This window comes from Anticarsia gemmatalis, chromosome 25 (assembly GCF_050436995.1).
Source record: "Anticarsia gemmatalis isolate Benzon Research Colony breed Stoneville strain chromosome 25, ilAntGemm2 primary, whole genome shotgun sequence".
NCBI lineage: Eukaryota > Metazoa > Arthropoda > Insecta > Lepidoptera > Erebidae > Anticarsia > Anticarsia gemmatalis.
The window spans coordinates 8,721,664-8,838,085 of record NC_134769.1 but is presented as its reverse complement, the minus strand read 5'-3'; the positions used below and the strand labels follow the sequence as shown (position 1 = coordinate 8,838,085).

At 35.3% G+C, this 116,422-nt stretch overlaps 2 protein-coding genes across 6 annotated transcripts; one reads left to right on the top strand and one right to left on the bottom strand.

The window, feature by feature from the left end:
• Positions 1 to 269: 269 nt before the first annotated feature.
• On the bottom strand, positions 270 to 42,652 carry Gbeta13F (guanine nucleotide-binding protein subunit beta-1). Of its 2 annotated transcripts, none has more exons than XM_076131141.1 (9): positions 42,402 to 42,652; positions 15,029 to 15,165; positions 14,333 to 14,478; positions 11,883 to 12,053; positions 8,961 to 9,083; positions 8,310 to 8,511; positions 7,718 to 7,934; positions 6,470 to 7,282; positions 270 to 3,300 (listed from the first exon to the last, which is right to left on the bottom strand). In XM_076131141.1, the coding sequence occupies exons 2-8, from the start codon at positions 15,083 to 15,085 to the stop codon at positions 7,176 to 7,178; spliced, it is 1,023 nt and encodes a 340-aa protein (XP_075987256.1). In that variant the 5' UTR covers positions 15,086 to 15,165; positions 42,402 to 42,652; the 3' UTR covers positions 270 to 3,300; positions 6,470 to 7,175. The 2 variants fall into 2 exon arrangements, with proteins under 2 accessions (XP_075987256.1, XP_075987257.1); XM_076131142.1 differs by lacking the exon at positions 42,402 to 42,652 and adding an exon at positions 42,071 to 42,232.
• An 897-nt stretch (positions 42,653 to 43,549) lies between these two features.
• On the top strand, positions 43,550 to 116,220 carry LOC142984033 (ATP-binding cassette sub-family D member 1-like). 4 transcript variants are annotated; one of them, XR_012960128.1, is made up of 17 exons: positions 43,550 to 43,807; positions 62,428 to 62,453; positions 94,849 to 94,891; positions 103,445 to 103,734; positions 104,204 to 104,335; positions 104,650 to 104,851; positions 105,253 to 105,484; positions 105,932 to 106,071; positions 106,583 to 106,755; positions 107,411 to 107,585; positions 108,113 to 108,216; positions 108,752 to 108,908; positions 109,576 to 109,729; positions 110,200 to 110,352; positions 111,134 to 112,623; positions 113,143 to 113,268; positions 113,864 to 114,003. XR_012960128.1 is itself a non-coding variant. In XM_076131340.1 (17 exons), the coding sequence occupies exons 4-17, from the start codon at positions 103,576 to 103,578 to the stop codon at positions 114,084 to 114,086; spliced, it is 2,355 nt and encodes a 784-aa protein (XP_075987455.1). In that variant the 5' UTR covers positions 43,560 to 43,807; positions 62,428 to 62,453; positions 94,849 to 94,891; positions 103,445 to 103,575; the 3' UTR covers positions 114,087 to 116,220. The 4 variants fall into 4 exon arrangements, 2 of the variants coding, with proteins under 2 accessions (XP_075987455.1, XP_075987454.1); XM_076131340.1 differs by having other exon boundaries at positions 43,560 to 43,807; positions 111,134 to 111,358; positions 113,864 to 116,220; XR_012960129.1 differs by lacking the exons at positions 43,550 to 43,807; positions 62,428 to 62,453 and adding an exon at positions 76,853 to 77,010.
• Positions 116,221 to 116,422: the final 202 nt, after the last annotated feature.

Genomic DNA, 116,422 nt, shown 5'->3' with positions numbered 1-116,422 from the left:
AGGGGTAGACAGAGGGAGAACGCTGATTGGTACGACGCTTAAAAAACGTCCTTAGCTTCATACACAACGATACATATTCATATATAATGTAAATATTCAATCAAAAATTACTTTCAAACATTAAACATTTACATACACCAACAGTTTAATTTGTGTTTACGATTTAACATATTTGGTAAATCAAAGTGTTAAGACAAATTATGCAGTTATTTGTTGTTCCTTTAAGATAACTATTCTACTGCTACAACTACGGGAAATAAAAGAGGCAATTAAAATAAACAAATTTTAATTTATTGATATAATAACTAAAAAAAATATTTTACACAATACATTATAATTAGTATTATACCACTAAGAATAATTATTTTTCATTAAACATATTAAAGACGCGGACTAGCAAATAAAAGTTAACTAAGGTATACAAATCCTTTAAAATATAAAGGAGTATGATATACAATTTAGGGACACAAGAGCTCATAAAACAAATTTGAGGTTTTTGCGTCGTTTGGGTTCTGATATCGTTCAGTTTTAGGCTTCATGCTCTCCCCAGTACTCGAGCGTACTCTACCGTACTACGTCGTACTTCGTCGTACGTGATCGTACAGCGTACGTGTGTTGCATCCCTTGCTTTAAGTATATTTATAGTTTATAGGTTAAAATATGGCAGTCCATTCCAATAATACGATGTAAAAGTGAGAAAAATTGGTCTGAATAGACAAAAAACCGAATATGAGCCATCAAAACTATCCATTAAATATCATACATATATAATGCTATATTATAGTTATCGTACATTGATCTGAAAAGAAGCCATTACAGTAGAAAACAATGTTTTATTATTATTTAAAAAAGAGTCTTATCCTAGGCGTAAAACTAGCAGACCAGAGCTAATCAGATTATATCCTATTTACTTGTCCAACGCCGCATGTTCTCAACTGATCGAGTCCGAGCGTGACCGTGTCACTGTGGCGTGTCGCGTGTGTTGCGCGTGTCGGCCGCGCGTTGGACAAATAATTCCCATAATGCAAAATTACCTTACGTATAGACAAATAGATGCATGCGTGAACATAGATATTAAATTGTCAAAACGTGTTTAATCAACATAATAATGCACACAGTTACATGTCAGTGTACAATGGCGGAGCGACAAGTTTTGATATGCCATTTTATTTTTATTAAATACATTCATCTTTTTGTCTTTAGAGCTTTATTGTAGGTTCGTGTTCGGGTTACAGTTTCCGCCGCCTTTGTGCGATATAAATATTATGATAATTGAGCACGACAAACTATAGAAATGAAAATATTGACATTGTGTTGTGATCGATACGTGTCCAAAGTGTATCGATACGTTAGCTCGCATAGTCGCCACGTCTGGCCTCGTCTGCCTAATACAAACATCTATATTATAACCTATCTAAGACAAAAAGGCTTAATTTAAACGAAAAATAAAATAAAAAAAAACAGCGACAACCATCCATCGATTGTATAATTAAAAAAGCCGACAAACAATAATTATAAAATATTTTGTGCTTAAAATCCCAACAAATACTGCAACGAATATAAACTAGTGTTACCACAAAAAATAACGTTGGCATCGAATTTTTGCAGTTAGCAACACAGAATGTTCGAGTTACAAATGCCTATTATTTTTATTTCATGTATATTATCCTTACGTACCTAAAGCTAGCTTATCCTAGTAAAATGAACCTTGAGGACGTCGATATTCATCATGTTCCGTCCAACGTTAAATGTGTTTACTTCCAAGGGATTATACATCATATTTGCATGAATACAAATCTTGCACAGAACATTAAACATGGTAACCCTTACATGACATTAAAAACGCTACCGTTTATGCTTAGTTTTGTTAAATTAACCATCTATTATTTGAAAAAACATTCAATTGTTTTCCATTAAACGTTTCAAAATTGATTGAAGTCGGACTAAGTACTATATAATGAGAATAGTAAAACATATTTATGTTACATTATACGTGATGACGGTAGGACGCGTAGGTTTGTCGCGACGTGTGTCGTATAATGTAAGGTAAGTATGTTAATAGCTGTATTCATAGTGAAAGCCGTATAAACATATAAAATAGTGCATAATGAAAATGATAAGGTACTATGTTTGCGCGAGACTAAATAACGCCTTACAACAACCTCCATACACAATCTTTACGAGGAAATATCCATTCACATCGCCACTGAACTTTTATATAATTTTGTCATCAGGTATTGGTATAAAATACCATTACACATTATTCGAGTGTCTTGTTGGAATATAAGCGAAAGTAAACCTTATTAGATATTTCTAAGGTTTCTTCACCAACACGATGAGACCGCAATAATTGCTCTAAGGCCCGAATTTCTTCTGCGCTTACAACAGTCATGTACTATGGTGTTTATACGTGACTGAAAATAGAGTAAAAAATTCAGTATTTCAGTAAACTCTCGCGCAAACATTACATACCGGAATGACACTAATATTATACGAAAATCTGAGAACCGTTATCACTAACTTACACTGTCAGATTTGTTGATAACAACCGGTATAAGATTAATAAACGACAATACGCCAAACATAGGAATGGAGAGAGATAAAATGCATCTAAGAGACACTTATATAGTGCACGCACGCGATTAATTGTTTCTGTTTTATATTATGTGTTTAGGTGAAACTGTAGGACTATCCCTTGAAATATTACATTACTATTTGATAGTGTAGTAGTCTTTTAGATACTGTGATGTATCAAGTAGGTTTTTACAGCTACCAAGACTAGTTTTTTTAAGGTTGTTTTCTTGAAACGTTTCAAAGGACACCCTACATCAAAAGGGTATAATGATACAAATAAAATTGGATATAGATAAATTATATTGCATGTCAAAGTATAAATCATTGTAATTGTACGCTTAAAGCCTAAAATGTAAGGTTCTGAATCTCAGTAACATATCGTGAACGTCATACTAAGGCGTTCACACACGAACCGTGCGGTGTAATAGCTGTAGTGGCATTGTGCGTTTACGTGGCGTTATATACGCGTTACGTTCGTGTGGAAACGCCTTTACGGATACAAAAAAAATCATTTTCGTCAATGGAGATCAATAATCTCTTTACTTATATCAAAAAACTGTGTTTGACTAATCTAAACAAAAAAAATATTTAATATAGTTCAACCACATTGAAATAATATGTTTGTTTTTTTAATAAATAACGCAATAGATACATTTATAATTAATATTTGGTTCGTTTAATGATAGTATATAGTTGTACGAACGACACTTGTGCGACGACGAACACCTGTAAAGAAAGACATCGTGTCATACATTGATACGTGTGCGAGTTATTACATAAACATAATGGCTAGAGTGTGCGGTGGGACAATTTAAACATTTTATATAAACTTTTACTCATAAACTGAAACAAGTTTCACACCAGGACTTTGTCAGCGTAGAAGCCTGAAGCGATAATCCCTCCCTTATTTCGGGAAGTGACCATTACCCAGTGGTGGGACAGTAATGTAGTTATAGTACGAGATCCGACCGCGTGATTTATACGTTCACATGTTTGATTGATGAAATATAATTTTTATCGATATTTATAACTAAACCAATGCAGATCCGCAAAGGTGGCCATCCAAATTTGGCCGCAATTAATTTTAATTAAAATGTAATTAATTATTTATTGTTGAAGAATTACGTTCACTTGTTATTGTTAAAAAATATATTTCATTAGAAAGAAATATACCTGAGATACCGAGAAAGGTCAAGGTGCCATCCCTCACTTGGCCGCAACCTAATGTCAGCCAGGTGTAAACAGGTATGATTTCGTTAAATATATACGTTCATAATGTATTATCATGTTATACATACCAAATTGAAGATTAATTCTTTCCCTACATGATGAGATATAGGTGCCTATGCAAAAATGCCCGCAAATAGTGACTGCCAACGATAAAAGATAAATAAAAGCGAGAGAAACTTAAGATAAACACCGCATGTCGAATAAAGATAGAGCATGCCAGCTGCTTGTCATTTTCATGCTACTGCGCATGCGTCCATAGATAAGGTGCTCAACTAGTAGCTCGCGTAAAAATGCAACTTTTTTTTTATTATAAAAAATGATAAAAAATACAAACACTTCTTTATTATTATTTAATGATAAAAATTACAAAATGATAAAAAAGATTATACAGTTAGATAATCTATACTATACTAATATTATAAAGCTGAAGAGTTTGTTTGTTTGTTTTTTTGTTTGTTTGTTTGAACGCGCTAATCTCAGGAACTACTGGTCCGATTTGAAAAATTCTTTCAGTGTTAGATAGCCCATTTTTCGAGGAAGGCTATAGGCTATATAACATCACGCTACAGTCATTAGGAGCGGAGTAGCAATGAAAAATGTTACAAAAACGGGGTACATTTTGACTCATTCACTTAAGTGACGCAAGCGAAGTTGCGCGGGTCAGCTAGTTATTAATACATATCAGAGTACTTGTAACGAAAAAAATTTCATTTACGTACTATCGTCACTTGTATCATCAGAACTGTCACTCCATATGTTGAAACGTCAGAATCTTTATCGTTTGTATCTTCTGAAGATTGTTCAATCAAATCACAAATAACAAACAATATCATTAAAAAACACTTTTTAAATGATACTTCACTAAAGTTAAGCACTTCTTGCTTTTCATAACACAACAAAAAACACTTCTTCATTTTATTCTTACGTTTTAATAACGTTAAGAATGAAATATATCAATATTAATATTATAACAAAGTTTTATAATTTTGGACTTGAAAAAACACAACGTGGCGCATAAGACTGGCAAAAACACGTGATTGCAATATTCAGTACGGTATTTAGTCTTGTCTATGAACGCATGCGCAGTAGCATGAAAACGACAAGCAGCTGGCATGCTCTATCTTTATTCGACATGCGGTGTTTATCTTAAGTTTCTCTCGCTTTTATTTATCTTTTATCGTTGGCAGTCACTATTTGCGGGCATTTTTGCATAGGCACCTATATCTCATCATGTAGGGAAAGAATTAATCTTCAATTTGGTATGTATAACATGATAATACATTATGAACGTATATATTTAACGAAATTATACCTGTTTACACCTGGCTGACATTAGGTTGCGGCCAAGTGAGGGATGGCACCTTGACCTTTCTCGGTATCTCAGGTATATTTCTTTCTAATGAAATATATTTTTTAACAATAACAAGTGAACGTAATTGATCAACAATAAATAATTAATTACATTTTAATTAAAATTAATTGCGGCCAAATTTGGATGGCCACCTTTGCGGATCTGCATTGGTTTAGTTATAAATATCGATAAAAATTATATTTCATCAATCAAACATGTGAACGTATAAATCACGCGGTCGGATCTTAGACTATTACTATTTACGTATTAAACAAATCAAAATCGTTTTTTTTTTCTGTAATAATACCGTAAACAGTTACTTAGAACAGACTAAATAGTTATTGCGTCTGTCCTAAAGTGTGATTCGGGCATAAGGCTTTCCTTCCTGTTACGCTTACGTCAGCCGCGTACGTCATAACGTTTTAAAGGACACTGGTTAACAATGCTGACGTGAGCAGTCGATATTTTTGTTTATATGCGGCTGATAGTACGTTAGACCGACATATATACATAATATCACGCCTGTTATACCCGAAGGTGTAGGCAGAGATTTATGAAATACATCCACGTTTCGATATTAACAATGAGCCTATTGAACATTAATTGTGCTCGACCGACACGATTTTTATCAGGATGAAAGGAAAGCCTAACAAAGATGTAATTTTGGCCGAAACGTCGAGAATTAACAAGGTATTAAACTCGGTATAAGTCGATGTATATAGCTCAGTAGTTATTGTAAGTGAAAAGTTTATATTAAGTACATGTTAAAATTGTCCCACAACAAACAACATTAAAACTAGATTTAAAGTAAATGACAATGATACATCAAAGATTTGTGAATGTAATATAAAAATACAAACAAAGCTACTTATCAATGACAAGTCTAATTCATACAAATAGTATTAGAAATATGAAAGATTGGAATTACTATAGACTATCGTTTGCTAATAAAAATCAGTTTAATTTTCAAGAGAAAACATTCATTTGTAAGGAGTCTTGCTACACTGAGTTCGGATCAACTTAGTTGAGTCAGCCTGCGACCACGGCCAGTGTAACTTGCGCCGAAACGTCAAGCATGTTCATTCTATACGTGTTTGCCGTAATTCCCGTATTCTATTGTAAATAAAAGTGTAACGTGAAGTTTCACACGTTAGTTAGTTTAAGTTTTTTTAATTGATGAAACTGAGGTGATTTATCCATGTTTTTATCGAAAATTACTCATATATAACTAGACTTGTTTGTTACATTTGCTAAGTTGATGACAAGCTCAGTGTAAATAAACTATAGTTTTGTATATAACATAAATGAACTCACCAATAAAAAGTAAATGATTCCGGCTGCCTTCGACCCCTCCGTGGAAAGGTGCCCAGCGTCTAACGTTACAAACGATTAATCATAACATTACTTCCAATATATAATTATATAACTGTTATGTGAACCATGGATCCGCATGAGGCGCACACACACATACACACACACATACATACACGCACACACACGCACGCGCGCGCGCATCAAGTACATACACACAATGTAAACTACATACCTCCCTAAAAAGTTGTTTAAATGCTTTTTTTAATATTGTTAGAAATTATAATTATAAATAAATAAAGCGAGTTACTTTTGTACGGGCTGACACCCGGCGGCTTGCGTCGTATTGCGTGCTCGAATGTTTGTGTCGACACATAACGTATCAGTATATATGTCCCCGTATATAAGGCGCAATACGACAGCTATCTACAGTAAACCATTTGTGCATCAGATCAGAAATGATTATGTAGGATGACTGGACAAGTCTTTATACAGAATTAAGTTAAAACAGACGGCCGCCCCGATATTCCTTATACCATTTCATGTAAGACGGTGATGACCGCCGTTCGAAGCTAACACATTCACACACCGCGTTTAAATACAAAACTAGAAACGGATATGACGTCACATAGTACAGTTACGTGCATCAGTGTGTAGGGGGTGTGTTTGGGGAGGGTGTGTGTTTGTAGGGGGTTGTTTAGGGGGTGGTTTAGTTCCAGATGCGCAGGAACGAGTCCCAGGAGCCGGTGGCGACCGCCATGCCGTTTTCGGTGACGCCCAGACAGGACACGCGGTTGTCGTGGCCGGCGAGGATTCCTGTCGACAAACAAGTACACATATTTTAATACAATGTGCAGTCTCTCAAAAAGAGAACAAGCTTTGTATTATACTGGACTTTTACATTTGAATATAATGCGAATGACGCAAAACGACGAATGATGTTAATGTGTGATGATAATTTCAGATAAGAGTGCTTGTGCAATTTTCTGCAAAGACGCTCTTATTTAAATGGCTACCCTAAAATGCATGCTTTGTTTGGGTATGTAGGCTTTTCTTTCCTTCCCAAACTTATTGGCAGCATATTGTTTGTGCAAGATGGGCACCAATACTCATGTACACTCTACTCTCTAGGCTTTTAACTCGAGACCTCTACGTGGACATCGCATATGTACTACCGGAAGCGGCCCAGAGACAGTCGGCATATAAACGGACTGTTACTCTGGACTATAGCAGGTGTTGTGTGGTACGTACCGGCACGCTCGCTCTTCATGGAGTCCCACACGTTGCAGTTGAAGTCGTCGTAGCCGGCGAGCAGCAGGCGGCCCGACTTGCTGAAGGCCACGGACGTGATGCCGCAGATGATGTTGTCGTGCGAGTACATGGCCAGCTCCTGGTCGGCGCGGATGTCGAACATGCGGCACGTCGCGTCGTCCGACCCGGTCGCGAACGCGAACCCGGATGGGAAGAACTGCACAACACAAACACTATGTTAGACACAGACATACTGTTGCGATTTAGGAAATTAACTCGCTAGGATATCATTATAAAAAACAAAAAATACTGTTATTCTATCTTTCTTATTGACCATGCGCGTTATTAGTTACATCATTTGATCGTATACATATTGAGGAATAGCACTGATTGTAAATGAGACTAGGCACTCAAATTTTGTTGTGATATTATGACTATTAACATTATATTGCTCTCAACGTTGACTCTAGTAGTAGATTAGTTAATTTGAATTTCAGCATGTCTCAAAGACAATTTTACTAGTTTTGAGCTACCTGACGTGTGAATAAAGTATTATGTTAGATGTATTGTTAAGGGTGTGTGATATGCTCACAGTAACAGCGTTGATATCGCTCTCGTGGCCCGGGAAGGTCTGTTTGCACTGGCAGTCGCGGATGTCCCACAGCTTGGCGCTGGCGTCGCACGCGCCCGACACGAAGGTGCGCTGGTCGGGCGCCAGCGACAGGGACATCACGTCGCCCGTGTGTCCTGTGAACTGGCCGCACTGCTGGCCCGTCTCGATGTCCCAAAGGGCGCTGGAACACAAACACCATAATTCAGTCCAGGATAAACATAACAACATATACATTTAGATACTTGAAATGAACTCATATGTTATGTTGTGCAACAATGTAATTTTAATACATTTTTCCGAGCTTAAATTTACTAGCAACTCGGTTAAAATGGAAAGACCGGGACTTAACGTTACACAGCTAAATAAATGTTGTTTCAATGATGTTCTTATCCAGTGTTCTTGATCAACCAATCTATACAGCATTGAAATCGGACACCTCAAAACAGCCATGTTTTTAGGGCCTAGTTTATTTCCATCGAAGATTTTTCTCCAGACAAATAAACATTGACTACGCCTGGTGAATAAGAAATTCCATCGCTAATTCTACTCATAGCTGAACTCTGAACAGTTTACAGAAGAGAAGGCAATTCTCTTCTGTACCAGTATCAAGGACATTATGTGTGTGCTTACCAAGTCATGTCCCCGGAGCTGGTGAGGATCTGGTTGTCGTCGAGGAAGCGGCAGCACGACAGATAGCCCGAGTGTCCCGGCAGCTCGCGGGACACGCGCACGTTGCCCTCGCGCGTCTTCAAGCTGGAAACATCACATACACAACGTTAATATACATCATAATATACAAGAATAATAATGGAATTTACGGTAATTTTATTGATTCGGAAAGCTATAAGCTTTTCAACGGCTTTTACTGAAATTGTAAATTACGATACATCTTATTATCTAAAACTAAATATTATAAATGTATTTTTCCCAAATGAGGGGGAATGGAAATGTATGATGTTATTTTCCCCCAAACAAGTTATCAAGGAAAGATAAGGGGAAAAGTTTAATTCGTCCCCGAAAATAACAAACAGCGCCCTAGTTAGTAGTATTAGTCTCCTGCCGTAACTCGGAACCTTTTCAATATTTTCAACATGATCATCATATTTCAGACAATTTACACTTCAACCATCTTTATGAGCTGTTTCAAAAAAACATCAGTTTAAAAAAATACTAGCTTTTAGCCCTCGGTTTGAATTTCACGTTCGCGTGGAATTTTACCACCTTAAGGGAGTACTTCTAAAAAATGCTCTCTTAGTTCTCCTATGCACTTTTTCTAAGGAACCTTTATACCAAATTTCAATTTCTATGCTCAATAGTTTCGGCTGTGAGAGGAAAAACGGAAGAGTTTTCTATATACATATTGATTGCCACCACACAAACAGACACGAGATAGTTTGTTCTACGAGTATCAAGCGGAAAAATCCACAACGGAAGAGTGTACCGAGTGGCAGTAAAGGTATCCGTGGCGGAGTGCATTTCAGTTCATGTAGTATTTCATTGACCTGAGTTACGAGCGTGACGCAACGGCGGCCATCTCTCGCGCTGATTATTTATAAACCTCAACTTGCGTGGTCTACGTCATCGGTTCAACGTGTACTAGCACTGTGGATATACGTCTACTAGCTTATGATCGCGGTTTCACTTGCGTAAGTTAAAACTGTAATTTCCTTTGCGTAGCCTTGTTGTTAAAGATGGTAGTGATTGCTAGGTACTAACATACGGTATTTTGTAAAACTCAATTTAAGGACTACAAAACTTACAACTTAAAGGTGCCTCCAATCCTAAAGTATGTTATTCTATAGACCAAACACGTAGAGTAATACTTAATGCTCGAGTTAACTATGTATCTTGGTGAGCATCTAGAACAGAATCTATCACCTTGCAAAATTTCGGCGGTATGCATATGAAAGAAGGCCCAATAAAAACACTCACATCTGTTTAAAGTATAGATTTACTAGCTGACCCGTGCGGCTCCGCTCGCGTGAATCATTTTTTTTTACTAATACAAAGCTTAATTATTCCTTAACAACAAAATATGCTTTTTTTCACGAAATATATTCTCAAAATTATTTTTATCTCATATAACTCGCGCTAAAGCATATATCCGCCATTAAAACTGTTGCCATGACAACGGAATTTTGTTAATTCAATGTCATTATAATATTGATTATTCGCGACTTCGGTGGCGAAACCTGAATTTTCCCGGGAAATGCGTCATTTTCCCGGGGTAAAAAGTAGCCTATGTCCTTTCTCGGGTATCAAACTATCTCCATACCAAATTTCATGCAAATTGGTTCAGTAGTTTAGGCGTGATTGAGTAGCAGACAGACAGACAGACAGACAGACAGAGTTACTTTCGCATTTATAATATTAGTATGGATATGTTGTTTTGAGAGTTTACCAGACCCCTTTGAAATTAACCATCACCTTGATACTATGTTGAGTATGTTGACATACAAATCCTACCCTTAACACTGTATATCTGCATATATTATAATAAGATCTAAGGGACTTTACACAAGGGTGTTATATGAGTAATTGGATATTAAACTTGCATGCGACCTTAACCACTCACAAATTCAGACCCTTTCGTGCCCATCGGCCAGCAAAGAAACCGTAAGATAAAACGGTAAATATTACACATTTATTTTCCTTTGCCACCTATATCAATTATAGACAACCATTTCTAGATATAGGTGTCCTTCACAGAATGCCACCACAGCTCAAGGGCTCATAAAAATCCACAACGGGTCGGGATTAACTGACTCGAGAGATTTTTATCAGGTTGTAGGTCTTTTTTATATGGGAATGCTACACTTGATCAACTAAAATGACTAACAGCTAATAATCTAAACATCTTTATAAATTTTCAGTTCACGTGATTTTAAGTTAATTCCTCTACAAGTTAATTCTACAAGCCTGGCCGCTATCTCGGTCAGGATCAACACATTCTAACAAGACGAGGTCAGAACAACGTATTAGGTACTGCATTGTTGTTTTACTAACTTGTTTCTAACTATAATCTGTATAATCTTTACTTTTTAGGTTATGTTTTAGTTCTCCATGAATTTGGAGCCCATTAAGTTGTATTTGTACATAATATAATGCATAATTTACACTTTTATGACAAGATGATTCAAAACCTAATTTCGAAGAGGCAGTTTTTGATAATGATCATACGAAACAACGTATATTGTTCTACCAAAATGCGATTACGAAAGAGCGACATTTTTGTAATACAAATAGCTTGGGTTCGCCCGAACTTGAAATCTGTTAATTGTATTGTTTGTAAAAGTCTTCGCAGCATATACCCCTTTTCTTCAACACTTTCACTACCAACAACCCACCTAGTCGATCCTCCGACGCAAAAAAAAACAGAGTAGATGGAGAAACTTAAAAGATTGACTACCAGTAGGTATCGTGTTATAGCTCAAGTAATTGGGTTGTTGAGGTCCTATAAGCAGTCGCTTCATGTAAAACTCTAGTATCCAGCATCACGTGAGACTGGAAGCCGACTCCAACATTGCTGGAAGTCGAGGCTGATGCACTTACCTATAGATGGAGCAGATGTTATCAAGTCCTCCGCACGCGACGTAAGAGCCGGAGGGTGCGTACGCGCACGTCATCACCCAGGAGGAGCGCAGCGGTATCGCGTGCACCTTGTTCGTCGTGTGGCTGTCCCACACGATCAGCTTGCCGTCTTGACTGGCCGACACCAAGTTCCTGAGAATAAACCACACTAGTTAACAAATTGTTTTAATAGAAAGCTATGCCTTGATTCCTAAAATATCCATATCTACTATTTATTATTATTTATTACTTAAAACTTCCACATCTGTACAGCGGATAGATTGTAATATTACAATTTTTCAATGTAATATTGCGACTAAGGGAGAATCGTGCCACATTTTTAGGTTATACTCCTAAATGCTTGCCTACAAGTATTGAGAAATTTATAATGCTGTTTGATGCATCAGGCGACTCAACATGTAGCAGTAGTAACTTTTCAATCGATCTATCCTCTTTTTAGTAAATACATCGGTTATCAAATAAAGTAAAAAATGATTGTGTGATGTGTGTGTGAATGTTAATCAATGTGTTGCAAAATCTATATAAATTTAAAATCATTTTACTACAATTATAATTTAAATACAAAAATCCCACATCACATTTCCGACCGCAGTGAAATAATAACATCCTTTTACTTCATTATTTACAGAAGTTTGACGTCACAGTGCTCTGTGCGTAACAGGTGATAATGAGTCAGGACCCTAAGCTACACGACCAGTCGAATACAGCGCTTATGTACTGAGGAATAAGGCTTATAGATTTAAAAGGAACTTTGTATAATATCAGAAGGAAAAGTAATGATTTAATAATTGTTTTAATTGTGTATGATTCGTACTTCGGTCGGGTCCTTTGTTAATGTTATTGTCTTATTGTAATTGTGGATAAATTGTATTGATTTGCAGGTTCGTATTCATTATTTCAGGGATTTATGCGACATTTTTGTTTTAAGAAGATACAAAGGTGCGAAGTAATCTGGAATTTAATTTTAGAGAGAAAAAATCTTGACCTACCATATTATGTGAAATCTAGAAATCAAGTTAATTTGGAATCCAAAATTCAAAACATTTCGAGACAAAATATCCTTGTTCAAACAGCAGGGATTCGAAAATTTTATCTTAATGGTGAACTTTCAAATGATAATTATAGCCAAAAACCTAGTGTTTAATATTAAAACTGTTCTAGAAAGATTGAAATCTAAATCAGAAATAGATTTATCATTGGAGACAAATACAAATAATAATGTTTATAATTTTAGCTTTTATTATTGTTGGCGTCAGCTGAACGTCGTCGCAGATGGCTCAACGATTCTCATGAAACTGGAGAGTAGAGTTTCTGAATGACGGTTTAATTAATAATTTATATGAGTATTATTTACACACTATTTACAAGTAAACTGTTAATTATCATTTTTGCTTTTTTGGGTGGTGGTTGTATATAAAGTTTTACAAGTATATGTAATAATTATGCTCTATTTATTGTAAAAATTGTAACCTTTTCCGAAACAGTTACGATTAGTAGAACGATTTAAGATTTTTTCAAATATTCTTTTTCCAATTAAACTTAGCGAGCTAAGTCAAAAGTTTCCCAAAAGGTAAAGCTTGTTTTTAGATACCATATTAGCGAAAGTTAATTAAAATGTGGAAGTCATGGATAATGATAATAAATCTAAGAACCTATGTTTCTGAGACCCTGATCAATACAACCATCAATATGAACACTAGACTCACAAATAAATTAATAAACACCTACAAACAATACTGTATGACTATATTTTTCTTCCAAATACCACAGTCGCACCGGCCGCACTTTAGCGAGCCCTACGCGTCAATTCGACAGAATTTCCTCAATAAATATGTCAGTTTATGATACGATTCGGTCGTAAACTCTATGACAAGTGCTAGTCTAACGTCATTGGGAAAGTCAGGTGAATCACTATTCGATTGTTTTGTACGGGATACTAAGGGATTCTGTTAAATGTTTGTGTATAGAGTTGATTGAAAACATCTCTTGGTTTGTAGCGTCAAATGGTTTTTCTGTGTTGTGTATTTTCCTTTAAATAACTAGTCATTATTGTAGTCAAATTGTGCAACAGTTCATTCGGTCTTGTCTAGTATTTGAAATGACAAAGAAGGAGTCTTACAAACTTATTATGATTACTCAGTATGATGAAATTGCTTAGGGTGGTTTATACGAATGATTGAAGTGAAAGCATAACTTAGGTCTTTTGTGATCAATACGTTTACTTGTGATTTATTTAAAAAGGTTGCTTCAAACATTTTCTACCTCTATATCTGTTCAGATTGAAAAAAAAATAGGTACATGATGGTGGTCCATTTTAATATATTAAAATATAATAAAAGCCTTGCTTCAAAAGTGTTTCTGTCCTGTGTAGTTACTTCAGATATAAGAGAATCATGTGTATGTTTGTTTACCTGGAGTCGCTGCCCCAGTGCATCGCATAGATCTTGGCGAGGTGACCACGCAGCGTGCGGCGCGTGCGCATCTGTATGCGGCCGATGGGCTCCAGGTTCGCCGTCGCCTGCGCGAGCGACGTGTCGCACGCGGCCTTCCGCGCATCCTGGACAACCACGACAACGGTTAGAGGATCAGGGAACTCTTCGTATAAGTGTTAATGAGAAACCCAAAAGATAACTAAAGGTTATGGCTTATAAGTTGCTGTGGTTAGGTTAGAAATTTGATGGGACTGCTTCTCAATAAATTGTATCGTCATTCTGACGCGTTGATGGCAAAATAAATGTCGCTTAGGAGATCAAAGACCACCATGAAATAGTCAGAAATAGGTGGTGAATATATTGCAATTATTTGCAGTACCATGCATCTTGCAATATAGCCTTACTATTACAAGTGTGACTATAACATCAAGTGCGTTAGTCATTCATCTGATGACTTGTTATCTTGGTTAAAATTGTTGGCAGTAGCATAACCAACGTTATCGTACTACTTCATTGGTAGCCAAAATAGGATGACCAGCTTTTCGGAGATGAAGTGACTTCTAATTTTTTTGATTTGGTTTTGTTATACGAATTGTCTAAGACTAGGGCACCGTTGTAGCTGGAAGTCTAGGTCATTTTAAAGGTCATTTAGGCCACTGTTTGTTGTGTACTTACTCTGATAGCATTCTTTAAGGTCTCGGCCTCCTGACGCAGGCTGTCTAGTTCATTCATGGTGCTCTAGTTTCTATAACTCTCCGTGTACCGACCGCTTGACGACCGCGCCGCGTACTCAATCCGCGCAACGCACCGACCTGTTGACAAACGAAGAAAAAACATTAGAAACATGACTACAAAAATCCTTTCACATCATACTGAAAAGTTACCGATAATACCAACATTATCAGTTTTACAATGCACAGACATAATTGTGCCCACAATATAGTATAGAACTATATTTAATTTTGTATGATGTCAAAAACCGTGATCCTAAAGAACGCTCAGCTCCAGAACACTATGCTATTGTAACGCGATGCCGATCATATTCAGAGTCTTATGTGTAGTTAATCATAAATCAACAAACTAGTAATTAAATAAGCTACGAGCAGAAATAAAAACAAAATAATATAAATACCATTAGAAATCACGGCGGTTTTAGAACTTGCGTTTTACATTTTACAGATGCATGTAAAGACTACATTACGTATTGTTGACAGTCCAAAACTGTAGTGTGTCAGTCATTGGTCAGAAGTTAATATAGTCGGAGTAACCTACGCACGCACTGCACAAAGACACCGGGTTCCCCGGGTGACTCACGTACTGTTTGGATTGTGGGACAGTTGCCTGGTAACTGGCAATGGTAAAACATGTCTGACAAAATTACCAACTTAAGAACTTACTCTCAATTAATGTTTTTTTATCCCATGGTTAGTGGTCAAACTAGTGTCATGATGTTGAAGCCGCTTGAAAGGTCTTTGACATGGCTAAACGCGACTTCATTGCCAAAAATAACGAAATGAAATAAAAAATTACACATTTTACCATAGAAGTAGGTAAGAAGATATTATGGAAGACAAATGTACCGAATAATTCAGGTAGTAATAGACCTTCTCGATAAATGATAGATCATTTCAAGGTTCTAACAAGACACTCGAGAATAAGATACTTTTCACAAAGCTTTCAGTGGGACCTTTTTTGTAACAGGATAGCTCACGGCAACTAGGACAAGTAGTAACTAATACGTTGTCTGCCACGTGGAAGGTTTGTTCGTCGATATTGTACGGGAAGCCGTAACGATTCGGATTTCCTGTATGGTTAGTGTATTGTACATAGTGTGTGATGTATTGCCGCCGATGAGTCTGTTTGCTGGGAATAAGGAAAATAATGGACGTTTGATTGGTATTATATTCATATGTATAGCTAATAGATTTATGATGAACACATTATTTTAAGATGGATGGCAGAATCTTCGCACAAAAAGCTTAGCTTTTGCAACGATACTTGGGGGAGAGAAGTGTAGAAGCTGTCATAGCAGAAATCTACTTTATATATCATTTACTACTTTGCCTGTTACTTGTTAGTACAGAATTAATACTTGATTGATACGTATTTGTATTTCCTATGATACAATCTTTATTATGCTTCGTTCCGTATGAGTCAAAATACTGTCAAGGTTACACTTTTTGGATGACGTTTTAGTTTTACCGTAAAAATTAATTCAGCTTCTCGCCTTTAATGTCTGTACTTAGCTTTATTCCTCTCATTAACCAAAACAGCCAACGTATTCACATTTACGAAGAACTTCGTTTCTAACAAAACACTACGTTTTCCGTTTTTAAGTTTACGGCTTCATTAGAACGCTAGTTTTGGCACGCCACGCACTGCAAGTCCGTCATGTTAACACCATTTGTTTTATGGACTAGTTTTTATTTGCATGAACTATGGTGTGCACGTCACATTGTCCAAGGTTGCTGGGAAGTGTTCCGTTTAAAATTAAAGTCATGGTTTCGTTTATGCAGATTTTTTTTCTTCTAGTTAAAACATGATTTAACTAAAATAGAACAAAACTCAAAGCTTTATTCCTACGCCAGGACTTCAACGAGATCTAAAAGCAAAGGGCACATTTGACTTGCAAGTCCACGGATGAAAATTTTGTGTAATTTCCAAGAATACATACTTTCTTAAACTTAACAATCGCTAAGCAAATAGAAGAGCCTTAAAACATACACTAAACTTCCCCAAAGAACGATTCTACTTTAGTTTACTTGACAGCACAATATGTCTTCAGACTTTCACAAAACCTCACAAAAGAAACTATCTACCCTACGTTTAAAAGTCTATCTCCCCGCCATTGACCCATACCATAGGTCTAGAACAGTACCTCCGGGCTAAATAAAAAGCGTCGTCCATTAAAACGCGAAGGAGCGAGTCTTAATAGCGCCATTATCCAGCCATTGTCTCGCCGCGATTGTCCTACGTTGCGTCACTGTTGCACAACCGTATACGTGTATTATGTGAACACTTCTCACTTGCCGTGGAAAAATACGTGACCCTTGTCAATTGACATCGGTTTTATTGTTTAAAGGTTATGGTAAAAGGCAGATTATAATGTGATAGCCAGTGGCAAAGTGGTTAGAAACTCATGCATATGAATTATATTTCGACTACTAAACAATGATATTCTTTCCTCTAGTCAAATCATGACTTGAGTAATCAAAAATAATCTTTTCTTTTTCCCATCGAACTAGGTATGCCTTTTGAATGAAATGATTTAATAATTTCGACCTTGATTAGAGACTTGTTAGTCTAATTAACAAGATGTTTAATTCGTAATCAATTCCGGGATCTATTAACGTCACAATAGTTTGCAAATTAACATGTTTCTTAAAGACAGTAATCGGAGTTATACTACAAAACAGTCCGAACACCATCAACCTAAGCCACCATAACCCACTAACTACCTATACAGAAAGGTTGGAAACAGTGCATTCTTAGTGAAAATGAAACAATGAAACACAAAAATCTTAAACTTAAGAGACTTTTGGCCCATAGAGCAGTACTTATCTTTTAATAATGATCTGTAAAATGCCTGGAAGACAGACCCTTCGCCTATTTGGTTACGCTACTTGCTTAAACAGTGCAAAGGTTTCCCAAAAGAATAGAGAATATTATCAAAAGTGAGAAAAGTTAATGAGTACATAACAAACTACACATAGATATCATCCCCTGCACAGATAACGTTAGTGGGTGCGTATCGATCCGCAGCTCACATTGACACGGTGGGCGTTGGCGACCCGCACCGGGCCGCGCTCAGCGCTACCCGTAACAGGTGGACGTATCGGTATTGCATTGAAGGTTATTAATCTGGTATGATAATTTGAAATAATATTGTGATGAAACTGTATACAATACTAAAGCCCGCCCATTTTGTTAGTGAGAAAGATATTTTGTACAAAACTTTAATAAATTACACACCAAATGTTCCTCGGGAATAGCTCTATCTATTGGTGAAAACCGCACGAAAATCTGTTCGGTGCATTCTGAGTTTATCGCGAACAGACAGACAGATGTAGGGAGGGGTAATAATATAGTGATAGGAAACAAGCGCTGTATAAGTTACTAATTTATAGTGATGTGAATTTTACTTACGTTTTAATTAAAAAATGCAGCCTTAAGATGAGAGTGGAGCCTGCATAAATAAGGCTCGATCATGTTTGACACTAAAATTACCAAAAGAATTATTCCTGCTAGGGAAAGTACAAATTGCTCAAAAACTGAGTGTCCTACATAAGTCGAAAAATGACTTAAGAATCTTATATTTTGAGTTTTACAAAAAAGCACGTTGAGAACAGTACATAAATCAAGTTACGAGTTTTGAACAATTTTGTAAGTGTCTAAAATTAGTAAGCGTGTTATTGTTTTAGTTATAAGTGTTCTCGTTCAGTATGTTTATATTACTAGTTAGGGTTACCACATAGATATGATGCACATCTCTTATTTACACGTAACATATAATTCTATAAAAAAAACGACTTCCACGTAAAATATTAAAAACATGAGATTTTGGTTGTTGGTATTTTTTTTTACATTGTGTAAAAAAATGAAATGTTAAAAAAAATCAGGATAAAACCAAACTATTTTAATGACCACATGGGAAGCACTAGATTTTAAACAAGAATAATGATACGGACGACTACAGAACCTCCTTTTTTACGTCGGTTAAACATCACTAGTATGACGCAGTTTTTGAAAAATTGGTACAAGTGACTGATGTTACAATACAAAATGAAAGTATAGTAGGAAGGACGCTGAAAAATACAATGATTAAGAAGGTTATCTAATGGCACATAACTGTCAAAATTAAAGTGACCGTTGACCGAAAAAAATAGCACACATTTTTTGCCTTGACGTGAATATTTACTTCGACATTAGGAACAAACCCGCAGCGTCTAATAGAATAAAAATGAGCCAGCGACCGGTATAACCCTTGCACCCTTCACAATATGTTTAAAAGGTAATATAATTTTATGGTGTGGTGCTCAAACGAAAGGAAAACCGTGGAAAGCCGCCATTTCACATGTTCCAACTGTCGTAAAATTTTACTATTGAGATGGTTGCCATGGAATAACACTAATATAATAAACATACATAATATCACGCCTGTTAAACCCGAAGGTGTAGGCAGAGGTATATGAAATACACCCAAGTTTCGCCATAAATAATGTTTGTCCTATGTAATACGGGGCGAACTTATTGTCATTTGACGATCATGTGTTAATTCCCGCTGATTCGATTAATTTCTATCCAAAATTCACATAAAGGAAGAGGAAAACCCTACCAAATAGTAGTAAGGGTTTATCAGGAGCCTTTAATACCTACTAAAAATCGATCACGACTTATATCATAGAAGTATACAGGGTGTAAACGACGGTTAACCGAAAACTTCAGTGTTAATTTTGTGACACTAAATGCGCGAAATTTACTTCAACCATTTTTCTCGGAAATGATTGGTTCCCGAGTTAGTCATTTTTGAGCATTCAATGTATAGTGAACAACGCGATATATCTCCGCGCATGCCTACGAGATTTCTGGCGGCGGCGGCGGCGGCGCGCTGAGCGACGACATGTCGCGACGCGTCGTAGGTATCAAAATCAAAATCAAATCATTTATTCATTTAGGACAAATGTTGACACTTACGATAGTCGTTACAATTACTGAATCTACCACTAGCTCGGAAAGGGGGTAGAGCCTTATGAGAAGAGCTAGCGAGAAACTCACGGCCACTCTTTTCAATCGCCAAAAGTTTTACAATGTGGTTGATACAATAATTGATCATGCGAGGAGCTGCCAACAATCAGCGGTACGTACGCGTACCACCACGTCTATGCGCTCACTAGTATGTATTATTAGATAACAATCTCATGTATCGTTTATGGTAGGTATCGTAAGTACGCTCGTATGTTACAATAGCTCATAGTAAAATTGTAAGTAGGTAGATACCTACTTGGCTTACGTGAAATCAAACAATAATAGCAAAATGTAACCAATAATAAGAAAGTGCTAAAACGAATTGTTATCAATGTCTATCAACACGCAATTACCTGGTGTATGGCGAGAGTTTGAGTAGGTACCTTTGGATCCGGACGTACAGGTGCAGAGCACGCCGTGCACTTCCACGTGCTTCACCATACATAGCACATCAACATTTCTTCCTATTTACGAGCACAACTGCACTTCGAAAACAATAACAACAAAAATAATAACAATAAAAACACTAACAACTCAAAACCGAAACAATAACAAGTAATAATAAACAACAGTTCACACACGACACGACGAATAGGACATAACGAACGACACCGGTGAAGAGCTTCCGTCTTCCGCGAGCGAATTGCTCGAACTATCAAAGAGAGCCGCCGGCGCGGGCGCCTCTCCGCTCACTCGCGCCGCCCCTCGCCCGCGCCACCCGCTCCCTCCGCGTCGCCGTCCGCGCGCGCGCCGCCGATTTGGTGACGAGCGACGAGTTAGGATCCCAGCGAGAGATTAGATTGAATAAAATATTGATGTGGCATTAGGTACTATTTTTACTTGTCACAGTTGTTACTCGTTGCATTGTAGTTTTATTCAAATACCGAATAACATTACAAACATTATTGATGTAAGTTTAAAATACCTACTTTGATATTTAATAACATAAAATCAGATTAAAGTAAATAAAATAAACACGAAACGTTTATTTAATTAAACCATAAAAAATGTAGGTACATAACAATGATAACAATCAATATCCATTAATATTCTTATCAGAGAAACTAACTTATCATAATTCATTATCCCCGGAGAATTACTTAGCATTCATTTTGTCGCATCCCATCTATGTAACATCCACGCGCGGTCGCGGCGTCACGCGTCACTACGGCCATCTACTTTTCGAGTCGCACCGCGCTTGTATGAATGAGCGTGTAAATATCGAATAGAATAATAAGTTTGCAAGAACAAATAGAACAAAGCGACAATACTTGTTAAATTGTTTATTAGAGATTTTTATAGCGCTAAAGAATATCAATAGGATTTTTTGTCGTTCTGTATGTATTTGTACGTGTAATAATAATAAGATATCACACATTTTAAATCTTATTAATGTACCTTTTATCGGAGAGCGGGATAATTATGTCATTTTCATTTTTAACATAGAAGAACAAATACTAAGTAACGCTGCATACTAGTGAGAGTGAGGCTGACAGCTGTGTGCGTAATCGTGTCTGTGTGGCGCGCGTAGGTACGTCGACCTTCGCGGCCGGCCGCCGCCGGCGCGGTGTCGTTGGCCGCGGACAGCTGATAGCGAATTTATACGTTGTTTTAATCCATTGCTGTTTTTTGTGAAAAACAGTAATATGACGGATTTTTTCTCATATTCATGTTGCACTGTGTAGTATTAACGAAATAATACCGAAAAAAAATAAAAAAAACGCATAAAAAATCGGAAAAATCATGAAAAAAGCGATGAAAATTTTCAACGCCATAAGCACCAGAATCATGTCTAGAATCATTTTTTTTTCGTTTTCGGTAGCCTGTCTGTTACACCCTGTATTTAGAAATAATACAATTCGCCATAACGTATCCTAATATAGGATCGAACTTACGCAACTATACGCAATGGAGAATATTTACCTAACAGCTTTACGCACAACCCTACCCGTTCAACGTTGGGATGCGTTCATACTACGGCACAGTGTAATCAGTACAGTGAAATGAAATAACTCAGAAACGCATACGCATTCTCTATTCGCAAGAAAATGAATGAACGTGGTACTTAATAGGAAATCTGCTCGAAATGTAAGGCACCAGTTCCTTGATACAATTCTTTTAGTATCACGCCTGCTGCTTAGTAGGGAGGATAATCAAGAGGAAGATGTTTAAATATCCACTTCTTGTCTTTTCCAGTTTAAAGAAAAAGGTGAGGTTTATAGCGTTACAACGCGATATTTTTAAACGAAACCATGACCCTTCGTCAACCCTAGGTCTAATGACAGTAGTCGCATATACTTCTTAGAACCTACATTTTTCTGATATTAAAATCATTCTTAACACACTTTTGGTATGAGTAATATAAGTATCCCTGCGTACACTGTGGTAATATGTAGGAGCGAGGTAAAACAAACACGTTGCAATGAAACCCATCGGGACAAAACATTTGAATAGAAATTGACCGCGATTAAGCTGCGAAAGGGACTGAGTTCGCTTATCAACAGAGAACACACGCAAACAGATATTGTTATTACAACTTTCTATTTTTGTACAAATTGAAAGCGAATTTTTATTGAATCCCGATAGATATGAATGCTGATAGGCATATACGTAGATTAGGTAGAGTGTAGCATTCAGTTCATTATAATTATCGAGTTGATTTGACCAAAAATGACTATTTTTATTGACAAAATGACAAAGCATTGATCTACCAGCTATCAAGTTTAATAAGTGTAAATTAAATACTGCCCACGAAATTCTATTCGCCCACAAATAAAATGTTCTGCTACAAAATTGTACCTACTAAAATTACTTACATAATTCTATTGTTTCACTTTCCAGATCCTTAAACCACGCGAATTTTCTCACGATTAAGAAATTTTCATCTCATTATAAAATTACATTGTAATTTTCTCAAGATGTGTCACCACAAGCCACCGTTATTTAATAGCAGGTTTTCACTTTTACTGCTTTTTGTTCATATCTACAGACACGCAGTCTTGTGTACAGCACTGAAGCAAAGTGGTATCTCAGTTGCAAATTGGAGAGCCGCTATTCAGTACATTGTTTCTTTCCTTAAATTATGGTGATTACTACATTACGTGGAAACTGCAATGTACAACATAATTGACTATAAAAATGACATTCACTAGTTGTAACTGAGATGCAAAATACGCATGCTGTTAAGTGCTCCTACGGTGTCTGCGGAAAAAAGGGAGTGATGTCTATAATATGGAAATCGCCTAGCGATTCTTTCTTAACTTGTAGCCCCATTGGAACAAAGAAATACCATAAAGTATATCTGTCTCGTTCAATAGAACAAGGAAGTTCAATATACATGTATTTATGCGTTCCCGGAAATTGTTGTGGAAGACAGAGGCACATTAGCGTGCGTCGTAAAGAAACGGCAGGACGTTAGGCGCACGCCCCACTTTCTGCAAGATCTATGGTGGAAAGGATAAAGAAAAATGCACAGGATAACACTCGATAATCATTGCCTACAGATGAGGATACGAGCTTAAATTAAAATCTAAATATATCACACCAAAAGTGTGTACAAATTTGTATTTTCTGTCACCGTCTTTGAAGACATTCTATAGTCTTTATTCTAGGGAACTGAAAATAAGAATTAAAAATCAAAATTCGGAACCGATTACTAGATAATTTAAGAGGAACAGAGATCAATTTTCCGGTGCAATACTCATACCTATACAGCTAAAAATAACGTCAATAGAAAATAAGGGACCTTTTATTTAGTTTCCTATTTTCGTCTGTTGTTCTAAGTCTATCAGCAACATTTCTGATCTGCACGCCTCCTTACGTAGTGAAGTTTATTGCCATCGTCCTAAATATAAGAGAGCGAATAGATTACAGCGAGCATCCGACGTTCCAACAATATTGAGATTTGGTAATCCGCTGTGAATATATTTTTATGTAATAGTGTGTTCTGAGAGCCGGACTGTTTATATGCAAGGACTATTGATCGGTAACGGGAACATTGTTTCCCAGAAAACGAAATATAAATTAGGTTTGTTTTGTTAGTTTTTTGAAACGTGGGTTCCGAAATCGTGAACAATTATATGTATAGTTCTACTTAAGCGTTTTTGAAAATTGTTAGAAATTATAGGTCAGGAAAACCTATTAAACAGAAATGCTATATTTAGCACTGACGATATGGCAATCCGACATGATAGCAAATGTATACAGATTCTGTCAAAATCCCACTTGCTAAGCTAACCAAATACCATCAACCATTATGAATAGAAAAGTATAAAACGTTTGGTATAAGATATGTATTACATACGAATATTTGTATACGAAGCATTTGACACTTACTAGCAGAGTGAGGACCTTCAAACACACTGACCCCTTACGATAAACAAAAACATGAAGATATAAACGCTCATTTATCGGAACTGGTAAACAAACGCTAGGAAAAACGAGAGGAAACCGGCATTAGTTGGAAATACTAAAAATATATTATTGTCTATGGAGATATTGTGATGTGTTTAGATGTGTACGTGGAATTACATTGACGCATACCATGCGTGCCGAGTTTTATTGTGATCATTCATCATTCTATCACGTGTTTATAATGATTAACTGGCTTTTCAGAGAGAAATACACGTCTTTCTTTCTTTCTACGAAGTTTAGACGTTCCACTCTAAGTGAAATAGTTATTTTCAGGCTTTGTAGTGCCCCTGTTTTCCTTATAAGCCGGTCATAAGGTGCTCAGGCATAACAGCAACACACACTGAATTAAGTTACGTGCCTTCAGAAGCAGAAAGAATCTCAGTTTTAAAGCTGTAGCATAGCATTTACCCCCAGCAGACCGATGGCGCCAAGGTTTACTTAACTATGATTGATTACTGACCGGTAAATGCAACTGATTCTCAGGATCTCTTACCAAGGCGCTTCAATTAAAAAGACACCCAACGGTAAGGTCTTAAAGTTAAAGTACATTAATACAGTTTTCAGTAGGTTGAAGTCTGCAGTCAACAAACACTTCTCCATTAATACGTTTGTTACAAATAAATCTTAGAAGAAAAGCAGTTAATTTGCACTTCACATTTAGTAGTAAACTGCTAGAAACTATTGCTTTATGAGTTGTGTAAAATTGTGAGAAATACAGTTTGTGACGTCACAGGTCGAAATGAGTCGTTTGGGAGTTATTTGCGTTTTCACTGAATCGTAATATTGCATAGGGTGAGTAAAGACTTAGTGCAAATAATAGGTAATTTTATCAGGATTGCGGTTAAAACTGCATCTATAGAATGCAAGAAATGCTGAGACTAAGGTTACCGGAATAATTTTTTTCACCTTGCAAGCAAAACTAAAAAACCTGAAGCAGATAATAACAGTCTATAAGTAGCATAATTGTGTCTTAAAGATATGGTCGGGAGCCTTTACTTTAATTAAACCGTGAAGTTTTATCGTCAAAGAGATTATTTCTCTTTGATTAGATATTATCGACATTTAATCGGTAATTCTGTTTATTGTGATTTTTGATAAGATTACAATAAATTATTTGACTGCCGCTGATTATCATAAAACATCTAATTACACATACTGAAGTTCAACTGTAAACATTTTCAACAGTTTTCTACATTTTAGGGTCTCTAGGTCTACTATAGTCGGATAACTTAGTAGACAACTTCGGCTTACATTATTTATTTGGGTTAGAATAATTAGGTATGCGATTCTCCAAAAAAAAGTAGCCGTATCAAACACGCCATTATCAGCTGCATACGTCTGCGTGTCAATTATGTTCTAAATCCTGAATCTTGTATACTTCCGACAGCCGCGAACCTTACACACAAGACAAGTTATTGTAGTATAGTATACAGTGATAAGTACACCTACATCCCATATTGCGTACGTGTGCGCAGTGGAGCGTGCAGTCTTGCGCACGGACTCGTAAACACTTGTTTAAGTAATCAACACATGTAAGACGGAAACACAGCCAAAACGGACGCATGCAACTAGTTGCGATCGCGGGGTTATTGACTGTCTTACTATTGATACGGTAAAGCTACCGTAACTTTAACATTTTACTGTACAGTATGCTTACTTCCTCTAGTGTATGCAATTTTTTCATGCAACATTATAAACGCGTTTTTTAGATTCTACATTCAAATTTTCTCCATACAAGACTTTAAGGAGTATAGACTGGACTGACATCAATATGTTATTAACTACACCTACTTTTCCATCTCTACACTACCCTCAGGTAGAGAATACCTAAGGCAATACGTTCGATTATATACTATTTTTGTAAGCAGATAAATAAATAAATTAGGCCTTTAATTCCAGGAAGAGACCCACTACCAGCATCAGGACCGAAGCGAGTTGAATATATTTTTTTGCAAATCTAGTATTAATTCTACAAATAGACCATTATGCAGCTTCATTCCGAGAATATAATATTGCGAAACACACAAAATAATTTCGGATAAACGCAATACCTAGAAATCCAATTAGCAAGAATCGTATTACATATTTTGTATACGTAATACTTTAGTTTTACCCTACATATATCTAGTGCAGTACATTCTCTACCAAGAATCACAACAATGATTGTTGCAACGTGAGTTCTTTATTAAATATTCAATACATCGCATTGATTGATACACAATTGTCTATTAATGCGTGAAGATACTTTCCAGATATTTCCATTGCAATATGGTTTGTTGTTTGGTATTCGAGAGAAAATTGCGAAGAAATAAAAGGGAGAAAATTATTCAAACCGACAAACAGTCTGCCAACACATAGTATGTTTACGCGATTAAACAAAATCAAATCAATCCACTGAGTCAAGGAACCACACTATACTCGTTTCAAGAGAACACCCTTGCCCAGCAGTGGGACAGTAATGGGTTAAATTCATTTATCATGAACAGAATTACATATAATCATTATCTCTGGTCTCTGCCTACCCCTATAAGAAAAAGTTGTGATCACATGTATGTATGTACCTACAGAACTATGTTCTGGGCAAGGCCATGGGCAATAGCTTTGAGCTTAAAGTTCTGGCTGTCTCGGAAATCAATCGAAATATCATGATCTACAATCATCTACAACTCTGGCTATAAAGACAGTCTGAAAATGATATTGACATTTTAAAACTGACTCAGTCAAAGTATAAAATGTCATGTTTAATCCGTTCGTTAGTCCATCTGTAGAAAGTCCACGTTACAGTTAAAATCACATCCAATGAGAACGACAGATAACAGGATTAAGCAGTCCACGAAGTAGGGCTGGCACCTGTTCAACGTTTAAGTGTCTCGAGAGGAATGGTTTGTACGTTATCGGACAATAACACTGACACTTTGTTGCTATTTATTAGTACAAATAGGTAGCATTCATCAAAACATAACCTAGTTGTAAATATCTTAATTGCGAAAATTAATTCAATGATTTTAAGAGTGGATTCAGGTTCTATTATGTAGTGTGAAGTAAAGGAAAGCCTTGCCGAGGATATACTTTTCAATAAACAAAGCAATAAATGGAGAAGTTTCATAATAACAAGACAGAAAAGATTACTCGCGAACACAGCACTACTTAATAGAGCTATTTATTTCACTCAAAGAACCAACAAAAACCTAATTCATGTATTTTTTATCCAGGAAATGCTGACCCCAACATGGCTGTGGGCAGCCCTATCTGACCCAGATAATGGATGAGATATACATCGGCCCTACGTGTATTTATAGCAACTCTGTTATACAGATTGATAGGAGTCAGGATTGATGAACACGCAGAAATATAAACCTGATTCATTGGACAACTTGGATTATATCGAAACACTACTATTGGGAAAACAACATTAAGACATTTCTGTAATAAGAAAGACAGAAGACTTTCATAAGATATTTTTATTGAGAAAAAGGGATTCTAAGATATTCGGCTAATTGTTCTACCCTAAAATTCAAGCGCGGTTACAGCGCTAAATTCTTTGCATTTTCCCTAATCATTATCAGATGGCAGCCAATTGCAGAAACGGTAGTAAATGATAGACTAAAAAATAGCTATTACAGAAAGACTGTTCATAGATAAAAACCAAAAGACAATCGATTCAAGAGTTTTGAGTTTTTCGCAAAAAGCTGTACTGCAAAGTACAATAATTTTTACACTCCCAAAGTTGTATTCCGTAGAATTATTACTCATGTTATGTGAGTAATATTCATAACATGCGCTGTTACTCGATCTGTTTATAATAAAATACAATAAACAACTGTCCAACCCGTTCCTTAGCAATTATGATGGGCAATTTGCCGTCCCTAATGTCTGACCACCCAGACGGCATAAGAATAAAGAGCTACTTTAAGCCGATAATAATAACTGTAACTTTGTCAGTATTTGATAGGATAAGGGCCAGTTTTACAGCACATGGATAAATGTTAGATTACCCATTCAATAGAATAAGTGACAGCAAACATATGAAAAAGCTGCCAAAACTTCACAAGCTAACTGATACTCATGTATATTGAGTTTGATCACTTTTGGATAAAAATATAAAAAATAGAATAGCTTATCATGTAAAATTAAGACTGTTTTCTCATGGCATTGTTGCAATCTATGGGATGGAATTATGCCGAGCTATGAATTGTGGCTTTAGCTTAGGTGAAACCAGTCGTTAATGGTTTGATTTCAACGCTAACCTTATACCGGCTTCATTGTTCATACAGCAATGTATGCAGGCATATCACTCAGACTAAGATAGATGCAGAGATAGAGTGTAGTATCTATGATCAGCTTCTCCATTAAACTGAAGTGACTTGCTCTCGCTGTCTTGTCACTCTTGAAGGCTTTATAGTGCATTTATGATTCGCGGTCAAGGTTTGAATGATTTATGTCTGTAGTTATAAAATAAGGTGATGTAGTGATGAAGGGAAGGTTCTGTAGTTCAGTGGTTGGAGGGTTAAGTCTATTATGAAGACTTAACCTCTAGGGAGAACGAGAAGTAAAGTATTTCTGCGTGAAAACTGATTCAGACAAAATTGTAAAAATAAATTTATTTATTTATTCTAACTTCGTCTCTATCTCTCTCAATTTGAGACCAGATCCTTGTCCAATAGTGGGGCATTAGTAGATTAAAAGCTGGCTGATTTAACACCGTACAGCTCAGCCAATTAAACGTATAGGGAAAACTAACATAATGATAGAAAATAACAAAAAAAACTGTACACAATGTCTAAAATTACCATTTACTATGAAGGGCTTACAATAGTTAGATAACATTGTACCATAGCGTGACGAACGTCATTATCTATTGAAACCCTTTCCTTAGTTGGAAACGTACTCTTGCCCTCCGATTATAAAACAGTTGCACAAAACAGCACAATTGTGTGTATAAATAGTGGTAATAATTATAAAAATATACTTGTTCTCAATAAAAGAGCTATAAAAATCATGTTTCGTAATAAAACTGGTCTTTATTTTATTTTAAGTAAGTTTTACACGAGTGCTTGGATAATATAATTGTCTGCAAATACGCCTCTACAGACAATTTTTAAAGAAACCTAATCTACACAGAAATCAGATTTTTGCTGAACTAATTCAGTCGTTTAGTTTTAAAAACGTAACATATAGACACATTATTTTCGCCTTCCTACTATCACTGAAGAAAAGATAGTATTGCTTTCAATACACAACATATTAAATCTAAGCAGTGTAAACTGCACTTATGCATTTACAGGTCAACGAAGAAATCAAATGAAAAATCGAGTTAACAAATCAAATAATTACATAATATGTAAATTACACTCCATCCACATCAAAGAAAACGCTAAACTTATCACCAAACGGATCCTGCAGTAACTCCACACCCCCAAAAACCGCCAACAAGTCATCAAACATGTTGCCCAACTCATCGGCCGATCAATCCACGTTTTAAAGTCTGAATCAATACCTGCAAGGTTTCGTATTACATTTATTTGAAGTAATGCAACGGTGTATTATTTATGTGTTCGTCACTTCCTTCGTGTCGAATATCGTATATTACATCAGAATATGATACGATACGTACATAAAATCACGCCTTTTCCCGATACAAGTAGACAGAGACCTAAGAACGCCAGTTGGTACGATCCTTACAAACTTCCATTGCCTCTTTCATATCCATCTACCAAACAGGAATCCTTAAAAACTACCCATTCCTCATTTAGTTACATCCATACATCTTGTCATACAGGACCGTCAGTTACGAGTACTACGCACCTGACCTTTTTTCAAGGCATATTGATAATGATACGAATATTAGTAATAACTGATATTGAAATATTGGTATTGGTCATTCATATTTTCCTGCTACTGAATATGTATTAGGTTTATTATATTATTTATTTCTTTGACGATATTAGTCAACCAGGATAAAATCAAATTGTTAATCTATCCTACTGACCATATTACATGTATTTATTTTTAATGAATCCTTGATACAACATGCTTTGTTTTCGATAATGTAATTAATAATTAATTAGCAATTAAAAATGAACAAAGCTGAGTTTAATGTTATCAATACTTCAAAATTAAGTATGGACCAAGATCCCAGAGCTGCCAGACCTACGTCATTTTAGCAAAGCTGAAACTTTGAGGATTGTTAGTATAAAGGGTCTGTTAAGAGGTATGCACATCCACTACCTTGAAAGCGGGGCCGTTTCTGAGGTAGCGCGGAGTGAAGGTGCGTAAAAAACGACCCAACCCACGTTATAGTAGCAAAGTTGGTTTTCAGATATGTTATTAATGATATTATGTAGAATTAAAATTGACTATTGCCAGACCGTTTCCCGGGGCCATTACTTCTGCCAGACGCCTTAAATGTTATAAAAAAATGAGGTCAACTACGTCATAGTAGCAAGCCTAAATTTTATATATGTTATTAAAGGTACAATTTTAAGACCCCCTGTATGCGGACAGACCATGCCGCGGGGCCCTTCGTCCCCTAGACGCCATTAAACTTTCCCTATGAGTGCGAGAGTAAGAGCATTATTCATACGCATAAATGAAAAACAATTGAATTAAAAAAATAAAAATTGAAAAATTATTGAATACTAACTGACCCGCGCATCTTTGCTTGCGTCACTTAAGAGAAATAGGTCAAAATGTTACATAAACGGGTTATGTAACATTTTTCACTGGTACTCTGTTCCTATTGGTCGTAGCGTGATGATATATAGCTTATAGCTTTTCTCAATAAATAGGCTATCCAACAGTAAAATATTTTTTTATTCGCACCAGTAGTTCCTGAGATTAGCGCGTTCACACAAACAAACAAACTTCTCAGCTTTATAAAATTAGTATAGATTAAAAGTACTTGGAATGTTTAGGAAGATAAGTAACATTATTTTGGGAATTATTTTAAAAATAGATATGGTTTACACTATTCACAAAAATTATGAAAAAAAAAATTGTAGTCATTCATCATCATCATCATTATCTGAGCTCTTCCCTCATCAAATTGAATATTTAAATCATCTCCACCATCGTCTTCATTGTTACTTGAATTCTCTGTAAAAAAAATGTAGGTAATGATGTTGAAAACAGTTACAAGTAGGTATATTGAAATAATGAAATAAAATAATATAATAATATAATAATATACCTAATATATAATATATAATATAATATTAATAATTGAAATAATGTTACTTATCTTCCTAAACATTCCAAGTACTTTTAATCTATACTAATTTTATAAAGCTGAGAAGTTTGTTTGTTTGTGTGAACGCGCTAATCTCAGGAACTACTGGTGCGAATAAAAAAATATTTTACTGTTGGATAGCCTATTTATTGAGAAAAGCTATAAGCTATATATCATCACGCTACGACCAATAGGAGCAGAGTACCAGTGAAAAATGTTACATAACCCGTTTATGTAACATTTTGACCTATTTCTCTTAAGTGACGCAAGCAAAGATGCGCGGGTCAGTTAGTATTCAATAATTTTTCAATTTTTATTTTTTTAATTCAATTGTTTTTCATTTATGCGTATGAATAATGCTCTTACTCTCGCACTCATAGGGAAAGTTTAATGGCGTCTAGGGGACGAAGGGCCCCGCGGAATGGTCTGTCCGCATACAGGGGGTCTTAAAATTGTACCTTTAATAACATATATAAAATTTAGGCTTGCTACTATGACGTAGTTGACCTCATTTTTTTATAACATTTAAGGCGTCTGGCAGAAGTAATGGCCCCGGGAAACGGTCTGGCAATAGTCAATTTTAATTCTACATAATATCATTAATAACATATCTGAAAACCAACTTTGCTACTATAACGTGGGTTGGGTCGTTTTTTACGCACCTTCACTCCGCGCTACCTCAGAAACGGCCCCGCTTTCAAGGTAGTGGATGTGCATACCTCTTAACAGACCCTTTATACTAACAATCCTCAAAGTTTCAGCTTTGCTAAAATGACGTAGGTCTGGCAGCTCTGGGATCTTACTCTAGTAGGTACATGCTTTGTAATGAGGAGCAAGAAATCTTTATGTATTAAGGCATTCATATCATTCTACAAACTTCCTTTGATACGAAGCCCCAAACCCTTGTTATTCTGATCACAGTCATATCAGATACGGGGAAAGTATCGGACGTCTAGAAGTAGATTAAATGAGTGATACGACAAATGAGCGAATCGTATTCGGATAAGATTACTACAGGACAAAAAACAGTAGCAAAAGAAAAAAATATTTTTTATTTTTGTGTACTAACTACGGACACAATGCGCATCTACAAGTGGCTCACACAAATATTTGTTCCGGTTAGGAATCGAACCCACGACACTAACACATACTGATATCTACATAGAGACAATCTTAACCATTGTTAACATGGTTTTTAACGTGGCTGCTAGGTGACTTACATCCGTCGCATATTGATGCCATATAATTCTATATCAACTATAAATAATTAATAAGTTGTGTCATTCTATACTATATTACATTTGCTACTTTCTGCAAATTCGTATTCATATAACTATATCAGAAAAGGTAAATCTTTAGGGAATATAGCGCATATTTCAGGCCCCTGTAACGTGCATACGTATTGCAATTTCCCGCACGTTTCAAACCTCGTTCATATTTACAGGGCCACTAGGCGTGTCCAGCGCGAGCATGGAACTACTGCGCATGAGCGGCGCGTGTCTGCCTAGACACCGCCATCAAAAATGTATGGAAATGAGATTTTTGCTGTGCTGTCACACGTCTACGCAATGCTTAGATAGCTTTTATTTAAGTTTATGTTAAGAATTTCGTAACGTAAAGATTATAATAGTAGATAATGTAGATTTTAGTTTCTGCTAGTTTAATGAACAATGGTTTCAAAAACTATGACGTTGAAAATAGTGGTTTTACCTTTCATTCTGAAGGAAAATTATGAAATTGTAATTACCTATTAGGAATATTATGACCTAAATGACTTAATAAATACGTAAACGTGATTTAACAACCTCATACAGAAACAAAACAAACTTGCTAGGATAGTAGCTGGTGGCGTTCTTTGGTCTTCGTCTATTCCCATGTTAAAAAGTTATAAATTTTTGCAAATGTATTGATTTTGTAAATACACAATGTGTCTATGTGAATAAAAGGATCTTGGCATGTGGCGTTTCTTGGTTTATACCCTAAAACCATAATAATAATAGAGTGTGATTTTGTTTGAAATTGTTTAGTATAAATAATGACGATGTCCAGGACAGAGCGAAGTGGATCAAAAGGATCAGGCTAACCCGACTACCATATGGGATTCATAGCATTAAAGAGAGAAAGGGCAGTATAAATAAATACAAATCACACATTACAAATCTCTTATTCATAAATACAAAAAGAAGCAGTATTATGCCCGGTTTCTGAGTGCAGCGGTAGTTTATCTATTCAATAGCGTTATTTTATACGAGTTTAAACTATTGAATAGATAAACTACTGCTAAATGTACCTTAGAAACTAGAGGGTTAATAGTATATCACACCGGTGTTAGCACAGGAGGTAGCGAGACTAGCGAGTGAATGTTCACGCAGGTCGTTAGCCCAGCAGGCCCGTGGCGTTCAACAGGCGGCTTTATCGACCGGAACTGTTCATTACGACCATCACGGTGTGCTGCTATGGCTTTTATTTTGAAGGTGGGATTCGAACGGGATTATTTGTAAGAGTATCGTAACTGATGTTTTGGTGTAGTTGAATTGTTATGGTTTATGTCAGTACTTTGTTGTAGGACAAAGTGCTGAGTGATAATGTGTCCTCTTTGCCACATTATTTATCATACTACAATGTATGTAAAATATGTAGCTACTTTACTATTTCTCTGATGGCCGAAGTGAGATCTTTTGACATTTGTGATCTACGGCTATTTGTTTTGAATCTGATTGTAATGAAATCGTGATTTCAGAAGTAGTACCTCGCGGCACATGATTCATCGTGAGTAATAAGTCAATGATTTTAATGTAAGATTATTCGAATAACCGGCAGAATTTAAGGGGACTTTTCGCCAAAAAGCGTAACAATATGTCGCACATTTGCGAGAATTTAGTAACTATATTTGTTGGTCATTCATTCATATCGTATGGTTAGTGGTATGTAATACTATGCTAAACCTCCGAAAACCCAAGACTTCGAAAATATTCCATACAAATTAAAATATGAATGAACAGTTACAACAGTAAGTAAATCCGTAAGTTTGTATTATTTGTGACATTAGTGACGCTTAACTTAGCGATCATGTTACCAACACGTGAACTGAGAAAGTGGGGTTATCGAAAATCGACCCGTATGTTGACTGTGTCTAGTGTCAAAGTTGGGTAAACTTGAAGATAAAAGTTGGCTAAACAACGAATAGCTTAAACAGTGACAGTCGGGACTGACTTTTCATTCTTGAAAAGTGATCCACAGTTAGGGGTCGGAATATAGAAAAAAAAATGAGTTTATTATTATACCAAGGTTTATTAAGAACATCTAGGTAATGTATCTATTCAGGTGTGGTTACTAAGCAACGAATAGCAGAACGCCTATCTCTTTCTAATTACAGAATATTGGGAATGAGAATTCAGTATTTACCTACTGTCTTTTAAAACAGCCACACCGATCCCTACTTTGAAACAATGGAAAAGATGGACTGTGTAATAAGACAAATAGCTACTTGTCGCTATATTTTCGTCAAAATATCAACGGTCAACCTTCTAGGTGTACTGATACTGCTTGTTTTAATTATTAGTCATACTGATAACGTCAGAGGTCAGTTACTTTTGAACGACCGTTGACATAAATATTTAGTTCAAATTTTGACAAATAACAGTTTTTCTTGTTCTATTCAGCTAACAAACGCACTCTTCAAGAAGTAGATACCGCGTATAGTAAAACTAGTCACTGGTCCTTAACCCTGGAGAGAGCTAAGACTGGCCAAGTCATCATCATTAGCACCTCAAAAGACGTTAGCTTAAGAGTTTTGTAAAACAATGCAAGAGAAAAAATACAGCTAAGAAAAACATAGTTAGTTATAAATGACTGGCCACTTATATACTTATTCACGATTAACAGATTTATGGGAGAGATTTCCTGTAATTTAGAAAAATTGAAGCAGTTTTACAAAAGTGAAAGCTTATAAAGCAGGACAATAAGAAGGCACTACGATGGCGACACCATGCACCACAGAAGTCCACCTGTCCCATACAGGGAACAATGGAGCCATTCATGTGTGCCATACCTACAACAATGGTGTGCACCTGCCTTGAATCCTTGCGAGATGATGCTTCTATTGTTACGAGCTGATATTTAAAGAATATCGTGGTTGAAACGATCTTTATAGTTTAGATTGCTTCGTCGGTAAAAGATCTAAGTGGTAAACAGCATCATATCAGGATAATATACCACTGATATTTTAAGACCGCTATATCTCAAGTAAACTATGCATGGGCTTGGCTAAAACAAAAGAAAAAGAGACACCCTGGATGAAACACCCGCAGGAATTACCATTTGTCGTGATTCGAGGATCACGCTTTATGTTATTCCTGATTTGTTTCTATCAACTTCGCAGTACTTCAAGTAAATTAACGGTCATAGCAAAGTTTATTCTTAGATCTTGTGCAATGGGAATATGACGTATTGCTATGTATTGAGTACATTACCCCACGCACCTGCCAAATTTATCCATAAAACCTATTAGTGCTTCACCGGTAATTGAACCCTGACTCTCGCAATTAATAAGTCTGACTCACCACTGAACACAAACTTTTTAATTCAAGTAAGCATGTAAAACTCAAAGTTATGTATCCCCGGGGGTTTGCTGTTTTATCACAACCCTGCCCACCCACCAGGGTTATGATAGGGTCGTGTTTGTAGACAAAGTTTAACGTAAAGTTTATTTGAATAACTAAAATGTTTGTATAATTTCGTAGTTTATTACCCGTGATGTGTTAACTAGCATTGTGCCGTGTGCTTGACTGCTTGGAAACGATACTTTCCGTTATAATTGCGTAAAGTAATTATATAATTATGTTTCTTACGCTTTCATTTCTAAACAAATATAGGTAGATGAAGTTTGACAGTGTTGCTAAATAAAAACCTACTCTTTTTCATGAAAAAATAAAATGTCTAGTCTAGTCGTTGACAAATGGGAGTCTAACAGATTGCCTAGAACATGTGCTAACATTGATTCTATTGCGGATATGTTATACTTGTCCAAACAAAACCACGCCCCAATTATAATATTAGAACAATACTTTTTACTTTCGATTCAAGCATGTTTAGGTTAGAACAAACTATGATAACAAAAACATCTAGCCAACATACCAAACTAGTTTATCCCGTATGCCAAAAAAATTGTCCTTCTCCGGGACATAAACAGACCTAAAATCGGTTCATCAGTTTAGCCATAAAGACATTTTTACTTTCGCACTATATGCTTATTTACATGTGTCTCAGTAATATTGACATTAAAATTTGTACGGAGGCCTGCACGGCGACTGACAGTCGTCACTGTCAATTTTCCATACCTTTTCACACGTAGCCGTTACGTAAACAAGGTCGACATATTATATAGAATCACTTGAAGCTGCGACGAATATTGTTACTTTAGAATACAAGTTATTTGAAAAGTGACTATTCTACGAGATTTTTGTATGAGATTTTCCGGTTTCGAAAACGCTAGCTAACTAGTGTCCGTTTTACAGAAAGGACAGTTCAAACCTACATGTCCTTGGAAGACTGGATTAAAGTCTTGTGAGTAGTACATAGTATTGCAAGGCAACCAGTTATAAAACTATTAGCTAGGTAATAAAGGGTTTGCTCATATGGTGCAGTTGTCTATTTCATTACTGAACTGCAGCTAGAATGACTTGAAAGGGTGAAGAGATGCATTGTATCCTGAGAGCATTCTGGCTTTTCTGATAAGACCCCGGGATATTACAACTCAAGTTATCAGAGGACTCTCATACTGGACTGGGTAACTTCAATGGGGATCTAGGAATTAAGGAAATTAGGCATAGTTAACACCAAACACTAAATTGTTTTAAAAGACGATACTCTTCTTAAATACGGCTTTGTAGTTATATTAGCCTAGTACTTTCACTCAGTACCTAAGATCCTAGCTCATAACATGTATGTTACAGAATAAAATCACGAACCATACAAGGTAATATACAACTCCAATACGAGTTTTTTGTTAACGTTTAGAAATAACTCGTTAGTCCAGTTGTACTGCATTGAAGGATTCAGTTAAGCGTGCCTTGGCTGATCTGATGACTTATGTAATAAATGTAATTACGTACTTATGTTATTTGATTTTATTCATGTGTGAAGAATGAGTAAAATACACACTGTACTGAAAGTGTCAGTTCTGTGCATCTCCTCATTCTTATTCCTACAGGACGTAAAGAGCTTAGGATTTTCTTCTATACTCTCTCACTAAGGAATAGTAGGCACAAAGCGCATATCGGATCTAATCAAGGCGGCCATATTACGTCGTGTGGACTTCAAGATACATACTATCGTCCAACGCTTCTCTTATAATATAAGACTATTTAAACGGCGCCCAGCTTCAGGCTCATCTACCACCCAATTGTCCTGATTTACGCTAAACTACGCCTTGTTCCCAAAAAACGTGCACAAGTCTTATAAGATCGTAACGTGAGTTGAGCCATTTCAAAATTGTACTACTAGAATTGTAGTTTAAAAAGTAAGTGATATTTCACAGACCACTGTCTTATAAACAAGGAAATGTAAGTGATAAGTGTTATCATTTGACTTCTATATGACCGTAAGTCTCAGCTGATGCCGTATCAACACTATCAGGCCTTTCTATTACAGACTACTAGGTTAATAGTCATTATAATTAAACTTGACATCAATATTTTCCTTGACTAGATATTTATAGGAGAGCAGCATGAACTATTGTATAGAAGAAATTTTGAAACGACTTTTAGTTCCCTTTGAGTAAAAGACGTGATATTATGTATGTATGTTTGGCACTTACAAGGTGGGGGATCCCCTCTTTTAAAAAAATTAAACTGTTTCTGTTTTACTTTCAGCAGCAAAATGTATGAACAACCTTTGTATATTCCATTTCCACCTGTTTCCTGTACATAGGAAAATTTTAAAGTGCTCAAGCATTAAGTTTCAACAACATACTCATTATCATGATAGGATAATTAAAGGATGAAAAATATACTCAACATGAGTGCAAATTCTGAGAAAGACTACCCTTAATGTGGTGTTTATGGTATTATGGTCAGAAATATACCTGTTCATTGTCAAATTCCAATTGTAGTGTCAAATTGAAACTATCTTGCTACATAAACTCTAAGACCATAACAGCCCATTAGAAACGCAACACAAAGCAGATATATCCTGAAACATAACTGCAGATAGCTTAAATTATAAACACAGATTATTTTAAGGCCCAGTGTGGGTGACTAATGAAAATATTGATAAAATCCCAGCTGAAACACATAACAAAGAACACCTGTTATAACTAACATCATTTCCACTCCCACAACAATGACAAGAGACAATTATGTAAGGTGGAACACATATATGATCTGTTGCTTTGTGTACAACCGTTACTCGACTACCACCTGATTTAACCAACACTACTTAAAAATGAGCCCATAACTTAGCATTAAAGTTAGGATTCTGTAGCTTTAAAAACATTTAGCTGACATAGAATTCACCACCAAATATGACAAGGTACCTTTACACTGTAAGCGTTAAGTGGTAAGTAGAAATCAATGATGAAACCACTGGAATGGAAAAATTTAACCTAAAGTTTATGATTGTTTGATTTCACATACAAAAACATCACCACAATCATCATAGGAAGATTTTTCATGACCTAACACAAAACAAATCATACAGGTTATAATTTCTCCACAATAAAACAGAGAACCTTCGTATTTGACTTCCGTTAAAAATAGGAAGCACATCATTAAATTTTTCAACTGTAAAATCCACAGACATAAAACACAATGAATGCTGGAAACTTACAACAGAAATACTAAACAACTATGACACAAACTTACCTGGAAGTACAATGAACTGAGGAAAACGTTATATGACTTCATCAAACCGTCATACATGGGCTAGCTAATCATAACAGTTTGTAGACTTGCTTAGTAACTAGGGCTAAGGTAGGAATTGCAATGAGATTGTAGCAGAAGCAGATCTTTTGCAGGATAAGACAAGTACAGTGTTAAGAGGTTACTGATAAGGTTTAGAGATGATTAGTGGTGTATTTTAGCAATATCTCACTATTAAAAGCATAGCCTATGTATTAAGATGTGTAGACATCCTACATAGTAAACAATGTATACTGAGGAATTATAGTAAGTTTGAAGGAATGGAAGTCCTTTAAAAAGCAGTAATATTGAAAGTTCTATGAAAAAATTTAATTATTCTGCATTTTGAACCTAGGTTTGAAAAGACAGACTTAAACTAAAGCTGTTAATTTGGTAACCATGCAATGATTAATATGAGGATATTGGAACATAATTAATATTAAGGCAAGCTAGTGAATCATTAACACTGTTCAATGACACACAGATACTTGAAAGTACAAACTGATTGACATAATATAATAATATGTATAACAAAGAGTATGGTGTGCATTTTGTCATTATGACACTACAAAGCATGCTCTTCTGATGCCTGATTTCATATGAGTTTAAATGCTATTGAATAGATAACCTACCGATAAATGTATCTCAGAAACCGGAGGTTCAACCCCCTGGTTTCTGTGGCTCCACCTTAAAAACTGGTATTAAATTCACAAACTGTATGTTGAGAATTACAAGTGATAGTAATTGATTTGAATGATAATTTTAAAGCTTTAAAGTATAAATGTCAATTCAGACCACTGATACAAGCCTTGCCTACGTAGTTCTAACCATTTTACTGCATTCTTTAAGAAAATTCCAACAGACAAAGACACATTTTAGTTTGGTCATGGATGATTATAGGGTAATAGGACTACCTAATTACTAAGCTGTACAAAACATAATATGACAATTTGACAAAGTAAAAGCTGAAAAGAGTATTAACTCGTGCTGAAGTCACACTTTCATTGATGCACTTACTGTATGACTCATAGGGAAAACCGGACAAAATCTTTTGAAACTATTGTAAGTATACTACCTAATCCTAATTTAACAATAAGCTTGTAATACACATGCAGTCACAACATCAAAACTGAAGTAATATGAGTGCAATTATTATGAACAAGATCTGTGCTGTTAGAAGTAAATTTTAATGAGCAATTTTTTATATTTTACCTTGATGGTTATAATTTCTCTTAAAAACAACTGCTTGTAGTAGACAGTTTACTCTTAGCAATTCAAGGAGATGCTCAATTAGTGAAATCAGTAAGACATTGAGTTCCATAGAGAGACATAGCAAGGATGATATATAAATTAGGGTGACCAGTAGAAAATTTAAAACGTCCTTTTAACATCCTAATTTCTTATCCCAGTACAGTATGCACTAGGTATAATAAAGGTACCTGTGTAGGTAAAACTTATGTGTAAATACATCTTGCAATTGTATCATGAATAGATGATTCAGCTCTAAGTTATTGACATAATAAATATTCATATTGATATGTCATGCAACCAAATTTATAAAGTATTTTCATACATTCAACTCATAAAATATTTCATGTCTAGATGTAATTTTATCATGTATAACCTCTAACATAATATTATCTATGGTAAGTGGATTTAGCTTTTTTATTGCAGTATATTTCTAGGCAGTGGTCATAGTTGTTCTTCCTTTGAATGGATGGTAACAGGAAGAAGAAACAAAATTACAAGTCATACACTATTATGATGAAATGAATGGTAAAACAGTAATACCAAGAATAATAAATTAATCATAGACTACAAGGCACAAACTAAAACTAGCTACATAGGGTTTTAGCTACTGTTCATGGTTGCACTATTTCCAAACAGGTTTTGCAATAAGGTGTGTCTGCTCTGTACTTATGACTACATTTTTTGATAATACTGTCTAGCATTTAGGTCACAAGCAACAGTGCTGACAGGGTGTGGTACCTAACCATTGATTATTCACAACAAATGTTCACATTAATTACACTGTTCTAATCACTTACAGCATACTCAGATAGCTACAGGACACTTCAATATGTCCCACTAAAAGGACATTTTTAACACAGATTCATCTTTTTTAGTAATCTATTTTATCGTTATATCTATTACTAACGTTGCCTGTATTACCGTGTAATCCTCGGATCATACGCGAAAGACGATAGACTATCAATAATTGACACACAAATTAGAGCCGTGTGCGGTGACCATCTTATCTCTGAGCAATCTGTAGTAAAAACCCGTTTTACAACAAAAATATGCGCGGATTACGCATCAAATAACTACATTTTGGCAAATTGGCGCTAATAGACGGTGAAAAGCGGACAGCAGAAACGAATCGATGTCGTTTCGTCTAGCAACAGGGCTGTGGCTACATGGGCTCATACATACCTATAACTATGTACACACCCCCCACTTTCCCGATAAATGTTCAATATCCTTTCATCCGGTGGTCCTTAACGAAGTCCTAGCGCTCCGCAGGTGGCGTACGTGACACAGTCAGCCCAATAACACTCACATATTACCACTAATGCGCGTTACACGCAACGTTTTGCACCGGCGGCGAAGCTGAGCGTATACACCCAAAAGGAATCACGGTTTTGGTATTACATTTAAGGCTACAATATGAACGAAAGGACGATAATACATCTACACAACGCGAACACAATACTAAAGCAACGTAAAAATGAACGATTAGGCAAAAATGATAGTAGGATTTTACCCTTCTGTCAGCAATGTCCCTTCGATCGTCGCTCCAGCGGTTTTTGGGCGCTTCCTATACCACCATTAAGACTGGATTCTCACTTTTTGGCACATTTTGTATCGTTTAAACAGCACCACACAGAATTAAGAATTATTCACAAGTTTTTATCACGGAACAATTCACCATTAGCTTTTCTTATACCTTTCAAGCTCGATCCTTTTCACAATTCACGGCCATTTGCAAATTGCGTCAAAGTTCCTGAAACGTGATTGGTGTACTCTGCGCTAGTGTAGTTTAATCTAGTAGCGCCATCTGCTGGTGGAAATATCAAATGAAAACTCAGCCAACTGAAACTAAGCTTTATTTCAAAAGCAGAAAGGATAAAAATTTATACGACAGCACTTGCTATCTTTTGACTTGTACAGAATTGGGTGCGGTACGGTTCAATGATGAGAACCCCGTCGAAACGTGACGTCAAACTGGGCGTGAGAGCCTAAGTGCGGGTTATTTGAACTAAAATTGCAATACTATAGAAACGGGTCAAAATTAAACTCAATGAGAGGTCTCAGAGAAAACTTATAAGTCTAAAATATTATTTTCAACTAAACATAAAATTTTATCAACCTTCTTCATTTATAAAACCGCTACTAAAAATCACAGTAATAAAATTAAAATACCTTTCTTATTTCTTCCAAAGTCTTCGATTCGATCGCCTGTACACGTTCCTATCCATGCATACTTTATTACATCGTGGCAACATTATTGCTAACTACATAGTTTTTGATTCAACAAATTTGAGACTGTTTTAGTATTTGTTACCTTTATAGTTCCTTTACATTAAAATAAAAATGGTTAAAGTTTTCAATTAGAAATGATGGTCCATTTCGATAGGGAAATTTTCTTCAAATGAGGTTAATAATTTCAATGTTCAGGTTATTATTATTATCAATAAATACATTATATCAATAAATATTACTCTATCACGTTATTTATAAAATATATTTAATTTTCCGTAAAAAGTCAAAGATTTCACTATTTCCCTTATCGATATTTCTAGTTGGCTACACATAATAATATTTTTAGTGCTGGCAACCTACAAGATGTCAAAATAATCGAAGCGCGATTGGCGCAACTATCTCTTGCTATTTCCTGATTCGTCAACTTGAGCGCTTGCGTTGTTTGCCAATCACTGCGTATCCTTTGTGTATTCTTGTCATTTATCAGTAAATGCCTTTGTGTGATCAGCTGCGTTGTTTATTATTGCAAAATAATAAATAATAGACGCATTAAATAGTGCGTGTGTGTCGTGTCCGTGGTAACTTTATAAAATTAAATCATATTTATTCGCTAAATCCTTGAAATAGGATTTAGTTGAAGTGCGCTTAATAAAGTTTGTGTTTGAAATATTCCCGATCATTATATCGGTAAGTAATTTAAATTGGCTATTTGAGCGCTGATCTTTTGCTCACAAACCTTGTAACTGTGTCATATATCGAGTGACTGCACTGCTAATATATGTTACTATGCGTATTATAAAATATTCTTGTAAGAATCTTATTGGGTAACTGTTCGGAAGTCGTTTTTGCCTTTCCCTTTCAAAAAAGTTTTGATTGAATGTAATTTTATTAACTTTTTACAATAAAATTATGTAATGTTTCTCGGAAACCCGGACCGGTAACTCGTTTTTATTATTTCATTTCAGTGTAATGTTGAGTCTCGAAATATCTGAATGTAACTTATTTTCGCTGTAACTTTCAGTTACTGTTATGCATGAGTTTTAAATTTTAACATATTTTACTAGGTAGGTATATTGTTAAAAAAATTATATCATATTTATTTACAAAGATACTTCTTATTTTTTGTTTTAAAATATTAGTTCTGTAAGTTTGCTATATCACTATCAGTATTCAGTGTTATTGTGGATAAATAAATACTGCTCACTCAAGTGATAAAATAATTACAAAATTACAATAATGTATAGTACAAAGGACTACAGTTAATGGAAGTTAGACAATAGTAAGAATTTATATAGGTATTTTACTTCTAACAATGCAATTTCTTATCTACTTAATGTGAAAGCAACGTAGGATTCTATACACATACTATAGTATTTTGATGGAGAAAATCAGTGATCAGTATTTTAAAATTCAAACTGTAGAATATTGATAACTCAATTCACTCAGTTCTATAATTTTAAGGACAAACAGAAAAATAATCATTGATTGATTTCTTCATCTTGCCTTTAACATTATATGTGATAACAATAAATATGCATATTAAATTAGCCACGAAATATATTTGTTTCCCTAATATTCCCATTAAAATTCTTAAAAAGATAAATTTTAACAATTTTCTACACAAAGCTAGATACCTAACTTTTATTATGTCTACATACTTATGTAATATCATCCCTGTTATACTGAAAAGTGTAAGTAGAGGTAGGGTAGGAGAGGAGTCCGTTAACAATGTTAGTGGCATATCATAGAGGCTGAACCTATTCCCATTTAGCATGCATGCTACCAAAATATTCCTTTTAAACATACCTATACTACCAAATGATGAAGAATATTATAAGATAAATAAATATTCTTATAATAATGGAATCTCATGCAAATGATGATAGTTATCATTTTACTTAAAATGACAGAGCTTTAATTGCTAACTTTAATAGCGCTTTTAAGGAAATAATCCAGCCAGGAAATAATAAAACAATATTTTAAAAAGTTTAATTTGCAAGCATTATGTATGTGCATAAAATTATCTTTTGTTTTTGATTTTAAGTTGCTATTCTTCCATGTATACAGTCGTACACTTTAATTGCATATTATTTAACTTTTAACATATGTATATATTTTTATATAACGTTCATAATATCACACCTATTTTCCCATAGGGATAGACAGATACCAAGGAACACAACACATGGCGTGATCTTTACAAACATTTTCCAAAAAAAATAGTCTTGGCTTAGAAGACTAAGCATTTTATCTGTGTCTGTATCACTATGATTTAATGACTGTACCAGACAATAATGATAAATCTATATCATACAAGAGGGACTACGGTTCCAAAGGTCTTGTCTGTCCGTAAATCTAACAAAAAAATCTTATTTCTATTTCTAGTATTAGTTTAGCTTCAATTCCCAAATACCATGATACCAGTATACTTATGACTCCAGAATTAAAAATATCTATTGTACTTAAATTATTTACTTTAAAGTTATTGACTAGGTGAATCTTATTTACTTGGATGCTGCTTTTTAAACAGGTTCTAATCTTTTATCTAGTTTTATTGTGGTACAGAGTTTTTTAATTACCTAATTAAGTCTAATATTGACCTTGCTAGTCAGCTCAATGTGTCGAAATTAGCTTGATATTTTATTAATTCTAGAAGTTGTACATTTATTAATGTGTAATAATATGTATATAGGCTAATATAACTTTTTTTGTAAGGTCATCTATGATGACCTTTGCACACTTTTTTTCTTAGAAGTAATATTTTTTAATCTTAAATTAATCAATGCGTCGAGTTTATTATGTAAACTTATTCAGTCTTAAAATTTTAAATTAGTTACATTTTATTTTTTTTATCTACACCAAAACATTATTTGTTTCTCAAATTAATTCAAGTTGTCATCTTACAGAGTAACAAAAATCGTAACACCGTTATCATCGTACAATTGATTTGATGTTTGATAGTGTCTCTATAAATAGCTTTGTTACTAGCAAAAGTTCACTCAATTATTTCTAGCAACTAAATTCTATCGTCTCCAGAAGCCCAATAAATCAATATATCATGACACTAAAGAGGTCTTAAATCAACTCATCCACTAAAGTCAGCGAGAGATCAAACAACCCGCCGAGTGGTATAAAGGTATCAGCATTACCTGCGTGTGCGCAGTAGCCAAAATGCATGACTCACTACACCTCGGTCGGCCGTTCGTTTCGTAAACAACGAACACGTTTCGCAAATATTTTACGGTTCATATATTTTGATGAATTGATACCACGAACATTGAAGATTTTAACATAAATTATTGTGGATAAATTCAGGCGATTCAGCTGCATTAATTTACGCATTATTTAGTGAATCTCTTTCATGTAAATTTGCTATTGATATCAAGTACTGCTTAGGAGATTTAGGAGGAAAGGGATGCTGCTTAAACCAATCAATAACAACTATTCATAATGAAACAACACATGAGAATATCCCCTGATTATTTCAATGTTCTAGCACTCCAAACATCGCTTTATTAGTCCTCTGACCAGTCACAGTAGAAGAAACATAATATATTATTGCCCTTCGAAACTCTGATATGTTTTGGCGTAACCTACGCTTTAATACTTTGAAAGCCAAGGGTCACCTATTTTTTTATGTCTAAGATAAGCTGTATCCAAAACAGAATTGTTTTTTCTTAAGAGTAGCCTAGGCTTTTGTTTTGTTGCTCTTGCCTTCAAGAATTTGAGATTTTTCTGAACATCATGTTTTCATGTGGAATGTTTTTTTTCGTAGTGAAGTATAGTTTTTCTTCTGCTGCATTATCTACTAAGTATTACAATACAATCAAAAATAAGTATTAAAATTGCAACTGTTTTGATAAGATAGTGTCGAATCTCTTTGTTTCTTTGTGCGGTCCATCAACGTACACATTTCACTAAATTGAACTTAATTGTGTAGGTATATGAGTCATTTTGAATTGTCAACGTTATGTTAGTCATTTAGGTTTGTTTGTATGTTGGAGACAAACAGAAGATATCAGCTGTTGTGGTTATTGTACGTAAATTAAAATTATTGTTGGCCGTAGGTCTAGAAATAAATTGAGGTTCGTTTCGGGCTGGAACCAAGATACTCAATGAGAAACTTTAAAAAAATCTTGACCATCCTCAAGCTTTTATTTGATATCTTTCCTTAATGAGTTCTTTGTTATTTCATTGTAGCTCTAGCCCGCAACCTGTAGTATTTGCGGATTAAAAATGACTCTTACGTCCTTTCTCAAGTCTCAAACTGACTTTTAACAAAATGTTATCCAAGTTCGTTCAGTGGTTCAGTCATGAAGAAGATATATAAAGACAGAGTTACTTTCGCTTGGTAATATAAGTAAGAGCCTGTCCAGATGAAGCGTTTTACGCGCGAGTGGACTCGCGCGTATCAATTTTACACTGCGTCCAGATACCGCGTTTTACGCGCGTTCTACTCTGGGAGGGACTTACGTTTTGTTGTTCTTTTGGAATATTCTGTTGAGTCTATATCCCATAAGGCTACTATTTTTTCAATTCCATCAATAAACAGTTCGGTATTGAAGTTGTCACGCTCCATCATCGCAACTAAATACGTCCATACGCCACGCACTCGCGCGTAATACTGGACGCAGCAATGGCGCCCGAGTATCTCGACTCGCGCGTCGTACGCGCGAGTCGAGAGTCGCGGTTATTGCACGCGTTTTACGCGCGAGTGATGACACGCGCAAAGTCTTCTGGACGGGATATATGTAGCTCTAGTACCTCAAGAACGCGCGAGTATCTAAGCGCGAGTGGACTCGCGCGTAAAACGCTTCATCTGGACAGGCTCTAAGGCGCATGAAGGTGTTTACGTGATCATGAATTCATGACCTTGGTTTGCTGAATGTTTCAGTCAAGTTACACGGATCTCAAGCTGATTTTAATTGATTCTTTCTTCCTCATTACTAGGTTAAGATTTTCTCAATACCTTTCCGCATTAATAAAACAGACAGTTCTTCCATTCTCTTATTTGTTCCCTTTTCTTACGCCAAGGGAAATACAAATAAAATTGATAGTTGTCCTATAAAATAACATCTGGGGTTCTCCAAACGCCTTAATAAGTAGGATAATAGTATATTACAATCAAGGACGTCTTAAGACACTACTCGTATCAATCAGGGCTTGTGACGTCATTTCCTTTGGTAAATCAGGGAAGTAAATATGTTGTGAAAATCCAATTTATAAACTGTTTATTTGTTTTCCTTTTTGATTGAGGCAATGACGTCTTTCGAGTTGGTTTGTTATATCATTATAGGAGTGTATAGTTATATTATTTAAGAGGCCAAGAGAGTCTGCAATTGTTTAAATGGAAGATAGGTTTCTCTCGGTTTCTTAAAGGTTTTAGTAAGTTTTAGTTCGATAAAAGCACTCGCGAAAATTGAAAAATGGTTTTTTTATGGAATAGTCTCGTAAAGCTAAAGACCGTCGTTTGTTTACTGATATTAACCAGTTTTTTAGTACATTGTCATTGGTTTTACATGTCCTTTCCTCCAGAGAACTTTATTTTCGGAGACAGTGAAAAACACAATATTCATCATAATGAGCAGCGAATCCAATATGCTGGTTTAGACTTCCAATTCGAGAATCGGAAAATGGAGATTAGCTCAGATCCTTTGTTTTAGAGCCCTCTAAATTGGCTAGTAATATGTCCCTAAGTTTTATCATAATTAAACAAACTAACCCATATTTTCTATAACTTAGGTTCTGTAAAAGGAATATTTGCAACAGATCATGAAACGTTTTGCAATGTAACCTTTGTTTCATTACGTTGACTGTTGACTGTTGCAATTCATGATTCTATTTTTGTACTTTTATGATGAAACATCCTATTTCTCACTCACCAATTAGTTAAGGTTTGTTATTTGTTGATATTTTTAGACGATAGTTAGTCAGTATGACGAATTTGTAGTGTATCATTTCTTAAAATAATTAGCGTTTTGAATCGGAGCATAAAAATGTTTGACAGATGGCTTCAGGTTAATTTGCCTTTTGACTCGACAATTATTTATCATTTTTTAATATCAGTTACTAAGTTAGGAAAGTTTCTAGGGATGGTACCAAGTGCCGTTCTTTAGTCTTTGTTTAACACTACGGAAAGGCGTGATAAATTTTTTGTAGGTAAATGTGAAATAATGAATGTATCAGGTACTCTATTTAAAAATATGCCCCTTTAATGACGATCCCTCATTAGTAGTATTTTTTTTATTTAGCTTAATACTTTCTGAAAAAGAACACCCACTTTGCGATTGGTCTCCCATCATCATGGCTTCCTCAGGCCATTTGTCTACTACCTCGTAACGGTGCTCTGATATTGATCATCATAAGTCCAATAAGCTAGGATCACCCAGTCACCATGTGTGAGACTGGAAGCCGTGTCCAACGAAGTTGTCAGAATGGAAAGGCTGATGATGATTTGGTTAATCTTGATTAGATACTAATGCGTCGAATATCAGCATCATGACAGTAATTTAATTCAAAACGGTTATAAAATACCTGTCCTATTTTGAAGTCAGTAACCAATATTATGGTAGGTATACTGAGTAAATTATCATATGTACAAGTCGCGTGCTCGACTGAATGTATAAATAATGTAATTTGCATTAAAACTGCGGTGATTTAATACAATTTGTATTGTTTTGTCGTTTGTTTAATGTTGCGTGCGACCAACGGTTTGGAAATAATAGGATTGATTTTGAATTTGAGTTTAATTTATGACCAAAACTCCTGTACTAAGTACCTAAGTTCCACAGTAGATTTGTTTTCTTACATAAATGTAATATTGGTCTCGTGTTAAGTTAAAAAAGTTAAGTACAAAAATATGATTCATCTTTTGCTAAAATACAAGTCCATTTTAAAATAAAAAATGTCCACTTTTATTTTTTCTTGTATCAAACATTTATTAGAAAATAAAATTATGGGACTGTTATACTACCGGCAGAAAGCAGTATCAAAATTTCTTACAAATAGGTAATTTTTTGTACTGATTTATACAGAGCTAAAGGACCGTTTATGAACTTCAAAAGGAACCAGTAACAGCATAACTGAAACTACATCAGAAACCATTCAAAGACGCAATTTGAACCTCATATTCCATACATTTCTCTATCAAGCAACTGCACGTAGTTACCGCACACCGTGTCATTTCCGTTCACAAATAGAACCGCCCCCTCCCCTTCGCCCCCCAACTACCCCCTAACCGTTTTATAACAGAGCGACTATGAAGCTGCGGTTAAATAAAGCCTTTGAGCTAAAACTGTGAGGTATTTTAGTTTCAATGGAGGTAGAAAATAACTCCCGTTTTGTAACGAAATGAACCAATATTGCTTTATTTGATAATCTCTTTGAGATTCAATGGGAGCTAATTCGTGGTTTCATTTCCAATGCTTCTTTTGAGTTGCTGATTAATCAACTGAATAAACGAAGCTTTGATCTTTTATCTCGGCATGCCTTTTAATTACAGAAAATACGATTTCAATTGCAGTGAAACTCTGAAAATTTTGAAGCTATCTTATCTGGTCAGCGGTGAGTTCATTAAAAGAGATCAATTGATACGAGTTTTATTGAGTAACGATTATAACCTCATTCATATCACAAGTTAAATGCGTAAGTGCATATGCTAAATTAAAGTTTTTAAACTGTCGCTATAATATTTGTACATTTAATGATAAATGGCTTAACGGGATGTGAATTTTAGAGTTACGATACCTAAACTATATCCTAAATTTAAGACCCGTTTGTAATTAAGATTATCCAAACAGCATGCAAACAAAATTCCCTAACAAGAACAAAAACTAAATTCGCCAAATGTGCATATACTACCTTGAAACTTTTCTAACCTGTCCTGCATACTCCACGATGCGTGGTGCCCCTCGTGCCGTGTTCCGGGGCGGTTCTGCGCAGTCACGAGAGCCTAGATGAGCCTCAACCGCCTGATTGTTCTGTCATCATCATTAATGTAAATGACAGGGAGTGCAAGATGGCCACAGATTTTTGTTGTGATGAGATTTACAGTGATTTTGTTGGTAGTATTTTTTTGTTTGAGAGATCTTTCTGATATTACACGTGACTTGAGTAATGTGGTTTTATACTGATTGTGAATGAGAAAACTGATAAATGAGAAACTCTCGTTAAAAAAAATACCCGTTAACTGTCCCACTGATTGACAAAGGTCCTCCAATAAGGTAAGGGTTTGGCCTTGATTCCACTACTAGCCAAGGTCAGATTAGAATCTCTCATTTATTACGACAAAATTAATTGCTATGCAGCTAAAAAGAAGAGATGACATGGCAGATGATATATTATTTCAATGATGACTAAAAGATAACACATCCAAACGAAACACCCACTTTTTATTATCTCTGAAACAAGCTTAAATGTAGTTTATATACTCTACTAGCTGACCCGCGCAACTTCGTTTGCGTCACATAAGAGAGAATGGGTCAGAATTTTCCACGTTTTTATAACACTTTTTACTGTTACTCTGCTCCTATTGGTCGTAGCGTGATGATATAAAATATGCCTTTTTTCACGAAAAATATTTAAATATCTCCTAATATAACGAAGTCGCGCTAAGGCATATCCGCCATTAAAACAGTTGCCATGACAACGGAATTTTGTTATTTTAATGTCATTATAATATTGATTATTCGCGACTTAATTCGCCACCTGAATTTTCCCAGGAAATGCGTCATTTTCCGGGGTAAAAAGTAGCCTATGTCCTTTCTCGGGTATCAAAATATCTCCATACCAAATTTCATGTAAATTGGTTCAGTAGTTTAGGCGTGATTGAGTAGCAGACAGACAGACAGACAGACAGACAGACAGACAGACAGACAGACAGACAGACAGACAGACAGACAGACAGACAGACAGACAGACAGACAGACAGACAGACAGACAGACAGACAGACAGACAGACAGAGTTACTTTCGCATTTATAATATTAGTATGGATGTACATTGCTAAAGACTGCTAAAGATTTTTATCCCATGTTCTATGACAAGTAATTGTCAGTCTTATTTCCGTCTCGTCAGTGTGACGAAAGCCTAAAGATTAGCTCTGAATGACCAACATCCGCTACTCACGATTTGAAGTATACTTAACGAATGAGGCTCTTCTAACTGGTAATGCATAGAAAGTGCACCATCACCGGTAAAAGTACTTAATGGCCACAAAATTTTAGTTTAGGATCATTAGTTGTTGAGCTTCCCAAGTTGGCCGTAATGGAGGCACGAAACACAGACTCCCACATCAGTAGCGAGATTTCATATACTGGGAATGTCGTATCATTAGTTTGATCATTAAAATTTCTGTCTAACTATATAGAGCTTCTACCCAATGTTGAGCTTAAGCCTGCCCCTCAGTACGCCAATTGATACGACCTGCACTTAGCTGTGATGTCTGACCATTGTGAATGAGGCAAGGCCAGTTTGTAAGGATTGTTCCAAGTAGCGTTCTTTCTACCCCTCTGGGAAATAGGCATGATATTATGCATGTGTGTATTTAATAAATGTCTGACCGTTTAATTCATTGAATTTTACTTGAAAAAAAATATAGTTTCTTCGGATGACGCGTTGATAAGTCTGTCGTACGACATATCTCAATAGCTACTCGGTAGTCGATAGTCTTAGTCGCCCCTGCTACCCCTAAACCATACGATCTAATGGAGAACCGTGTGTGCAATACAAACAAGACCTTCCCACCACAAATATTTAACTTAGCGGGAGTGTATAGTGCAAGTAGCCTTTAACAAATCTAAGGAATTTTCCGTTCTACGTAAGTATTAATTTAGTCTATCAATCAAACTAAGATGGCCGCTTTCAATCTCCCACCATAACTAGTAAACCTTGAAGAACATCTAGATTATTCAGTTAATCTTGTTTCTTTACTCAATAATTTCCTGCTTTTCGACGGAAGAGTTCCTTTTGAAATATTTGTAACGATGAATGACAATTTTTTACTTCCGTGGTAAATTTCGAAAATTGTTTCGTACTTCAGAAGACATCTTAAATGTCGTTATTGTATGTACTTGAGTCGAAGACAATCACTTATGACGGACCCAGACGAAAAGCAGGACATAATGACAGTATAGAAGCAATTGTAATTTTGAAGGCACGAAGGATCTATTAACCGTGTTATTGTCTGGGAGCAGGTTCTCACGAATAAATAACTAAATAAACAATACAATAGGAATTAATGAAGACATGCAGAAGCGTGAATGAAATGATGAAATGAAGCGCAATGACAAAAGAAAATACCACTACGTGCATTTGTGTACAATGATGATTACCTGTAGTCAATGTAGCGATAGTACGCCTAGAAAATGTGTTAAATCTCTACCTGCAGAATTAAGTCCCAATTACAAACCTATTTAAATTATATGAAAGAAAGTAATATTGCCCCAAATGGCTGGCTAATGCCGTTGCATCGAGTGCGCTATAATGGGCATGCCATTAACCTATTCCGATAAGACTAGATGAGCTCGAGTGGGGCTATTAACGATCAGATTTGTGTAATCAAGTCCTTGACTGATAGAGGAAAAGAGTGCTCCTCGTTTTAATTGCGTAGGTAAGCTCATTGTGACGAGTGAGGCTGTAGGTTTGGCCCAAGACAAAAGAAACAATGGAGGAGTAGTTGCCTTGTATGATTCCCTAACCCTCTACACGACCTTCTAACCTAAAGTGTGAGTCGAGCGATTATCTTTCTTATTTCTGAAGAAATCATGTACCTGGGACTGGTACAGAAAATAAATGAATTTTACCCATTAGTGGTAGTACCCACTGCTGGGCAAGGGTCTCCTCCTGAAATGAAGGAGTGTTTAGGCCTTCAGTCCACCACGCTAGACTGGTTCGGCATTGGGCTTAATTTATTCATTTATGAATGTGTTAATTAGGTGTTGAGATTAGGCTTGGATTATGGAAAACTATAGGAAGAGCCGGTTGCAGAATGGCATGGATTAGGAACAACAGTAACTATTTAAGAACAAATACGACCATATTTATATAGATCGTTGGTGTTTCGACTAAATTGTATCAGTTATTGTTTCATGTAGTTGTCTTCACTTATTTTCTTACTAACCTACAACAATCCTAATTATATTCGTTAGATATGTCATGGTTATTCCTAAAAGAAAATACCCAGGAGATGATTGAATACAGATGTATGATCAATAATGCATGACATTGACTGCCACTACTGCATCTCACGACATAATAATATGGGTGTGAGTTCTGCATTTATTACAGTGAGTAATACATTCTAATACACTTACCATGCTTTGTGATGTAATATACCTATTCCAGATAAGAAACGATGCCCATAATCCTACCTATTAGAAAATTCTCGTGACTAGAAGAAAACCGATACTTCAATATTGAGTTACTATATTGGTCTATAATGTATTAAAAGGCTCTTTACTCTTTTATAGTGCACTTTTTTAATGGCAGGTCTTGCTTTAAATTACCTACTGCTCCAGCGTTTTATGGTACGATGGGGATTCGGGATCGCTTTCTGTGAAGCGTCTCGGAGATGTCTGTGAAGACTTTTTATAGCAACAATCAATAAAAAATGAGCTGAGTTGCGTTTTCAAATTACTAAAGCAAGGAAGGGTTTTGTAGTTGTACCTAAATAAATAAAATGACTACATAATGACTATCAGACAACGCATAGCCGAACTACTGACCGCAAGAAACTGAATTTGGCACGCACATACTTTGCAGAGCGTAGGGAAAGGAGCGCAAAGAGAGGATTTCTGGAAATTTCGGAAAGCTAGCATTCAATATAGTGCCTTCCGTCCTTTCAATTTTGACATTTCGGAAACAGGATCCTAGTTTAAAATTCAAATAACTTTGCGCCATCCGCAAATAAATTATCCGTAGATGTCAAATGTCAAAGTATTGGGTAATTTGTATTAACCAAGGCCGGTGGGTGGTTCAACCGGTTGCGGTGACCACTTTCTAGTAGAAATGGTAAACTAAGCAGTTATTAGCGCCTCTCTCTCAGTTTCACTGCACTTAGTGCTCGTTCGATGTTAAGTGTGGATTCTGTGTCAATTGCCTGTTTACGTCTAGAAAGTGGTCTGTATTTGTTTTGATGGTGTTTGAGGGACACTACAGACTTGCAGTATCGATGACTATAAACGTTTTTTTTTTGTGTAACCTGTCCCACTGTGGAGCATGGGTGTCCACTCTAACGAGGAGGAGGGATTAGGCCTTGAGTCCAACACGCTGGCTAAGTGCGGGTTGGGGACTTTGCATGCCCTCAATAAATGTGTTTAACAAATTTTTAGGCATTTTTTTTTTGTATTTGTTTAACACGCACGGGGAAGTATTTTAAAGTTAAACGGTGCCACCAATTTTCTTTTAGTCCTGCATCTCACTGTCGTAAAGAGGCTTCTCCTCTTCCCTTCAAATATCTTGCCCTGCGCCATATCCCACTGCGCCTTTCTCCGTGAAGGTAGGTAGACCAAAGAACACCACCTGCTATGTTCTACAAACTTCTGTCGTTTTATTCACACTCAAACATCTGTCTTAATTATATGAATAGACATGAATTATACTCAAAGTTAAATAAGAAAATAGCACATGCAAACGTGTTTTAGATCTGAGACGGTCAATAGTGTCTAAAAGTAACCTGCAGATTTAGATTCTGCAACGTTTTGTAGACATAAAATCTGCATAGTAACATTTATGCTTTTATTGTACCTAGATAATTAAGTTTATATACTCAGTTACTGAATGTGACATTGTGTGAGTATTTTTCTATTTTTCAGACCTTCATATATAACCTTGTTATATCTAGATTGTTCTTAAGACTTTGGTGTCACCATTACCTACCTTCAAGCTATTTGCAAAATGAATGTAAACCTGTCTTTCTGGTAATGTGGGTAATGTATTTTTATTCATTTTCTATTTTTAGGCTCCGTTGTTGCATAATGTGTGATAATAATATACAAAAATAGCACGTGTTAAAATTAAAGTATGTGTTCGAATTTTAGATGAAAAGCGACACTCAATTATCGAAAAAACTTTTCTCTCGGATCAATATTTCTTGAGGTCGATGCGCGCAGAGCAAGTTTTTCAGTTTTGTCATAAAAGGTTTTTAATCCTCAGTCATTGGGCTCACAGCCGCAACTCATTTGCAAAAAAGTGTAGCGTGCGGAATCCGGGATATTAAAGTCTCATTACCGGTACACTGGATGCGGGAAAAGGCGCATTCCGGAATATTTCTGGATTTTTCTGCCACAGGCAACAGCAGTTGCCTACGATCTCCCTGGAATACGAGAAAAAAATATAATAAAACGTACTTCCTATAAATTGTTTAGCAAAAAATAATAGTTAACTGCAAGAACTAGCGTATTTACCGTTCAATTAACTGCAATCCGTAAGATAAAGATTTGTTAAGAGCAATCAATCTGTAGGTATTTTACTTAGATGCTCTTAAATAAGGAAGTGTAGAAGCAATATTGATAGATCTGACATTGCAGTTTCTAAAATATTTGATCTTTTAGGTATCATTATCTAAGAAAAAAACTATAAAGAGTTCCATTTTTAAGAAGAGACGTAAAAAGCGTTTTGGTCATAACACCGTATGACTTATTATACTAATAACTTAAATATGTACTAAAAGTTAGGTATCGGTACTATTTTTACCTATGATAATTTACAAATGACATAAGAATGAGCTCAAACCTTTTTCTAAGCAACAAAAATGTAATTGAACCTTTTTCATCCCAAAGAGGTGACGATAGAAAAAAAATCCTTACGAACGAAATCGCAGGTTAAAGTTTGTCTACGAATAAACTAGTCAAATATGCAGCTAGCCATTAAGTTTATAGTACTAGTTTACAGTCTATATAGTCAGGTGCAGCTGTTTCACAATCTGATACATAATTCAGGTGCATTTACGACACGCTTCCGAAACACTTCCTTTCGTTCTTTCGCAAGCCTTGTTTTACATACATACAAATACCTGCTAGATATCTAGATGTAATGATTTTTTGAAGGTCGGTTCTTGAATGCATTCCGAAATACCCAAAAATGTTTTTTGAAATGTCTCGAAATTGAGAAGATGTATTTATTTTTATTTGCATTTTTTTCACAATTCATGTCTGGGTATGTTGGTTTTGAAAAAATGAAGCAATATATCAAATTCGATATTTTTTGCTCAAATTATAGATTAACTTAAAGGTAAGTAGCGATATATAATATAGGTATTTGGCTCTAATTACGAGTATATAAATATTACAGACATGCTATCATGCAACTAGTAAACAATTTTACAGCAAAATTAAGAAACATCCGTTCCGATTTCTTATAGCAACTGTTAATTAGTACAATAAAACAATGACTATACAGTACCATAGTTTTATTACAATATAGGCATTTTAGTCAAAAACCAAATAGTTTTCAGAAACAAATTAGTTTTCGTATGTACTTGTTTCGCAAACTTCACGGCTTATATAGTAAATTAGTATGTGTAGGTACGATAAAGCAAAATGTCATTTGAATTCGTTAAATAATTTACCCTCCTAGAATACAAGCCTCGTGCTATGATAATTTATGCTTTGGTAGATAGTATATTTTATTGGATTTGTATTGCATTGGTCCATTAGTACAAAATTATATTATTATCTGTTTTTTATTAATCTATATCTTGAACGCACCTCTTCAGTAGGTTATACCTTCAGAAAGACGGGTAATAGGCTGAATGACGACTATTCTCGATCACAGGAGGTCCCCGATCTGCGAGATTCCTGAGGACCCCGAAATATTATTTATTTAAATATTCAGACACAGTCTCACTGAACTTGTTATTCGTCATTTATCTATATGGAAAAGTACACAGCTAATAATTTAAAATAACTTTAGGACAGTTACAATCCCATATAAATACTATATTCTATAGAGGTTTTTGTTGTGTCCAAACAATGATACATTGGCTTGTACGAGGTCTACGACCTGGAGTCAGAAGGTCAATGTATCTGATTTTTTTGTTATACAGTGTCATGTCTCCAGTTAGGTGTCACGAAGTTTTTATCAGATTGTTTTGACTGGACATTCAATTAGAAAAAATCAGCATTTTGCGAGTTGAACTCGTGCTCGAAGTATTCCTTGTAATAAAACTACAAAAATCACGGTTCGTTAGGTGCAGCCAGGTGACCGACAGACAGATAGACGTCGGCGGAGTCAAAGTGCAACCAGAACCTAAACATCTGTTTGTGGATCGCACAAATAATTGTTCCGTGTGGGCATCGAACCCACGACCTCAACGTTATGGTAGTGGCGTGGCGACCATCTTAACTACTGTGCCACGGAAATCTTAGTTATAGGGTCCCACTTTTACCTTTTGGGTACGTCAACTGCTAATTATTTATCTATTTACTTACTTTCTAGGAATCTTATAGACCCTAAGGCCGTCTTTATAATTTCTTCTAATTATACAACTACCAAGTATTGTAGGCTACAGATTTTAAGCAAACTTTAAGTGTTTGTTTTAAGATGATAAGTAGTTTGTATGTTGATTTAACAATGTCAATATTTAGTTTGAAAGTAAAAGTTTACCGGCGCTTACACTGGAACTACCAATACAAGAAACTGGTTGTAAAATTTTCGAGATTTTTCAAGAGTGTTCGTTGCATAATATTTTGAAGTAGACCGCTCAGAATCAAATAAGATGGAAAGCATTTTAGTGCCTTTTCGGGTACTTCCAGATTCAATTAATTGCTACATAAAAATACTACAGGAGTAATCATAACTGGGAAAGTAATTTGTACATTATTTCATTGGGATAAAGTTCAAAATGCGATGCATAATATAACTCTCAAGTATCGATTACCTTTACGTCTAGTAGTAAATTGAGTCATATACATTTATTGCTTCAACAATGTGTTATTTCAAAAACAATAGTTGTTATCACGATTGCATTGTGTTCGAACCTTATCCGGAACTAATGTTTACTATTTCAGTTTTGATAGTTTCAATTTTACACTTTACCTACGTGATAAAATCTAAGGTACTTAATGACACTTTGACCACACAGATAATGCTTCAGTGATCACTTGCAATAAAAATTTTAAATGAAATAAGTAACCATTTTTCTGCTGGGCTCCTCCAGTCCAGTCTCCTCTCAGAAAGAGAAAATTCTGCCTTGAGTCGACCATGTTGGTCAAGTGCGGATTAGTACAATTCAATTCAATTAGAATAGAATATTCCTTAGATCTAACACCAATATCATAGTCCATCATAAATAAGATGAAGTAGCAAACAGAATTAATATTGACATTACCAGCAGAACCTACGGATGTGCCAATAATTCAGGTGTGTCAGTAGCGACTGGTAACTTGCGCAACTGGGACTTCGACTGGTCTAACCTTCCACGGTGTGATGGAGTTAAATTTATTTATAGTAAGCCTGGTTTTGCACTAGTAATAAATAGCTAATAGAAGAGCTATGAAAAGAAAAGCCTTACTTAAGTATTTTTTCTTTTGTTGGATTATTTCTGCTAGTACTGAACTCGCTATGTTTAGTACTTTTTATGATCTAGGTAATTTCCAAGTCTGAAAGTTTCAAGTGGACTCAAGGCCTAACCCCTTCCTCATTACGGGAGGAGACACTTGCCCAGCAGTGGGACATTAATTGGTTAATTTTATTATTTTTTTTATTAGGTAATTTCCGCAATGTCATTTGTCATCGTCCAATTTTACTTATTGTAGGTTTTGACGTATCGAATATCAATCCATATCCACCCAATAAAAGGTCCGGTTTCATCACCAGCAGTAAAGCAAGAGGAATTTAGATTTTTTTGAATTTTATCGTTTTTTCCTCTATGGCATAGTCGATCACTACATGGGAAAGCGTTTCAAAACTTTCTGTACTTTCGTGAAAATGTTAAAATGAAACTGTATACTCCAAAACGACCTTTTCACATAGTTTCCAAGACATTTCTATACAATAAATAATAAGCCGTAGTTGACAGAAGGCAATAGTGCACAATGGGGTCAAGCGGCGCATGCGCACGTTGGAAAAGCTCACCGGATAAACGATTGCACTCGCCGTGTTAATGCACAGACACATAACATTATATACACACGTTGTTTGACATACATCAAGTTAACAACAAACATAATACAAAACATCGTTAATATCAGCAGAAGACATTTTCGGGGCAATCGATAGCACTAATTGAGTTGACACTTACTTTAGGCTGAGAAAAAGGGTTGAGTATTGTCTCCATTTCACTTATCAGGTAAGGGGTGAGGACTTTAAATTTTTTTTAAATTGTCTGAGGTCAAGAACTGTTTAAAAGGGCTAAGAACTCCTAGACATACACATCGTCATCACAATGTTGTTTTTGCCAAGTTTGCAAAAAATATTTCTTATTCAGACATCATCATATTTCTTATTCAGACATGACAACAAAATTCTCAATGCTTTATGATTAAACTCTTGCTTGCGTGGCAAGTGAATACTACACACAATCACTCATTTGTTAGCTGTCAAATATTACCAATACATGTCAAAAATAAACACACAAATACAGGCATTATTGACTAGAAACATCTGTCTATTGAACAGTGTTGACATATCGCAATATTGCCAACATCAGAACCGGTTCCTAAATGCGGCTGCACTGTTGCAATTATTTACTTTACACCTATAGGGAGTTATAGGCAGGCTTGAATACTACGGTAGATACGATATTGAAATCTTACTCAATGAGAAACCAGGCTTTTGATAATACAGTGCGAAATGGGTCTTAAACTTTTTCTTTTCGGCCGGTCATCGCCTTGGTCACAGTTTGTTTGAGGATCCAGGATTTTGGTTTGGTATATTTTAAAGGGGCTTGATTCGTTTAACCATATGGTCAAATAATCAAATGTTAGTGGTCAAATCAGATGCTTTGTGAGTTAATTTCGAAGTTCCTATTCATAGCTAGGAAAGATAGTCGATTCTTTTGTGGAGCTTAGAAGTATTTTTATGCCAATTTGTGCAAGTGATAGTTAAGTTTTAGTTAAAGGCTATAGATTATTCTCATACTGTATGGCCACAGCACACTTTAAGCAACAATACACATACGTAAATGTCTGTAGTTACGTACTTCTCTATAGAAGAATATTTACAAAAGATTTTCATAAGACTTCCTTATCATGATCACAAAAGATGACGTGTAATGACTCACAGGCATTCAAGGAAATCCGATCTAATATTTGTATATTGATTCATGTGCAGTTATCGTTTACTTTATATCGTATTTATATTATTATTGAACTCGCAGGTACGTCCCCGGTCATAAAAATATGGGTAATTTATGCGGATATACACACAGTTTGATGTCGATCAATATTTGATAAAGACCGAAAAATATTAGGTCGTATTTATTTCTCTAGAGCATATATTCTTAAGGATAAAAGTGTGAAAATTATTGTACATTGCAAATAATAACAACTTTTAACGTCAGCAGCAAACTGCAAACAACAGTCAACTGTTGACCGCAACTGCAAACTGCACGCAACAACAATCGCAATTTCTTCATTATTTTCATAACACCTGAAATTATCAAATCGAGTATACTATTGTTAATGTAAAAAACACACCCGAAGAATAAGGATACTATTTAAATATGTAAATCTGAAGTTTCTATGGCCTTACACTATGCAATTTATTCCAAGCACATTAACAATAGCAAATCAATCACTATGGAAAACTTAATTCATTCCTTAACAATAACAAATATCAATATTTGACTAAACTAACCACTGATTTGCCTTAACATCTTTGTTTACAAATTAAATATTTAAATTATTATAAATAGATGTCACAAAGAATTTTATCTCCATTGTTCCGGCGTATGATAACCTTTGCCCAGTAAGAAACTATTCCAATTAAGTGCTTATGCACTCATTACAATAATTTATCTAACGACATAATAATATAACAAAGCAATGTATTGCTTCTATATTATTATGTATAGAACTTAATATAAAATGTTTAACAATAATTTAGATTTGTTTGTTGCAAGTGCCTTTGTAGTATACGATTGATATAGTAGATATGGCTGCTGATTACAAGGTCTCGGGTTCCATTCCCAGCTCGGACAAAGCAATGCTCCTTTGATTTATAATAGAAAATGTTCAATACTACCTAGGAGTTTGGTAACGCGCCTGGTATATAGCAACAGGCTCGCCCCCTATTACATGGGACTACACAAATCCCTAAACAATTACTCTTTGTATTGAACACTATCTTATATTGTATTTTTTGTTGCAGATACCACGCTATCAAAGCCGACAATAGTAAGTATTAAAACCATATTCTCAAACAAAGCAGAAAAAAAGGCTAATTTGGTAGGTATTCTAAGATTTGAATGCTACCCTAAAGTTTAGGGTCATCTCAGGTATATACATTATTATGTGTCTACCCAAACACTGGCTCTGTTTGAAGTCCTTAAAAGTGTCTAAAATTTAATATCAGTGCGACCTTTCCTGTCACGAAAATATTTATTTTGTAACTTTTTGCGTTACTTTAAAATTCTTAGCAGCATTTAGCCCTATAAGATAAGCATAATTATGACAAATATGTATACTAACGACCATTCAATTTACCTCATTAGGCAGTACAATAAAGTTCATGATATTTATCTATCATCTCAGTAGGATGGCCTACATAGGGTTGCGTAACGTCACTGTGTCATTGTGCGCAAGACGACCTGCGCCCGCGCACAATGGCCGGGCTTTCGTTCCGCTGACTTGTAGGGACGTGACTTATACATATGCTCATATCGATAGTATGAAATAGCTAGGCTACTTAGATGTGGCTTACGGAAGGTTGATTCTTGATAAAAGTGTACTCTCAGCTTTAGCTTATAACCATAGGTTATTCGTTTTTATAAATTTGGTCTTATTATTTGGTAAAAGCTAAAGTTAAGATGTTATTACTAGCTGAAGACGAAGTTAAATCACAATTAATGGCTAGACAATTATGATTGTATAGAAAAAAGAACACGCTACAGTCTTTGTTTTGCGAGTGTAATATCATGAATTTTAAAATTAGGGCATTTTATATGATAGTACTTAGGTTTAGTTTGAAACGAGTTATTCGGAGTCAAAATGATGGCTTTTTTGTTTTTTCCATTCTTTCTCGGCCTGTACTGGTTCCTTATCACCTAATGGATAGGATCGGCATGGGACCATTTATCTCATCAAGCAATACATAAAGAATACTTGTCTGTAAAAAAAGTACGTAGAAAATAACGTGATTGAGCATCTTTCTTCTACACTTTATGTGAATTGATAACTAGCCAATTCTTTTTTTGCGACATTCACTAAACTACGACTAAATTTTATGTGATTATCTCTTTTTACACACTACCAACACGTGGACGTTTTTTATAAAGGTGTTTTTATGATTCATACTACTGTCTAACAAAAATATAGAGAAAAATTGTATGTTAGTTAAATACAATTGCAACTATGAGACACTACTTTTATTTTAGAGTTGCATCGCTGCCCTAGTGGAGAGCAGAAATAGTGTTCCAGTTTCTGTCAGCGCTAAGGCTATGTAAAATTAGTAATAATTTTAACTCATTACTATTCTACTGCAGGGAAAGGGTCTTCTCTACGACTGATCTATCACGGTGGTCAAGTACGGGTTGGGGACTTATGAAATTAATTATGCTTACTTCTGATTTAAATAATCTGCCCTTAATAGTGAAATATAGTCAGAATACGCCATTTTGCAATTATTTCAGTGTATTATTTTTATGCACAGGTCTAGTAGCAAACAAAAACTAGTTTCATCTAATCGCATATTTTAATAAAAATGTAGTGATTTGCGTAATAGATTATATATAAGCGTGTATTATATCCAATTATTATTATATCTTTGTATATCCGCATACGATTGCGTCGCAAAAAGGATAACGAGGATATCTTATCACAAGTACGCAAAGATTTAGATAGTACAAGATTAATTGATAATTCAGTACAATTAGGTTTCTAGTAATTATTACATAGAGATATATTAAAGCCAAATAATGTTACTTCAAGTTCCGTGTGTTATAGCAACATATTGCAGGTCTCAAGGAACAACATGAGGTTTCAAAAATAGAGTCTTCAGCTTTAAAAGTTTAAAGCACTTCTTAACATTATAATTAGGGTGTTTCTGGTTTATTATATTATAACGTAATTTTAATGACTTGACTTGGACTGTACTGGTACTTAATCTGTGACCCTGATGCTTATTAGCTAGCTTTTGCCCGCGACTTTCACCGCCTGAATAGATTTCCCAGATGAAAATATATCATGGATTGGTGTTGATCCAGGTCATAAACTAGTTTTGACGTAAATGAGTAACAAATTTTCAACCTTTCGCATTTCTAATATTAGTTTCTTGATAAAGAATGCCATTTACTTTTTATTATGTAAATCGCAACTGTTTGGTATATTTAATCTAATGTACTGAGATTAAGATAGCTTAACATTTGCGTGTTAATTAATAATTCCTTTAATAAAGGCTCTGCAACGCCTTAAAAAAGACCTTTTCACCAGTTGTGCAAAATTCCTTGGTATTATTTCTTCTGACGCTGTGTCAATTTTCTGGCAAAGTTCTGATAGATTTTGTATTTATTTCGAATAGACTTTCTCTTTTATGCATTCCTAGTCAAAAATATCTCTGGGTTTAGATCGGGGGAGCGATGAGGCCATAAAATTCAACCACTGCGTCCGATCCATCTGTGAGGACATGCTTCGTTCAAATAAAAATAACATTTTTATTGGCAAGAAAAGTGGCAAGTGTTGCACCATTTTGTAATCTTGATTAATTGCGCCAACTTTTGAAATAACTTGCCAAGGGTAGTGTAGTACATTTTTTTTCAATATGAAGCGTCAAAGTTAACTAACGATATTTTTGTGAACCATGACTCACTAAAACTTAACTTTTTTTAGAAAATTAACAATGTTTTGTGCATTAATTTGTTTTACGATTAATAGCATATTTAATAAAGATCACGAAATAAAAAAAACGCAGCGAAATTGTGACATTGGTGATCACAGGACTTGAAAATGCGACCAAGGGTGTGGAATTTTAACTTTTTTGAAAAATGTCTATTATTGCTGAACTAAGTGATATGGATTTTTTTTTTTATTTTTCCTAGAACCGGTATGACTTGGCCTTTCATCCTGTCTCGGATTATCGTTGAGTTTTGGGACACCCTGTATAAGTATATATTTAGAAGTATATAAGTATGTTCATGATAGCCGAGTGGAGCAGTGATAGCCGAGTGGAGCAGTGATAGCCGAGTGGTATAAGTTGACACCTCCCACGCAAGTGGTCGCAGGTTCGAACCCGAGGCAACACACCAATGACTTTTCGAAGTTATGTGTGTATTAGAAATAATTATCACATGCTCCAACGGTGAAGGAAAACATCGTGAGGAAACCTTGCATGCCTAAAAATTTGTTTAACACATTAATTGAAGGCATGCAAAGTCCCCAACCCGCACTTGGCCAGCGTGGTGGACTCAAGGCCTAACCCCTCCCTCATTACGGGAGGAGACCCTTGCCCAGCAGTGGGACATTAATGGGTTAAATTTATTTATATTTATTTAAGTATGTTCATCAGTTATTTGGTTAGCATAGTACAAGCTCTGCTTAGTTTGGAATCAAATGACCGTGTGTGAGTTGTCCTAAAATATTTATTTATTTAATTTATTCTTTACTTAACTTTCTGAGCATTTTTCAACTAGTACCTATGCGTTATGAGTGATATTTTATTTCTGCAGATATACGAAATCACGGCCGTTGTCTTTTTATCGATATGGTGTGTGTAAATAGTCCCTCCCTAACGTTCTCAGTTATGAAATATAATTTGAAATGCTTTTACTTTCTTCTCGGCGACAATATTGTTATTTAATATGAGCTATTTGCACAATTGCACATACATACGTGTTGTAAGTGTTTCTGTAATGCTATAGTTGATGGCGTGTGTATTGCGTTATCTGCGAGGAATTATTGTTTTATGCATTTCGATGCTATACGTATATAGGTACGTGGTTACTTTTTGACTTATTCTTGACTTACGATACACTCGTTCAAAGTTCGTAGTAGTAATTATATTATTAATCGTATTAGATTTTTTGTTGATCTCCTGTCACCGACTAACGATAAAATATTAACCTTTTTGTGCTATGTACTTCATAGTGAAATGAAACTTTATTTGGTTTTCTTAGACAAGTGACCGGACTCTCAGCATGTATATTCGATATCTAAGTTGATAACGAGTATAATATATTATTATGTAAAATGAGATAGCTACTATGCAGAACAGTGCTGTTTGCGTACGAAAAAACAATGTACAAAATTGTAGGGGTTTTGAAAGTGTCTCTACTTCTTCATATCGTATGGTTAGTGGTCAACCTGGTGTCAAAGTTGTTCAAACCGCCCGAAGGCCTTTGACGTGGCTTAACGACTGTTATCTAAATTGACAACAACCGGGACTGACTTTTTACGTGCCCCCCGAAGCACGGAGACGCCCAGTGCAAATACCACTATGCGGTCACCCATCTAAAGAATGACCGTGCCAAGGTTTGCTTAACCCACGGATCGTTTACCGACTGGTGAGCGCAACTGGCTATGGGCGCCTCACAGTGTCTCAGTGTCTTTACTGAAAAGTGGCTATTAAAAAGTTATCAACTGAGATACACAAAGCCCTCATCCGTAAATGCATTATACATACATGTGTTTATCTTTATTATGCTTCTTTATGAGTAAGACAAATGAATTGATTTGATAACCAGTGGACGTTGTACTCAGATAGCACTGAACGAATCAACTGCATTAACAACCATTTGTTTGACCGACTGTAATCTACTACACTGATGTATTTGTACATAATTGTATTTATGTATTTGTCATGACATCGCGCTATTATATTATAGAGCCATAAAAACGTTTATTAAAATGTGTTAAGTTTTTTTAATATATTTTTGTATCCAATCATAGAGAGAGAGAATCATAGAGAGAATCAATTCGATCATGCATTTTACTTCACATTACTTGACGTTTCGGCATAGGTTGACACTGATTTAGAGTTCAAGTAATCTTGCTGCAAGTCACTACAGTAGTTTGTAGCACTAAGTTACTTCTAGGTAAAGAGAACATTGTACTAATAATCGAGAGTTCATCACTGACTCTGCTATTATTGAGAAATATACTATTATAAACTAGTAAGATTAAAAGATTAGGGAGGATTGTCGTGAGATAGCCAATGACAGAAACCGTAAGATTTTGGGGGAGCCCTTTGCCCAATAATGGGACAGTACAGGTAAGTAAAAAATAATGAAAATAATAAGACAAATAATACTGTATCCGACCTGACTCATAGACACTCATATTCATGATCACCAGTCAGATACACTACCGACCGCGTGACAGAAAGCTAGTATGTACTATATAGCAATTTCGAAACTAAATGACTATTTTACCAAGACATTTTCTACAATATTTAAAAAACATCGGAAACCGTTCTACATTTCCCTTTTCGACTATTCAGGATATTGATAATTCAATTTACATTGTCTTAAGGTCATCCAGTATTTAAAGTAATAATGATCAGTTATTAATTAACATAATGCACAAAAGATATCGATAAAATTAGGAATAATTTCGGTAGGAAGTGATCATTCGATAATTTATCAGAGCAGGCAATGATGCATGGATAAATTAATAAGTAATATGTTTTATATTCTTTGTTTTTGGTCATAAAATGTGGTATTTTGTTGTGAAATAAGTTATGTCGTGGTCTACATTTCTTCCTGAATGAAAGTTATTAAGGCAGGTAGAAAAAGGGACATTGCTTTATAAGTATCGTATTAACAGTAGTACAAAAAGTAGTAGTATTCCAGCATATAAAAATCTATGAAAGGTATCATTCTAAACGCCAAAATGCAACATTAAGCGCAGATTAGGTTCTAAATCTGAGTCACATTATAATATAACTCTTTAATATCTGACCTACTAGTCCATTGGGAATACCACCATAATTCCTTTAGAAAACAGCATTAGTCTAACAAAAAGAAGCTCCATTAAACCGCTGCGAAGGCATCGACCTGTATAGTGTTAGTTCCTTAATGGAAATGGACTATGGTAATCAGGTGTGGTCGTGACGGTGTTGTATGGGCACGGTGTGATGGATTATAGTTAAAAGGGTTCTATGATATACGGCTATTAAGGAACTGTGTCTACATGAAAGTGTTTGAGAAAGTGTAAAACTATTTATTTATTTATTTTAAACTTTATATACAGAGCTGTATGAAGGCGGACTTAATGCCTGGAGCATTTTCTGCCAGTCTACCTTAGGGTGATGCAGAGATTGTTGTGAAGGTGTTTAAAAGAGGAAGGAGAACTTTTCTGTCTGATAACGGTTCATATTACACGTCATCAGATGGAAGGTCTTCGATGTTATGGATGTTTGGCAAATATTGAAGAAAATCCTAAATACGTTGACTCTTTACTCTGTGCAACAGATGCACACGAATTTCAGAGAAGTGAGAAGCTGAGTTTACCTCGTTAACTGAGTAAATTTGGGGGATTACGTTTTGTTTCTAGAACTGTTTATAGTTTGCAACTCGTAGTAGGGATTTCCCTTGCATCGATTTTTACGCTTTTATTACAAGTGATTACTTAATTATTTTTAATCCACACGTAACTTTGATAAAGAATTTCTGGGCTGTTTTACGGTTGCGAACCCTCAGTCACTGTGCCAATAGGGTAACAAAAAAAGGTTAATAATCATGACCACATCCTGAATCCTTTTCAAAATGTCTTTAAATACAAATAAAGGTTTTTTGTCTTCAAATTACAACCTTCATACTGATGATGATTTTTTACAAAACTTGCTTTGTATCATTTTATTATGAGGAAGCTTGTTTACTAAATACATTTAAATTAAATGAAGTGCCAATTTTTTCGCATCAAATAAAAAATTAAACCAAGGTCGACTTCTAATGATACGGAAAATTAGACCTTATTTCAATGATTCTACATGTTATTTTATCATTGGCATTGGGTTAGGAAGTAAATAGTGCCAATTAGCAGGTACTATTGATGCTTTTGGGCAATTCACACTTGACCGTTAGTCCGAAAGTTAGTGTCAATTTACAAGTGAGGTGTGAATGGACTTTCTTCTTTTGTGATTAACTGTGTTTGGTTATTTTAGATATGGTGACTGGATTTTGCCGTGAATCGTGATAATACTGAGAAATCTAGTTTTTGTGGAGTATGGTTCTGGCGTAAATTATAAGAGTAAATAGTTATGTGCGTTGGGGTATGTCCAAAAGATGAGTAAGTATATAAAAAAATCTAATGTTTTATCATTCATCACGTTTCCGAAATAAGTTGTTTTATTATTTATCTATACATACATAAAATAAATAAATAAATATATACCACAAAATCTAGGATAGAAGACTATCGATTACCGAGTGGCTATTGAGTTGTGTAAAACACTGGTCCCGCTAGCTTATTTTGTATTATTTTAAAAACATTTCTTTAATAGGAGTAGTAAATCTTAAAAGCTTGTTACCGGGTGTAGGAAATCATACTGCTATCGGTTGATCCTGAAAAAATGAGGTTTTTTCTTGTTTTTATACTACGATAAGTAAAGACGGGACAAGATGTATTTTTTCAGAATCATATTTAAAGACAATTTGGCTGGTGTTTCTACTGTTGTCGTTGTGCCTGACGTCAGCCCTCGTTATATTTCAGAAAAAATAACACCGCACATAAAAGCTAATTACAAAAAAGACACCTTTAAAATCTCAGCTTACACTATTTCAAAAGTAAACCAAAGGGCTCGCTGGCTATATACGTCAAGGTCACAAGGTCAAGGTCGGAACATTTGCAGGCACTTTCACGGGTACAGCGATATACAAGTGACCTCTTTCTGCCGCATGCCGCAGCGAGATTAGATTGTATGGCGTTCAAATTGCTGTGCGGTTTTTGTGGAACTCAGCAAACCTTCGCTGTAGTTAGTGTGTGGAGGTCATGCTGGGTTGATAGTAATAACCCGTCAAAATTATAGACCTTGCATGTTTTTTTTATATGTGAGGCACTTAAGTAAAACGTAGGAGCATAATCAAAAAAGGGATTTTTGTTTTAACATGGTTGCTTAATAGTCGAAATAATACGATTTTGTTTAAATTATCTTATTAGTAATGTGTTTTAGTGGTAGACAGAGACTAAAGGAAAAGGGCGTGATATTATGCATGTATGTATGTGCTATGTTTTTTCCTGAATTCGGCATAAACCCTGGCCTACAAAGATAAACGAAAAAGAGTAAGACAAAGTCTTCAGTTTTTGCTATGGTATCCAGGGTGTTCCTAAGTTCTGCTGTTAGCAGTATTCCATAGCGTGAAATTATTTATCTTTGTATTTTTTTTACTTTTCAAAGCAAAATCTATCGTGTTACGCAACAGAAAATGTAGCTTTTTGTACAAAAAAAATATTTTACAATCGATTAGGCAAACTTAAGTTTTTTACTGACTTTTTTTGTCTATTTGCGTACTTTTTTTCATTGCCAAATTACGCAATGGCATAGTTTTTGTTATAATTTTAGACCTTTTCTTACCACAAGTTAATTGTAGCTACATTCATACGCACATAACAACATACCCGTTATATTCTAAAGTGAAGTGTGAAATAAAACCTTCGTTTCGCAATTAATAATATTAAACCCATGTAATAGGCAAAACCTATACCAAATATTGGACTACTATAGGGAAATATTCTAATATAAATGAGAAAAGACCCAAAGCACTTTGCCCGACACGGGAATTGAACCCTCGTGTACAGTATCACCAAGACTACAGAGGCATTCTTCTTCTAGTAACATACCTATCATATAAAGCCATGAACCTCACGTGTCACAATCAATAGCGCGATACAATCAATTCAGTTCATCGCATCTGTATGCTGAGCGCTCGCCTCCCGCGTCAGTTCATAAAGAATCATTGAGTTTGACGTCATATCACTAGTGGTAGGAATATTAACTGATAGAATATGGAGATGAGATGGGATTTGGTAATGGGATTGTCTGTTCTCACGGGTACCTTTAAATATCAGTTTTGTCTTCATGTTATGCAATAATGTTAATTTTAAAGAACTTCAAAAATAGCAGCTTTGGGATATGATTTAAAGGACCTTTAGCTTATGAGCGAAATTGGGTTTCTAACTGTCATGTAACTCCTAACCAAGTGTTCATCTTACATAAACCTTATATAGGAACATATTTTTTTAAATAAGTTAGTATGTTTAGATGCTTCTTAGATTTCTTTAACCCCATTCTGTCCAAGTGCTGGGCACTCTTCCGAACGTGGGAGAGGTTAGGCTCTGAGTCTACCATGCTGGTCTAGTAAAAATTTAATTTAAAAAAAAAACCCTTTTTAAGCTTAGAAACTGCGAATCTGCGAAAATGCTATGATAGTTGGTTCCTATTTGCTCTTAAAACGTGTAGTCAAAAGTGCACTAATAAAGCTTTTGTTGCTTGCCAGAAATGCACAAAAACCAAGCCAAGATCACTCAAGCAGAAAGTTTTAATAAAGTATAATAACATATTATGTACTGTACCGGTCTGGTGGCGTAATATTGAACTTTTTGTTTCTTTATCAGGATGTATCTTTGTTAATTAAAGTATATTTTAAGCATGAAGTTTAGCATGTATTTCTAGAATTGTTATAAATAGCTGATTTTGCATATACACTAAAAAGAGGTTATGGTAATATTGTACATTGATTTAATTTCGTATAAAATCTCAACTCATTGTCAAGCGGAAAATTTATATTTTTTTATCGAATGCAAGAGGATTCTTGTTATATCAATGTTTGAGATAAAAGCCTATTACGAAGACTTAAAATCTACTAATTTAATTACGAAATACGAATACGTGACGCTTTCAAAGCTTCAAGATAAGTTCTTGCTTAAGCAAACATACAAATCTGTCTCTCATCAATGCTGATGTATGACAAGGTTGTGAGGTCAATAGGGTCAAAATCATCACGGTTCATGGCAAAACCAGTAGAAGTTTTAGTAGCTAACTATATAAGACGATGGCGATTCTTATAGTAACATGCATACATAAAGGCAACATACACAAACCGCCTTTAAACCATAAAGACGGGCAAAGACCAAAGAACTCCATTTGGTACTATCCCTACAAACTTTCCTTGTCTCATTCACAACTATACACCTTGGTATGAAGGACCACCGGTTACAAGTGCTACGCACCTGATCTGCACATCATGAAAATAATTAATGAAAAAGTGACCTGATTCATTCAGAAAAAAGTGTAGGTATGTTATACTAAAATCTTTAGATTTGCTTGTACAATTTAGTTTATCATAATAAACAGTTCTTAACAAATTAGAGTAACGTTCGCAAGGTCTTTTAACTAACGGTTACCTTGATATTAAAACACATTAATTAAACCATAATTATATACAGGATATTTATTTGAATATATTATATATTTTTTTTGCTGTATTTTAAAACTTGTTCCAATGACATAACGTTTATTTCGCGAATTCTTTGCCAAGTATATAGAGGTTATAAAATATAATTTAGTTATATATTTTATTGCATCGATATTATTTTTTATGGTAAGACTGTTTATAATTTTATGGTGTGACAGAAATTATTGACTAACGGTAGTAAAATGTGAAGTAATAATATAAAATATGCTGTTTGATTCGACTGCTACTTTGAGGTTTCAAGATTTTTGCATTTTTTACATTTGTGGTCATGCATGTATGGATATGAATGAAGCAAAGGAAGTATGTGAGAATGGAAAGGAGGCGTGACTTTATGTATGTATGTATGTTGAAGTTTTTAATCAACCCTTTAGGCATTAAAAGTCCCTAACTTGCTCTTGGCCACCATACTTAAAAAAAAATATAGATTAACTGCCAGTTTTACCTCTGTCGGACAAGATCCTACTAAATTTATAAGTCAAATAAAAACACACACAAATTTCGTTGTAATTTTGAATTTATCCGAAAGATAAAGCATATTCAGAAATTATACTAGGGCTATTATTGTTTTTGGAGTAATTCCGTTTCTCCAAGTTATTTATATTGTTCTGTAACTGCTGTAATTTAAAAGGTTCAATACAAACCAGATGTAGTTAATAAATATTCCGTAACATGTTTATTTACATTCTTGTCGGTTTACTAACAACATAAACTCAAAACCAGTTGAAAAGGTACTTTATTAAAATATACATTTCTTTTATTAGAAAACAAGTAACTTACTATGTTAATGGTTTGCTTCTAGAATAACATTCTTGATATTTTAATTCTAACCGTTATGAATTCTGTCTGACTGGTCTTTTGTGGTTAAATAACGCTCCGATTTTATTGAAATTTACTATGAAGATAGTGGACCACGGGGTCAAATAAAGGCTAAATAGACTTTTTTAAAATCACCCCCTAACTAGAAGATATATGGAATGAAACGTTGTTCGCGAGCGAAGGCAAGCGTGCAGCTATACTGGGGCCATTGCAATCGCGCGAACTACGTCAGAATCAAAAGTATTATAGGTGAGACAATGTATCAGTGTGAGCGAGAGAGTTCCATAATATGACATGTTATAGTTCGCATGTTTGTAATGTCCCAAGTAATAAATATGTTCGTACAGTTATGTCGTAGTTTTCATAATGAGATTACAACTAATAGAAATGGGTTATTCCATTACTGGAGGATGTAAGGCTTCATATCACTGAGGCACTTTATGATCTCCAGGCTTCGAAACCTAAAGGAACAGACCATATTTTATATCCAAATTCTGAATTAACTTTTACATTCTTATCTTATCTTAGGATTAAGGGTGCCGGATAATGTCTGGCTGACACTTTGCGACCATTCCAGATCCTTAACCTCTACATTAATTATAAATATCGTTTTAACACGGCCCAAACATTTTTTTTTCTTATAGCAGTCTTTAAATAATTATCATGGAATCTTATCGCATGGATAACACCTGCAGATCAAGGTTTCTCAACCAGCCAGGAGTTTCTGCCGTGTATTTGTGCGGCTTACTTATCCCGTAGGAGATACTTTCGTTTTTCGTCTCATTCTCTCTATGTAATATGCCAAAAACGTGAATTATATTAAAGAAAAAATCATCTTCTGTTACTGCTTTTTGTTATAATCTGTAAATATCAAAGGCATGTATTTTATATAATCCTGAAGAACTGTGAGAAATAAATTATCACATTATTATTAAAACATAATGGATACTAAAAGCGTAACAATGACACTTTCCCATATAATATTTATACAGTCTCGTTAATTACTGTGAAAAAAAATACATATGAATTATGACATTATTCCAAGCGCTCTGGGGCCACTATGCTGTACATTGTTTTCTCCCTTAGATTATAGTGATTAACACATTATGTCAAGGCAGCAATGTATTGCATAGTGGCTATCAATTTGACGTACACTAGTTGTCAACTGAGATACAAGATAAGCCCGCAGATCGCACTCAGGAGTAATTGGTAGAGACGTACATCTTTATAAACAGAAAATAAGTTTTGGCAAGTTGATTCTTATTGTTGTTTGCAGATTTTCATGAGCAAGGTTAATATTTACTGTCGTTATTATACTATTGTATTGTTTACTTATTTAATATACAATTATTATGATTTTTTTTTAAAATAACGAACTATTTTATGAACGTGAATATTCCCACGATATTTTGATATCTTTTCAAGAATAATATAATATAGTGTTGCCTGGTAGTAGTATCAGTAGAAGTGAATAAGGAAAATCAAAAGAAGTATACTAGATCTTAAAAGTGTTCTCTTTTTATCTAAATAAGATTGTATGTTTCTTATTATCCGGTTTGAAAAAGACGTGTAATCCCACAAACTTCAGGCAAAGACCTTCTTTTCCTACAGTAAATGTATTTGGGTACAAATTGATTAGAAAACGGGTCTTGTACTACAGATAACACAGTGATTAGCACTAGTTCTGATAACAAGATCAGCCTCAAACTAAGTATAATTAATAATGATATGAATGCTAATTAATTTGATAAAACAGTACACACGTGTACTTGTGTACAGTTCTATAAGTGTGATAACACGTGTCGTTTCTAACGAACTGAGTGATTGGGATCAAATAATAATATTTAATTATTTACGTAACTAGCTGGCCCGCGCAACTTCGCTTGCGTCACATAAGAGAAACATAATTTTCCCCGTTTTTGTAATATTTTTCACTGGTACTTTGCTCCTATTGGTCGTAGCGTGATGATATATAGCCTATAACCTTCCTCAATAAATGGGGTATCTAACACGGAAAGATATTTCAAATCGGACCAGTAGTTCCTGAGATTAGCGCGTTCAAACAAACAAACAAACAAACTCTTCAGTTTTATAATATTAGTATCGATTTGCGTAATTAGTACGTAAATAAGTTTTTAGTACTGTCTAACAAAAAGGTGAGATTTTTAAACAATTGTCTTCTGGTTGAGAGAAACGAGTTTTTCTGCAAAACATACTGGTTTACTGTATTTTTATTTGGCAGTTTTCGATTTCTTTTTTCAATACCTTAAAGTTAGGATAAGGCCATAAAGTTGTAAATGTAGAAAGTTTCGCTTGCATCCCGCTCTGTTCAAATTATTTAGCCTGTTTAAAGGTTCTTTCAAATGCCTCAGGTAAAGCTTTTCAAATCACCTTTACACACTATGCATACTTAAAGACTTTGCAGGTCTTACTGCTAACTCTTATAAGGTTTTCCAGCAAATCATCCCCGTATTATAACTGACAAAATGTCTGCAAATTCAACTCTGGCTAACCTTTAAAAAACACGTGTCAACACAATTACGTTAAAACAAAAAATAAACCTTTAAAAAATTAACACAATAATCGTTTCGCTCCATAATTTGTGCATAATTTGGGGTCAAAAAAACTGGCTAGCGTTGCATTATCACTACCGCTAACAAATGTCTTAAGAGTCAAGATAAAAGGTCTGGTGGGGTCAATGACTCTTTTGCCGGTGGTTGAACACTTTCCTCCATTGTACGTTTCATGGTTATAATTATTTCTTTATTTTTTAGTTGTCAACCTTCGAGTTGCGTTATTGTTTGAGTGAGTTGTGACGTAAGTAGTGGAATGGTCTTTGAAGGCGAAAATTTTCTGTTAGTTGAAATGACTGCTAACCGTTATTGTGATGAAAATTCTAAGTTTAGTTTAGTAGGTAAAGTTTTATTTGAAAAGGGGATGTAATCTACTTAAATTTAATGTTATTTAGAGGTAGCTAAATATAGGTGAGTACTTAGAGACATTCTTACTTGTAGAAGTTAAATTATTTCGTTATTAAACTAATTGTAAGTCCATGTACGGAATTACATCGTTTATATACTAAACGTTGATCAATACTTTAAATTACATTGAAATACTACTTCAAGTAAGAAATAAATATCGACTTCTAAAATTCACAAATCACTTTAAATTTATAAACTAAATAAACACTAAACAGCTAAAATCTGCACGCTTTAATAAAACGAGTTCGACCTAATTTCGATCAAAAAGTACTAAAAACACCTCGCCATACAAGTTTGTATATAATATTAAAGAAATACAAGTCTTCGTTGCTCACTGTACGTATTAAGTATTCAGATTTTCGAGGTGATTCCGACTTCCGAACGCCAGTCGTTCAGCCGCTGTGGAACGCAGCGCACGCGCAAACAAAAAACGTTAACGTCTCAAAATCGTTTTATACTTTCGATAATTTTGTGTTATGTGGTGTGTTTGAAGTGTTCAAATTGTTCTTTGTTTTATAAGGATTTTTTCAAGTGAGTTATTTTTTATTCTTGTATTTAATTTTAATTGTTTTTCGTATCCTTAAACGTGATGCATTGTTATGCTGACGAGGAAAAAAACTAATGATCGTGTGATTTAGTCCGCTGATGCGATTGTTTGTGATTCAAAGCGGCAATGACTTTAGTACTAAGTGGTTAGACTCTTTATTCTTTATTTTATCTCAAGTTTAAGCCTTTGGACGGCTTGAGCGACTTTAAGATTAGTTTAAGATAGTTAATTTGATACAATGACCACGAGAATGCGCTAGAAAGTGGTCATTATCCACTTGAAAGAAACTGGAGAATACTTTTTCTAGTGCTTTCCATTTTAATAATTGTAGATTCCCTTAATAGTTTCTATTGCGAAGTATATAAATCAAATTTCCTATTATTGTATGTTTTTTGTGTATGTCTTTTGAACAATTCTCTAGATTTGTTCATTAAAGGCTGTGTAGGAGGTTGTATTACCAAGTTTTCCTTCACCTTTATAAAGCCTTACTTCAATTATCAAAATGATTTCTATTCAAACATTTTTTTTACCCACTGAGCACGAGTCCTTTTTAGCATGTGTAGGTCTAGAAGCCCACCATGCTAGACTATAATATGACAGTTTGGGACTCCTAAATAATTATTAAAATATACTCTTTATAAGGTAATGAGTGTACAATATAAACCTAAATTACTTCAACCTTGCCTTACACCTTTCATTAAAAATTAATTGGAGCTTCAAAACTTTGCGTGTCTATCTTCATTTGAAATTAATTACGAAACGGGCCAGCAATTTACAGCGATATATGTTATCAATTTAATTCCTCAGATTATGTAATGTTAATCTGATTCAACAATCATTAACTGTAATCGTATTAAATAACCTCACGTGTCGTGTGTGGGGTAATTATACTGAAATATTTTTGTAATTAATATTGAAATAGTTTTACAATCGTAGGTATTTCTTTTTTATTACATACTTTAGTTCTTTTTTTGCGCAATGAGTTAGTTTTTAGTTAAGTTAGATTGCATAAAGACACACTTTTTTTCGATAGGAGTAGATACAGTGCAAAGAACGATCCTTATAAACTTTGATTTCTTCAAAGCTGTGGCCTGTATTAGCTGTTAGCATCTTTTTTTATATGTGAAACTAAGAAGTTCTTGTAACTATGTGTTTTTAGTAATTCTGTTATGTTTATAATATAAATAAGTTTGTGAAAGTCGGCTTTGTAACTTTTCCACTATTAGATAACTTTGTTGTGAATGAAACTTGGCGACGTTTTATTTATGTACCTAAAAACCTGTTATAAAATGGTACAACTAAAACTAAATATAATTTTCTACTTGATACTTGTATGAAGTAAATACAAGAATTTGTGCCATTTTTTTCTATTCGTTGGTTCCAGTGTTGAGTGAAAATCCTCCCGTATTTTATCATTCTTAATTTTTCGTCCATTTTCTTCCAATCATTTAGAATTACTAGTTATGCTCATGATCCAGGACCGCCTTTAAGTTTCAATGACACAATGTTGTAAACACACAATAACTTCCAAAAACTACATTTACATAAATATCATATGCTTATTTTTGACAGCCAGTGTCTAAGAAGCTTATTTTATTTATTTTATTTTATTTTATTTTATTTGAGACTACATATTCCTAACAGTTTATTATACTTTAGAACATGTGAATATGTTTACAATTTGATAGATATTTGTGTCAATTACGTCGAATTGACGTTAATGTTTTATGATAAACGAGTGATAAAGTACATACTAGTTCCACATCGTTTTTGATAATAATTATAATATGTAAACAAGGAATTCAATTTAAGATTCAAATGAATTAAGACGTTAGTTACGACGTTAGACTTAGTTAAAATAAAAAAGGCTATTTAAGTGGTATGGATGGAAATTTTGAAAAGTCTTTTATTCTTCAGATATTACGCTATGTTATTGTGTATAATAGATATACAATAGTAACATTCTTTTTTTCTGCAGTTCCATTTACAAATGGCATGAATTTGTCAAAACAATACTTATGCTCATCTTTGCTTAACTTTTACGATTGTACACTTATCTTGTACATATGTATATGTCCTTTATATCAAAGTGAGTATAACAATGGTTTGAAACATGAGCATGATCAACAAAAGCTTTTTGTAAACTCATTAAATCTATATTGTATTTGACTAACGCCTCACCTTGGAGATATAAAGTATTTCTAGAGCAATTTAATTAATTAAACGTGTTTGTCATTATAATAGTAAAAAATAATGTGCAAAGGAAGTAATTATAAGTAAAACAATAACTAATTAGTCTTTCATCACGAGTCCTGAGAAAATGTTCTATTATTTGTTGTGTAGTATAAATTTATATTTTTATGTGTCTTAAGTTTTATAAAAATACTTGTGTAAGACTGGCTTCTTAACGCGACTTGTTCGCATGGAAAGATTTCTTTAAACTATGATATCCCATTGTCAGACAAAGGTCTCCATTTGGACACCTAACTGGAAAGGTGGTAGCTATATAATAACGGAGGATGGAGACCAGTGGAAACATTTGTGTGTGTAAAAGTCCTTGTGTGTGGTGAATTTTGTCTAAATCCATCAAAAAATCATCAATCATAATCGTGAGTAGTTGTGTGAAAGAGTAATCAACATTATCAAAAATGTATTCTCGAACTCGTTGACAATATTTTGTGTCTGTGTTGTGACCTATTTACCTTGCAGAGGGGATGTGAATGGAACATTAATTGGTACGTGTTAGTCTGTACTCTATGCTCTAGATTTACCTGTATTTACAAAGTCTCATATAGTACCAGATTTATTCATAATCCTTGAGTAATTACAAATCTGTTGAGCGATTAAAATAAGTAAGTTTTTCTAAGATCTCGTGATAGTAACGTTTTAGAATCGTAATGAAGTCGTTACAATATCGTAACGTCCGAATTAATCCGTTACAAAACTTTCAAGTACTTCGCCGAAGTAAATATCAAATATAATTTCATATTATTATATTACAAAATAAATATCTAGAAATGCAACCTTGGTTTTGTATCTAGACTGAAATGTTGCACAGTCTGTCTGCGTTTCGTAAAGTTGCTTAAGTTGTGAACTATCGAGTTATCGTTTTGTTTCATACTGATCATTATTTGCTATTAAGATTTCGTCTGATAGATAAACTGTTTGAGTTGAAATACTTAGAGACTGAAATATTTGCAAATATCTTGCCATAATATTTGTATGAAGCGTTGTAATTGTGATTTTAAGGCTACATTTTAATATGTTTCATATTTTTGTCCTAATTTGTGGCATGGTAAATTTACAAACCTGTTATACAGTAGGTACACTATATTTTTGTTTAAGACTTCAAATCATGAAAAGAAATGGGTCAAGTCTTTAGCATTTTACAGTATCTACGCTACTGAATCTTTTTAAACTTGTAGTAAAATTAGCTGTCTTAGAAATCGTAGTTAGAAACTTGGTTAATTTTTAAGACATATGAAATTATTAATATTAAATTACAAAGAAATTTGAAGATTTACATATTTATATTAGGTGAAAAAAAACATTTAAAATTTTCGTCTCCTAATTTCAAAGGATTCAAAAGTTCCTCATCCCAAAAGTTTAATGCATCTTAATTTGACGTAGGTAATAAAGATCATATCTAAATATAATAAAATCAGTTCAAGAACACAAGATGGGACCTTGTGTTTAAGGCTTCTGCAGTTTGATATAAGTGTGTGACCTTAACCTCTGTAATAAACTAATGTAAGACTGGTTTACTAAATTAACGAGGGGATTTTATTTATGTTTTTGAATATCGCTAAATTGTAAGACTGATAAAGGTATTTCTGGTGCAGGAGAATTAGGGAATTCCTACAAATAATATGAACTAAAGGATTGTGAAACAAGAAATTCATACGAAGCTATCAGCAATTTTACCACTATCTTAAGTTATTATGCTCAATTACACCAAAACTTTAAACTTTGCTGTAGAAAAAGCTTACAGACTCTACGATTTGTATCTAAAATGTAGGTATAAAGATTATGTCGATTAAAAAGAGTATCTTAGAACTTACTACTGGTTCGTTTGACTAACTCTTGATTCCGAGCTGTACACCTGTCATTCGTAACGCATTTGATATTTAATAAACGATTTCATTTTGAAAACCTAAATGAAATTGTTCAAAAAACATTCTCCAATAAGGAAGCGATCATAAGCACTCGGAGCATATCTTCGAAAAGGACAGGTCGACCTTATCTCTTTGTGTCTTCGCTTGCTCAGGATCGATTGAACCCGGCAGTGATGATCACGTGACGTCATCAAGGTCAGCTGTCAAGAGATACAAAAAAGAAATTGATGTTTACTTTGTATAGACTGTTGCAAGTGATTTGAAGTCTGTTCTTCCTATATATGTAAATACATGGCTTTTTCCCATGGAAGTAAAACAGGAGTTTCTTGCTATTTCTTCACACGAGCAACCAGCTGTTCCAAAACGGTCTATGACTATTTCAAATGCTTTGAACGAAGTTTAAGAAATAAATTATATTTTGAACTAGCTGACCCGCGCAACTTCGCTTGCGTTACATAAGTGTTAAAAATTTTCCCCGTTTTTGTAACATTTTTCACTGGCACTCTGCTCCTATTGGTAGTAGCGTGATGATATATAGCCTATAACCTTCCTCGATAAATGGACTATCTAACACTGAAAGAATTTTTCAAATCGGACCAGTAGTTCCTGAGATTAGCGCGTTCAAACAAACAAACAAACAATCAAACAAACAAACAAACTCTTCAGCTTTATAATATTAGTATAGATTTGAGTTAGGCCAGACATATTTTTTGCTTTCTCTTTTATGAGAGTTATAATATTTTTCAGTTTCAGTCTCTGAAACTACTGAATTCAGTTTTTTTCTGAATGTGGCAGAGTTAGGCTCCTTTTTACCGACTTCAATACAATGGTGAGGTTTTAACTTTTACTGTATTTTGTGCTCCAAAAAGTACCCGAAAGATTTTTCAGGTAATGCGCTTTTGACATCATGCCCTGAAAGATTTTTCAAGACATGACGTCAAAAGCGCATCCGTTCCATGCATAAAATCATCACTTTTTTGTTCAAAATTAATTTATACATAAAATAATGGCTCGTGTATGAAAATGTCATAAATAACTTTGCTTTTAATCGACACAATAGTTATTATGTGACACGGGTCAATTATCTGCCATAACATACACGCTATCTATACATAAAATATTATGTAATTACAATGTTATGTTGTAACTGCGATCCGAACCTTCACGATCTTTCACGAAGGTTTATATGTAGTGACAGAGTTGGCGGAATTTACTATGAAATGATGAAAAATATTAGGATTATTCCTAATTCTATAGTCCTACTAATCTATACTTAATATTATAAAGCTGAAGAGTTTGTTTGTTTGTTTGTTTGAACGCGCTAATCTCAGGAACTACTGGCCCGATTTGAAAAATTCAGTGTTAGATAGCCCATTTATTGAGGAAGGCTTTAGGCTATATAACATCACGCTACGGCCATTAGGAGCGGAGTAGCAACGAAAAATGTTACAAAAACGGGGAATTTTTTTTTCATTCTTTCCTATGTGACGCAAGCTAAGTTGCGCGGGTCAGCTAGTATACAATAAAATTATAAAAACGATTAGGATTATTCCTATTCCATAGTCCTACTATAGTTGTTATTATAAATGCGAAAGTAACTCTATTAGTAACTTTTTCATGCAAATTTCTAAACGGGTTTGGGCGGAATTTTCTACAAAGATAGTTTGAGACTTCAAAAAGGACATACGATAGTTAGAGCCAGCTTAGTTATTCTGTCATTTTAATTACTATTTGTAATTTTGTATTGTGTATAGTGAAGAATAATCATTTGTTCTGAGTTCATTTCTCGGGTAAGATGTAAACTCAAGTTTCTGTTTATTTATTTATTACCACCTTACACTAACAGTATGTTAGTCTAATTAGTCTGTTTCTGGGTTCGGTAAATTCCTTTGCGACGTAGGTATTATTGCTTGTGGCAAAGTTGATCCTTAGAGAGCCTATATCGATTGGTCATCAATACAATGTACAGCCAACCAATATCAACACGTTTGCATATTAAAAATTAACTTGTACAAATGTTGTCGAGAGCAACTTTCACTATCGTGTTTTCGAGTCCACCGACTTGGAATATACCTTAGAAAGTTCCATATTTTATGTTTTAATGACGGCTACCGATCATTTGACTGCATGTGCAATGAGAAAGTGGTCCTTCTTAGTTGCTGGTCACTGACCATAAAGGTGCGAATTTGCAGCCGGCGAGCAGCTGTTGTCCAAATGCCATGATCAGAGTACTAGCTAAAACCAGCTGTTCTTTACTCGGATAATGTTAACATCAGCTGCCTAAAAGTTTCTTCAAAATTGGTAGGCCTGTTTTCTAAATCAGAGGGACTGAATAGTTTCTATTGTTTACACTAAATAGGGGTTATTTGAAATTTAACACGGTTTTTATACCGATAAATAAATACTATTTCTCTATTGTCTGCTTAACTTTTTCTTTGCATCAGAAGCGAGTCACAATAGCTGCTCTTATGTGTTGTTATACCATGTACCCATCCTTTGACTAAACGCATCAAACGTTGCTTAACTATACACGTCTACGTGCAGTGAATGCAACCGTCTTCACATTCCACTGAAAACAATTTGAAAACGTATTCAAATTCTCATTTTCTTCGTACTTCGAGGCGAAGGAAGTTTTTCTTTAATAACGTGGAGCCTTGAATACGTAATGAGGTCCGCTGGTACATTATAAATGTCTGGAATCTTCGAGAACATTCCATTTCACGAAATGCCTTATAAATGAGAATTACTTGGTGCAGTTTACGTAATATTATGAAGGTTTGTGTTTTAGAAGGTTTGGTAGAAAATAAGACATTGAAAAAGATTTATTTTTCTTTCTATGATTTCGCATTAAATAGTAGTTACGATAAATATGCACAGATTGTTGTAGTATCTTTGAGTTGGTAGGTAAGGTAGATGTTTTTTGAATGATTACTTTATGTACCTAGATTAGTTATAGTTTTACAGTACACATTATCAATCCTATTTACTTTCCTAGCAAAACTAGGCTTGTGCCTTTAGTCGGTGGTCGTGGTCGGCGACCTCTAAGATGATCCACTGTGCTATCGGATTCTGCGGCATCTGCTCCTCACTTGCTTTAAATTTGTAACATAATTACATTATTATTCAGTGCACTGAAGTCAGCATAATTTGGGCATCTTCGAAATGAATAATTTATGAACGACGAGTGCAACGACCAACAAGAAATTATACCAGTCGCTTTAAAAAATTAAGCAATTAAACCTTTATATAAAAAGGTATTTGTAACAAAAAAGGCTAAGCCGGTTAAGTTTTTGTATCAAATGTCTTTTCTGGTCACCATTGGGTTCATGTTGGTGTGACAAGTTTGTGTGATCTTTAAGGTAAAGGCCCGGCATAAGTTTTATAAAAAATCACGGTATTTTTTGGTTTGTTATTGTAGCAAGAATTAGAGAATTTTGAGCGTTTGTATGTTTCTTTCGGCCTTATGTGTAAAGTTATTGAACAAAAGGATATGCCTATGCAAATATCATTAAAAGAAATAAGGGAAACGTAATCTGAAATACAAAACTATTAAAATTTAAATTTAAGTTACTCTTAGCAAAACCAAATGCAGCCTGCAGCAGGATTCTTTAGCTTAGCCTTTCTTCCAAACTATGTTAGAGTCTGCTTCCAATCTCACCGGATGCAGCTGAAATACCAGTGTTTTACATGGAGCGACTTACCTCCACAACCCATTTACCTGAGTTATAACACGATACCCTTCGGTAAGACTGGTTGTCCTGTTGCAGCAGGATTAAGCATATAATATATTGGTGTATGATTGTCTGGGAATGGGTAGAGATTAAGCTCTGTGAAAAAGACTGTAGGGATAGACCTATGCTCAATAGTGGAATACTGCGCAGTTAGGTAAAATTATGGCTGGAATTACGAATTTCATTAAAAGTTTTACGTCCTTAATTATCAGTTAAGATACTTTACATGTATGTTTTATCTTAATTCACAATCTGTGTGAAACTGAGAATAAAAAACCACATTATAAGCTTTTGACTAACGAAGTGTCTTTGTTATTGTGACATTTTCAGAAATAATATACCTAGCTGTCTTATTAATGACAGTAATTATAAGTAAGTTATTTCGCTAATATAATTTTGTTTGTAAAAAAGTCTTATATGTTAGACCCGCATTTGGTCAGCGTGGTGGACTCAAGGCCTTACCCCTCCCTCATTAGCAAAGGAGAAGAGACTATTGCCCTGGCGGGGTCACTTTACCGCAATAACCGTAGTGCCGCGTGTGGTGGGTTCAAATCCCACCCGGGACAAATATTTGTGTTATGTGGACGAGTTTGGTTGTTAATGTATCTATATAGCATGTACTTTACAATAGTATGTATAAGTATGTTTATCAGTTATTTGGTTGCCATAGTACAAGCTCTGCTTAGCTTAGGATCAAATGATGACGTGATATTTATGTATTTACCCGCAAAAAATGTTTTCGAATAATAATAACATTTCTGAGAATTGTAACTTAATATCAAAACAAATCCATATAATTTGTTGAACCGGTAGAGACAAACAATTTCGTAATGCCGAGTAATATCGTTACGAAATATCTTCAAGGCGAGGGCAAGGCTGTGTAGGCAGCGATGCTTGCTCAGATTTGCATGCACATTATGATTTATAGGCATACTCGTACTTGTTTTTTATTATATTATTTTTTGCCGGCATGAATACTTCCGTCATGATGATAGATGAATCATATTAATATACTATTTTATTTGAAAAGGGTGAATTTTCTAAACCTATTTTTGGAGTCTTTTTTCTACTGTTCCATAGGACACTGCTGGGCAAGGGTCTTTTTCGGAGTGAGGGACAGGTTAGGCCTTGAGACTATTCTTTAGTATCTATTTATGTGCATAGAGGAAAACTTTCGTTATGAATTATATTTTTTTGTGTGAAAATAAATTGTGTATGAAAACGTAATATTTACTGGTTTGATATTGAAAAATGAAACATTATTTAGAGCTATTAATATACTGGTAATTATAGTCGACTTGACTAGTTGTTATTTATGGCTAAATTATGCATAAATATTAGCTAGTTAAGTCTCCGGAAGTAAGCTATATCCGGAATAAATTTAATCAAAATCTGTTTAGCAATTTAACTATCAAAATAAACCGACAAACAAAACAGTTATACATATTTAAATGAATAATTATTACCTTATATGGCAATTTTATTATAGTGGAAATTTTTGCGAATTTAAAAGATATGTTAACCATGATTTATATAGTCCTACGACATAGCGAAAAGCCTAGGCATTTAAGATAAAATCTAAATCTAAAAGAGTTTGAAACCCGTCCAGTACTTATTTCGTGAAAGAGTAATAAATTTATATTATTATATTCATGTTAAATATTTGTAGGAAAGTTTTGTGTGTTTCCATAATAAAGTAGCTACATTAAACAGGCCACTGTCGCATAGTCCTGTGGGTCATTGATTTTCTATTCTAAGTTATGTATTCCTCCGCGAAACCTTGCAAACAAGGCTTTCTACTAAGTTGTAGGACTATGTCTAAATGACTTTGATATAGTGTTTTTGTGTAAAAATACTTTGATTTATAGTCTCAAAGGCCCTAAGGTCATGTTATCGGAAAACTTTAAGGCGATTTTGTTTATATTATTATTCAATAGTATATGATTCATGTGTTTACGATGTGTTAACACTTTATTATAGAGTTGTGTTATTTATTCATGTTTAGGAAGTTTTTTGTGTCCTTGTAAATTATGCGTTTTACTTGGTAGAAGTATGTTTTGAAGAAATTATTGTGACCAATAGATAGATATGCCGTTTTTTTGCTTGGGGTAGGGTGTGCTTACCTAATTGCTTTTATTTGGATATATTTGACTTAATAATAAGATAATTACACTATATGAGGTAAGAGCTGAAGATAAACAAATTGTACATTAAAAGGATCTTAACATCTTTTTGCAAAAAGAAACGAACAATTATATTTTTTTTGTACTTAACATTTTTGAATGAACAAAACTTCATCATTAATATTAAAGTGAAAAAAGTCTTGCAAATTTTGGTTTATTTTAACAGGTTTAACAGGTTGTATTTAATTTATAAAAACATGATATTCTGACCCGCTTTTGGCCTGATAAGATTCTAAAACTGTTTTGCGATATTAATTTATAATTTGCATTTGACTTCAGTTCATACTTAATATCACGCTTGTTATATTCAACGGTGTAAACAGATATGTATAAAATACACCCACACGTTTTGTAATTAACAATGTTAGTCCCATGTAACAGGAAGTAAACCAATTACAAATTACCAGGCAATTAAATTATTACGTTTTGGAAAATCAGCAGGTTCTACAGTCATAATAGGACTAGCTGACCGGAGCAACTTTGCTTGTGTCACATAAGAGAGAATGGGTCAAAATTTTCCCCGTATTTGTAACATTTTTTCCTGGTGCTCTGCTCCTGTTGGTCGTAGCGTGATGATAAATAGCCTTCCTAGATACAAACAAAGAAACCCTTCAGCTTTATAATATTAATATAGATACCAACTCAAGGCTAGTAAAATTCGATCTTTCTAAAGTATAACATTGATAGTGAACAGCGATAGGCCAGACATCTAAGTGTAACATTGTTAACGGTGAAATTGTATAAAAAATACGTGCCAGTTAACTCGACACAGTTATTCTGTACTTTTTATACTTTCTCTCTGAGTACCGCGATGATGAATGATGACTATTGTACGGTGTAGTGACGTGTATTTTTGACCATTACTTCTAAATGTATGGGAAATGGGTAAGCTTTTAAGTCTTTTGTACTGTTTGTGAGGTGATTTGGAAGTTATAGAAAACCTGACGTCTTTGAAAATTTGAAGTAATTATATTTTTACTAATTTATGGAAAGACAGGGAGACGAAATATGAACAATTTGTAGTACATATTTTTTTAATTATGTGAATTCTATAATTAAGTAATAATTATGAGTCTTAGTGATTTACACAGTATTTCATTAAAAGTTTGTGTATATTTTCACAGCAGCTACTGAGCTATCAGAAACTACTGGAGGTATTTTTAACCTTTAGCAAAACAATACATTATCCTGACAAAAATACAGGCGTGATTAATTGGAATATGAATATTACTTATATTAATATCTAATTTTATACATGTCTATTGGGTTAAGCTAAACATGGTGTTTTTCTAGGTTTCTACACCTACCTGGAATTGCGAACAGACTTTAGATTTTCATCATTTTATCGTTAGCCTAGTAACACAGTAACTAGATACAAAATAAACTAATTAAATTCATTCACGTTTCAAGATCAACTATAACGTATATTTTGTAAAAACTCGGCGCCTCACACGTAGTGGCTCGTTCAATAGTATTAATATTGATGATATGTAACGTACAGACAAACTGACAAATGTGTTCATTGTTATATACGTGGTTAATTGTGTAGTTTATTAGCGCTTGTCAATATAGACAGGTGATTAACTATAAATGATGTAGAGTCTAAGCACGACTCAAATAAAATAAATTGAACCCATTAATGTCCCACTGCTGGGCAAGGGTCTCCTCCCGTAATGAGAGAGGGGTTAAGCATTGAGTCCACCACGCTGGCCAAGTGCGGGTTGGGGACTTTGCATGCCCTCAATAAATGTTTTAAACAAATTTTAGGCATGCAAGGTTTCCTCACGATGTTTTCCTTCACCGTTGGAGTATGTGATAATTATTTCTAATACACACATAACTTCAAAAAGTCATTGGTGTGTTGCCTCGGGTTCGAACCTGCGACCACTTGCGTGGGAGGTGTCAACTTATACCACTCGGCTATCACTGTTCTTATCAAGTACGACTTATCTACATTATAATAAAAAAATCTGTGTATCCCTTAAATGGAGTAGATGTTTAAAAGAGACTACCGTCAGTTGCATTAATCTACGTGCCACAAATGTTCTTATTGCTGAATTCTATGCTAGCCGCGAACGTTACATACAAAGCTGTCTTCTTCTTCTTGTCGTATCGTTAGTTGTCAACCTAGTGTCAAAGTTGTTCAAGCCGCCCGAAGGCCTTTGACGTGGCTTAACGACTGTTATCTTAATTGACAACAACTGGGACCGACTTTTTACGTGCCCTCCGAAGCACGGAGACGCCCTGTTCAAATACCGCTATACGATCACCCATCTATGGAATGACCGCGCCAGGATTTGCAAAATAAATAAAAAAAAAAAATAAATAAATCGTTTGCCGACCGGTGAGCGCAACTGGCTACGGGCGCTAAATACAGGGTGTAAACGACGGTTAACCGAAAACTTCAGTGTTAATTTTGTGACACTAAATGCGCGAAATTTACTTCAACCATTTTTCTCGGAAATGATTGGTTCCCGAGTTAGTCATTTTTGAGCATTCAATGTATAGTGAACAACGCGATATATCTCCGCGCATGCCTACGAGATTTCTGGCGGCGACGGCGCGCTGAGCGACGACATGTCGCGACGCGTCCTAGGTATCAAAATCAAATCATTATTTTATTCATTTAGGTCAAATGTTGACACTTACGATAGTCGTTACAATTACTGAATCTACCACTAGCTCGCAAAGGGGGTAGAGCCTTATGAGAAGAGCTAGCGAGAAACTCACGGCCACTCTTTTCAATCGCCAAAAGTTTTACAATGTGGTTGTAACAATAATTGATCATGCGAGGAGCTGCCAACAATCAGCGGTACGTACGCGTACCACCACGTCTATGCGCTCACTAGTATGTATTATTAGATAACAATCTTATGTATCGTTTATGGTAGGTATCGTAAGTACGCTCGTATGTTACAATAGCTCATAGTAAAATTGTAAGTAGGTAGATACCTAATTGGCTTTTATTCAAATACCGAATATCATTACAAACATTATTGATGTAAGTTTAAAATACCTACTTTGATATTTAATAACATAAAATCAGATTAAAGTAAATAAAATAAACACGAAACGTTTATTTAATTAAACCATAAAAAATTTAGGTACATAACAATGATAACAATCAATATCCATTAATATTCTTATCAGAGAAACTAACTTATCATAATTCATTATCCCCGGAGAATTACTTAGCATTCATTTTGTCGCATCCCATCTATGTAACATCCACGCGCGGTCGCGGCGTCACGCGTCAGTACGGCCATCTACTTTTCGAGTCGCACCGCGCTTGTATGAATGAGCGTGTAAATATCGAATAGAATAATAAGTTTGCAAGAACAAATAGAACAAAGCGACAATACTTGTTAAATTGTTTATTAGAGATTTTTATAGCGCTAAAGAATATCAATAGGATTTTTTGTCGTTCTGTATGTATTTGTACGTGTAATAATAATAAGATATCACACATTTTAAATCTTATTAATGTACCTTTTATCGGAGAGCGGGATAATTATGTCATTTTCATTTTTAACATAGAAGAACAAATACTAAGTAACGCTGCATACTAGTGAGAGTGAGGCTGGCAGCTGTGTGCGTAATTGTGTCTGTGTGGCGCGCGTAGGTACGTCGACCGTCGCGGCCGTCCGCCGCCGGCGCGGTGTCGTTGGCCGCGGACAGCTGATAGCGAATTTATACGTTGTTTTAATCCATTGCTGTTTTTTGTGAAAAACAGTAATATGACGGATTTTTTCTCATATTCATGTTGCACTGTGTAGTATTAACGAAATAATACCGAAAAAAAATAAAAATAACGCATAAAAAATCGGAAAAATCATGAAAAAAGCGATGAAAATTTTCAACGCCATAAGCACCAGAATCATGTCTAGAATCATTTTTTTTTCGTTTTCGGTAGCCTGTCTGTTACACCCTGTATATAGTCTTTAGTCCAATAATTTAGCTGTCTACTAAATTGTTGGACTAAATATTATATGCTACAGAGTTATTTAGTTTTTCTTATGTTAGTGTCTCTAACGTTTCCCCTAACTTATGTATTACACATAAATAAAGAGTTCATAGTGCGGAAGTTGCCTCTCTCAGGGATAAAGATTAAAATAAAAAACATTTACTAATCTTATATAAACTTCTACTGCATTTATAACATAAATCAAGTCATCAATATTCATTTTTATTTACGAGTATATTACCACTTCCACTTGTTCACTCTTTATGACGCCGACTATACAAAAAAAAACTACTATTTTATGACCAGTAGTAATTAAGGCAGTGATAAAAACCGTTATTTAATTCCAATAGGCTTTTACGCCTAATTTATTATGTTTATAAAGCTCCTTTATGATAAGGTATTGCGAATTTTGATTGAGCAGCTTTTTTGTTACAAAGGTGCGACGTGCGTCATTGAATAATAATTTTCTGACGAAGTTTAAGATAGTTGTATGTTCAGGTCGTGTGTATTTTTTGCCTTTATTTTGAATAATTAAATAAGTATGCGTTTGCTATGTGCGTCAAGGGTTCAATTATTATGCAAAATGCGCAATTTTGACACGAAACGAAGTCCCCTCATTCCAAGAACCCCGCAGCATCTCTTAACTCTCCCTAATCATTTTTTTGCTACAAACAACAAACATATTTTAAGTATTCGTCATCACGCTTATACCCAAAGGTAGGCAGAGATGAAAAAACCCATGTTTCGTGATCCCCTAGATTGCGAGATTCAAACTTATGAATTCCGGGCCGTTGAGGTCTTAATACTGACTACCTCTGGTACGGGGCAGATCCCGGATTTTCCGACCATCTGTCAAGCCGAAATTGTAATGACGATCCTATTGCCATAAACATCTACCATACATGTTATCTAAATACACTTGCATCATCCAAACTCATACATTACGTGCTACAACTATTATCTAACATGAATGCATGTATGAAATCAATTCCATCCACCTGTGAAACAAATCGTTTGATGGGTCTAAATGCCACGGTTATCTGTCCTGTTCTTGAACAAAGGAAATATATTAAAAATACGTGTTTTTTATTACCAAAATATGTAAAAGGTTAGGCATTATGTGTGTGGAAATATACTGCTAATTATTTAAATACTGAAAGATAACCTTTAGATAAAGAATAAGGCTTGACTTAAAACTTTTGGGCTAAAAAGTCTCGTGTTTAAAACTGTTTGTTGGGGATACTCGGCCGAATTGCTGAATCGATATTGATAAGCAAGAAGCGACTGGCTAGTAACATAAAGTATAATACTTTCCTTTAAATAGTATGAGAATGCGGAAAGAAAACCTATAGTCCAACTACCTACTTAGTTAAGAAGCCTTGCCTGCAAGGTTCGCGACTAACGGAGGGTATTTGGTATATGAATGACCTAGAGGCTTATACCGCGAGCAGTGGCCTGTTTAATACACAAAATCATAATTAATGTTTTTGTGTATTAAACAGGCAACACAGATAAATAAATTCTGCATGCCATGGCTCTCTACTTTGTTGGACTATTCTAATTATTATGAAGACGTTCAGCAATGTGCAAATAAAGTTTGCATGGATTGTAATAAGGCTTGACTGGCTGGCTACTCCATAAAAACAAATTGTGGTCATATAGTATAAGTGCTTATATCAAAATATGTAACAAGATAATTATTTTTAAACGTCTTTCCACAATATTTCCTACAGTTTAACAAAGTAAATATAACCGTTTCTGATAGTATGGCAAAGATTGATCCAGTTATTGTGCTAGGTCATGGTGAGACTGTGTTTGTGGTTCAGATTACGATTTATAAGTATATTTGAATTCACCTTGGAAACTAGCACTAAGGCACGCAATTGTGAGTAAATATCGTTTACTTAGAATAGTCTATGAAGGAATTTAATGGCAAAGGGTCAGTAAATTTTGATGCATCTATTTTTTTTTTTTTTTTTTTTATAACCCATTACTGTCCCACTGCAGGGCAAGGGTCTCCTCCCAAACGAGGGGGAGGGGTTAGGCCTTGAGTCCACCACGCTGGCCAAGTGCGGGTTGGGGACTTTGCATACCCTCAATAAATGTATTAAACAAATTTTTAGGCATGCAAGGTTTCCTCACGATGTTTTCCTTCACCGTTAGAGCAAGTGATAATTATTTCTAATACACACATAACTTCGAAAAGTCATTGGTGTGTTGCCTCGGATTCGAACCTGCGACCACTTGCGTGGGAGGTGCCAACTTAAACCACTCGGCTATCACTGCTTTGTTTGCTACTTACTTAATATTATATAATTATATAATATTATATTATTAAGCTGAAGAGTTTGTTTGTTTGTTTGTTTGTTTGTTTGTTTGAACGCGCTAATCTCAGGAACTACTGGTCCGATTTGAAAAATTCTTTCAGTGTTAGATAGCCCATTTATCGAGGAAGGTTATAGGCTATATATCATCACGCTACGACCAATAGGAGCAGAGTACCAGAAAAAATGTTACAAAAACGGGGAAAATGTTGACTCATTCTCTCTTATGTGACGCAAGCGAAGTTGCGCGAGTCAGCTAGTATAAAATATATGCCTTTGCGGCGTGGTCGGTAGTGTATGCGATTGCTGATCATGAGGTCTCGGGTTCAATTCGTAGGTCAGGCAAAGTACTATTGGTCTTTTCGAATGTTTGTTTAAACATTTCTCAATAGTAGATGGCAGTTTGGTAACATGTCTAGTAAATGGCAATAGACTCGCCCCCTTTAAAATTGGCTTACATTGTTAATTGCGAAACGCGGCTGTATTTTATACACCTCTGCCTACACCCTAGGGTATAACGTGCGTGATATTATGTATGTATGAAAGTAATGCTAAAAGGTAAATAAGTATTAAATAGAATAAAGAAATATAAGTTTAAAATCACAGCAAATGACGTTCTTTCATCTCAGCTAACTTACACGGAGACAAAACATGGCTTTAGATATACACATTATTATATGTATCGTGTGACCTAAAACGTGATCTATTCATCAAAACCTGTGTCGCCATTAACATTTAAGATTAAATCTTAAATCCTACCTGTTTTAGTGTCTTGAACCTGATATAATTTATGACCTATTATGACGCATGCCAAACTTGTCCATGTTTATGCTAAATTTCGCACGTCCAATTTCCGCAACAATTTATATTATCAAGATTATACACGTGACTTGATCCTTATAAAAAGAGTTTTAGTAGTCTCTAAATACGAAATATGTGGTAGTATGTAATAGAATTTTCATCAGAGGGAAGTGGTCGAAGGATTAAACCTACAGTCATATGTCTTTTCATTGTTATGTATGAAGGGAAGAAATCCCTTTTACTTGTTTAAACGGAAAAGTACTCATTGATGAAATTACTGTAAAGTTGCCTAAATCTTATTTAATTAAAGATTTATTACTACCTAGCTGACCCGCGCAACTTCGCTTGCGTCACATAAGAGAATCATAATTTTCCCCGTTTTTGTAACATTTTTCACTGGTACTCTGCTCCTATTGGTCGAAGTGTGATGATATACAGCCTATAGCCTTCCTCGATAAATGGGCTATCTAACACTGAAAGAATTGTTCAAATCGGACCAGTAGTTCCCGAGATTAGCGCGTTCAAACAAACAGACAAACAAACTCTTCAGCTTTATAATATTAGTATAGATAACTAAGTATAATGTATTCTTTACTTCTTCGTTGTTGCTGTTAATTGCCTTGTTGAGTTTTTTGACCAATATAAAACCTAGATTTGTAGCCTGTCTTTATACTTTTAATTTTTAATGTTTTGTTTTCTTTCAGATATATCGTCCTTGACCCGAATCTACAATCTGCATAAGTACAGGTAATTAAACAAGTCATATCCGTTTACTTAAAACTGGTGGATGTAACTAATTACACGAACGTTCAAACGTATCATTATATTAATAAAGAAGCAACTAAAAACGCCGGTTATTCCGAAACATACGGACTTGGAGATGTTGAGCGTGAAGATGTTTAGATAGATTAACGGACAGTTTCATGGTTTATGGATAACCGTTGGATAACCTAGCTGACTGATAAAATGACAGAGAATGTATGAAGACAAGTGTAGAAATCCCATCTCATAAGCTAACTAATAATCACTTAGAAGTGGTAACCGAATTTAAATGATTCTTCGGACTAAAGTATTTATCTTAATCTATGTAAACTAATTTTCCATAATAATCCATTCTATAGATCCACAAAACGCAAGTAATAACGTGTAACAAAAACTTTTTAGTCCCGTTTATGTTACAGATAATGTTTTGCGAAATCGATCTGAATTACAGTGAATATTATGGAATTGGACAACATTTTGGATTATATCATTTCAACGATCTACTATGGGTTTCAACGGGTTGGTTTTATCTAAATTATCCAATACAGACCCTTGAGTTTTAAATGAAATACATTTACTTGTATTATTTAACAAAACACAAGGCATTAGTCTTATTTCGTAATTATCGATTAATATTATATCGACAGTGTTGTAACTACAAGTGGTAAGACCGGTCGGATCTAATGCTTTAAATAAATAAACAATTTATATGATGAAATCAATTTTGTTGGAAGGACGATTGTTTTAGATGCTTTAAAATTATGTACAAGTTAAAATCCCTAAACAATTTATATCGAAATTAAGAAACGTTTGTAGTTTTTCGTGCTGCCCTCTATTTGGTTGAAACATGCAAGACCTTGCAGAAAAATTATAATATCTTATTTGATAATTAAAGAAATCATTAAAATTCTGCCAAACTTGACGAAATAAATAAGATTTGAAAAAGACTTTTGACTTCACATAGGACGTTATATTTTCTATTATATCTTCTTATGACACGCAAATATAATTAAGTTTGTTATAAAATAAAATAATTGTATAATGACATTAATATTATTATTACTGTAATTGTTAATATAATCAAAATAACCGCGTATACTATTCAAAACGTCACGAGTAGTTTTTTCTCCAGTTAAATATGTAGTGCTTATTCAAATCGCAGTCTCGTGGGATTTTTAAACCTCTTGTTGTATCTGTTCACGTGTTATAAAACTCGTTATTTTAAAATATTAATGTTAATGTTTACAATAACTAAGGCTCTATTTATCTGGCTATTCTATCATTAAATTAGCCACTCTGTGACGGAAGTTTTTATACGTAAATCTAATCTTTGACCGGTAGTAAATATCTACAAAAAATATACAGTAATTATTTAACTACCAATATGTTATATAATTGCGAATGTAATTGAATAATCAATCATCTCAGACTATGATACAGCCTTTATTGATGACAGCGCAACACAAACCTTTATACACCACCGCATTGTTAACTTAACGTTGCATACGACAATCTCTGAGAGTATATTGAAACATACACGCGATGAATAAATTACTTTGATTTAACTCAAGCATTCGACCCCATTTGACATGATCATACAAATCATATTCTATTGTTTTACCTTTTTTAATTCTCGTTAGAGTCAGAGGTCGGTGCCAAGTATTGTCTGAGCTGTATCTGAGTCACGTGAGGGTCAAGGCTTGCGTGCCAAGTGTAAACATATGAGGCGTTCCTCAAGGCATTACTTTAGGACCTTCACTGAGAACAATGATGTGTTTAGTCATTGTTACATAGATGTTTTGGTAACATTTTCTCGTCTGATTTAAACTTATTAAAGCATAATATTCTGGATTGATTTATCTTATGACTGACTAACTCGACAAAGGAATAATGGATCTCTCAATAAGTGCAATATTAACGTTTTTTATTATCCTGTTATTTACATCATCGTGTTAATAAAGCAAGATTACAGTTATCGTCGATATGTAATATTATCTTGATTCATTACCACATTGATTAGACTCGCGCGTAACGTAACCTGTATTTTATTACTCTTTGAGTTTTATGACGACAGAATAGTTAAAGTATTGTATTTAAGTATCTTTTTTATAGTAGCTTTGTTGTGGTATGAGAAAGCTTAAGATAAAAATAATATTATTGTGAGTAATAATTGGACTAGGTTCAGATAAACACGTTGCAATGTATGTATGTTGGTCTTTTTGTTCTGCCATCCAACGTTTGAATTAGCAAAGTAGGGGTTGTTAAAAAGGATCAAAAGTGGTCGAAGTGTCTGCTGGCTTCTAGTCGGCACCTATGTGAACATGACTTCGGGGTAATTGACTTTCAAACTAGGTACGTGTATCAAGTATGTATACATAATCATAATCAGTTAATTTATGTAGTTTTATGCATTTATACCGAAATTCTCAGCACTTGCACATTTGAGGTCCAGACAAAAATAAACATTTATTTATATAAAAAGTTAAGTACATTATTTAAGATTTATAATTGTTAAAAGCATAATTAAATGCGTGCTATTCTTTAGAGCAGAAATAATCTTACTTAACAACTTGTTAAATATTATTGTATTTAATCAGTTTTACACGAGGCTTTGTTTAGTTCTTAGTCATAAACTTATCCTTATTAATAAACTAGCGGACTAGCCCGACTTCGTCTGGATATAGTACAATTTTATCCCGTTGATTCTATTCCCGTGGAAATTTTATACATACAAACTTTGTCCCGACATTTACAAACATATTAAAAAAAAGATTATCCAATTTAGTTTAGTTTTTAAAAATTATGCGCGTACATATATTTCGCGGATTCATTTTTATTTATATAGATGGTAAACGTACGTGATAAAATGGTGAGCTTTAAGCATCAAGTTTGCGTCATCTTAGTTTTTTCTAGTCTAGAATTAAAATACCAGTATATTTATTCAAATGCTATTAATTATTTGACGCCTACAAATAATTTCAGTGCTTAATGTCTTGCTAGTTTTTAATTAGTAAGTTTAAAACTAAAAAAGTCTGATTACTTCATCTAAGAGCTAAGGTCATCTAGACTACTTTTGGTTGTTTTTTGGAACTAGTTTTGACCCTTGTTCTGTTTATTTTATATTTGTTAGTATAGTCTGATTAATAAGACCATATCATCCAATAATTTAGACTTGGTCTTTGGCCAAACAAAAAGCAAATTGTTTATGGAAACATAAATTTGCCTTTGGTCTCTCCAGGTCTTGAACCATCTTATTGCTAAAGTATACAAAAAAATATTGAAATTAGTTCGGCGGACAAAAAACGTGAAAGTAACGAAAAATGTTAGAATGTATTAGGATATTTTGTCTAGTAATTTCAGGCTTTATTGTAAAGTTGAACGAATTAATCTGTTTGTACGTCATTAATATGACACGAGTGTCGTGTGTAGTGTAAAGTCCTGTAATACAAAGTTCATTAAGCTAAACCTAGTAAACCGAAGTCAATTAAATCTAGCAAAAAATTGCAAATTATTGCAAAATTATGGAGAAATAATTACGTTTTTATAACTAACGCGCTGCATCATCGTGATTATTACATTATATCTCTAGCACTATGAACTGTGTCATCATAAGGACCCTTTTTTTCTTTACTTATTTTATATCACACGAGTTACAATTATACAACAAAATATATTTTTAGAAATACTAATTGTGAAGGTATGTTACAAGTATGAGATCCTTCGGTTTTTGATAAATGATACGGTACCGGTACCATTCTACAATACTTTTTCGTTAATCGTACTATGTTATATTTATAAATAAGTAACATTTAATACATTGTAATATACATACTTTAAAATTTAGAATAAATAATATTAGTATAGATTAGTGGCCTGTCTTCATCGATTTCAAATGAATTTATTAAAATCAGTCATGATATTTTGTACATTTTCATTCGTGACTTGAAAGATCTGTGTCGAAGTAGCAGCCTGGAACTAAATCAAGGCAGATAATAATGCTATAATATTAGTGTACTTAGTCAATTATATTTGCAACTATTTAATAGAACTATTACGTTCGTAACTTACGTACCCATAAAAGTAATTTTAATGCCATTCCAAAGGATTTATATGACATCAAACAGTGTTATAAACATTCGCATGCATAATATTAGTTAGTATAGTTAGATAGTTATTGCACAACCGCCATCAACGACCTCTTACGTCACGTCGTCTTGTAATGTCGCGTTTTTGTCCTTGCCAACGTAACCGGTGTTGTTTTTGTTGATACCTGTTTAATATATTATGTTTTGATGAATACCTCCTAAGGCCTCATGTGTTGGTTTATTCCTATGTTTTGTATGGTAAAGGGTTAATGAGATCTTGTATTATTTATCTCGGTTTGGGCTGATCGCGTCATTTCAAGCTGGTAGGATCAAAAAAATAAGTATTGCTGTGTTACAATGAAAACATCTGTGTTGATAATGTTTGTTTGATCTAATCGATATCGTAGTTTCCAATTTAAGGTTTTTTTATAGGTACTCAGCTCTACTTAGTGAAATCTACGATTTTGAGATTAATAAAGTGTTTCCTGTGAATTTACTCTCTTATCCGAGCTCTATATGTATACTAGTTCAGAACTTCAATAGTTATGTTGTTTTTTTGTTGATTCAATACGATGTTAATAACACGCCCGATTGACAGACACACTTACCAATTTTTCCATTTATAACGAGGGTTCATATATCTACTAATACTGATTATCTCTAAAAACACGCTGCAAATCGGACAGGTACATCCTATAGCTTTTACGTCAGAGATTAACAACACGGAATAATAAGTAATAACATTTATCGACAAAAATCTGATTACGTAGAACAGAGTGACTTTTACTCAAAATGTTACCTTGGATTGAGATTTGCAACATGTCAGACAGTATTGCGACACTAGATGGTTTAAATTTAAACTGAGTTTACTGTTTTAGGACAGGCTAAAATGTTTTGTAAATAACCTTTGCATGCAGAGTCTACGACCTGCTTTCGGTTGGCATGGTGGACTATGCAATTAATCTTTCTATCTTTGTAATATTTCACTAAGTAGGTATTAAGAAATTTGAGACTTTTCGTCTGTTAAATATGCTCTCTGTACTTAACTACTTATACGTTTCGGTGTTCGTATTTTTGGTCCCATGTGTTGGTAATTGGCTTATACCTAGCAAACTTTTCTGGACGTCGAGCTTCCACAAAAATCCAGGGATATTTTAAACACGACGTTGTTATAATGCAAAGCGTATATTGTAGTTATTATACGAGAGCCAAAGGCTTTCCAAATAATTTATAAGCTTCAAAACATTTTAAAATCGCTAGTTTTATCTGAGTAGTTTATTAAGTGACTCTCATAAAATATGAAGCGGTTCACATTAGGGTAGGTTAAGGTCAATCAAAGGCTTGAAGCAGTATACGAGTGCTCTTCAACGGAACACTCTTTGTGAAGAGGTTTCCGTAGGTATAGTAATAAAGAATATTATGATATGTTGTTATTTTATTAGCATGGAAGTTTATTTGGGTACATATTACTCATTTTTAATATAAAGGCGTTCTCTGCCGACCCTTATGGGAATAGTTGTGGTTATAACATATGTATGTTAATATAATCTTTAATTATAGTATTGAGAACTGAAAGGAAATAGAGCCTTTATCGAGGTTGCACAAAAATGGCTGTATTTCAGACAATTCTACTTTTAACTTTGTGTATTACAGTTGAGAAGATATAAAACTTAATTTGTGAAAATTTCACATCAAAATACAATTCCTGCCCGAAACAGGTCACTAACAAAATATAAATATATGTACATATAAATTGAACGTTATTGCGTTATCGTACCAACCATCGGTTTATATCAAACGCTACTTATTATAGGACTTACCATAATAATTCCATCATTACTATTCAAGGTAACATTACCTGCCATCTGATGCTATTGTCATCTCAAGGTCGATCAAGTTTTCCATAAGATATTTATATCGCCGTAAGTTCAATGTGATGCATTTGATTGCTTTACTCAAACGATTTTGGCAAGCTTTGCGAATTTAAAACAGTTTATTGACCATTGACGTGTTGAATTTGTTATATTATTTACATTGTTATGTATACCAAAAAAGCAGGTTAATTGTACTCCAAAAATAGTATGATTTTTGTTCACTGCAAAAAGAGTACTCCAGGGCACGTTCTAGGACCAATATAGGGACATAACATTTTTGATAGCTTTTTTCTTTCGCATAGTAACAATACTTTGTCGCTATGTAAAATTGCTATATCTTTAGTATAATTGTTTTAAGTTTTAAATAGATCACGTGATTCAAACATGTGCGAGCTATTATCTAAACAAGTTTAGGATAATAGCTATCATTATGACGCTAAAACTAAAAGTATAAGTTGAAACACACCATGTTATACAAAGATATACAATTAAAACAAGTTTTTTTATATAATTGTGAGATAAACGCCGCAGTCGTATCTACTAAATTAGAGGTCGTGGGTTCAAAGACCATTCGTACTAATAATAGGTGATAAGTTACTTTGTATGAAAGTCCAAATTCCAGCCAAGTCATTGCTAGGGTATACTTAGGTAGTATACACTGATTAGTCTAGTGACTCAGTCTTTAAAAGATAGTGTTATCGGTCGGTATACTCTGTAACTTTTTGCTTTATTTTGGTCCGGGTCTGTGTTTTACCTAATACAGTAATTCCATGATTTGATCTAAAGTCCATAACATTTCAAAATTTCATTTTAGTGCAGGATTTATAAGTTAGATGTTATCACGGTAAGAGTAGGCATATCACGACAAGCCTGAGACTTAAATATAATTAGGCATATTTGTATTTGTTTAAGTGTGTAAGCTTGCTATTAGCAATTTATGTTTACATTTTTTTCTAAAAGGTGATTAGTTTGTAAGCTTTTCTAAAATAAATAAATACGTCGAATTGAACATAGCAATTGTGATTTCCCCAAAAGAATTACACAACAGCCATCACTCACATTGATGTACAACTCAATCATCATAATATCTCGTAATTTATTCTATTATGAGCGCTGTCAATTCGTGCTCAGTAATATTCCGTTGCGTTGGAACCTTCTGTGCCTAGGTCGGATCAAATGTCACTTATTATTGTCATTTGATTGTTCAACTGTGATTTAGTTAGCTTATTTGTATGCAAGTTTAGGATAAATAATTAAACCGAGTTAAGGCAATTATGTTGTTTATTTCGTGCTGCGTAAATAATTAACACAGCTTCTATTTATTTATCATTTATTTTATAATCACAAGATGATAACATTTCAAATAAAGGTCTTAAATGTTAGATTCAAAATGTTTCTATTTAACTGCAAATTTGGCGCAGTGGTAAACTTGCTTGCCTTTCATCGGCATTCGTAAATATAGTGTATCGAAAAAGAAAATATTTTGTTTAAGAATTTTTGCTCGGTAATAATACGGAAGTAGTCTTTTCGAAAATATGAAAGAGCTTCCTAGAATTGTTCAACAAATCATTTACATGTTTAAAGGTAAATGTAGGAAGTAGTTCACGAGACGGTGTGACGTCACGTAGTATCTTGCTACACACATACTCGGGTCTGCATATTCGGTTCGGCAGAATTGATCGAACAACAATATCGACTAAGCAATTACTGCACTTGTTCGGCTTGTGCCCATCAGGTTAGTTCCTACGGGGCCGATCGTCACAATTCGGTTTAAACATACAGGCGTGGCGATGTTGAGCAGCATTTTTCCTGAACATTCATCTACACCTAATGAATTTTGCCGTCCGGCTAGGCCGATTAATGTAATCCTTAGGCTTGTTACACACATATTCAATTCAGCATTAATCGTACTAGCCGGGCGGCAACCCCGAATATGTGTAGATGAATCTGATCGGCATAAGCCGGTTTTGTAGTTTGATAAATATTGCCGAACCGAAACTGTGTGTAGCAAGCTTTACAGTGGAACTCGTACGCAAGTAGACAAGTGTGTCACCTTACTCTCTCCACAGAAGTGCTCATAATTACTGTCACCATTGTTATACTTCTAACTTATTATTTGTAATGATTCTTTTCTTAGAATTTTCGTTAGAATTGTGTATTTTTTGCTTTGTTTGTCTTAACGACATAGTTAGTGTTAGCTACTGTATTTAACCTGGATTGGCACGTGTCGTCAATTAAGCAAGATGGGGCATTACAATACAAGATATTTGTTTCTTCATCTTAACCTGTTCATACTTTCATAACTTTTAAAAACGTCAGGTATTATTAGCTAAAGTGCATGTTAGATATAAAAGTAGTTTGCATATTCGCGTTAATTCCCGTATTCTAATATAGCCGTTCATAATTAAACGCAAATGAGGTTACTTCGTTACATAAACGTACATAAACATACAAAAAAAGCGATGCAAATGTGTAGTTTAAAAAATATTTTATATTTTTTGTATGAAATTCGCAACACTTTTATCCCGTTCATATTAATTATTATCAGTTACTTAATATTATTTATTTGTTTGTTACAGAAAAAAATGGACGACGAAACATCACTACAATGACATCACACGCTTAACTAAAACCACTGTGATTTAAACAATAAGTTACCGATCTCTTATAAGTATAAATGATCAAGAAGTAAAGTGTTAGTTGTAACAAAATGCCGGCCATACTGACCAAGATCCGCGAGCAGGCGTCCAGGGTTCAGCCCTCGATAGCCCTGGGAGTGGGGGTGGGGGTGGCGCTGGCCGCGTGTGCGGTGTACGGGACCAGGGAGAAGAAACAGAACACGCCTTGCAACAATAATAATAATTATAAGGTTTGTATTGTAACTAATATTTTGAAAAGTATTGGATCTTTTTCCATTTGTTGTGTGTTTGATCCATCATATATATCGTGTTAGTTCGTAAAATTAATAAACTTGTTCAATGTTTAGGTGTTTTCTGTAAAAATAAAATAACATAAATTGTGCTGTGGCTTAAAGAGCCATTAAAACCTTTTTGTAATGAATGTTATGTCAGCATCTGTATTCTAAAGTTTCATTTCATAATACTGGTAAACGGGGAATCCTATACATTTTGTGATGCGGGACCTTTATAGTTACTCATTGTATCACGAATCACCAAAAACTTTTCAATGACTGTTATTGGTGAAGAATCCAGAATTCAAATTGGTATTGCATTTCTGTGGATTATGTACGATGTATTCAGTTTCGCTGGATGTAAGTAAATACAAAGTCAATTAAACAATATGTATTTTAACTTAATCCTGTTATTTCCCACTTGCAGGTAGCGAAAAACGGCAAGCTCCAGACAGTAGCAGAGGGGACGGCAAATGGCGACACTTGCGGCGGCCGCTGTGGCGCCGAGCAGTGCGCGCTGTGTCGCGGCGATGCCGACACAGACAATAAACAGAATATTGTAAGTTCATGATTTACTAGAATTACTAGTAAATAAAGGTACATACAGGGCCTACTACCTTTTACGCGAGTCGTCCCTGTTTCATGCCACTGGTGCCCAAAATATTGAATGTTTTCCTGAAATCTAAGCTTCAAAAATTACCATGGATATGGTAAAGTATTTGGTAAATAGAAGCTTGGTAGATTCACAATCTAAAGCTTTTTGAGGTCTAAACGAATAGCTCATTTACAGATGTTAAAGATTTTATAGGCACCCAAAAATCATTTAATGTAAACTTCAGAAACGACTTCAAACAACATCATATGTAATTGCAGGAAGATGCAGACGAGACCCAATCGATAGAGGAGCACGTGCCGGGCCTTAACCTGGAGTTCCTCCGGCAGCTGATCTCGCTGGCGAGGATCATGGTGCCGGGAGTACGCAGCCACGAGGTGGCGTTGCTCACCGCTCACACTATATGCCTGTTCTCGAGGACCTTCTTGTCTATTTATGTTGCTTCATTGGAAGGTTCCATTGGTGAGTGGATTCAAAATTTCAATCTATTCAATTTATTTTTCTAGTTATTAGAAAACTTTAAAGTTACCTTTCATACCGGTTAGAACGACGACAATTATGTGTAGTTGAACAGCCTGGTGCGATAACATATTTTATATAGGTAGAGATAGAAAGGACAGGTATGTTATAGTTAGTTGCTTAGATATACCTTGATAATTATCTCTTTCGAAGTCACAGATGTTGATTTTTAGCCAACAAATCACATCCCTATTTGTAGATATGTTATTGCTACAATCAGATACCACTAATCAGAGCTATGTAACATACCTGGGGGATTTTAACCAAGAATTTTCAAAATGTATTCCTTACAAAACAATACTACATATTGCTTCTTACTAATTTAACCAATTTCTTCTTTCCAGTAAAACACATAGTCCAAAAAGACATGCGTCGTTTCGCGGCGCTGTTGATGCAGTGGTTCGGTATCGCGATACCGGCCACCTTCATCAACTCCATGATCAGGTATCTGGAGTCCCGCCTCGCGCTGGCCTTCCGCACCCGGCTGGTGAACCACGCATACGACCTGTACTTCAAGAACCAAACTTATTATAGGGTCGCTAATTTAGATGCTAGGATTGAAAATGCTGATCATAGGTACGTATTCTAGAAAGTTAAGCCTTGAATTTAAAAAAATAATAGAAAATTTATATCATAGTCTCTGTCTGTCAGTGCTTCAACAAAACAAAATCGTGCTAAATAAACTACAATTTCTTTGGTAATATAACATTGTTATGGATTAGCTTATTGAGTTTTAACACATAACTCATGTAGCTCTAAACTCATTGAGCGAGTCCACGGAAATAAATAGAATTTCGAGCAAATAGACTTTGCAACTAGTTTCCTCTTTGGTAAGTAGTAAACCAATCGTCAAAATTGTTCTAGTTGTTTTACTAGTATTTATTTGACTAAAGACAGGATTTATCTTGTTCTTTGAAGCACGTAGATGTAGCCAATGGGCCATGTATCTGTTGGAGAAATAAAGCGATATTTCACCATTTTTAAATTACATAAGTTACATATGTATATATTGTAATGTTTCAGGTTAACAGAAGACGTGTCAGTGTTCACGCAGTCAGTGGCGCACTTGTACAGCTCGCTCACCAAGCCGCTGTTCGACCTGCTGCTCATCGTGCTTACCCTCGCCAGCTACTCCAACAAGATGAAGGGCAATATATTTATTGGTAAGTGACCTTTATATGATCGTGGTGATTCTGCTAGTTCAATATTTTTACTTATTACAAAATATAATAATTTCGGATGTGCCATCGAATTTACTGTTGCAAAAATACACAGATAATGTTATTTACTTTTAAAAAAGTCATGTTTCGTACACATACACGTAAATTGCTACCTACGTATACGGGCATGCAGTGCGTATACATACGTATACGCTCATCTTAGGAACTAGCTTATTCCGCTTTGCTTGCGTAGATTTCAGCAAAAAGCCAGCGCCAGTTAACGATCTGAGACAGATTATTAAATTCGGGTTAACTGTTTCAGTGATAAACTGGGTTAAACAGATGGACTAAAAGACAAAAAGACAATAAATTGTTTCTTAGCTTTAAAATCATATTTGTCTCTGTTTGGTTTTAAATTCAGCACACGAGTTTAGATCTTAGGTCTTTAGAATATGTAGAAATAACTAAGTTAATATTAAATCACAATTTACTAACTCCTTATTCTTCATTTCAGGTCCCGGTATAGCAACAATAGTGATCTGCATGACCGGCCAGTTACTGCGGTTACTGAGTCCCAGGTTCGGTGCTCTGGCGGGCGAGGAGGCTCGCATGAAGGCCAACCTCAGGCACGTGCATGCCCGGCTCATAGCTCATGCTGAGGAAGTCGCTTTCTATGGAGGACATAAGGTTAGAGGGATTGAAGTTATATTTTAATTATTAACGTGATTTTGGATACTATGGTTACGTATAAGTTGGTCGGTGCAAGTTTCAATAATGTAGCGCCAGTAACCTATATAGACCTACGATGGTTTAGTTCTTGTTAACTGATATTTTATAGTTAAGTATTTTTTCTAACATCGAATAACTAATTCGTTTCAAGTTTTAAGACATGGGTAGGTTGATGATGATTTGGTGCTTTGATGTTTGATGATATTACGAAAAAAAGATTTTCTTTTCTAAACAGAACTACATATTTTAATACTATCTCAGACACAAAGTATTAGTAGTCTTATAATCACTATTTATGCTGCTCATATCATATGTAATCATACTATCACTAAATTTTCTCCAAGACGGAATTGAACCCACACCCTTCCATTGTACTACATAACTATCTAAATAAATAATTTACATCTCATGTACAGTCAATTAGGGTAACTTTGAATCAGCATATTTTAGTTTTGCAAACTTTTATCAATTGTGTTGGTTTCACATGAAAAAATAATCGAAACTAGTTCATATTCCCACTGTCAATGTTACCCAAATGATTTAAAGTTACCCAGCTTGACCTTATCTTTTAAGTATAAAGATACAAATAAATGTTGATGTTTTTTGCCACCAGGTGGAGCTAGGTCAGCTACAATCAGCGTACAAGGAGCTGGTGACGCAGATGACGTCGGTGTTCAACGAGAAGCTGTGGTACGTGATGCTCGAGCAGTTCTGCATGAAGTACGTGTGGTCCGGCACCGGCATGGTCATGCTCGCGCTGCCTATACTCACTGGCAAGAAGGATGATGGTTAGTAACTTATGAGGGAAAATATTGTTTGAAACCATGAATGGATGTATGGGTTTTTGTTATAAGTGCTTAAACAGGGATATGACATAGATTATATTTTACTCGTAAAAGGAAGAAAATTTCTTCGTTCCTCAAGTACAACTACTAAACTAAACTAACTTAAATTGTTATCGATTTAGACATCTGTAAGTTCACTATTATTTGGATTTTATTTAATGACATTTTGTAAAAACATAAATCAGTTATGGGCCTATGTGTGACGAAACGCATTCGTTGCGTGCACGTGCACTGTGCTTTAGAAAACAGCACGCAGTTCAATTTATGCACACTTTCCTTAAAGTGTTTAAACTGCTTTAAACTTTAAGAAAACTTACGTTAGCATAAATGAACGGTATAAAAAACTAAAATTATTTTCGCAGTTATGTTTTGTTATAAATGTTCCTATGTAATATTTAAAAAAAATAATCAATAGGGGATATTATTTAGTTGTTTGGTTGGAAACTAATCTGTGTTTTATTTGTTCGTAGGTACAAGTAAGGGTATCAGTGAGAGGACGGAGTACATGACGACCTCACGGAACTTGCTCAACTCCGCCGCCGATGCCATTGAGAGGCTCATGTCCAGTTATAAGGTGCGTAGAATTTACTTAACTCAGTGTTATTTTTGTATGAGTTTAAACGCTATTGAATAGATAAACTACCGCTAAATGTATTCAGAAACTGGGGGTCAGACTAATATACGCAGATAAACGTCCAGATACATTAATTATATTTTTATTAGTTATTGTTTTATGCATATATTATGAAAGATTCACGCGGAAAAAACGTGAAAATGTTTACTTTTTAAAATCAGAAGGGACTTATAAAGTCGAATTTGAGCAGAAGTTAAATTCAAAGTTAAAGTAGTTTAATTCAGAGACAAAGTACACGTCTCGGCTTATACAACACGCTGCTGCTTGCTGCTGTTGAGGGGTTAGCGAGGCGGTTTGTGAGGGGACAGCATAAGATGAATCAAATTAGAATTTGATCGAGTTTAACATTAACTCGAATCTAGTTTGATCAAAATTGTCGAGAGTGATCCAACCGCCGTCGTCTCCGTGTTTTGTGTATTATTTAATGATCTGGGTGTATATTGATATAGTTGTAATGTGTGGTCCCGGTGTGCAGGAGGTGGTGACGCTGGCGGGCTACGCCACGCGCGTGTCGGACATGCTGGTGGTGTTCGGCGAGGTGGCGCGCGGACACTGCGTGCGCGCCGTGCACGTGGCGCCGCACCACCACGCCTTCCAGGTCACCTTCCGCGACAACCGACCCGTGCCAGAAGGTATAACACAAACTGGTCATCAGTAACACAATTCTCAGTTCATATAGTTATATAGATCATATAGTCATATAGTTCATATAAACATTATAGTCATATAGTCAATACTATCGAGGGTAGAAATTACATTTTAAAGCAAAAATAATTTCCACAACATCCCCTAGAAGCGCTGATCAGATCTTCATACAGAATTTTTAATTGATAGCCGACACAATCAAGGATTTGTTTAATATGTATATCGTCCGTAGAGAAGAGTCTACAATCTCAGCTTTACGTATATTACACGTATACGTATACGTAATAAGAGTTCGCACGTAAATATGATTGCCTAGCCTTTAACCTCGCCTACCGATTACTACACGTACTTTCTGTACTCCTATCCTATCTTATCTTAGGGGTGGGAGTGTCAGTTAATGCCTGGCTGCCACTTCGACCTTTCCTGATCCTTTATGTCATCCCCTCCTTCGCTACTCTAGACATTGGGGGGCAATAGCGAAACTTAACAGTTTGCTATGCAACTCATCGGTAATAGCCTGTAGTCTTCTAGTTTAGGGTAACCGCATCCTAGAAAATCTATTCTTTACTTCTAAGTTCTTCTTTAAAATTTATTACAGTGATTATCATATAATTTTGTTTATTTTTTAAAATAATAATAATCGTCATATTCCAGGCAAGATCCACTACACCAACGACTTATCTATCCACCTACGCAACGTGCCCATCGTGACGCCAGCGTGTGACGTAGTAGCGGGCGGCGTGACGTTGCACATCGCTCCCGGCACACATCTGCTCATTGTTGGACCTAATGGATGCGGGAAGTCCAGGTAATAGATATATACCATGTTTTTTTGTCTTCTTAGCTGGTTTTCAGCTATGGGGATCATTTTGATTGTAGCCAGTAACTGTGCAGGTGTTTGTTTGTATTGTCCAAGTGTGTTTTTTAGATATACAGAAGTCTACATCCTAACAGCCAAAAATATTTTTTTGACCCGACTCGGGATTTGAACCCGAAAGCTTGATGCGGCAGTCGCCTACACCATCGACTACGTCACAGAGGCAATCGAATGTATTATGAACATTTCCCATTTCATTTTCCATTTCCATTTTCAACTTTGTGGCTGAAGCCGTTATATGTATGTCTATACATTTGTTACCTCAACAGGGCAATTTCGTTTTATATTTAATTTTGGGTCATATTCTTACAATATTGTACTGTTATTTGCTACATATAATTTCCTATATCGTTGTCACAGTAGTGTAAGCAATGAAACTAATCCACATCTCTTTGTTGCAGTCTGTTCCGCATTATCTCCGGCCTGTGGCCGGTGTTCGGCGGCGAGCTGCACGTGCCGCGGCCGTGCTCGTGCTCGCACTGCGCCGACGAGACCAACCTGGCCGACACCGGCTACTGCACCTCCAGGCCCATCATGTTCTATATACCGCAGAGGTAACAACACCTGCATATTTTATCATTTTAGTCTTAAAAAAAATATAAGCTGTTTCAATGGCCAGTTTCGCTCATCGGTCGGCTAACGATCTGTGGGTTAAGTTAAGCTACCCTCGGTCATTTCATAGATGGGTGTCCGCGTAGTGGTATTTGAGCTGGGCGTCTCCGTGCATCGGAAGGCACGTAAAAGGTCGATCCCGGCTGTTGTCTACTAACATAATAGTCGTTAAGCCATGTCAAAGGCCTCTCGGGTGGCTTGAACAACTTGGACACTAGGTTGACCATTAACCATACGACAAACAACAATGATGAAGGAAACAATTGTGATGAAACTTCGCAATCATATTGTGTATTGCCTACCTTTACGTGACCGTAATAAAAGTTTGCTGGACCAATAAGGTTTTCACTACGTAATCTAGCTAGACCATGCTGCGGCAAATCAAGTAACCACCAATAATGCGCATTTGTAGTAGCCACTTTATTTATAATAGAATACGGGAATTGATGCGAACATGCATTTTACCTTAAAATGCCTAACGTTTCGGCGCAGGTTGCACTCGCCGTGGTCGTCTGTGACCGAAACATGCAACGCGAGAGTTTAAAAGTTCTGTAGTAGCCACAGTTTTTGGCATGGTATGCACGAACTAGTACGCCCGTGTGCGTGTTGTGTTACTGTGTCGAATATTCAGCGTCGCGCAAAGCCAGTGATCTTTAACGCTTGCTCTGACACACTCCCGGTTTTACGTAATTCTCGCTTAACAAAGCTTGTTTCCACCCTCAGGCCGTACATGTCGATGGGCTCGCTCATCGACCAGGTGACGTACCCGTCCCGGGTGAAGGAAGGCGACCTAGCAGCCGAGCGGCGCGCGCAGCACATCCTGGCCACGGTGCGCCTGGACACGTGTGCCGCTCGCCACGGCGGCCTGCGGGCCGTGCGCGACTGGCGCAGCACGCTGTCGGGCGGGGAGAAGCAGCGCATGGCCATGGCCAGGATGTTCTACCACAGGTACGTACCATATATATACGCGCCACGGCGGCCTGCGGGCCGTGCGCGACTGGCGCAGCACGCTGTCGGGCGGGGAGAAGCAGCGCATGGCCATGGCCAGGATGTTCTACCACAGGTACGTACCATATATATACGCGCCACGGCGGCCTGCGGGCCGTGCGCGACTGGCGCAGCACGCTGTCGGGCGGGGAGAAGCAGCGCATGGCCATGGCCAGGATGTTCTACCACAGGTACGTACCATATATATACGCGCCACGGCGGCCTGCGGGCCGTGCGCGACTGGCGCAGCACGCTGTCGGGCGGGGAGAAGCAGCGCATGGCCATGGCCAGGATGTTCTACCACAGGTACGTACCATATATATACGCGCCACGGCGGCCTGCGGGCCGTGCGCGACTGGCGCAGCACGCTGTCGGGCGGGGAGAAGCAGCGCATGGCCATGGCCAGGATGTTCTACCACAGGTACGTACCATATATATACGCGCCACGGCGGCCTGCGGGCCGTGCGCGACTGGCGCAGCACGCTGTCGGGCGGGGAGAAGCAGCGCATGGCCATGGCCAGGATGTTCTACCACAGGTACGTACCATATATATACGCGCCACGGCGGCCTGCGGGCCGTGCGCGACTGGCGCAGCACGCTGTCGGGCGGGGAGAAGCAGCGCATGGCCATGGCCAGGATGTTCTACCACAGGTACGTACCATATATATACGCGCCACGGCGGCCTGCGGGCCGTGCGCGACTGGCGCAGCACGCTGTCGGGCGGGGAGAAGCAGCGCATGGCCATGGCCAGGATGTTCTACCACAGGTACGTACCATATATATACGCGCCACGGCGGCCTGCGGGCCGTGCGCGACTGGCGCAGCACGCTGTCGGGCGGGGAGAAGCAGCGCATGGCCATGGCCAGGATGTTCTACCACAGGTACGTACCATATATATACGCGCCACGGCGGCCTGCGGGCCGTGCGCGACTGGCGCAGCACGCTGTCGGGCGGGGAGAAGCAGCGCATGGCCATGGCCAGGATGTTCTACCACAGGTACGTACCATATATATACGCGCCACGGCGGCCTGCGGGCCGTGCGCGACTGGCGCAGCACGCTGTCGGGCGGGGAGAAGCAGCGCATGGCCATGGCCAGGATGTTCTACCACAGGTACGTACCATATATATACGCGCCACGGCGGCCTGCGGGCCGTGCGCGACTGGCGCAGCACGCTGTCGGGCGGGGAGAAGCAGCGCATGGCCATGGCCAGGATGTTCTACCACAGGTATATACCATATATATACACTAGCTTTTACCCGCAACTTCGTCCACGTGGTTTGTGACTTAGAACAGAATTTTCATACTAACTTTCATCCCCTATTTTACCCCCCTGGGGGTAGAAATGATCACAATGCTAAGCGGATGCCTACGTCATAACATCTACCTGCATGCCAAATTTCAGCCTGATCCGTCCAGTGGTTTGGGCTGTGCGCTGGTAGATCACTATGTCAGTCAGTCACCTTTGAGAATGGAAAAAGGGAATTGAGACTAATCAAATGGTGTCAGCAGCTCCCAATAACATAAAGCTGATGACTCCCTAACACTCGCTTTTTTGAGATACCCAGGACGATGGCCAACCTCCAGACTTAAGGCATTAAAATAAATTGTTCAGTGAAAACAACATATTTTTGGGCTTCAGACAACGATAACTTTCAAAACCGACATCATAACGTATAGAAAATCTCTCCGAAATATATAAAAGTTCGTGAAACAATGTTATATTTCAACATTTGTGTGTTCCCAGGCCGGTGTACGCGCTACTGGACGAGTGTACGAGCGCGGTGTCCATGGAGACCGAGGTGGTGATGTACGAGGAGGCCGTCAAGGAAGGCATCACGCTGCTCTCCATCACGCACAGGCCTAGTGTCTGGTCAGTATAGGTTCACCATTACTTGCCTATAAAACAGGATACATCAGTTGTTTGTTAATCTTGACGATATGATTCATATGAATTTTCCAGCGTCAAACGTTTTGATTGTACAGAATAATTATTTCATAGTAAATAAGTCCCCAACCCGCACTTGGCCAGCGTGGTGGACTCAAGGACTAGCCCCTCCCCTCGTTTGGGAGCAGGCCCTTGCCCTGCAGTGGGACAGAAAAGGGTTAAAAAAATAAATGAATACAAAAAAATATCGTTATTTAAAATTAAAACAACATAGGTGCCAGAAAATATGTTCGGTAATGGTTGCGTTAGTTATTATATTAACTGTGTTGCAACCATTAACGCTCATCTCAAGAATGAATAATTAATTAATATCCCACTGCTGGGCAAGGGCTTCCTCCCAGAACGAGGCAATATTTAAGAAGATACAAGAGTCAATGTTTTAGATATTCCGTCGCCTCCAAAAAGTATATTTTGCACTTTAAATGTTACTTAGTGCTCATTTTTTTTTACAAACTTTTGTCCCAGCTTCGACAACATTTTCAATTAACCTTTTTACTAAAAATTATTTAAATGTCCACAGGAAATACCACACGCACGTGTTAGAATTCGACGGCGCGGGTAACTGGTCGTTCCGTCCTCTAGAAAAGGACGCGCCCGCCATCACCACCGCGATGACCGCCCTTCCCGCTCCCAACAACACTAGCAACACTACCAACAACACTAGCAACAACACTAGCAACAACACGAGCAACAACACGAGCAACACAGCCAACAACAGTACCGAGATAGAAGCGGAACACTGACATACGATGGAGTAAGATATTGGTAAACTAAAATAAATCATGAACAGTCATCGTCAGAAATATGTATGTACTGTCATATTTTCAATCATACTTTTTTTTGTCTGGAAATACATACATAATATTATGTCTGTTATATCCGAAGTTGAAGGTTGTGTAATCAACTCGCTATTATTAATGTCAGTCCCATGTAATAAGAGGCAAACATTTTGCTATATTTTGGGCACATTCCCAAACTTGGGGCCACTATTGAGAAATATTCCAATATTAAGTAGAAAAAAAAAACCAGTAGTACTTTGCCGGACCGAGGAATGGAACCCGAGATTTCGTGACAAGTAGTTGGATAACAACGGAACCGCGACCCCAGGCAATCAAAGTTGTATGAAAATATAAATTTTATTATTATTACTAAACAACAAACAATATGCAATGATTATAAAATTACTTTTCATAGACAAAAATGTTTTTGAAATGATGACAGTGTATATATTTTTGACGCTGACCGTTCTATTTAACTACGTTTTCTTGACGTTTAGGCACAGCTCGCACTGGCCACGAGCCATGATTGCGTTAAAGTAAATCCTGGCCTTAAGCCTAGCATTAAGGTACTAGACTCGTAGACTAAGGCAGGTCAGTAAAGTGTTTAGAGTACAGAAAGCACACGCTAGCAAATCCATGACCACTGTAGTGAAAAATGTGTGTAGTGTCAAAACTGTCACTGTCATAATTAAATGTCAATATTGTTTAATAGCACATTTTTTAAACTTCTCAATAAGTATCGGTGAGCTAATCAAATTGAATTTGGACAATATTTTTCGTATATCTGCTGTTAGTTTATTTACCGGATAAATTACCATTATTTATGCATATGCCGTGAAAGGTTCTTATGCTGAATTCAACAATTTATCAGTTGTGACATGGCTCACGCTTTTCTAACTTTAGGGGACTCTTATTACTATCTAGAGGCCTTGTTAGCAGACCGTACCCGAGTCATTGATTTTTGGTTGGTGGTTAGAATGGCCATCGCTTTAATAATAATTAATTTGAGTTTATGGAATTTCATAGTTTGGGAAAATGGGAAAAATAATGGGTCTAAAAAAATACGAAAGATATTTAAAGATTGGAAGTAGAGCGCAAAAAGGTATATATAGTCAACAATTCATATGAAGGTTCTTCATTTAAGAGTTTCTTTCTAAGGCTGAGGTAAATCTTGAACCTAAGGCTCTACCGTTCTATATTAATGACAGTGACTTAACACTATAAGACAATTGACCAAACCTAGCAATATTATCACAATACCTATTGGTATCAAGTAAAGGACGGCTAAGTTATTAATGGTGCCTTACGGGACCCATAATATTATATATTAATTAAATAAATAAATAATTAGACGATACGTCACAATGGCTGTACGAGGTTTTAAGCCGAATTAAGTATTTTTTAAATTTGAACATTTTTTTTGTAAAAGAAATCGAGCGAAATTGTTGAGAAAATATATATTTTTTTGGGTCTTCCGTTTATTATGTAGGTCCTATCTTTGCTTATATTTTTTCAATTTTATTAAGTCTTTTTGAAATTTTATCTTGAGATTTGATTTTTCTTATTATGTATTATGTAAGTGTACTGTGTATATAAAAAAAACATTGGGCTTCATGACGCTTCACGTCAATTATGTGATTTATATTTAGATAGGTGTCGTTTTTAATAATAATGGACCTGGGCATAGTCTGGAAAAGCAGCTAGTGAAATGAGATTTCTTTGAGATTTATTTACTTTTTCAGTATCTTAAATCAGATTATTATATAAAGGTATCTAAAATGTCTGCCTAAAATGAAACGTGATAAAAAAATCTGCAATTTCGCTCGATTTCTATCAAAATAATACCAGTTACTGTAATTAGTTATAAATAAATAATTTCTTTTTTATATTTTATTTTTATTGTGAGATTATCAATCATGGCTGTAAGAATTTTTACTTTTATTTTTCTTTTTTGATATTTTTGTATGATACATATCGAAATTGTGAGGAAATTGTATTTATTTTGTATATTGTTGTAAATATATGTTAGTTCTACATAAATATATAGTGAGGTGCAACGGGAGATAGAAGTGAAATAAAGTGGGTTTTATAATGAAAATTGTTATTTTATTTTATCTATGGCAATGTCTTGTAAAAAGATCGGGTGTATAGTAGTCGTAACCGGCGGTTCTGTATGACAAGATGTATGAATGTGAATGAAGCAAGGGAAGTTTGTGAGGATCGTAGCAGGTGGTGTTCTTTGGTCTCTGCCTATACCTATGGAACTATGACGTCGTTTTTCATCGCTTTAAAGGAGTACA

Bases quoted from the DNA above. Each gene is read 5' to 3' on its own strand.
- Gbeta13F (XM_076131141.1), bottom strand. From the start codon at position 15,085: ATGAATGAACTAGACAGCCTGCGTCAGGAGGCCGAGACCTTAAAGAAT. The intron at 7,935-8,309 runs GTGAGCATATCA...TGTGTTGTGCAG, and splicing joins GCGATATCAACGCTGTTACT to TTCTTCCCATCCGGGTTCGC. The intron at 7,283-7,717 runs GTACGTACCACA...GTTTGTCGACAG, and splicing joins CATGAAGAGCGAGCGTGCCG to GAATCCTCGCCGGCCACGAC.
- LOC142984033 (XM_076131340.1), top strand. From the start codon at position 103,576: ATGCCGGCCATACTGACCAAGATCCGCGAGCAGGCGTCCAGGGTTCAG. The intron at 106,756-107,410 runs GTTAGAGGGATT...TTTTGCCACCAG, and splicing joins CTTTCTATGGAGGACATAAG to GTGGAGCTAGGTCAGCTACA. The intron at 113,269-113,863 runs GTCAGTATAGGT...AAATGTCCACAG, and splicing joins ACGCACAGGCCTAGTGTCTG to GAAATACCACACGCACGTGT.